At 54.7% G+C, this 140926-nt stretch overlaps 3 protein-coding genes and 1 long non-coding RNA gene across 8 annotated transcripts; 2 read left to right on the top strand and 2 right to left on the bottom strand.

Annotated features, from left to right (window-relative positions):
- Window positions 1-55583: 55583 nt before the first annotated feature.
- Window positions 55584-64896, bottom strand: LOC308238299. The gene is made up of 6 exons (XR_013959538.1): window positions 64746-64896; window positions 59304-59470; window positions 56891-57506; window positions 56753-56801; window positions 56388-56526; window positions 55584-55988 (listed from the first exon to the last, which is right to left on the bottom strand). It is a non-coding gene; the product is annotated as an uncharacterized lncRNA (long non-coding RNA).
- An 11011-nt stretch (window positions 64897-75907) lies between these two features.
- CRYBA4 (crystallin beta A4) lies at window positions 75908-82298 on the bottom strand. Its single transcript, XM_080649741.1, is given in 7 exon segments — window positions 75908-76516; window positions 78087-78229; window positions 79399-79497; window positions 79501-79540; window positions 80685-80803; window positions 81659-81709; window positions 82265-82298. Coding segments are annotated over 6 exon segments (588 nt in total). The 5' UTR covers window positions 81698-81709; window positions 82265-82298; the 3' UTR covers window positions 75908-76368.
- Window positions 82299-88222: 5924 nt separating this feature from the next.
- Window positions 88223-97557, top strand: CRYBB1 (crystallin beta B1; the record flags this gene model as incomplete). The annotated part of the gene is made up of 5 exons (XM_080650121.1): window positions 88223-88396; window positions 90031-90149; window positions 93884-94016; window positions 96005-96147; window positions 97374-97557. The coding sequence occupies 5 exons, from the start codon at window positions 88223-88225 to the stop codon at window positions 97555-97557; spliced, it is 753 nt and encodes a 250-aa protein (XP_080506247.1).
- A 2502-nt stretch (window positions 97558-100059) lies between these two features.
- TPST2 (tyrosylprotein sulfotransferase 2) lies at window positions 100060-136841 on the top strand. Of its 5 annotated transcripts, none has more exons than XM_080649925.1 (7): window positions 100060-100134; window positions 128724-129629; window positions 131245-131443; window positions 132344-132394; window positions 134895-134943; window positions 135643-135796; window positions 136373-136840. In XM_080649925.1, the coding sequence occupies exons 2-5, from the start codon at window positions 128788-128790 to the stop codon at window positions 134934-134936; spliced, it is 1134 nt and encodes a 377-aa protein (XP_080506051.1). In that variant the 5' UTR covers window positions 100060-100134; window positions 128724-128787; the 3' UTR covers window positions 134937-134943; window positions 135643-135796; window positions 136373-136840. The 5 variants fall into 5 exon arrangements, with proteins under 5 accessions (XP_080506051.1, XP_080506049.1, XP_080506052.1 ...); XM_080649927.1 differs by lacking the exon at window positions 100060-100134 and adding an exon at window positions 100164-100422; XM_080649923.1 differs by lacking the exon at window positions 135643-135796 and having other exon boundaries at window positions 136373-136841.
- Window positions 136842-140926: the final 4085 nt, after the last annotated feature.

Genomic DNA, 140926 nt, shown 5'->3' with positions numbered 1-140926 from the left:
ACCTTTCTCCCTCTCCAGCACCTCCCCGTCCCCCCATCTTCTCCCTGCCTCTTCACCACCACAGCCTCCTTTGGGAACCAGGAGGTTAACCTCTGCCTCCTATTTGCCCAGACTCAAGTTCATTACGCTGACTAATTGCTTCAAAGTCAGTGATTCCACCACCGCTAATGGAAAATGTATCTGCAAGTAATAGATTAATTGGCCACTTATGATCAGCTCCCAGCCAGAGGCGCCCTGGGCATGCTGGACTCACCTAGCCGTTCCTCTGCAGCCAGGAAAGGGAGGCAGAGGCTGGACTCCAAGGAGGGTCTGGGGGCACCTGGAGTTTCACTGGCCATCACCCTGAGAAAGCCTGCCGGCTGGTTCTGCCCCTAAAGAGTTACATTCTGCGCCCCTTTCAAATCATTAAAATGCAGGCACGTTAACTCGAAAAGAATGGACATCTTATCAGCAGAATGAACCACCACGTGTCGGAACACCAGCTTCCCCTTACTCCAGCATGAGGACAGAAGGAGATGGGGAAAATTATTTCATCCTAATAGGCCCGGGAAATGTGAACCAATTCCTTTTGGAGAGTCACAGTGCGTATCGGCAGTTCAAGTCACTGATAAGGCCTGCAGCAAAGACACCTGTTGGAATGCTGGCTTGTGTAAACATTTAAAGTCACTAAATATAAAGTAACGGCTCCCCGTGTGCACGCTGGCTATGTGACGTCTCCGGCGTTGTCTCAGGAGGCAGGTGCTATCCTCATCCCATTGGACGGAAGAGAAATGGGGCCCAGAGAGATGCAGCAAACTTCCCAAAGCCACACAGCAAAGAAGTAAAAGAAGTGGCCTGCGGGAGGTCGCAAGTCTGCGTGACCCCCCCCAACCCAGATCTTCTATCCTCCGTTCCAAGGGTCCGTGAGGTATAGGCCATGGGTGGGTTGAATCCGGCCCACTGCCTGGGTTTGTCAATAAAGTTTTATTAGCAGGTGGCCATGCTGTTCATTTACGTATTTGTTTGCATACCTTGATCTATTCGTTTACATACTTAACCATATTCATTTACATACTGTCTTTGCACCACAACAGCTGTGTGAGTCATTATGACAAAGACCGTATACTAGTAGCCACGAAGCCTGGAATAGGTACCATCTGCCCCTTTGTAGAAAAAAGTTTGCAGGTGGCTGCCAGACCAAGTTCCCTTTCCCAGCAGGTGGGACTTGCTGAAATGAGGGGGAGGCCACCTGGAGACTCCAAGGGAACCCAATATTGAAGATTCACTGACTGCCCCCGATTATAGGAAGGTCTCTGTGCGGATGGAGGCAGAGAGGGGAGAAACCAAAGGAAGGACATGCTTTGCAGGCACACAGTAGGCACTCAATAGCTGCTGGCAAGCTGAATAAAGAACACAGCTGGAGGTCTCTGAGGTCGACCTTTGCAATGTCCCCTTTGCATGGCTGCTCAGTTTCCCGCCCCCAACCCCCCAACCCCCCCACCCCCCACCCCCCACCCCCACCCCCCGGCTCCTTGCTCCCTGGCTGGGCTGATGGGGAGTTTTACTGGCTGAACGAGTCGCTGGAGGCTGTAAAAACACGAGGGCTTTTTCCTTTAAGTCTCCCCTGTAAGTCACCTCAAAGCATTTTCCTGATCGATTGGCCCTTCTCCTCCTTGTAGGAACCCTCCCCTGGGAACTGTTTGCCGAGAGGAATCGGCCAGTTTGCATTTAGTCACCTTTATCTGACCCAGGAGATAAATCTCTCTCCGTTTGGTTTTTCCGCAGGGGGTGCGGGTCCTGGGAGGCCCCGGTGCACTTAGCAAATGCTAATTCAGGGGCTGATTATTCCAGAGGAGAGCTGATGGGAGGGCCTCGCCCTGGCGAGCTCAGGTTCCCTGGGAAGAACGGGTTTTTCTAATAAAAGGGACAGTGTGTGAAGGCAGGACTGCAAAGGTGCATTTGCGCTGCTTCAGAGCATCAAGCCTTTTTCTGGGGACTCCAGCCAACGGGTCATCGCCCTGTGAATGGGGCACCGTCACACTAATGGGGCCCCATGGACAGGGAGAAAGGGGGCCACTCTGATGGGAGGGACAGAAAAGGGGCGTGTATGTGGTGTGTCGCAGCAAAGCCCTGGATTCAAATCCCAGCTGCTCCGCAGCCCAGCAGCAGGATCCTGGGTCATCAGCTCCCCTCCCTGAGCCTCGGTTTCCTCCTGCGTGAAATGGGCATGATCCTGACCTCCTTGGGACCAACCTCACAAAATGGCCTTGAGGCGTCGATGACCTTCTGCATTTACAGAAAGGGCTCCACGGGGGAGGGGGGGTTAAACGCTCTGTGAGTCCTTGTTCCCACTCCTGGCATCATCATTATTGTAGCTGTCCGTGGGGTGATGCGGAGAAGCAGCGGCTATTGATTTATACACCCACCTGAGCCCTCCCCCCGGAGATGCAGAAGTGGGATGTGGGGTTGGTTTAGGCCACCCCACACCCCACTTCTGCATCCGCTAGAGAAAGTGGCGCTGGTGGGGGCTATATCTATCCAGGAGAAACCACCGGCTTCCCCAAAGAGCTGGGGTTTGTACCCAGAGATCCTGAGCCCCTTCATTAATAAATTCCTTCCACCGTTCGGAGACCCCACCCCCCTCCCAAGCTTCCCCTGGGCTCAGAGCAGCTCCTTCCAGACATTGTAGAGTCAGACTTTCTGAGAAGGTTAGACTCTCTCCCTGCCCCTCCCCGTGGGCCATCACCAGGGGACGGGGCGGCACCCCAGCCTTGGTGAAATATCCTGCGAAGGCTGGAACCTGGGCCTCTTCCGTTCACCAGGCATAGCAATCCAGGGTCCAGCCTCGGGCAGACAGACCGCCTTTCCAACACAGATCTGTCCCTTCCTAGCTTGCCTGGTGGTCGAATCTCTCTAAGCCTCAGTTTCCTCATCAGTAGAATGGGAACACTATGGGTTACCATGAGGTTAGCAGAGAAAATACATCACAGAGCCCTCTGCTCAGAGCCCGGCTCGCTGTCCCTGCTCCGCAAAGGGTAAACGTCACTGTTAGCCAAGAGCCCCCGCCTGCAAGTCGGCCTCCGCGACACTTCATCTAACTGATGGCCTTGGGCAAGTCCTGCCCCTCTCTGGGCCTCAGTTTACCCTTCTTGCGCCCCCCTCTACCCCCACCCCCCGGAGTCCACTATGCTGTGGCACTCTCCCCTCCTCACCCAGGGTCAATGCCACGTCTGAGCATCTTGACACTTGAATCTCTGCAAATCTCTAAATAGGAGAACTGCCTATTCATTATGTCTTTTTCCCCCGGAGCACAAACCGGGGTGTGCTGAAGCCTGGGTTCACCCTCCGTCCTCGGATTCTTTGAACCACGTGCACACGCGCGCGCGCGCGCGCACACACACACACACACACACACACACTCTCTCTCTCTCTCCCGCCTTGATAGAAGAGCCATTCCCTGCCACCCTCGTCCTCCCCCGCCCCCATCCCATGTTCATCCAGAAGTCCTTGTCAGAATATCCCTCCCGGGACCAGCAGGTGGGAAATGTCATTTTGGATCCATTACTAGAGCTCGAAGGTGCTTAGCGATGATCAACGCCAATTCCCTCTTCCATCCGGGGAGAAGGGGTGGCCGGGAGCGGCCCCATGTCCCTGCCACGGGGACCTGTGTCGGCCATCCCAAGCTGCCAGGTGCCACCACCCCGGGGACAGGCAAGGGGGGCTATCTGGGGACCGGGGACCCCGCCGGTCTTTGTGCCCAGGTTTCCCTGCCACGCTGATTTGAATAATTCAGCAGTGCCAGGTCTCCTGGGCACCATTGTCTTCAGTGAAGGCAAATCAGTCGCCTGCTCGGCCTGTTAAGAGGGCCCTGCCTGCTGCCTTTTTCTGTAAATCAGGATTAATGAGATGGTGAGGGGAAGCGCGAGCCCTGGGCAGCGAGCTGGCAGCCAGCTCTCGGAGCAGCGGGCCTCAGAAGTGGCTCCGTCTCCATGTCCTCGGGCAGTCCTCGGTGGCAGTCATCAACCTGTCGATAACTAGCTATCACCCAGCCTGCCAGACCCGCCTCGCCTCTCTTGCCTCTCCGCCGGGCCCCCATAGCTCCAGGGGAAAGAGAAAGCAAGAGAGAGGGGGGCTGTCTGCTGGCGGGCTTTGTCCTGCACCCCTGGCAGCCCTGCAGGCTGGGGAGGTGCCAGGGGCTGGGCTCCTTTCCTGCGGGCTACACCCAAGAGCCAGATGTGAGATCTCCCAGCTTTGGGCTGGCAGAGAGCTTGGTCAGAGACAGCGAGCGCTCCGTGCCTGGCCTTGTGACAGCTGTCACTCACGCAGGGCACCGGGGACAAAATCCTTGTGCCTCTTTCTCTCTCTCTCTCTCCTTCTCCCTTGTAGTGGCTACACAGGTGAGCTCTGGTTACTAAATCTATATGCTGTGTGACCTTGAGCAAGTCGCTCAGCCTCTCTGGGTCTCAACTGCCTCATCTGGAAAGCGGAGAGGAAAACATTTATTTGTCCTAAAGGATCCTGGGAAGATTCCAAGGTACACAGGCTTGTAAATCCTCACCACCAGCCGAAACCCGGCCCACAATCATGTGTGATTATATTGTATTCGTATCGTGATCATGATTCACGCCAGAATCTTGCTACGAAAGGTGGGCTCCACAGCCCAGGCCAGGTTGCAAACGGTCACCTGTCCACAATGAGGGACAGAACAAGAAGGAGCGCTTTCAAACTTTTATAGTGATTTGATGGGCAGCAATTTAATATTTATTGACTCTAGTCATAAAAAAAAAAAGGGCAGGGGCTTGGATTTCAGATGTATTTTATTTTGCATTGATTGCATTTTCTAAAATTCGTATTTTATAAGGCGTCATTCTGCAATAGATTGGAAGTTACAAAGAAAAAAAAACAAAACTTCTGTCCCTCAGCACAGGTAGGAGAGAGAATGTGTCTGGACAAACTCTAACAACACGTGAGTCCCTGAGGATCTTGTTAAATACGGAGTCTGGTCCTGGGCCAAGAGAGGACCCGAGAGTCTGCATTTCTAACAGGGACTAAAAGGATGCCAGTGATACTGGGCCAGGGACTGTGCTAGTGATGGGCGAGTAAGGAGTCCGATCCCCTCGCTGACCTGACTTCATTCCCTGCGGCCCCCTGACCCCCATAGGTGCTGCCGGCTAGTCTCCCCACAGCCATGTGCTCACCAAGGCCTCCAGACACCGAGGTTTTGAGGTGTGGGCCCCACCCCCAAATCAGAGGCGTTTGTCAGGAGTCCCCACGGCAGCAGCTCCAGCAACTAACATGTGTCACGCGTGTGCTACTGTCGGGCTGTGTGTGTGAGGCAGTACGGTGCCCTGTTCTGGAATGCCACCTGCAGCTTTTCTCCGTGCAGGTGTTTGAGATGATGCATGCCAACCCCGAGCACGGGGACAGAGAGTCGGTGCTCAGTCAGTGGTAACCATTATCACACTTCCTCCCCATAGCAACTCCTTAAGATGGAGGTGTATCTGTTAGCTGTTGCTGTGTAACAAGCCAACCCCAAATCTAGTGGCTTACGTCTATGCATCAGCTAACTCATCCGCTTTTTGGGGTCTGTCTCAGTAGATATCAGCTGGCTCATGTAAACATCTGTTAGTCACCCGGGTGCCAGCTGTTTCTGAATGGCCTCGGATGGAACAGCCCATGTCTGCTCCTCGTGGGCTTTCCTCCTCCAATAGGCTGGCCTGAGCTGCTTCCGATGGAGGCCAGAGAACACAGCCAATAAGGCCTCTTGAAACCTAGGCTTGGGATTGACAGACCATCACTTTCACCACATTCTGTTGGTCAGAATAAGTCACACGGACAGCCCAGGATCAAGGGGTGGGGAAAAAGACCTCCCCTGGAGATGGGAGGAGCTGTAAAGTTACATTGCAAAGGACATGAATACAACGAGAGGGGGATCCCTAGCCGGTTTGGCTCAGTGGATAGAGCATCGGCCCGCAGACCAAAGGGTCCCGGGTTTGATTCCTGTCAAGGGCGCATACCTTGGTTGCAGGATCCTCCCCAGCCCGGGGCCCTGGTCGGGACTCGTGCAAGAGGCAACCAATTGACGTGTTTCTCTCACATGGATGTGTCCCTCTGTCTTTCCCTCGCTCTTCCACTCTCTCTAAACATCAATGGAAAAATATCCTCAGGTGAGGATTAACAACAAAAAAAAGAGAGGGGGGGAGGTGTGCGGGGTCGTTTTTATAGACTTATCATTATCCCTCTTTCTAGATGAGGAAACGGAGCGTCAGAGAGGTTCCCAGACTTGCCTGAGGTCAGAATGCAGCTGGGAAGGGACAGAGCTGAGCTCTGCTGAGTCTGGAAATTGATCTTAACCCCTGAACAAACTCTTCCAGACTCTTCTCTGCGTGCAAAAAGGAAAGGAAAGAAAAAATACAGTTTGGTAACTCAATTCACCAAAGGAAGAGGATTTTCAAATATTTTGACATCTCCAGGGGAGGCGTGTGCCTGATCTGACTCCGTGCCACCCCTGCCCGCTAATCACAGGCCTGGTTTCCATCACCTGTGCTCCCCGCGCCTCAGGGGCCTGGCGGCTACAGGCAATTCATCTCCCCCTCTTTTCCTAACGGTCTCTTCACACAAGGGCTTTCTAACGAGACAAATGGAAGGGCCTGGGCCTCAAGCAGAGCTCGCGTGTGCTCATGGGACGGGGTGCAGCGAGGAACGAGAGGGAGCCCAAAAAAGAGACATGCACAGGCTAAGTGGTCCCCAAAAACGCAGGATTGAGGGGTTACATATCTTCAGGTGCCCTACGTGCCCTTTCGGGGCAACTCAGACATGTGCCCCGACCAGGAATTGAACCATGACCTCCTGGTTCACAGGCCGACGCTAACCACTGAGCCACGGCACCTTGAATGGGCTTCCCCACTGAGCTGCTCGGGTGTCCTCCCAGCATGGCTTCCCTCTGAGCAAGGGATCCGAAAGAATGAGGTAGAAGCTGTGTCTGGAGGCCTTGGTGAGACCAAGGCTATGGGGAGAGTAGCAAGCAGCATCTATGGGGTCTGGGGGTCACAGGGAATGAAGTCAGGTCAGGGAGGGGATCTGACTCCTTACCTCACCTCAGAAGTCACCCATCACCTCCCCTGTGCGGTATTGATCCCACAGACACTCCTGAGCGAACAAAGGGGAGAATGCATGAGCGCGCAGATGCCAGGTGGGGCTCGCTGGGGCCACCCTGGAGACTGGCCACCCACGGGGTCTCAGGAAGAGGGGTCCTCTGGTCCTTGGTGGCGTATGTATCCCACTGGCTTCTGCTGAGCTGTCCTTGCTCCTGTGTGACCCAGGGCCCTCTGTGGACACCCTCCTCCCCCCCTGACCTCACACCCTCTCTGCCCTTTCTCGGGATGCACCCCGGTCCACGTTCCCTTCACGTCTCGCCCACCCCGTTCCGCAGCCCAGGGAGTCCTGTCTAGTCTCTGAGACTGGGATGCTTTGCTTTTGCGTCCTTCCAAAACTTTTGTCAGAGGCCCGGTCCTTGGCCAGCTTTTAAAATTCAAAAGCCAGGAATTCAACTCCTTCCTTATCTCTGTTCTGCTACGTCATTCTTTCCCCTGGGCAGTAAATGCTGCAAGATCTGGCTGCTGCTTGAATGACGAGGCTGGCCACTGGACATAAAGGCACAGAATTTTAAAAAGAAAAAAGAGAGAGCATCTCAGTCAATATTTTTTTAAATATATTTTATTGATATTTTACAGAGAGGAAGGGAGAGGGATAGAGAGCTAGAAACATCGATGAGAGAGAAACATCGATCAGCTGCCTCCTGCACACCTCCCACTGGGGATGTGCCCGCAACCAAGGTACATGCCCTTGACCGGAATCGAACCCGGGACCCTTCAGTCCGCAGGCTGACACGCTCTATCCACTGAGCCAAACCGGTTTCGCCATCAGTCAATATTTTAAACTATTTTCCTGCCGGAGGGGGGAAAGAGCGATGTCCATGTGAGTTGTCTTTTTCACCTCTGTCGGTCTCACTGTGACCCTGGAAGAAATCTCTGCTCCATCCCCATTTATAGATGAAGAAACAGGATCAGAGGTCGGACGGCTTCGTAGGTCCATGTCCTGAATTGGTGGCACAAGTGAGACTCAGCCTCAAGTCAGCATTCTTGCCTCAGTGACACCGCGTCTGCTGCCTACCCCACCCCACCCTGAAAGCTGCTTCCTTCAAGATTTTTCACAGCCCTGGTTGGGTAGCTTCATTGGTTAGAGTATCTTCCCGATACACCCAAGGTTCCAAGTTCAATCCCCGGGCAGGGCACATAGTAGAAGTAACCAATGAACCTATAAATAAGTGGAACAACAGACTGATGTTTCTCTATAGATATCTTCCTCCCTCTCTCTCATCAATAAATAAAAAAAATTTTTAATTTATTTTTCTTAGCCACTGAGCAGACACACTCTTGGGACACGGTGACCTGTCTCAGGCATCTAGACAAGAAATGAGAACTCTTAAGTACTTGAACGGTGGGATTTTAGGCACCAGCACAAGTGGGAGAGAGACCAATAGGATGCCTTTGAATTTAGACACCAGGTGGCCTCTTGCTTCACCCACAGTGAGTGTGACCTTGAGGGTGAGGAGGACCCGATCTGAGGGCAAGAGCAACAGATGGACTTACAGACAGAGCAGAGGAGGATAAAACTCCGAGCGATCCATTCCGCCCTCCGGCAACAAAGCACCTCTCTGAGGAGTGTCAGCTTCCGAATTTGATACCAACTCTAGGAGGTTATTAAGCCTGAACTCCGGATGAAGAACAGATGAGAAATGGAAGAAAATCAAAGATCAAAATGTGCTTGCCATATTGCTTGCCTACATGAAAAAAAAAAAATTGCCAGGAACCACGCGTTGCTTTTGGTGAGGTGTCACATCCGTGATGTGGGACCCCGAGTCAACGAAGGGTGCTTCTTCCTGTGGGTCTGGGCCCGGCTCCCATGCGCAGACAGCCAGTGGTTTTTACACTGACACTTGAGGGTGAAGGTAGTCACCCCACCAGGTTCCCCAGAATCTGAGTGTTCACTGCCTACATGGTGAAGGGATTGATTGCAAACCTGCGTTCAAGTTTTGCATGTGCCATTATTTGCAAGACTTTGGGTGAGTTATTCAGTCTCTCTGGTTTCCTTATCTGTATGGGTCTTTAATGAGTTAAATAATTAATGTAGAGTAATGGTCTTAAGGTGACTACAAAAAAAAAAGAAAGAAAGAAAGAAAGAAGTGGCAGTTGTAGTAGGAATGGTACCATATGTTCACCACATGCTCTTTCATATCCATCCTTCCTGAACCCACAGAAAACTGCTCTCCCCCTTCTGGATAGGTGGGGTCATGGGACTGGTTCTATGAATGGAGGTGATGAGCATCACTTCCAAGCTGAGCCAATTCATGGTCCCTCTCGCGCCCCACAAATAAAGAGGCATCATGTTGAAGGAGGAGCCTGGATCATTGAGTCACCACATGGAGGACAGATGCCCCAGCCCGTGGTGGGCTTTATAGAGGCAAAAAAAAAAAAAAAAAGATAAAAAGCTTTGCTCATCAGGTTTGGGGGGGGTTGTGACAGCAGCCCAGCTTATCCTAATTCAGCATTTATTGTTATTATCATGCTGTGTCTAATAGGCCCCATTCAAATTCAAATAAATGACCTAGGTTTGTTAACTGGCTAACTGACCCACATGACATGTGGCTTGCTTTAGTCGATCCTTGGCGGGGGGGGGGGGGCGCGGGGGGGGCAGGAAATGATACGGCACTTTAGTTTGAAGAGGAAAGGGGAGAGAGAGCCATAGAATCCATCCAAACGCCATGGTTTCCGAGCTCCCTGGTCCTCTCATATCAAATATATGACGTTGGCTTCATTTCCATCATTGCTTATCATCACCCACTCCATCCTCCAGGTGTCCAGCCCTTGCCCCTCTGGCATCATCTCACTCTCCTGGCCACACACCTGATGGCAGGTGTGGCTACTCTGTGTGTGACCTTGGACTCGGACAGTACATGAGACTGCATCCCAGTCAGCATCGTCCCCATCACATTCCCACCCCGGGGTGCCTGCCTCTCTACCAACCAGTGTCTCACAAGAAGGGTTTGGACACATGGATTTAAAAACAACAACAACAACAACAAAAAAACCTCTTAGAATAATTGAGCAAGAAAGTGCACATTCCCAGGATCATTGTGTCTAGAATTTTTTAAAAATACAAAATCAAAGGGCTTCAGAAGTTGAGGATAGAGTGCTCAGGAATCAAAGAAAACTGAGCCCATTGAATCATAAAAAACCACCGAACGACAGATCCCAGCTGAGCCGAAGTGGAAATTTAGCAAGATGGGCCTGTCCTACCCTCGGGCAGCTATTTGCATGAGTTACTATGCACGAGGGCTGTGGGCTGGCCGAGGAGCGAGACTTGTGCTTGGGATCCAGAAAGAGAGAAGACAGGTGATGTAGGGAGCGGTTACAGGGTTAAGCCTCCGACTGACCTGCTGGCAGAGCCGCAAACAAATCCCAGCTTAGAGGGCACAGCCCTCTTAGCATAATTAAGCTTGATCTTGTGGCTGCTCCCTAGATCCTTCCTGGGTAGCTAATGGGCTGTGGGAGGGGCAGCAAGTGCTGCCAAAACAAGTGAAACTTACAAGAACATTGTAAATTACCTTGTTTACCTCTGACTATAAAATAAAGCATCAGCTTGCAGTCTGGATCTGTTCTGTGGCCTCAGCCAGGCACAGAAGATCCACCTAGATCAGGGGTGGGCAAACTTTTTGACTCGAGGGCCACAATGGGTTCTTAAACTGGACCGGAGGGCCGGAACAAAAGCATGGATGGAGTGTTTGTGTGAACTAATATAAATTCAAAGTAAAGGAGCGGAGGGGAGAGCAAGAGAACCCTCCGCTCTTTCGGCTCCGCGGGCCGGATAGAACAGCCGAACGGGCCGGATCCGGCCCACAGGCCGTAGTTTGCCCTCGGCTGACCTAGACCCAGCTTATTCTGTCTGTCTTTTCTTCATCCTTCACCAGCCCTCCCTCAGGCTCGCCGAACCATTGGCTGTGCTGGAGAGACAGACACAAGGTGAGATGACCCCACCAGGGGATCTCTGCGATCTTTTTGCAGAAGCTACACTGACCTCTTCTCGACCAGGCGTGGGCCTGGGCCCCGTCCCGCGGGCTCTGCATCGCCCAGTTGTAGCAGGAATCCTGCTACGTCAGTTGAGAGAGAACCGCTGGCCCTGGAGATCTGGCACCCTGGCCTGCCTCAGCAAGGATCCTGTGACGTCAGCAGCAAAAATCCCCTACTGCAACAGTCCTGAATAAAGTCTTCCTTGCCATTTTAACAAGCGTCAGAGCAAATTTCTCTTTCACGTTTTTCAACCAGTGCATTGCGATACAGTGAGAGTTAAACTTCGTGCCTGCAGAATATTTTTTTTAGATCCAATAAGTAAAATGGGCAGAGTTGCTCAGGTCCTTCATTACTTCCCCCCCCCACCCCTGCCCCTTGGTAGCCCTCACATTCCTTGGGGTCCCCCAAGCATAGTTGGGAAACCGCTGGGGAGGTAAAGCCAACACTGAATTGTTGGCACTCAGCACCATCGATTCTTCCTTCCCTGTGCTCGCGCCCCTGTGTCACACGGGCTGGAGGCCTGCAACTATATTCCCCTCACTCCCTTGCCAGCAGAACCCCAATTCTGGTTTCCCCGAAGCTTGGTCATCATTTCATTTTCATAGGACCCCTCTAAGGCAGCTGTCATTTCCTGCAAGCCTGTAACTCAAACAGAGCTTCAGTGTCAGCATCATCACCCCCTAGGTAAGCAACCATTTCCCTGACCCTGAGCCTCCATTCTCCTCATCTGCAAAATGGGACCAATTCATCCCTCCTCTACAGAGTTGCTGCCATGGGGTTGCAGACACATAGTCAGTGCTCACGGTCTTTCTTCTTCCTCCCCCTGGCAGAGGGGCGCAGGCCTGGCCTACGGTTACATAGCACTTTAGAAGGACACTTGAGGTTTGGACCCAGAGCTCCCCAGGCCCAATCCCATGCTCTCTGACCACAGAAGAGGGTATTGCCCTACATTCTCACCAGGTGCCCCCGGAAAATACTTCCATTGGGCTTCGGGCACATATTAAAGTTGCTGACTGCCTTCTTGCCACCGCGCCGATTTGTAATATTGATGAATCAGGAGCTGGGCCTGGCGCTGGCTGTGGGTACAAGTGCCCAGAATATTCATGAGCTGGATTGACATTCCCTAATGGCATCGCTTTGCCTTTACCGTGTGATTATTCTACTGCACGTCTCTGGTTCCAAAGTGATCTTGCAATGCCACCCACACACCCCAGCCCGGGCAGGCAGCCCTCCTGCCCAGAACTAGATCCCAGGCCCCAATTCGGACAGTCGGACTGCCATCAGTATACGGGGACATTACAGGACAATGCAATGGCCTGCATTCCAACCTGCAAGTAGCAGGAGGCATTCCTCACTCTCCACTTGGAGCTCCACTCAGAGGCAAGCAGCTTCTCCTTCAAGCCAATTGGACAAAGCAACATTTTGCTAACCCCCACCCCCAAGACCTGACCTGGACATTTGGGGAAACCGGGGACATTTTTCTCGATAAATGTCTTCTCCCCGGAGTGAGACAGGCCGGCCTGTCCTTGCGCCCCCGGAAAGGCTTGCACGTTAGATTATCCGAGTTGCCGTGTGCTCTTCTGGTTAAACATTTATCCTGCAGCTTTTGTGGATAAATAGATCCATACATGTGTCTGCATGATTAGGATTAAATATTAAGAAGATACACAGGCAGGGATCTGGCCGGCCTGAATGAAATGAAACCTGGAGGCACGAATGTTGGATCTGAGTGAGGATGAAGGGCCAATCATTCAGAGCCTCGAGGCTGACCCATGGCTAGTCTGGTCCTAGTCCGCCCTGGTGGGAAGCAGTCCTAATCAGCCTGAATAGACACCATGGCCTTTTCCCTTCTCGCCGCTCTTTCATCTCTTTCCCCCTCTTCCCTCTCTCGTTCTCCTCCCTCCAAAGCTGGCTTGAGCCGCCTTCCTTTCCGCCGTACCACTCCCAATCCGACTGCATTTTAAATTTTTATTTGATTAGGTTTTATGAGCTGCCTTGCTCGGCGTGGCACGAGTTGCGGAATATGTCACAGGCCTGGCAGAGACTGGAATTGAAATGATTCTAATTACGTGCGATAATTTTTGCATTCGAACATAAAACAATGTTACCCAAAAAGAATCCCATTACAGTGGTTAAAAGACAAATCATTTAAGCAAGCCCCTTCCTTTATTACTTTATTAGACAATTTACAAGGCAACATTTTGAACATTGGGATCGGGTGATGGCCCCAGGCTATCCAACTGTAAGTTGCACTAAGAAAAGGGAGTTCATCTCTTGTCATTAGTCAGAAAGTCAAATGCAATCACGGGGACTCCAATTGGCTTGTCCAATTAGCCACTGTTTCAAATCATTAGCATGGCAGAGCTTCGCAGGCGCGGAGAGGAGGCCCCCAGCTCTGGAAAGAAGCAGTTAGCCATGGCCCAGGTGGTTTAGATCATCTCCTCCAAGCAGCGTCCAAATACCCCAGATCCCTTCTCAGAGGCGCCCCCTCCTGGAGGAAAGATTAGACACCATCCTGTTCCTTGCTGGGCGACATGGTCATGTGACCTGTTCTGGCCAATGAAAGGAGAGCAGATGAGATGGCGTCACTTCCGGGGGGAGGGTAGTGGGGGACGACAAATCTTTAAAAGACCGCGCATGCTCCTCTGTTCATTTTTCCTCTTGTCTGAGGCCCAGCGCTGTGCCGGAGAGAGGCTGCCCCCGTGACCTGAGGCGCAGGTAAAAGCTATTTGAAGCAGAGCAGCAGCCAGCGTGGAATGGGATGTACGTGCCGAAAGTGTAAGTGACCGACATGCAACGTGAGCGAAACCTAAACCTTTATTATGTTAAAGGGCGACTAACTGGCCTAGTTTCCCAAGGCCTGAGGGGATTGCAGTTTTCAAACCAGGACAGTCCCCAGCGAATGGCCTCGATTTATCTGGCACTGAGGGATTTCCTAGAATGCAGGACTTTTAGACTTAAAACCCCGGGCAACCAGGACCGGTCGCTCACCCTGTCCTTGTAAGCCACGGTGAACGTTGGAGATGCTTGTTACCCCTGCGTGGACTTAGCTGGACTACGCAGACTCAGGTAGACTGAAGGTGTGTGTCCCTCCCAGATTCCTATGTTGACTTGGAGATGGGGCCTCTAAGGAAGTGATTGGGGTGTCTGATCTGATAGGATTAGTGTCTTCATAAGAGAAAACATCAGATAGCTTCCCACGACCCCCGACTCCCTATGCACAGGAAGAAGAGGTCATAGAATCACACAGCGATAAGGCCACCGTCTGCAGCCCAAGATGGGACCTTGGTCTTGAACTTCCAGCCTCCAGAGCTGGGAGAAAGTGAATGTTGCTTAAGGCCGCCGGTCTGTGCTATGTTGTTATGGCAGCCTGAGCTAAGACAGGGACTGATACACCCTCACTTGGCAATTGGGGAAAACAAGGTTCAGAGAGTCGAGACCCAATTGAGGTAGTGCGGTATGGGGGCAGAACAGAGGCTCTGAAATCGAATGAGTCAAGGTTGGTTTTCTGGCCGAGATGGTTCGTTTTATGAGTCACCTCGACTGGGCTAAGGGATGCCCAGAGAGCTGGTAAAACATGGTTTCCGGCTGTGTCTGTGAGGGTGTTTCTAGAAGAGATTGGTGTTTGAATCTGGAATGGACTGAATAAATGAGATGGCCTACACCAGTGGTCAGCAAACTCCTTAGTCAACAGAGCCACATATCAACAGTACAACGATGGAAATTTCTTTTGAGAGCCACATTTTTTAAACTTAAACTTCTTCTAACGCCACTTCTTCAAAATAGACTCGCCCAGGCCATGGTATTTTGTGGAAGAGCCACACTCAAGGGGCCAAAGAGCCGCCTGTGGCTCACGAGCCGCGGTTTGCCGACCACTGGCCTACACCAATGCAGGTGGGCGCCACCCCGCCGAGGGGCCTGGACAGAATGAAAAGGCAGGGGAAGGGCGAGTGCTCGCGCTCAGCTTAAGCTGGACATCCATCTTCTCCTGCTCTTGGATATGGGCACTCTTGGCCCTTGGACTTCAGACTTGGACCAGGACTTACACCTGGTTCTCAGTCCCCCGGGTTTGGACAGGAACTATACATCTGCTTTCCTGGACCTCCAGCCTGCAGGCTGCAGAGCGTGGGACTTCTCAGCCTCCATAATCATGTGAGCCAATCCCTCATAATAAGTCTCTTTCCGTGTAGCAATATGTCCGTATATGTCCCATTGGTTCTGTTTCTCTGGATAACCCTGACCCGGGCACTAGCTCTGCTGGTAACTGGTGGTGCTCCCCTTGGACAAGTCAGTCCCACTAAGGAGACCCCGAGGCTGAAGTGAGCACGCAGGAAGTGTTCTTGGGATCAGACCCCATGGAAGAGAGGGGTAGGAAGCAGGTCAGGGCACAGGGAGACATTGAGCTGTGAGGAAGGTCCAACAAATGTCTAAGTGGACCCCTTGGGGGCTCTGGAGCTGGAATGCCCTTCAGTGTGGTCTCAAGGTGGAACAAGGGGTCAGGCTTTTATTCTTCTGCACCTATCCGTCATTGGATGCAGGCAGCCCCAAGAAGGGAGTATCACTGGGGGAGGCCGCCCCCAAAGAAGCACCACTTCCAGCAGTTAAAGAATAAGTATTTCCCTCCCAAGGATTTGGGATGTCCATCCCGGCATCCAACACGGCAAGTCACTTACAGTCTGAACCTCAATCCTCAGCTACAAAATGGGGCAAACAGTACATACAGATTGCTAACACCCTCTAGATAATTGGTTGATATTTACAATATTCCAGGTCCCAGATTAAGAGCTTTACATGCACTTCAGCTCATAGGGATGTTTGGGGATTGAATGAGTTAAAACATGCAAATGCTTAGAATAGTACCCAGTGTTCAGTAAGTGATATATTGTAAGAATGATTATTAATATTAAATATCCTGCCCTTGCACAAGTACAGCCATCTATTCGCTGGCCAATATTGCTAGGTCTCTCCTCTGCTCCAAGCCTTTTATAGATCACTATTATCAGGGGTCCTCAAACTTTTTAAACAGGGGGCCAGTTCACTGTCCCTCAGACAGTTGGAGGGCCGGACTATAGTTTAAAAAAAAAAACTATGAACAAATTCCTATGCGCACTGCGGGCCCGGGATGCGTCGGCTGCTAAGCAGGACAGGCAGCGGCACCCGGCGGGCCAGATCAATGTCCTCGGCGGGCCGCATGTGGCCCGCGGGCCGTAGTTTGAGGACGCCTGTTAAAAGCCCAAGTTCCTCCCCACAACTTCCAAGGCTTTTGCTAATCTTTCCCCCTGTCCTCCCCATACTTTGTGGCTTCCTGTACTTCTGGGCCTTTGCACATGCCATTTCACCCACCTGGAATGCCCACCTGGTCCTCTCCCCAACTTTTCTCTTCAGCCTCAGCACTGGAAGCCTGCCCTGCCTCCCAGGCCACTCAGCCACTTCCCCAGCGCCCCCTAGTCTGGCTGCAGTCATCCTACCTGGATTCGGATTATCCATGTGTGAGACCCTGAGCTCCATAGGTTGAGGCAGCAAAAGTATTTTGGGATTCCAAAAGAGCTTTCGTTTTTAAATCTCTGAATTCCTGTCCCTCATCTCAGTGGCCTGGCACATAGTAGGTGGTCAGTAAACACTCCCTGGAGGAATGAATATTTGGCCCAGCCCTTTATAGGATACGCATGGCAACTAGGAATCATTTCTCCACGTCTCAATGGAAACTACCTAGAAATTCCATTTGAATCCCTGAAAATTGGTTGCAAATTTACTAACCCCTGGAGATGCTGATGAGCAAAACCAGGCAAGTGGCTTCTATTGTCACCCATAATGGCTGTTGCGTCCTGAATGAGCATTTTTATAACTGCAGGCCTGGCCAGGTGCTCTCAAGACTTGGAAGCAGGAAGAGCCGCCTTCCAGTGCCCCTCCTGACCCTTGCTGGCTGCATGACCCTAGGGGGGGGCGGGGGTCACTTCCCCACTCAGAGCCCCAGGTTCTTCCCCTGTAAAATGAAAGCTGGAGATGAGCTGAGTTCTAGAACACAGACTCCCCACTCCAAACAAGGAAACCAGCATCGCTTCCACAGCTCCTTCACTCATCAACCCGAGACTACTATTGACTCCCGAGAATGTCTGAGTGGCTCAGTTCCTAACTCCAGCCCCGGGCACTCGACGCTGTGTCATCACCCACCTTCCTCTCCAGGGCCGTCTCCTGGTGCAGCCGCTGCAGGCCCAGCGGCATATTTCACCTCCCCTCACCCTCCGTCCACAGGCATGCGATGGTGCCCACTTCTAGCTATCGCTTCTCCATCCCCACCTCTCTCCCTCATGCTCTGGTCCCCTATGCCAGGCATACAGATGGTGCTCAAAAATACTGCCAATGTATATTTCATTATGAGTGGATTTGTGTCCCCAAAAATGATGCTGAAGTGCTAACCCTGGCTACCTGTGAATGTGACCCGATTTGGAAATAGGGTCTTAGCAGATGATCGAGGTAAGAGGAGGCCATGAAGGCAGGCGCTTAGTCCAGCATCCTGTGTCCTTAGAAACGGCAAATTTGGACTCTGCGAGACATGTACGGAGGGAGGAGGATGTGGAGACCCTGGGAGAAGGCCTTCTCCAAGCCAAGGGACACCTGAGGCGACCAGGAGCTGGAGAGAGCAACGAGCCAGGCCTCACTGTGCAGATGACGTCAACCCACCACGGAGGGAACGGGCACCCTGGCCCTGGGTTCTAGGCCTGGCTCTACGTGGACTCGCTGTGTGTCCTTGGATCAGTCACTCTCCCCTCATGGCCTCGGTGCATCCGGCAAGGAAGCTGTGGACCCAGATTTGAGCCCAGAGCCTTCTCCTCTGACCCCGCCATGACCTTGTGTCCAGAGCGTCTCCACATGAAGCCACACGGACAAGACTACGTGGCGGGACAAGACTACGTGGACACAGCCCGGGATGCTGGCACCCTCCTCACACGACGCACAGCCACAGCTTGGGAAGCCGGTCAGTGGGCTAAGTTTCAAAGTTCCACCCTCATCTCTGAAGAGACACCACCCATCCAGCCCCCAGCACATGTGAGCGGGCGCCTGCTCTAAGCTAAGCCCCGGTGATCACAGGGAGAAGCAAGAGCCAGGAAAAGAAATTTCTGGAAGGATGCAACAGAGGCAGGAGGCAGCACCCATGAGAAATGGGTGATGTTCCCCAAGTGGCATGGATGTGGGCCTGTCTGCCTGCCCGTCAGTCTGTCTGGCTGGCTTTAGGACAGGAGCCCAGCTCACCTGCCAGACCATTGGGGTACTGCCTGGGGTCAGCAGAGTCGTGACCTGAGGTCCGCTCACCTCCTGCAGCTCTGCATTCAGTAATTGACCTGCGGCCTTGGGGCCAGAATCAATTCCGTCCACCTCCGTCCGCCAGCGGACAGTGCTCTCAGCTCCCCTCTGCCCTAGAAATGCTAGCTCAGGCCTGTGCCTGGGAGCCTAAGGGTTAGGGGAACGGTATGGCCACCACACCCCAGTCATCCCTAGTGTGAGTTTCTAGTCTATCTGTTGCAAAACTTTCACCCGTATTATTAATAATCCTAGTAATAGTCTCAGTTACCAAGCGCTCACTGGGGGTCAGGTCCGTACGAAGCTCATACAAGGCTCAGCTCTCGATTTCTATTCACAGCCACCGGAGGCAGGAGCAAGTATCCCTGTCAGACAGATGAAGAGACCGAGGGTCAGAGAGTAATCGGTGTCGCTGGATTCCAGCACAGATCTGTGTGGCTCCAAAGCCTCTTGTCCTAATGGGGAGCAGGGCAGGTGCATTGTGGGTAGGGGCTTCCCAAGGTCATGACCCCACTTGGAGAAAGTACGCTGTCCGGGGCATGTCCCAGAGCAATGCCTGGGGGCAAGGAGCCCTCCTCTGTGTTGCTCTTCAACGGCAGAGGCTGTGTGACCTCCACCAGGTGGCTTTACCTCTCTGAGCCTCAGCCGCCTCATCGGTAGCCTAGGGGTGATGACACCTCCCTTTCAGATTCCTCCTGCAGGTCCAGGTCTTTACCAACCTCTAAACTCCCAGGGCAGACAGAAAGGCCCTGGGGGCCAGGGGAGGCCAGGAGAAGGCCATGTCTAGACCTCAGCCACCTCCGCCCTCCGCCTGACGGTCTAATGGTGCCTCCGGTGCTCTCTGCTGCCCTCGTAGTTTTCAGCAGGACTCAGAGTAACTGTGCTTGGTGTTCAGGCTCCAGAGGAAAAATCCATTGCACAGAGGCTCAGGGCCCCCCAGCCATGTGTCCCGATACCTGTCATCTGAGGGCAGGTGTGTGTCTCCGTATCCAGCGCCCTGCAGCATGCTGGGGGTGAGGGAAGCTGGGGGCCCTCCTTGGGGAACCTAGAGGCCATCGTCACCCTAGCTACGTTCATTAAGCATATTCCTTGTGCTTGCACCCCCTTATTTAATCTCACAGCAACCCCTTGGGTAGGCATGACTATCTCTGTTGTACAGATGGATAAACTGAGGTTCAAAGGCATTGAATGACCTGCCCCAGTCACCAAGAAAAGCAGTTGCCTTGCCAGGATTGGAGCCCAGATGTGTTCGACTTCAGGGTCACTGGTCTGACCCACAGCTTCAGCCTCACCAGCCTGAGATGAGCACCGAAACCTGGCCAGATCCCCCTGGGAGGTCGAGTGCCCCTCACCTGAGCTCAGCCAGAGAGCACCAGCCTCAGTCCCACAGAGCTGGGTTCTTCGTCTTCGTTCCCAACGCGAAATGCACAAGTGACACCGGAAAAACAAAGACACTGGACTCCCACCAAACCCTAAACCTTGTGCTGCAAACAATACCATCAGGCAAGCGAAATGGCAACCCACACAATGGGAGAGAATATCCGCCACTCCTGGATCAGGTAAGGCGCTGTGTCCGGAATATAGAAAGAACCCGTACAACTCAATAATAGCAGCCTAACTTTTTATAAGTGGGCCAAGAATCTGAATAGACATTTCTCCAAAGAAGACATACAAATGGCCAAGGAGCACAGAAAAGATGCTTGCCATCATTAGCCATCAGGGAAATGCAAATCAAAACCACAGTGAGCCCTGGCCGGTGTGGCTCAGTGGATAGAGCGCCGGCCTGTGGACTGAAGGGTCCCGGGTTTGATTCCCGGTCAAGGGCACATGCCTGGGTTGCGGGCTGAGATCCCCGGCGGGAGGCCTGCAGGAGGCAGCCCGTCAGTGATTCTCTCTCATCATTGATGTTTCTGTCTCTCCCTCTCTCTCCCTCTCTGCAATCAATAAAAGTATATATTTTTAAAAAAACACAATGAGATACCACTTCACGCACAGTTGGATGAATGGAATCAAAAAGTCAAATTGTAGCAAGTTTGGGCGAGAATGGGGAGAAGTCAAAACCCTCCTAGGTGGCAGGTGGGCATGTGACATGCTGCAGCCACTTTGAAAACAGGCTAGCATTCTTCAAAAGAGTCAAAAAGTGGAGACCACCCAGATGTCCGTCAACAGAGGAATGGATAAACAAAATGAGGTGCATCGGTATGACGGAATACTACTCAGCAATGGAAAGGAACGAAGCACTGACCATGCTACAGCAAAAGGTTGCAGGCTATGTGACTCCATGTATAGGCGATGTCCAGAATAGGCAAATCTGTAGGGACAGAAAGCAGATTTGAGGGGTGGCCAGGAGCTAAGGGGAGAGGGGGACATGAGAATGACTGCTAACAGGTAGGGTGACTCTTGTGAGGGCATTTAAAATGTCCTAAAATCGGAGAGCGATGGTAGTTGCACAACTGCATATTCTAACACTGAACTGTGCACCGTAAACGTGTGTGAATTTTCTGGTATGTGGATTATATCTCAATACAGTTATAAGATAAAGCCATCTCTGCTGAAACCAGTTTGGCTCAGTGGATAGAGCGTCGGCCTGCGGACTGAAAGGTCCCGGGTTTGATTCCGGTCAAGGGCATGTACCTTGGTTGCGGGCACATCCCCAGTGGGAGGTGTGCAGGAGGCAGCTGATCGATGTTTCTCTCTCATCGATGTTTCTGGCTCTCTGTCCCTCTCCCTTCCTCTCTGTGAAATATCAATACAATATATTTAAAAAAAAAAAAAAAAAAAGATAAAGCCATGTCTGGCGAACCCCGGAGTTGTGTGACCCTAGAATAAAGACTCCCCAGCTTCAACCCTCAGTTTCTTCTTCTGAGAAATGGGTTGGAATGAAAATCAAGGAGTCAGCGTCTGAGGCCTAGCACACAGTAGGTGCCTGCTCCGCGGGGTTCCTTCCCCAGAGTGGAGGGTGACTGTGGTGGCCCCAGCCCAATGAGGCCCAGCCTGGACCTAGTGGGCAAGAGGGACTGGACAGAGGAGGATGCTCATCGGCCGTGACATAATTTAGATGGATGGCTGGGGCCATCCGTCAGGCTGGGAGCGGGCAACCCGGGAAGAGGCCGTGGGGGAGCCCATTACCGTACACGTGTTAACAGCGCATCCTTTGTACCGACAGCCAGCCGCGCGGGCAAGGGCCGCTCCCCACATTGTCTGCGCGCCGCCACGACCACGCTGTGATGAATGGGCCGCTCGCTCCCGGTGGCGCTGCCACCACCCGGGTACCACGGGCCAAGGGCGACACTGTGTGGTCGTGCCTTGAACTGCGGGCCACCAGCGTCAGGACTCAGAAAACACTGGCACGTATTAAGCCCTCAAGAAATCTAGAGGACAATTGTCATTACTTTCATTTTCCAGTAAAAACAACAGTCAAGCTCAAAACCTGGGGAGGGTTGCCAGATAAAAATTCAGGACGCTGGTCATTTTGAATTTCAGAGAAAGAACAAGTACTTTTTAGTATATGTCCCAAACATTTCATGGCACGTACACTTTTTAAAAAAACCGTTCACTGTTTATGAATTTCAGACTTAAGTGGGGGTCGTGTTCTGTTCTTGTAAATCTGGCACCTCTATAACGGGGCAACTTTGAAAACACTTCACCTCCCTGCGCTTTCATAAATAAGAATAGTCTATCCCTATATTTACCTCCCACTTTATACAAAACAATCATCTAATCCTCACAGCCATCCTGTGGGTTGTTATCCTCATTTTAAAGGAGAGGAAATGGAGGTTCAGAGAGGGAGTGTAACTTGCACAATGTCACACAGCAAGTTGGAAGGAGAGCTAGAAATCGAACCCAGGTCTCTGGATGCTCTCAGACCGGCTGGAAGGAAATCTGAGAGGCAGCGCATCCCACCCAGACCAGCCTCCGTCCTGCAACAAGAAGACTCTTCCCTTCCCTTGCCCAGAAGGAAGCCAAATAAATCATTCCTCTCATTTTAAAGGGGAATTTCCCCTCCATCTCCTCCCCCAGCAATTGCCCCTCTTCCCTCAGCCTCCTCCCTCCCCCTCTCTCTCCCACTCTCCAGTGCAAAGAGTTGCCAAGGTAACCGCATCACCAATGACTTACCTCTTTGTCTGGGGCTGGGGAAGAAATTCATAAGCCAAGTCCCTGCTCACAATGCTGGACTATCCCTGCTATGCCCCCTCACCCTACCCCACCATTTCAGCAAGTAATACCCTCGTGGCAACTCCTGGTCACAAACTCCAGGTCCCAAGGTGCAAGAAGCTAGAGGCTAAGGGAAGGTGTTTGGGGGATAACCCCCAGGAGATGCACAGCTAGAAACACTGCAATTGGGGACACAAAGGACACACTATGTGCTTGGCCCTGGGCCAGCATCATGGATGGTACAGAGAACACCTACTATGTGCCTGACATTGCAAAGCACCTTGGTGGCATTGAGAATAGCATCCACTAAGTGCTGGGGCCTTTGCTAGACACTGAAGGTAAACAGAGGACAGCCCCTACTATGTGCTCGCCTCCATACTAAGATAATGGAAGGTGTTCGTTGGACAGTGAGGTAGTTCTGAGAACTCATTATGGAGAGGCAGCATGTGAGCCAAACCCTGAAAATCCAGTTTGGACATATAACCAACAAGGGTTGAAGAAATCAAACAAGGGGGAAATTGATACTCTCTGAGCTGTAACTATGTACCAGGCAGGCCCCTTGCTTTAAGCAACCAAGTCAGAATTTGAAGTCAGACCCATCTGATCCTATGTCCCATTCCCCCTGCTGTGATATCTGATGATCTTCTAGTGGAGTCTTCATCAGCCTGTATCTTTGAATGAGGGAGACAGGCACAGAGCCCCCACCAGCCTGAGAGTGTGAATAAGAAATCAATCTTCGTCGTTTTGTGCCACTATGCTTTGAGCCACCCTAATTAAAATTCAGGGGCTGGGTGTCACGGCAGCATATCTTAACCTATTCTGACTGTTACACCAGCAATCCAAACCAAAACCCTGGGTCTGACTCTCATTGGCCAGATGGGCTTCTGAGTCCCATCACTGAACCAGTCACTGAAGGCAGAGGGTAGGAGTGCTCTGATTGGCTCAGGCCTGGCTCATGTGCCTCCTTCCAGGGATGGGGGATAGGAAGCCAGCCCCACTCAAACTGGTGGACTGGACATGGCAGGGGACTTCTTCAGGAAAGTGGGGTGCAGCTATCACAAAGGGGAAGAGATGCTGGAGAGGCCAAACCAGCAGGTGTCCATGTCAAGGGCCTCAAGGAGGGACACTGGGCAGGAGGTTCCGACACTGAGTGTGAGACAAGTGTCAAGTTCATAGGCGCAGACTTAACGCGTCTCTGATATTTGCCTGGAAGAAGATTCCATTGAGTTCCACTGGGTGATGTTGCTCCTTCCCGGGTCTCAGGAAGTCCTTTGGCTGTGAGGTGGGCATGCTGGGCAGGTGGCCGGCTTTCTTCAGGGCGAGGATAGCGGATGAAGCTTGAGAAGGGAGTCAAGGGGAAGAGGAATGGCCAGCTGGCTCCTAGCTGCCCAGGAGGGTGGAGGGGGGCGCATGCTCAGAGCAGTAGCTGGAGCAGCCGTGGGCAAACTACAGCCCGCGGGCCGGATCTGGCCCGTTCGGCTGTTCTATCTGGCCCGCGGAGCCGAAAGAGCGGAGGGTTCTCTTGCTCTCCCCTCCGCTCCTTTACTTTGAATTTATATTAGTTCACACAAACACTCCATCCATGCTTTTGTTCCGGCCCTCCGGTCCAGTTTAAGAACCCATTGTGGCCCTCGAGTCAAAAAGTTTGCCCACCCCTGAGCTGGAGGCTAGTGTGGGCACCTCTCTCCTTAAGGAGGGCCATGCAAGGAGGGGTGGAGGGTTGAAAGGGGACTGTCCCCAAAAGCCATTTTCTGCAAATATCCTTTCCCAACTCAGCCCAGGATTGTAGAGCAAGACCCCAATCCGAAGGCTCTCAGATCAGCCATCCTCAACCCTGATTCTAGTGGCCTCTTGTCGCCTAAATCTACAAAGAACAGGACCTAGAAACTCAGCCGCATTAAGCAGGAATGCTGGGGACCCAGCGGGCTGGGGCGCCTGGGCCTCGGGCTGCTGCTGCTGCTGCCACTGTGGGTTCAGGCGCCCAGGTATGACTTAGGCCTCTGGCTGAAAGCGATTTTCTACTTTTCGAATTCTGCTCTGGAATTTTTTTCTCCTTGTCCTTTCCCTGGGTCAATGCAGTCCTGATATTTGATTTACTGTTAACGGTATCGACTGCTTAGGATTGAGCCAAGAAATGGAAGAAATTGCTTTTTCCTTCTTTCTATCTCCTGGTTGACAACCAGCCTGAGCGCTGGGCGGCCAAGCTCAGCGAATGCGCTAGGCGGCCAAGGACACGGGGTGGTGTGCCTGCACAGTGGGAAGGTGACCCGCTGTGACCCAGCGGAGGAAATGAGCAAGGGATGGTCCGCTCCAGGGGGGCCTGCACCTGCCTCCCACCCAGGTTTTCCCTCCTAAATAAGATCAAGGCTTGGAGAAGGGAGGGTGGGAGCACAGACGTCAGAGTCCGCCCGCCTTGAATGGAAGCTGTTGTGGCTTTAAGCAAGTTTCTTAACCTCTCTGAGCCTCAGTGTCCACATTCGTAGACGGCAGTAATAATATCCTCCTCACAGGGGTATTGGAGAGAAACCTTAGGCTGGCCATCACCTTGGGGACATGGGTTAAGAACTACTATTGCCCTGACTGGTTTGGCTCAGTGGATAGAGCGTCGGCCTGTGGACTGAAGGGTCCTGGTTCAGTTCCAGTCACGAGCACATGCCCGGGTCGCAGGCTTAGTCTCCAGTAGGGGGCGTGCAGGAGGCAGCCCATCAATGATTCTCTCTCATCATGGATGTTTCTATCTCTCTATCCCTCTCCTTTCCTCTCTGAAATCAGTAAAAATATATATTTTTTTTAAAAAAAGAATTACTATCTAAGGCAGTGGTCAGCAAATTCATTAGTCAACAGAGCCAAATATCAACAGTACAACGATGGAAATTTCTTTTGAGAGCCGAAAACGACTTCTGCGCGTGGGCCACGAAGTTTCAATCGCACTGTACATGCGCGCCCACACGTGGTATTTTGTGAAAGAGCCACACTCAAGGGGCCAAAGAGCCGCATGTGGCTCGCGAGCCGCGGTTTGCCGACCACTGATCTAAGGGTTTCGATTTAGACAAATGAGTCACGCCATGCAAGGGGCAGCTGGGCAGGTCTGACAAAGTCGATATTATAGTCCTTGACTCAGACTCCTCACACTCTAGGACCCCAGAGCATAGGAATAGACACCCTGCCTCGTAGGCCCAGGGCGGGGGGCCTAGCACCTCCGTCTCTATTCGGTAGGACTCCATCGTCACAGCCCTGCAGGGCCTGGGATCATGGGATTAGACACCAGTAACATCGGAGCGTAGGGGAGCTCAGTGGGATTAGGCAGCCCAGCCCTTAAATGATACAGGGCCCGGCCGGTGTAGCTCAGTAGCTGAGCGTTGACCCAGGAACCAAGAGATCACGGGTTCAATTCCCAGAGGGGGCACTTGGCCAGGGGTGTGGGCTCGATCCCCAGCAGGGGGTGTGCAGGAGGCAGCCGATCTATTATGTTTCTCTCTCATCTCATCGATGTTTCTACCTCTCTATCCCTCTCCCTTCCTCTCTCTCTAAAAATCGATAAAAACATTTAAAAATTTAAAAAAGCAAATGAAATGATGCAGGAATTTCCTTGGGGCGGTCACCTTGGTTTCCCTAACCCTCCCTCCCTCTCTGCAGCTGCTTCCTAGGGGTCCCCCACCCATTTTCCAGTCTGCTGTGTCCATGCCACTGCTCCCAGCACCCCTCTGGCCTGGACCCCACCTCTTGCTGCGGGGAGCACGAGTATTTTCTTAGCTAACATTGATCCTGGAGGATAAATGCTGTGTGTTTTTCTCCACTTCCCAGGGTGCCAGAGTTCAACTCAATTTTCTCAGATTAAATAAAATTTCAAAGTGTCAGTCCCTGGCAAACGACGAGTTGGAAGGTGGTTGATTTTCCTAACCCGATCGCCAGTCCAATTACAATTTTTAATCTATATGTAGATAATGGTGAACAAAACCCCATAGAAATGTCAAGAGTGAGGAGGTTATTAGCTTAGTTTTAATTACTGTCGATCATTCTTAGCAACTGGAGGGCCCGGCAAATTAGGGGAAGGCGCATTCCTCCCCGAGAGTTCAGCAGGGGCCCTGGGCTGCTGCTCCACCACGTTGTCCCGTTGTCCCTGCAGGAGACACGGCTGCCCAGGGAGTGCACACCCACCCCCACCCCCACTCCCACCCCCGCGCCTCCCCCGCCACCACTTTCTGCCCCAGGAGGCCTGCAGACTTGGACTTGGGCGGAATCAGTCCGCACCAGCTGATGCGATGTGACCGCAGACCTTCCTGCTCCAGCATCCCCTCAAGGCTGCGCACCCCCCAGCCCACCCCACACTCTGTCTACAAAGTACCTAGAGGTCCTTCTTTGTCTTGATGATAAAAGTAACACCAGCTCGGGTAGGAGGAGACTTGGAAAATTGCAGAAGATGAAACATGGAGGGAAGAAAACATAACCTATCCCTGTCTCCCCAAATAAAGCAGCTGTTAGTTTGGGGGGATCATTTTCATTCTTATGAGTATGTGTATACATGTATGTGCATATATATGTACATACATATATGCACATGTATAAAAATCAAACATATACCTACATATAAAATACATATAACATATTTAATATTAAATTAATAATATATAAATATATTTGTAATATTTGTTATTATAGACTTATAATTAAATAATATATAATATACAATATATAATATAATGTTATCATTACATGCATACACGCAAACTGGAGTTATACTGCATGTGGACTCCTACATCCTGCTTTTTTTTTTTTTTTCCTTAACACCATATCCTAGCTTGACTGTTATCTGCAAACATCATTTCAGTAGCTGCAGAATATTCTGTAGCCTCCATACACCACCCATCCCTTGTTTTTGCACATACAAGGCCAATGCATGTGCTCATAGAGACGTGACGATGCTTTAGGTGTAATATGGCACCCTGGTTTTTCCGCTTAACCTTAAGTGCGTTTCCGTGTCATTATAAACTGTGACCATCATGTTACTAAATCACTTCAGCTCTAACAGGTATTTTCGAGGGTCTAATCTGTGCCCAGCGCTGTGCCAGGTGGTGGGATGTGAAGATTAGAATCCATAAACATTAGAATCTTCTAGGGCTCCTGACCTTATAACCCATACCTGTTATTAAACTGGATGTACATACCACACGAATTGGCCACTCTGTGATTGAAGATTTAGGTAGATGAGTCTTTCTCATATTTGTACATATCACCCCCTTTTAAATTTTTGTATGTAAACTCTTGTCTCTGAAGTATTTCCTTCCTATAAATTCCCCAGAATGCAATGCATGGGTCGGAGGTATTAATATTTTTAGGGTTCTTAATGACGACTCAAGTTTCTACTTAAATGGAATTTTAAGGGTGAAACTGATCTGTGACCTGAAGCAAATACCAAAAAAAAGGAAGTGACACGAATTCCACCCTCAGGGGCTTCCCTGAAAGAATAACAACACCTCAGGCCCACGTGGGCAAAGCTGGACCATTTTTTAAACTGTTCACAATCATTTTGTTTGTGAAAACTTGTTGGAAACTGAGAAACACTCTTCCAAAGGGTAGCTTCGCACAACTAGTCTTTGGCAACGTGATTTGAGGCAGCAGAGACATGAACCTATTTTTAATTTCTCATCGGCACATGTTTATGTGTTCGTATGTTAGAAAAAAAATACAGGTAGAGCCCGACCGGCTGGCTCACTGGTTGAGCATGGACCTATGAACCAGGAGGTCACGGTTCGATTCCATCCCCACTATGGGGCATATAGGAGGCAGTTGAACAGTGATTCTCTCTCATCATTGATGTTTCTATCTCTCTCTCTCACCCTTCCTCTCTGAAATCAATCAATATTGCTTTAAGAAAATAATACAGGTAGACTCTCAAACCCACATTCTCATGAGATTCCTTTAGAACACACTGAGGCAGGAATGAGAGAAGCGGGCTTTACCATTTCATTCGAAGAGCAATATTAAGCGCGGAAGTCTCCAGGCAGCCGGAACACGGACCTATGGGCTGGTTGGGAGGCCATGGGAGACGCCGTGCCTGCCACTGTGACGCAGGATGGAGGTGACAAGAGACTGTTATCAAGCCCACGCTGCTGGGTACCAGGAAGTCCGAGATCGCGGGGAACTTGCTATCAACTGAGCATCCATGTGTGGCAAAGCTCTGATGTCCACGCTTTGGACTTTCCTTGGCTCCAGGGATTAAACATGACATTTCAGGCCTCCTTGGCTGCACATGGAACCTACCTGGGGGCTTGTCTAAAAGCACCCATGTCTGGCCCTAACCGGTTTGGCTCAGTGGATAGAGCGTCGGCCTGCGGACTGAAGGGTCCCAGGTTCGATTCCGGTCAAGGGCATGTACCTGGGTTGCGGGCACATCCCCAGTAGGGAATGTACAGGAGGCAGCTTGTCGATGTTTCTCTCTCATCGATGTTTCTAACTCTCTATCCCTCTCCCTTCCTCTCTGTAAAAAATCAATAAAATATATTTTAAAAATCCTATCTAATAAAGAGGGAATATGCTAATTGACCATCACTCCATCACAAAGATGGCTGCACCCACAGCTGAGGCCAAGTTCCCTTAAGGAGCCTTAATGAGCAATCAGCAGGGACCTGAGGCTATGCCCTCCCCCGCAGAGCTTGACAGGGGACCTCAGACCGCACCCCCCGCCCTGGTGACAGGCTGCGGGACCTCAGGCCACACCTCCTGCCTTGGCACCAGGCCGGGGGACCTCAGGCCATGCCCCCCACCCGGTGGGGCTTGACAGGGACCTCAGGCCTCACCCCCCTGCCCCAGCACCGGGCCAGGGGACCTGAGGCTGCGCCCCACTGCCTGGCAGGGCTTGACAGGGGACCTCAGGCCATGCTCCCCACCCAGCGGGGCTTGACGGGGGACCTCAAGGTGCACCCCCAGTGCTGGGTTGGGGGAACTCAGGCCGTACCCCCTGCCCAGCAGGGCTTGATGGGGGACCTGAGGCTGCGCCCCCCACCCAGCGGGGTTTGACAGGGGATCTCAGGCCATGTCCCCCACCTGGCGGGGCTTGACGGGGGACCTCAAGGCATGCCCCTCACCCCATCTGGGGGACCTCAGGCCATGCCCCCCGTCCTGGTGCCAGACCAGGGGACCTGAGGCTACACCCCCTGCCTGGCGGGGCTTGACAAGGGTGGGACTGGCTGGGTCTGGATCTAGCCCAATGGGGGGGCCGGCCGGGTCTGGGTCTCACGTGATTTTGAGATGCATGTGGGTGGGCGGGGACTTGACTCTGGGTTCTCCTTTTAATGTGCATGAATTTCGTGCACCGGGCCACTAGTAATAATAATAAATAAATAAAAGCACCCCTGTGGGCCCACCTCTTAGCGGTTCTGCATCCATAGTTCTTGAATGGGGCCCAGCATCAATATTTTTAAGGCTTCCCCAGTGGATCTAAAATGCAGCCAGAGTGGAAGACCCCCTCCTCAAGACCGCCTTCTTTCGGGGTGTAGTCCTGTCCACAAATGGGGGCTGGAGTCCACACCCCCGTGGATCTCTCCCCGCTTTGGCACCCTAAAACTCCCCCAGCCCTTTGCTAGCAGAATAAGGAGACTAATGGCCATTCAAGCCCTAACGAGGATTGATTTGTTTATTAAGCTGCAATGATGTGCCAGGTGCTTCTGACTTCCCGAAACCCTGGAGATTCAAGGGCAAGCTGGACACAGCCCCCAGAAGACTGGGGGTGCAGGCCCAGCAGCAGAGAGAAGGCATGGCAGCTGCCTCTCCAGGGGTTCGGGTAGACTTGGGGTCCGAGCACCAGGGAGATCTCAGCGGCAAATCAGATAAGTAGCCAGCATTGGATGAGCCCGGGCAAGCTCAAGTCTGGATTGTGTATGTGCGTGTGCGGGAGCGTGTGCGGGAACCCCTTCGGAGCATGGACAGTGAGGTGCTGCAGGGGGATGTGCCGGGAGACGGGTGGGGTAGAGGGGGAGGGGCGTTGTGTTAGGGAAAGAAGCCCAGCCCGAGAAGCAGGGGGCAGTGGGGAGCGAGCCTCGCTCAGTCCTGAGACACGGGGCTCTTGGCAAGGCGCTCTCCCTCCCCCACCCAGTCCCACGGGAGAGCTAATGTGCAAACCCGGGACACTGGCCTGAGCATTGCTCAAGGATGGGGGGTAAGGTCTGCGGAGGGATTTGATGGCCAACCATTTCTTCTTCTTCCGCAGTGAGCACCTGCACTGTACCCCACCACAGCGTCCAAATGGGCAGCCGAGTTCCACTTATCCGCAGCTGGACCGACACCGGATCCTCCGCCCCTGGCCTCAGAGAGAAGCGCAAGGACACAGCAGGGAGGTGAGAGCACGCACCCTGTCAACCAACGTGTTCTCTCTCCCCCAGATCAGGGCCTGTGGCTCACTCACCCTGAAATACTCGGGGCCTTGGCCTCCTGGAGGCATAGTGTGAATACCTCTACGGATGAGGAATGTGAAGAGGGTGAGGGGGGATGACATTGAGGGGGGTAGGATCTACGGGAGGGGAGGGGAAGGAATTGTGTGAACAGCACCGAATGGAATGCCGGAGGGTGGAGAGGAATGATATATTACCACGTGGGAGAGGGTATAACGAACGGGGTAAGACGAGATGGGAAGGGTGGATGGGGGGTGGGTGCCTTTCTGGCTACTGCACTGAGCTAGGAATGTCACGGTGACATCAGTGGGTTTTTAGTGAATGAATGAGTCAAATCTGAATCCTTTGTTCAGTCCCATTCGCTCCTTGACGGACCCTGGGGCCCTTCGGCCCTCCATAAAAATAAATACCTCCCCAATTTGCCTTAGTAAGGTGCTGCCATCTCTCCATGACAGGGGAAGCTGTGGATCCTGGAGAATCTCAGAGCAGTTTTTCAGTTTCATCTGCAGAACTCAAAGGCCCCACCGACCTGGCTCCCTCCTGGGCACTAGGAGTACAAAGTCCACTTGATGAGGGAAAGCCGGGAGGGGGGCAGGGGCCCTGAGTCCCGCCTCCTGCTCTCATCTCCACAATCTGCTGCCATTGTGGGTTTTGTTGGGAGAGGCAAACGGGAGGTGGGACTATGGCTAAAAGGAGGTGGCTGCCATATGCAAATTTCAAGTTCTCTTGGGTAGACAAAAAATGGCTCCTCCAAAGATGTCCATGTCCTCATCCCCAGGATTTTATATGGCAAAAGGGAACTGGCAGGTTGGATTAAATTAAGGGTCTTGGGATGGGCAGAGTATCCTGTACTCGTTATCCACTGTGACAAGCGGGAGGCAGGAAGGTCAGCGTCCCCTGGAAATGGGAGGATGGAAGAAGAGGTCAGAGCAAAAGAGAGAGAGAGGTTTGAAGATGCTATTTTGCTAGTGTTGAAAATGGAGGCGGGGCCACGAGCCAATGTGGGTGACTTCCAGAAGCTGGAAAAGGCAGGGAAACTGACTCACTCCTAAAGCCTCCAGCAGGAACGCGGCTCTCCTGACACGCCGATTCGATCCTCGTAAGACCCAGGTTGGATGTCTGACCCTCAGAACTGTCGGGTGATAGGAGTGTGTTGTTCTCAGCCAATCCGTGTGTGGTCATTGATCGCCGCAGCCTTCAGAAAGGAATACACCCTTCGACCACTCAAGCTCTGCCTCCTGAATGCGGGGATTCGGGTGGGTTACATTTCATGGTGGATCTAGAACCCTCTCGACACCATGATTGCTCACACGGAGAGCTGTTCTGAAAGGACCTCACGGATGTGACTAGTTCAGCTTCTCTCCAGGCCCTGATAGGCGCTTCATGGATTCTCCCCATGCTGGATCCTCTGTCTCGTAAGGAATAGAGAATTCACGGGGTGATACCTTCTTTTCTCGTCCATTTGTCCTTCCCGTGGCCCCGCCGCTGTCCTCTGTCACTGGTGAGAAGGGAAAGAAGCCACAAGAGTGCCCGTCGCCACGAAGGCTCAGGTTGGGTGAGAACCGATATTAAGTGACAGCACCTTGCCGTCGGCTACAACGATGCACTTCCCTCCTTGTTCCAAGATGGCTCTCTAGGCCCAGCCCTCCCCCGGCAGGAGCTTGGGGTCATGCCCACCACAGCAGGACGAGTTCTCCTCGCTCTTTCCTGCCCCCTGCCCCCAGCACTCCAAACACGCTGTCCTCCCTGGACAAAGGGACAGCTGTGTGGACGGGTCACCTCATTCATTCATTCATTCATTCATAGGTCACCCCCGATCGCCTCCCATTCTCATCGGGGAGCGAGCCAGGCATTCCAGAATGCTACAGCTCTGGCATCGTGCCCTGGAGGAAAACAAAACAAAATCCCAGGCCCGGAACCATCAGCCACTTTTCAAAGAAAGTCAAGACTCTTGTCACTTTTTTTTTTCCCCTTCCCTCCCAAAATTAAAATGTGCCTCCAGTATAAGTTGTTATCAAAAATAGAAGCCTTTTGTCTATCTTTATTGCAGAACAGAGATTACATGGAGACATTCAATTTGGAGTCAATTTAAATTTCAATTGTCTGTGAAATCTAAATCAATAGGGTATAGTTCAATGACGCTTTAATAAAACAGGACATAACAGAGAAATCATTAGGAATTACATATGATAAGAGATTGGAGCAGGGCCTCCGTAATGGCGGAAGGGACATTAGAGAATTACCCCCCAGCATTCCCAAGCAAACCGGCGGCCTCCCGCCCTTCCCCACGAGACGAGACGCGACGCTTAGAAAGCTTAGCTGTGCTGTGCGCCCTGGGACCCATCGCTGTCAGCCCAGTGGTTGGGGGACAATGTACAGTGAGTGACAGAGGCAGGGGGGTCGTCTCGCCTCCATTGCATTGGTCCTGTTTCTCCATCCGGACGCCTTGAACACGGGTTCAGCCTTCTTCGATTCTAGAACTTTCTCCCCTCTCACCTCACCTTCCCTCTGAGATGCCACGCTCCAGGGGACCCTCAGAGGGTCCATCCCAGGTCAGGATGCTCAGAGGCAGGGAGGACAGCAGAGAGCTGGGCAAACAATCCTTGGATGAGTCCCTGTGTGTTGGGCACGTTGCTTCACCTCCCTGAGCCTCCATTTCCTCATTGAGAAACAGATACGCAAATATCCATCTCACAGGTGGGCGCTCCATTCATTCAAAAAAATATTGACGGAGGGCCGACTGTGTGGGGAGCAGCAGAGCCAGAATAGGGGTGAGGGGAGTGAGGCATGCACCTTGAGTGCACAATTGAAGGGGACACCCCAGAATCTCAGCACCCGGGATAAATAACGTTCGGACGCAACCTTTTTAAAAAGCTGAAAGAATGCAACTCCAGCACCAAAGCCCCACAAAGCGGCTCCCTCTCCAATAGGGCTTCTCACCCGGCCGTTTGGACCGGATCACTGTTTATAGTGGGAGCTGCCCTGTGCACGGTGGGAGGTCGAATGACATCCCTGGCCTCCCCACCCCCACCCCCACCCCCCACCCCCCCGCCCCAGATGTCAGCCCCAGATGTCAGCGGCAGATCCCTCCCTGGTCGTGGCAACCAAAACTGTCTCCAGATGTTGCCACATGTCCCCTGAGGGGAGGGGACACCGAGCCCCTCTTGTTTGAAAATGACCACTCTGTGAGACTTTGGGGAAACGTCAGGAGCCATCCACGAAGACCTGCGTTGACGATGAAGTGGGAAGTTTTACACCCTGCGGTGCCTTCCCGGGGGACAGTGGGGAGACAGCTCTGCACTGCGGCAGCCCTTAGATCACGCAGGAATGCTGTAGATCTCCCCCCGCCCCCCCCCCGCTGCCAGCTTCCCAGAGGGCAGGAGGCATCGCTCTGCTGGGTAGAAAATACAGAGGGAGGAAGATGGGGGGGGGGGACAGAGGGAGGGAGGGAGGAAGGAAAGGAGGGAGGGAGGGAGGGAGGGTGGGAGGGAGAAAGCCCACGACTTAAAACATGACATCTGAATGTAGGCGCCATTGAGATCTAAATGCAACAAAATCACCCCATCAGTACCAGCCCGGGGGCCCCCCAACTCCCCGATGACGGAGCGCCTACACAGGACCCTGGCATGGCTCCACGCGTCTTAGCCGTGGGTCAAAATAGAAAAGCCTGCACGAGAGACCCGAAGGACCCTTAGAGAGTAGGGTCTTGCGCATCCCGGGTTGTGAGGGTGTTGCCTGCTCGCTAAAATGTATCTGGAACCCCAAACCAGCCCTCAAGGTCACTGGCGAACACGCGCAGAGCGGCAAAAAAAAAACAAAAAAAACACCGAGTCACCCATCGAGAGCGTTCCCAGCTGCTTCCCAGGTCCAGCTCTCAGACTGTAAACTGGTGTCCCTTCTGCGGTCTCTCCAGACTCGCAGGGGTCCTCAGACTTTTTAAACAGGGGCCAGTTCACTGTCCCTCAGACCGTTGGAGGGCCAGACTATAGTTTTAAAAAAAATACTATGAACAAATTCCTATGCGCACTGCGGGCCTGGGACGCGTCGGCTGCTAAGCAGGACAGGCAGCGGCACCTGGCGGGCCGGATCAACGTCCTCGGCGGGCCGCATGTGGCCCGCGGGCCGTAGTTTGAGGACCCCTGCTCCAGAGCCACGCTTTTTTGCGTCTGCACGCTTTTCATTGGCGCTTCTGCTGCTTTGGGGCTTTTTGCTTTTGTTGAGTTGATTGATTCTGCGGTTTAAAGCAGCGCCCTCCCCCCCGCCCCCCCGGGAGTGGGGCTGAAGGGCTGTCTAGCGTTCCTAAACTCACGCAGGCTGCCGTGTGCCTTCCGGAGGAAATGCGCGTTAGAGAACCTCGATTCGGGCGTGAGTTAGCGCTGCTGGCCCTGAGTCCAGTGTCAATGGAGCAACGATGTGTATTAACTCAGGGTCCTCAAACACAGCCCACATAAAACAAGGCTCTGTTTTGAGCAGTTGGGGAAACCGTTGTGACCACGGGCATTCAGGGACCGAACCCCGGAGGTCCCCTGGGACCGTGGTCGGCAAACTGCGGCTCGCGAGCCACAGGCGGCTCTTTGGCCCCTTGAGTGTGGCTCTTCCACAAAATACCACGGCCTGGGCGAGTCTATTTTGAAGAAGTGGCGTTAGAAGAAGTTGAAGTTTAAAAAATGTGGCTCTCTCTTGCCGAAACCGGTTTGGCTCAGTGGATAGAGCGTCAGCCTGTGGACTCTAAGGGTCCCGGGTTTGATTCCGGTCAAGGGCATGTACCTTGGTTTCGGGCACATCCCCAGTGGGAGGTGTGCAGGAGGCAGCTGATCGATGTTTCTCTCTCATTGATGTTTCTAGCTCTCTATCCCTCTCCCTTCCTCTCTGTAAAATATCAATAAAATATTTTTTTAAAAAAATGTGGCTCTCAAAAGAAATTTCAAGCGTTGTACTTTTGATATTTGTCTCTGTTGACTGATGAGTGTGCCGACCACTGCCCTAGGAGCAACGGACCGATATTCGCTAATTCAGGGTGTGTGTGTGGCTGCTGATAGACCATAACTAGTGAAAGTTCCAGGAATGGACCGTCCCAGCATTTTGGAACTAGATGGAGGCCACAAGACCATCCAGAAGAGCCATCTCTTAAGAGCAGTGATTGGGTTCGAATCCTGGCTCCGCCGCTTACTAGCTGTGTGGCAGTGGGCAAGTTGCTCAGCCTCTCTGTGCCACGGCTCCTCACCCAGAAAACAGAGACAATACTGTATCATTGTCGTAGGGTGGCTGGGAGGATTTAAATGCGTCCATATTTGTAAAGTATTTAGAAGACCACCTGGCACATAACAAACACCCTGTACAATGGATAAACGAAGGAGACAAAGAGAAAGAGAAACCACCTCATTTCACAGGCAAGCAAATGGAGTCAAAAATAGGGGTGCTCTAGCCCGTTGGGCTCAGTGGATAGAGCGTCTGACTGAAGGGTCCTGAGTTCGATTCCAGTCAAGGGCGCATGCCCCTGTTGCTGGCTCGATCCCCAGTAGGGGGCGTGCAGGAGGCAGCCGATCAATGATTCTCTCATCATTGATGTTTCTATCTCTCTCTCCCTCTCCCTTCCTCTCTGATATCAATACAAATATATTAAAAAGGAAAAAAGAATAGGGGTGATTTGGCAGAGGGGGGCTCTGTCCTGGGGTGGCATGGCATCCTTGGCACCAGCGGACACATTAGGAGCCTGTTGCCGTGACACAAGGCACAGGGGCACCCCCACCGTGTGACAGAGGACCCACCAGGAGTGGCCTAGGAGCTGCTCCCGCGGTCCCTCCACCCCCCCACCGCCGGAAGGATTGGGGCTCGCTCCCAAGATCCGCCTCTCCATCCCGCATTTAAGAATTACTGGGGATCGCCGGGCTGTGCCGCCCAGGAGCAAGAAATACTGCCACAGCCCGGCAGCAACCTAATGAGAAACTGAACGGCCAGACAGAAGCTTAACAAGAAATACTGGCCCGAGAAGAAGCGCGGATGCGGGAGGCCCAGCAGGCAGCCTGCCATTTCTGCCCCCACCTCCCTCCCCCCGCCCCACGTATCGATCCGGGAAGTAGATAAACGGGAAGATTTACGACAGGAGGGGCCCAGGGCTGATGAAAGGGGAAGAGAAGGCAGCTTAAATCAAGGGGCAAGTGCTGGGAGAGAGGGGAGATAACAGGATTTGTGTTTATGGTTAACAAGCAGAATGGTCGGAGGGGCTGGGGCCCGGGAGATGGGTGAGGACTCTGGGAGGAGGAGGGGTGGGGGGGGGGGCAAAGGGAGTGTCCAGTGATCCCAGTAAATCATTGACGAGAGGTGGGCAGCGAACATGAGCCGGGGCCAAGCGCCCGACGTAGCCAACTCCCACCTGGTCCGTGTGGTGTGGCCCCAACTGCCTTTCATCTTCTTATATATTTATTTTCATTGATTTTAGAGAGAGAGGAAGGGTATGGGAGAGAGAAACCTCGATCGAGTGCCTCCCAGACGGAGGCACTGGGGTAGAGCCCATTGTACAGATGAGGAAACTGAGGGCCGCAGAGGCTAAGGAACTGCCCCATCGCCGTAGAGCAGCGTTGGAATTTGAGCCCAGGCAGTCTGGCTTCAGGGCCCCCTTTCCTGATTGCGATTCTAGACTGACTGTTTCCATCCTTAGCATTTATACCTGATGACTGACCGTGTGCCCGCATCACATCCCCTCGGGTTTCCACGTCCCTGTCCCACCCACAGTTCCACGCACGCTGGCCATGTCCCATCTCAGGACAAGCCAGGGAGCTGCCCCGTTGCTCTGCCCCAGGCCTTTTCCACAGGCACAGAAATGGCTCACTCTCCAGCCGGTGCAGCCAAGACGTTGGGGAATTCACAGCCCCAGGGGAACCCTCCCCCAGGCACCGGAAGTTGGGGGGTGAATGCTGCTCCCCACCCCTCAGAGGGACAATCCGGAGGCTCTCTGCCCAGCCCCTCAGGGGTGTCAAGCAGGATCCAGCCCCGTCTCTCACAGGGATAACAGCTCCCTAATTCCCCGGATGTTGGCTCTCTCCTTCCCCATCTCCCACTCCCTCACTCCTGTTTCCAGTACCCAGACCCTCATCTCCGGCTCTGCTTTGGGGGACCCAGAGTTAGACAGGACTCCACCCACCTTAAATACAAGACACAGGGCCAGCTAGGCCAAGGCAACGTGTGGGGGTGTCGTAGGAGAAAGCGCATGTCTCGCATTCTCCCCCATTTTACTCCTCAGCCTAGAAAAGTGTCATGTATTCGCTCAATCTGACCACCCCACCTGGGAGCCCTGACACCTTTAAAACCCACTCTGCCTGTGGTTGCCCCTTAGAAGCGTCTGGATTCGAGGAGTCACCTGACGCCGAGACATCTCCAGAAGGTTCCCCCAGGAGAGGCCAGGGGCGGGAGGGTGTCTGCATCCCCTCGAGGCCTCGGCCACCCCGAAAGGGAGCAAGAATAGGACAGACGGGTCCCCAGAGCCCTCTGGAGGTCCCGTGATCCTTTTCCAAACATTCCCATGGCTGTGGCTGCAACATCTCCTCTGGAAGATGGAGGGTGGAAGGCTTGCTCTCCCAGAAACGGGAGCCTAGAAGGGTCAAGGTCAGCCTTCTGCATGGGGGTGGGGAACGCTTGCTCCTGCACCGCACTGGCTTGGCCTTGTGGGATCTGAAAACGGGAGTGTGGAAAGAGGGGTGTGTGCGTGTGTGTGTGTGTCCTGAGACTTACTAAGGAACAGAAGACCTTCCCCACCCACGGAGACAAAAAAGGAAAAAAACACTCAGACTGATACATAAAACAGAGTATGATGAGTTCTTTCAAACGTCCACGTTATAGGACCCAAATTTTATTATTAAATAAAATCCCCCCCCCCCGTTTGTGTTTTTTTTCATCCCCTTCTTTATTTCTGCCAGTAAAATTGAGTTCTGGGGGAATGTTTCTTGGTTAAAATGCCAAATAATGAAATTCAGCGCCTGACCGTGACCATGCCAGTCTTCACCATTAACAGAGGGCATCCTAGAAGGAGATAAAGGGACACACTCTTCCCCCTGCAGCGGCCAGGCGTGGGTTAGGAAACACAGTTCTAAGAACCCGACTGGATGAGATGTGAGACGGAGAACATTCTTAGGAGCACACCATCTCGTTTTCCAGTGCAACCTTTATAACTGTTAGGGCTTGTGTGGAAATGTGTAACTATTAACAACTTGCCCTAAAAGGACACTGAGCAAAGGGACCCTGAAAAATTCTTAAGACTTCAGAAATGGCTGTCCCACCCCGTAGAAATAACCCCCAAAGAGAACCCTGTTGCTCTTCCTGGTGATCTTACCTGATAACGGGCCGCCCTGGGAACGATGTGGCGTCGGTATAGCTGTGTTCCCGATAGGAGGAGGTGACCCCTTGATACTTCCCTCTTGTCCCTCAAGATTGATGGAGGGGAAGGCCTCGGGCCCTGATAGCTTCTTTATTTCTAACGAAAGGACGAGGGGTCTAGTTCTATAAAGAAATGATTTTGCTTTGGTGATTGGGGAAGAGAAGAGATGGCAAAAATGCCGAAAAGCTGAGACCCAGGAAGTCCAGCCATAAAGAGCAGGAAGGAGTTCTGAGCAAAGGGATAGCAAGTGCAAAGGCCCTGGGGCAGGGATATTGGAGAAGCCCAACCGAGTCCAGGGAACCGGAGAACAAAGAGGAAGTAGGTGGAGACTACAGCGCTGCAGGGTTTGTGGAGCATGAATTTTGTTCTTCTGGCGATGGGAGCCACTGAACGGCTTCACGCAGGGCAGCGAGCTTTCCGAAAGCAGGCTCAGGGAGCTCAGCGTGGCTGGAAGATCGGGACGCTTCAATATCAGGCACCGTTGGTGCTGACTTCTCATTCCGCAGTTCACTGGACGAGGAAGCGCAAGGCTTTGCCCCATCAGCACATCGTAGCTCAGCACAGTTGGGTTTGCCTTTAAACTTCTCCTGAAATTGCCTGCACCCTGTAAATAATCCGATTCCCCTGCCTGGCCTAACAGAAGCAGAAAGAAAAGAATTTATAAAGCAAAGACACACACACACAAAAAAAAATCTTCCTGCCCACATCTGAAAGACTGGGGGAGCTTTGGGCAAGACTTCTTCTTGGCCTGAGTCCGGGGGGCATGCCGTCTGCTGTCAGCGCGGAGCGGGAAATAGTGTTTGGACTTGACTCTCCATAGGGGGGCTTCGCTCTGCCTTGAAACTGTCAAAAATCACCCGTATCTGGCCCCTGTGGTGCTGCTTGGGCGATGCTGACACTCTGGGAGCCCGTCTGAGCCCACCCTTCAAAGACCAGCTCGCCTTTACACACCCCGATGAATGGGAAACATGGCAGGCATGGGAAGAAACTAGAATGCTCAGATATGGTAGGTCGGGGAGTACAAGATGGTATAGCCCAGGGGTGGGCAAACTTTTTGACTCGAGGGCCACAATGGGTTCTTAAACTGGACCGGAGGGCCGGAACAAAAGCATGGATGGAGTGTTTGTGTGAACTAATATAAATTCAAAGTAAAGGAGTGGAGGGGAGAGCAAGAGAACCGGATAGAACAGCCGGATCTGGCCCAAGGGCCGTAGTTTGCCCAAGGCTGGTATAGCCACGTTGGAAACTGTTTAGCAGTTACTTTAAAAGTTAAACATAGAGAAAACGTAAAATTGTTTTTTAAAAGTTCAACATATACTTATTAAATGACCCATTAGCCCTGCTCCAAGGAATTAAAAGAAATGAAGCCCTGGTGGTGTTGCTCAGTAGTTAGAGCGTCAGCCTATGCACTGAAGGGTCGAGAGTTTAATCCCCTGGGTGGCAGGTTCGATCCCCGGCCCCAGTCAGGGTGCACGCAGGAAGCAACCAATCGACTTGTCTCTTGTGTGTGCACGTAGATACATACCCAAAAGAACTGAAGGCACGTGTTCAAACAGATACTTGAAGCCAAGGTGCACAGCAGCATTATTCACCATGGCCAAAAGGTAGAAGCATCCCAATTATCTATCCAGGGATGAATGGATCAACACATTGTGGTATGTCCATGCAGTGGCATATCATTCAGCCAGGGAAAGGAATGAAGTACTGATGCATGCTACGTGGATGAACCTAAAAACGTCATGCTCAATGAAAGAAAGCTGGACTCATATCCCATGATTCAATTTATGTGATACTAGAGGCCCAGCGCACAAAATTGTGCGTGGTAGCCCGCCGCTGCTCGCTGCCCTGAGAGCCGCCCCGCCCCCCGCCCCGCCGCACCCTGAGAGCCACTGCTCGAGCCGGGGGGAGGGACCGAGAGATGCTCAATGCACCTTATTGTGACCGGTCGTTTGGTCGTCACAGTCGTCACGGACACTGGCTTTTTATATGTATAGATGCTAGACTGACTACCCAGACATAGAGACAGAAAGCTGATCAGCAACTTGCCTAGGGCTGGGGTGGGGAGGGGTGGGAACAGGGAGTGAGCAATAGTGAGCATGAGATTTCCTTTTGGAGGGTGATGAAAATATCCTGGAACTAGATCAAGGTGAGTGTACCACCTGTTTCCTGTGGGGTCCTGACGGGCACATTCTTTATCTTCTCTGTGCCTCAGTTTCCCCAGCTATCATATGAAATAATGGTAGCAAAGCCATTGTGAGGGTGCCTTTTAAAGGGCCGTGTACATGCTGAGTGTTCACTACGTGGAGGGAGAGATGGATGGGCTGAGCTGACGGAACCGGCCAGGCCCACTTTCCACAACACCCAGCAGGATTCTCCGTCCTGCCGTCGCACTTCCGGAGGCCAAAGCTCCGAATGTGGGTGGTCCGGGCTCGTCTTAACTTCCAGAGGCCCACGTGCCTTGGGATGAATATGCCACCCTTCACGCTCTCATTGTTTTGGCGGAAGATTAGCGGGGATCTCCTCGCTCCGTGCTGGGGTGTGGAGAGCCATTGTGAATGGTTTATGCATGCTGCATTTAACCCAGTTCCCAACACAAGCGCTCACTCCCAGAGCAGCCCACGCAAATGTCCTCAGCACAGCTCTCCTCAATCCCCTGGCGGCTGAGAGCAGAGAAACTGGAGAAATTGGAAACATCTCATCTTAACCAAAACCCCCAGGAGGGCTTGTACCTGGAAAACGAATTTGTTAAGAGGCAGATCCCAGAGTGGCAGCTCAGAGAAGGGAGCGGGGGAGAGGGCTGGACTTCGGGCAACCAGCGCCCCACAGCTGCCAAGCAAAGGCGGCTCTACCGGCTCCCAGCTATGATCAGCGGTGGGAGGAACATCGGAAGGTTCGAATCTGGGGAGATCACCATCTCTAAAGCTGTAAATCACTGCCCCCCCACCCCCCACGCCCATACCAGCGTTCCTGCTAGTGGGCGGGGAGTTAGTCTCCTATTCAGAGATGATTTGAAGAGACATTCATTTACTCGGGCTCTGTTGTGGGTGAGGGGAGAGAGATTGTAAGACAGCCTGACACCATCCTTGCCCTCGGAAGAGAACAGCCCAGTGGACTCAGCCACATGGTAGGAGAATCATGAAAGAATCACTGGAATAACGGTACGCATATAGAAGATGAAGGAAAGACATCGGTAGACTCTCTCCCTTAAACCTAATTCCAAACTCTCAAAGGAGGCTTTCATTGGCCCCACTTGGGTTCACTCCTACCCCTGGTCCAATCAGCAGCGTCCGGGGGTAAGACTAGGAGGCTTCCGTTGGCCCAGCTTGAGTTGGCCCTGACTCCGGTCCAATCAGCAGCATCCATGGGTGGGACCGCGTTGCACAAACATGGCAATTCCCACTGTCATCATGTGGTGGAGAGAATAAGGGACAGTCTATAGAGAACGAGAGCTGGAGATGCCAGACAAGGAGTGACTTGCTGAAATGAATGACACATAATATCCGGCCTCCAGGAGTTCACATGTTCAAGAGGAAGACAGACCCCAAGGCAGATCAACGCCATTCCTACTTAGAAAAGGCTATTCCGGTGACAGGACCCAGAGAGGCCCACGCAACCAGCACTGGGTGGGAGCACGTCCCAGAAGCTGCACCGAGGGCCACCCCAAAGCCACCCCAGGACCCGACAAGCTAATTAATCACAATCATTATTTATGGCAGGGCCAATCCACCTGCTCGTGTCACAAGACATTAGTTATTGCCGGGAACGATGAGTCCCAGGATGTAGAACATGCTAAAAATATTAATCTACGAGTGAAAATGATTTTAATTGGATTCCGCCCCCCGGGGTCGGGTCAGGGGCCCGCTTTCAATCAGACTTGTCCAGTCAGCAAAGCGGACCCCAGCCTTCCAAATTGAAACTGTGATTGGCTGGCAGAGGTTAATAGAAATGTTGGGAAATAAATAGGTTATTGATTGATCATAACAATCAGCTGGCTCCAGGCTTACCTTGCTGACCTCGCCCACCCAATTTTACGGCAAACTCGGTTAGCATCTAATTATAGAGCACTTTTACAATACTGTGTATTAATGAGCAGATTATACAGAGGGGGGTGGGGGATTCTTCCTAGAGAACGCTCCCCGTGGCGGAAATATGGGGTGAGACCTCGTGTCCAATTTGGGGGGAGGGTGCTACGAGGGATAACGTGGTTAAAACCTCACTCCTTCCCTCAGCACACATGCGCGGGGCCTGGACTTTGGGCAGGGAACCTGGGAGCGTGGCCCTAGGTGAGACGCAGCCCGTCTGCTCGGAGCTCACTGGCTCTGAGATGCCGTAGCTGCAAAGCATCCGGAAGCATAAAAGTCCGTGGCAGGTGGTTTATTAAAAAGGCAGATTTGGGCCCCGGCTGGTTTTGCTCAGGCTAGAGCGTCGGCCTGCAGACTGAAGGGTCCTGGGTTTGATTCTTCTCAGGGCACATGTCCAGTGCGGACTCGATCCCCAGTGGGGGGTGTGCAGGAGGCAGCCAATTGATGATTCTCTCTCATCATTGATGTTTCTCTCTCTCTCTCTCGCTCTCCCTTCCTCTGAAATCAGTAAAAATATATATTTTTTAAAAATCAACATGCCAAGCACAAAACTTTGATCCTCTTCATTCCCGCCTTTGAAACTTTAAATTTAAAAAAAAAAAAAAGTTTAAAAAATCTATATATATAAAAGCCTAAGCAACCATTCGACCGGTAGCTACGACGCGCACTGACCACCAGGGGGCAGACGCTCAATGCACAGGCATGGAAACATGGAACAGACTGATGAATCTCAGAAGGAAGAGGGGGAGGGTGGGAGGAGATTAACCAAATATCTTATATACATACTAGAGGCCCAGTGCACAGATTCATGCACCGGTAGGGTCCCTCAGCCTGGCCTGCAGGGATCGGGCCGAAACCGGCAATCCGACATCCCCTGAGGGGTCCTGGATTGCGAGAGGGTGCATGCCAGGCCGAGGGACCCCACCGGTGCACGAATCTGCCCACCAGGCCTCTAATAATAAATAAAAAGGCACACCTCCAACACAGCGACTCTCCCCAGCTCAGGACCTCTGCCCTGGCTGGTCCCCCTGCCTGACAATCCCTTCCTCCTAAAGTCACGGGGCTGACTCATTTCCCACAGCTCAGCAGCCACCTCCTCCTGGACCTGATCTTATCTCTGCACCCCCCACCCCCCAGGCCGCACTGTCCCATTGCCCTGCTCTTACTTCTTTCATAGCAACAAACAGTGGTGGAAACATGAGCAGAGCAAGGACGAGGGGCCAGCGACAGAAGGTCACCAGGGCAGAAAGCCCAGGGCACCTAGCAAAGGACCATGGCAGGGTGGGGCCTCACCCCAGGGTGACCTTTCCTCCCCGAGCATCTCCTGGCCCTGCAGTTTGGACCCCCAGACCCTTCCCCCCTGAAGATAACATCTAGGCCTCAGTTGTGTTTCAGCTCCAGGCCCAGCAACGCAGCAAAACCAGACGAATGGCCCCCCGTGGCTGCCTCAGGACCAGGTGCATTGACTAATGACCCCCTGCCCTGGCCCCGACCGACCAATCAGTGGAGACCTAGACCCTGAAAGGACGCACCTGGAAAGCTGATGGATATTCTGCTAAGATCCTCTCCTGGGGCCTCCCCGAAAGTCTCCACCCTTAAAAGCCTAAGGATGGAGGACCCGGTGAGCTCTCCCTCCAGGGAGCACGCCTGTGCCTGGCCCTTGCCCACACCCCCAAGGCCTATTACCATTACCTTTCCCTCTGCCCCTCGCTGCCCAGCTCAGGGCCTGGCCCAGGGCCCCGGTGCTGGTGCTGCGTGAGAGGCTGAAATCGAAGACCACGTGGGCCCAGCGGGGCTCGAGCATAAGAACCTGGGAACGCTTCCAGGCGGCGGAGGCCTGACCCCGGTGCAGAAGGTGGTGTCTGGTATGAGTTCCCTGGTGGCCCCACAGGCCCTGCGATGGCTGGGAAAATGCCCCACCGCCCTGTGCTTGCAAGGCCTTCTCCTGCTGGGCCCTGGCTGGACGTGCGGGTGGAGCATTCCTCGCATTCCAGGGCCTTTCTCTGGGAGGCAGCCTCCTTCCCACAGATAGGCCTCTGGTGGGAGGACTGGGAACGCATGGGTTGTGTCTGGGCTGAGCAACAGCAGCCCCCACCCCCGTGCGGCTTGGCCACGTGGTAGGCCCTTTGCATGGGGGCATCTGGCCTGGCCTGGCGAGAGGTGCCTACAGGGAGCTGGCCCCCAAGACTGCAGCTCGCGGTGCCCCATTCAGGCGAGCTCAGGAGCTGGGGGGACAAGGAGGCCCGAGCCCCAGCCGTGCTGCCCGCCAACGTGTTCAGTGACTCGGTCAGTCGCCGCCCTGTCTGATCCTCAGGCCAGTCTGCCTTCCTCCTGGGTTCTGAGGGAAGCCACACCTGCCCCGGGGCCAGAAGAAACCACAGGTGCGTGAAAGAGGGATCGGGGGCCCATCACATGCTGATGCTTTGCATCCGCCCTCTCATTGAAGCCTTACAACCTCTCTAACAGGGGGGAGAGGGGGAGGGGGGCAGTATTATTCCCATTTTACAGGTGAAGAAAGTGAGGCTCAGAAAGGTGAGGTCACCAGCCTTAAGTCACACCGCCAGTGAGGAGTGGATCTCACCGCTCCTGGCTCAGCTTGGGCACCGCCCACTCCCAAGGCTTAACAGGCTCCCTGTTTCGTTCATTCAACACCATCTTCTTGACCTCTGACCCTGTGAAAGCATGGTACTAGCTCCATGTTTGATTCCCTTTGCTTCCATCCTACTCTTCTGAGTGCTTCACGAATCAACATGTACGAACCATGTGGTACAGAGCCTGGCACACAGTAGGTGCTCAGAAAATGGCAACAGCCCTTTTATGTCAACCCCGGTGGGCCAAGGCAAGGGGTTTGGAGGTAGAAGGAGGGGGAATGGTCTTGCCTACAGGCAGAGCCCACAGCATCCGCTGGTTCTTGGAATCTTCTAGACCTCAGGAGGAGAACATAAGGGGACTCTGCGTTGCCAGAACCACCAGTGTGGTCAAATAGAAGTGTTCCTTGCCAGGAGAAGCATAGTGAAACCGAAGCCAAAGTCACAGTTTGCCCATTTTGCAGGGAAGAAAACTGAGGCTTAGAGGGGGAAGTCACCTGGCTTGGCTTAAGCACAGAGGCCCCAGAGCCGCTATTCTCAGCTGCATCCTCTCCTGGCTCTTCCCTTCCCCAGTCCATGCCATGTCCTAACAAATCCCCTACCCAATGCCATACAACTCTGGAATCCAAAGAGTGTCCACCATAGAGCATCTCCAGACACACCCAGAGCATAACCCGGTTTCCAAGAACGGAGACCAAGAGGTGGTCTTGGTGCAATAACGCCACCTCCTGGCCATGCCTAAGAACTGCAGCTCTGGCTTGGCCACCTTGAGCATTGCTATGACCTCCTCTGCAGTGCCCACCATCCGCATCCCAATCTCCCATAAAGCTGGTCTGATGAACGTTGGAGCAGCATTGGCTATTTTATTTCCACTGACGAGTTGTCCCCATCCTTCAAGGCTCTGCTCGTGTATCATTTCTTCCAGGAAGAGCTGTCCCCGTCTTCCAGAGCACGTGGAGGCCTGGAGAAGGGAAGTTAGCCCCAAGAGCTCACCACAGGTAAGTGGCAAAGCTGGGACTCAGACCAGGTTTCTCAGGAATCTCAAACCTAGGACTGACTTCAAAATCATCAAAAAGACCCTGGCAGGCTGGGCTTGAGAAAGACTCTGAGGATGCATCCAGGTTCCCAAAGAGAGATAGGTGATCAACTAGCAATGTCTGCCATGGGTGCTGGAAGGGAGGGAAGCAATGTGTGTGCCGTGTATTTGCCAGCCCTTCGTCACCACGCCCTAAACTCTTTCTACCTGTTTCCCTGTCACCAAAGAGCTCTTTGCCTTCCCAATGAGGTATAAGCCTCCCTGACAAGAAGAACCCGGCTTTTCTTTGAAGAACTGTCCTAGACACCAAGCGGTATTGTTAAATATATATATACTAGAGGCCCGGTGCACAAATTCGTGCACAGGTGGAGTTCCTCGGCCTGGCCAGCGCCATCTCACCCAGTCCTGATTGGGACAATCAGGGCCAGCCAGGGGTAGGGACCATGGGGGGTTGGCTGTGGGAGCACACTGACCCCCAGGGGGCAGCTCCTGCATTGAGCGTCTTCCCCCTGGTGGTCAGTGCGTGTCATAGCGGTCACTTAGGCTTTTATATATAAACTAGAGGCCTGATGCATGAAATTCATGCAAGGGGCTTGGCCCTCACAGCTGCGGCGGCTTGCCTCGGCTTCGTCTGGAAGGTTGTCCAGAAGGACGTCCGGTCTAATTAGCATATTACGCTTTTATTGTTATAGATATTGAGAGTGGTTCTGCATGATGGTTGCACAGCAGTGTGAATGTACTTAATGCCACTGAATCATACACTTAAAATTATGAAGGTGGTAACTTTTATGTTATGTGCACTTTCCCACAATTGAAAATAAGAGTACCCAATTGTATTGACTTCGAAGGTGATGGTCTTGAAAGACAGGCCAACCGAGCCCACTCCTGCTCCTTGAAAATCCACTGGTCCCCCTCCCCCAACTACGCATCCCTTTTTCCAGCTAAGAAACAGTCATCCTTTGGGTGCGAATCTGCTTTTAATATCAGGATGGTATTTACACAGAAGATGCGACATTCATGGGTGAAAACAAAGAGCCCCCTTTACACTCGGTTGCTGGGTCCTTGTAAAAATCTGATTTTAATCTACAGCAGAATTTCCGTCCCCACGCTCAGCCTCCCCGGGAGGCTGTGACGCGGAGAATGTCTTCTCTGGTTTGTTAGAGTAAAACAATGGGTCCCTGAAAAGACTTTCAAGAGGGCCTTGGGGATCTTTGTTGGGATGAGACCAGTCCCCACGCCGGGCGTCCTCCCCGCTCAATAGATCAGCATGTGTGACGTCACAGCCCTCACGCAGGGTCCACAGCGGCCCCTCCCTCCTGCTGCCTATTAAAGGATTAGGATCCTTTCTTTTCAGACTGGGTGGCCAGTTCCCAGCTCATGAGAACCTAAGGAGCTTGGGTTCAGGGGACTCAAGGCCAGAGTGAGCATCAGCAGGCTCGGGCTGGGAGTGGGGGGGATGAACAGTGTGCCTACGTGAGCTCGGCGTCCTCTGGTACTAGGTCAAGGACACATACACACATTGCCATCATCAGTCTCTAAGGTGGCCTAGTCCCTTTTTCTGTCTCCAGGGACAGAAGGTTCATTACCCACCAAGACACGTTTCCCTCCCCAGGGCCAGGCTCAGCCCCTCAGAAGCTCACTCCTTGCAGGCCCCAGGACAAAGGGCTCCCATTCCAACGAGACTCGCTTAGACTTGCAGTGTGACCACTACCCCTCAGATCTCCTGTGGAGCCACATACCACAGGGGCCCCCAAGCGTCACTGCCAGCTCAGCCAAGCCCCCCTCCCCCCCCCACCCCAGCCTGGCGTGAACAGCATCCTCTTTGCTTTTTAATCATCGCAGCGCTGCCTCCAACTGGGGCGAGGAGCAGTTATAGACCCTGCTTATCTCCAGAGGGGCCTGGGGGTCGTCCTAGTTCCCAAAGGGTCTAATGGGTTATCTACAACTTGACCAGAACTCCCATAAGCTCCTCAGAATTCCTGTTCCGGGTGCTGGGCCACATTGTCAGCCTAAAACTCAAATCCAACTCCTCGCCTCCTCGATCGCATCGGTGGCCTCCCACCCCGTTGCCCTTAGGACAAAGCCCAGCTCCCTGGTACGTGTCCATTTCCCATCTGTCTCCTGCTGCATTCCCCGTGAACCTTCCAGAACCCCTTTCATCCTCTCTGACCCCCCCCCTCCCCCAGAGCTTTGTGTCCACCATTCCTGCTGCCCGGAACTCGCCCCACCACACTCCCCGCAGCCAGGGCTCGGCTGAGATGTCTCTCTCTTCAGAAAGGCTACCCTGACGGCCCACACCCCAGTCTATCCCCGCACGCCCCCCCCCCCAACACACTGGCATTAAAGCACTAACCACCACTCATCCCCAACGCCTGGCACTGCACCTGGCACAGAATGTGTGCATTGTTATCCTTGTCTGACCCCTGGCTGCTGCCACAGCCCAGGCCATCCCTACCATGGCCCCCACCCGCCCCACCCCCACTGAGCTATATAAGCACCATAACGGAAAAGCTCGTGTGTGGATCCCAGCACCCAGAGCAGTGCTTGGCACATAGTAGGTCCTCAGCAGCGTCCAATCTTTGTAGTTGAATAAAGAGGAGTTTCCTGAATGGGAACTGTGTTGAGCTTCCTGCTTTAAGTGAAATGGGGCAAGGCCGCCACTAGAGGGCAGCAGGCATGTGTTTCCCCAGCGCAGACTCCAGCCCAGCCCCGTGCTGCCAGCAGCCCATGCACCTTCCTCCAGCTCTTCCCGGTGCGCTCTCCTCTTGTTCTCTTTGCAGCCCCGCCTCACTGCGCTGCCAGCGCCACTCGGTTAGCTTAGCCGCGTCTATGACTGCTGGAGCGGCTCTCAACCCAGACCAGCATCCAGTGACCAGAGCACGTTACCCGCCAGGCCTCCAGGCCGGCCTCCCACCCTGTCCCTGAGCTGATCCCATCCTCCAGGCCCTGCATGAGCTGCCCTCTCCCACACACAGACCCTGACTACCAGAGGGAGCCAGCAAAACTGGTCCCTCTTCCCATGACCTCCTCGACTTAATGCCACCCCTTCCCCCCGCCCCTCAGCCCCACCCAGGAACCCCTGGCCTTGTGGCTTTCCCTCTCTGCTCCCAAAGGACCCTTCCTCGGCCCTTCCAAACTCCCTTCCAGCCAGACGCCCATCATCTCAGTGCAACTAAATTGCATAGACCAGTGGTCGGCAAACCGCGGCTCTGTTGACTAATGAGTTTGCCGACCACTGGCATAGACGTTAGAAGAGGAGGCTGGGCTAATGTACACTAAGGTGTAAATGGGTGATGGATTTACACCACTTCTGAATACTCCGAAGTTTAATGCCCTCGGGCTTCCAACACAGAAATGTCCCCAAATCAAGGACTCTAGGCCCTGGGCTGGGGACAGATGATTTCGTATGTCATGGCACAGTCTCTGTACATGCCAGAGAGGCATTTGGGGGGCTACAAACACACCCACTCATTTTGACTATCGCAGCTTTGAGGCTATTGTTCAAAAGGACCACAACCCAAAGGCAGATTGTGAGGGTTTATAGGTGTCCAGTGGCCAATACCTCGCAAGGCTGACTGTGCTTCTGACCCCACCCCAGCGGACACCACTCCTCCATGAAGCCTGAGCCACCCCCAGCCCTGCGCCTCCCTTTGGAGTACCATGGTCTTTACTGACTGCAGATGGCTCTGACCCAGAGCAGTCACCCAAGTCCAAGGCTGCTACTAGCTACACCTCTCCCTGTGTCCGTCAACATTTCAAACGTGGGTCAGCCCCGCCCCAGCCATGCCAACATCCAAGCTGTTAATAGTCACAGTAGCGAGAAGTGTTAGACCTGTTGTTAGTCAGAAGGAAATCCACAAGCCGTTAGTTTCTGCTGAAAGGAACAGACCAGGAGGGCAGGAGTTAGCGGAGGTGAAGGAGAGGTTAATGAGGAGCCGGTCAGAGCCAGGCCAGGAGCCTGGAGCCCCCCAGATGGACAGGGTTGGCTGTTAGTGAGTGGTCAGCCCCAGGGGGCAGCCAGCCAGGGCAAGGCTGGGGTTAGCTGGGTGAGAGCAAGAGTTAGTGCGAGGGAGCCAGAGATTAGCCCAAAGAGACCAAGGTGCCTACTGGAGGTGAGGCGTACGATCACCCCCAGGTGTGGCCCTGGCCTAGCGGCTGGCGGGCTCTGGGGGAGGCCGGCGGGGACTAGGGTGTGGGTAGGAGCAGCACGGGGAGCCAGGGGTGAGCTCCTAGCTGGCCTGAGGGGCTGCAGGGCCCTGGGGTTCATGTCTTGCTTCCCACATGTCCTCCTGCAAACTCCAAACCCAGAGCAGATCTGCTTAGTTCCCAGGCCTCCTCCATGACCTCTGGTAAGGGGCCCTATCGACTCCCGGTGTGGGAGAGTCGGGTACCCCAGCCTCGGGTGTGGGGGGAAGGGCCCCTCCAGCCCACTTCCTGTTGCAGGAGCAGCCCCTCACTGGTCTCTTGGCCATTACTTCTCACTGCCTGTGATAAGGCCGAAGTTCCCCTCCGGTTAACCCTTCTTCCCCTCCTTCAAATATGGGCAATGCCCGCTCTGGCTGACTTCCTGCACTAAATGCTCCCTTCGGTGATGTCGAGTTTGGGAAAAATCCTTTTACTGACTTCCCGTGTAGGGAAGGCTCCCGACTGACTTCCGGTGTGGGACACCCCCCCGCCCCCCGCCTCCATGGGGAAGATCCTACCTTCGCTGACCTGCAAAGAGGGACACGGGCCCTTCTCTCTGCCCCCTTGGCCGGGCAAAGCCCAGTGCTCCACACTGTAGACCCACAGGCCTCCACACTCACCCCCGAGGATTCCCTGGTCCCACCCGGTCCCAGTGGCAACCAGACTCCGCACAGGAGAGAGCCTCGTGCTCAGAGGCCAGCCTCCCGGGTGCACATGACCTCCCCCTCCTCCGGGCCACTGGGACGGTCAGTGGGCTGTCCCCCGCCTCAGACCTGGCCCAATGGACTCAGCTCACAGCCAACTGGGGCAGCCAAGCGGAGCGTCTGCCTGCAGGGCCAGCCCCCGGCACATCCGCTGCTTGCCAAAGGCAGGTAGGACCAGCCCCCGGGGGGCCCAGAGCTCGGCAGGGCTGGGGTTAGTAAGAAGAGAGAAGAGGGTTAGTAGGGGCGGGTTAGTAAGTCAGAGCACAGCACCAGCAGACAGGGGCACCTCAGCCACACACACGGCAGTCGCTAGGAGAAAAGGAAAGACACACGCGGGTCCGTTAGTCTGTTAAGGGACAGTCGGGGTGCACTCGAGGCACCCCCAGGTTAGAGGGGTTAGTAACCGAACCAAAGAGCTTCCTATGGGAAAGAAAGCTGAGAAGAAGGAAGAGTGGGGGGAAGAGATGGTTAGGGGTTCCAAGCGAGTGTGTGGCCCCAGGCAGCAGGGTCTGTGTGCAGCACACCCAGAGGGGCCAGGGCCTGGGCGAGGACCATGATCCACCAGGTTGTCTGAGCCTCCCACCCCCACCCCCACCCCCACCCCTTTTTTTCTTAAGTTTCTGCCAGGTATCAAGACCTTACACTTCACGGGGCTCCTCACTGAAACCCGAGAGGTAAGGACCAGGACGCCCATGCTATTGCTTCGGGTTCAGAGAGGTGAGGTGACTCGCTCAAGGTCGCCCAGCAGGAAGGGGCCGACTGGTGAGTCCTATTGCATGCCCTGCCCTTGAAGGTGGGTCTGCACAGAGACCCCGGGCCATGGGCGGGGACTTCTGGAGCCTCGTCTGCCCCCGCGTCCCAGCCCCTTTCAAGGCCCTTGAGCTGCAAGGTTAGTAGGGTCTGGCTGCGGGGAGTTAGTAGGGCATGCTCGGGCCTGGTTAGTGGGTTAGTCGGTTGGCAGAAGGCCAGGCACCTTGTCACACGCCACAGCGTCCCGGCCCAGCCCTGGGTTAGTAGGTTAATCACACCATGCAACACTGCTCGGGCCCCTCCAGCTCAGCCCGAGGCCTCCCGCCCCCACCAGCCAGCGAGCCGGGCCTGACCAGGGCAGGGGGTCAGCCTCCCAGCCCCTCCGCCCACCAGAACCAAGCCTATCCACGTGGACCCGGCCCAGAAGCATGCTGCTGCTTGACTGTGGGCCTCAAAGACCCTCCCAGCAAACACTCCAGTTCCCCTGCACATAGACCCTGCTTGTCCCGGCTAGAAACCCCCTGCCTGCTTCTGGTCAGCCCCTTCCCAAGGGCTGGGTCCTGTCACACGCGCACACACACACGCACATGTGCACACACCAGCATCTTCCCACCAAAGGCCAGCTGCCCCCGAACCACCGTGTCCGGTGGACTCCAGCCACAAGCCGCCTCCTCCTCCTCCTCCTCCTCCTCCCCCCAAAGCTGCACAGAGCTCACCAACACCCAGAACCAAGGTCAAACTTCCCTGCCCCTCCTGGTCTGTGGCCTTCCCAGCCGATGCTGCAAAGCACCGCTGTGTGCCCTGCTTGTGTCGTCTCCGCCCTGGCTGTAGTTTTCCCACAGAAACCCCAGCATTTCCCAGCTCTAAATGATGCTCTGTAAAAAAACATACACAGATTCTGCCCCATCAAGTTTGGGGGGGAAACACCTCATCCTCTCTCTATCCTCGGGGACTCACCATTCCCACCAGCATCTTAAAGGCTCTGATAAGTCCTGCACCGCAGATGCCTGCTGAACTTGAACTCACTTTAAAAAAAAAAAAAGCAATGACGTCTAGAACTCCCTTTTGGAATCTCTGCTCTGATCCCCCAGGCCCCTCGCCCCTATTGGAAGCTCTCAGCTAAGCCACCTTTCTCCACCTTCAAGGCCCTGACTGGGTCGGCCTTGCTGGGAAGCCTGTCTAGACTGCTGCAGCCCACTCAGGGGTTCTACTCCCACGCTCTCTGAATCTGGGCCTCCGTGGACTGATATCTGCCCCATTCTCCAGTTCTCTGTGGGGAGCTGGTCTTCTCCCCCCTCAGCTTGGCGGTGACATCCTGAAGGCTGGAACCACGCCCCCAAGTGGCTAACGCGGGAAAGGGCTCACGGTAGATGCTCAAGACTGATGCCAGCAGAATGTAAACACCCTAAGGAAGCTTTGGGGCTACCATGGAGGCCATGAAATGCAGCCACTTCCCCAAGCTGCTTCGAGAGGGATCTTAAGAAAACGGGCAGGGGAAGGGCTGGTCAGAGATGCCTCTGGATCTGCAGATGCTGAGGTTACACCAGAGCACCGAACATAGGCAAGTCCTAGAGCTCGACTCCAGGGGTGCGGGAGTGTTTAGGGAGGCAATTCAGAGGCAGGCACCGCGCAAGCACTTGACTCAGTTGAACCCGCCCCCCCTGCGACCCCCAGGGGAGCAGATGGCCCCTGTTGCAGAGTGGAAATCAGACTCTGAGGGGAGTGCCTAGCCCAGGGCTGTACAGCAGAGCACGCACCCTCAGTGCAAAGCCCAGGCTCTCCCCAGGACATCCCTCTCCTGGGGGCTCCTCCTCACCACCCTGTGTGTCCCCAAGGCACCCGGGCCACCCTAGCCAGGGAGGGGATGGTAAAGAGGAGGTGGCTCCCTATTACAGACTACACTGTGTCCCTCCCCAAAACCAAAGGTCTAAGCCATAACCCCCAATGTGACTCTATTTGGAGATGGGGCCTTAAAGAGGTAATTCAGGTTAAATGAGGTCATAAGGGGGGGCAGCCCTAACCAGATAGGACTGGTGTCCTTATGAAAAGAGGAAGAGACACCAGATTTATCCCTCTCCACCCGCACCCCCCAGGTATGTGACCAGAGAAAAGGCCATGTGAGGACACCAAGAAGGTGGCCGTCTGCAAGCAGAGGAGAGAGGCCGCCGGAGAAACCAGCCCTGGCACCCGGATGGACTTCCAGCTTCAGAACTGTGAGGAGATACATGGGTGCATCCCATCTGCCCTGGCCGCTCGAGTTGACTGACACAGGCCCCGCCCACCCTGGGGAAACAAGGTCTAGCTTTCAACTTGCCTAAGAGAGTCCCCTGGCAGCTCTCCTGCACGCACTGGGACCAGCCCCTCCGGGAGCGGCTGGAATGGATGGGGAGTGGGAGGTGGGCAGGAAGTGAACCTGGGCCTGCCTGCGTGGGGCCTGCCCTGCCTGCCTTTGCCCCCAATGGCAGAATCGAGCATTGTTACAAGGAGCAGGGGTCTGAGATCCGGCCCGTTCCCTTTGGGTGGTGGGAACGAGGCCCAGTGTCCGGCTCCTTCCTTCCGGCGAGTCCCCTGGCCTAGGTCTCCTCCTCTCTTGGAAACAAGCCCTTTCCTTTCAGGAGAGCACACCAATTGCTATCTCCTCCCCCACCCCGACCCCCCCACCCCCCACCACCAGCTGCCCCTCCAGGAGCCCATAACATGGGGAGAAGGCCCAGGCTCCTTCCAGACCCTGACTGCCTCCTCCCAGAAAGAGGAGATGCGCAGAAAATCCCCATCCAAAAAGCGGCCCCAAAATGAGAATCACTCACAAGGCAAATGGCGAGACAGACGCCAGCGACAGCACCCACTGAGCCTCGCCTGCCCTCCCTCCCACTGGCAGCTCCTCCCCACTCCCATCCCATGTCCCACCCACCCCCCATTCGGTAGGGTCCCTGGGACCCGGTCTTGGGGAGGGTGCAGTCACGGCCTCTGCCCCGGCCAAGCTCCCTCTGAGCACCATCCGAGATTCAAGGAGGAGCCAAGTCTGCCCAAGGTCAGGAAGTGACCTCCAGGCCAAGGCCCAGAAGGGGACGGTGGGCTGCCGGACTGCCCTTACACCCTCGAGCTGGCCTCCCTAGCCAGGTGCTGATTTCGCTGACCCTCCACCAGGGGGCCCGTTATCCATCCACGAGAGCCTGCATCCCAGGAGGTGGGAAGAATAAGGTCTTGGGAGAATTGTCCAGGCTTCCAGAAAACCGCCGAAGGCTGCTCCCCGTGTCCCTGCGGCCAGGTCCCCCAGGCTCCAAAGACAAGACCAGGCCGGAGTCCTGAGCGTGCGGAGCCACCTGGGGAAGGCATGATCAAGAGGATAAGGACACAGCCTCCATCCCCAGCCTCCCAGCCCCCCAGCCTCCCAACCTTACCCCCCATCTGAGGGCGGATGCCCTCCTGTGCCCCCAACACCTAGACAGGGTGCGGTGGAGGCTCCGAACACTACTAGGAACAGGAAGTGATGAGAGCTGTGGATGCCCCGCCTTGAGAGGGCCAGCTCGGAGGATGAAGAAGCAATAAGGGGAGCCCAGAGCCAGCCCGTGGGCATCATGAGAGAAGGAGCAAGGGTCCCGGTGGGCAGGAAGGGCCTCGGAGTCCTTGGGAGGCTGGCTGGGTTCCTTCCACAACATTCCCTCCAAGGAGACCTCTGCAGCCCCCTCCCAAAATACACCCCTCTCCACACACATGCATACCTCCCAGGACGGGGAGCTCACTCCCTTGCTGAGCCTGTGATCAGCCACATGGTTCCGTGATGATGTGAGAGGGCAGGACCACGCCCTGGGGTTCCCTCCGGATCCTCAGGCTGGGAGGAGGGCTCGGTCCGTGTTTGTGCTGAATGAAGGAAGGTGCTGAAATCTCGGCCATCAACACCCCCCCCCCCCCCCGCCGACCCCACCAAGACCACACAGAACAAGCCTCCAGCCCCCTGGCTCCCATGAGCTCCAGTGTCCGGCCAGGCCCAGACCTGGGGAGGGTTTGGGGGGAGGGAAGAATCCCGCCCCCCCCCCATGAAATAAATTCCATGGACCTTCTCAATCCCAAGCCTACCCAGACTTACCCGGCAGCACCCAGCTCCCGGCTCCCACGTGGACCCCCACAGGCCCATCCTGGAAGACAGAAGAGCCAACCACACTGCAGGAGAAAACCGCAGCCTGGCCGCTCCCCGGGCCCGGGCTGGGCAGGACTCTCCACTAACCAGCATGTTTTCAGAGCTTGCTGTCAGCAGCGGGAGTGGGCACGGGTCCAGGACGTGGGGCAGCGGTACTGAGCCCCCTGCCCTGAGAAGAAAGTGCCCTCCAGGCGGGGTGCTGAGGTCCCCAAGTGACTGCCATCCAGAGGAGCCCTGGCCGAGTTTTATCAACCTGATGACGAAGGGCCAGGAGTGAAAGGGGCCAGGCCGGCCACCGGGAGTCCCCTCCCTCCTCCTGACTCCAGCTCCTCGGTACTCTCGAGATGAAATAACTAACGCAGCTCCTCAGAACTTCCTGATGGTGACGTTTATAAAATACTTGCTTCGAGGCCAAAAGTGGGGGGTGAAAATGACCCATTGCGGGGCCCCAGAAAGTGGGGACCAGCGCCTTCTTTGTGGCACCGAGGGTGGAAAGTGAATGAGCTACATCACCAATCTCCCCTCCCACCTGGGGATCCCGGTTACTACACTTCCCTGCCCAGACCAGCACAGGGCAGGCTGGTAGGCTGCGGGCCGGTCAGCTTGAATACTTATCTGCAAGGCTGCTTCCTGCGTGGTCTTGACCGTCAGGAGCTCTCAGACGTCCCCTCCTCTCACTTCTGCCCCAGAAACTGGATGCGCTCTGTAAAGAGACCCTCGAAGGAGCATCGTGGGACCTCAATAAGGCAGTAGCATTTTCAAGGGCAACTTTAGCTCCTAGGTTAAGCCGACAGCTGACTAGGAGGGTAGAGAGGAAGGCTTTGAGGTCAGACAAACATGGGTGACTATGGCCCCAACCCCACGTATCCAATATATGACTCACAGTTAATCCTCAGGTTTAGCCAGTGCCTGGCACACAAGAAGTGTTCCAAAAATACGTTTGCCAAGCCCGGCCCGTGTGGCTCAGTGGTTGAGTATTGGCCCATGAACCAGCAGGTCGAGGTTCAATTCCCGGTCAGGGCACATGCCCGGGTTTGGGCTTGAGCCCCAGTAGGGGGCGTGCAGGAGGCAGCCGATCCATGGTTCTCTCTCATTGATGTTTCTATCTCTCTCTCCCTCTCCCTTCCTCTTTAAAATCAATAAAAAAATAAAATACATTTTAAAAAATTACTTTCACCAGTTAGTGATTTTTAAACTTGCAGTAAAACTTTGTGGAATTCTGATGTCCCAGAAGAACAGACCATATTTTTCCTGTGGCATATACACCCTCTTGGGGCCGGGGAGCAGGGGTAGGGGGGTGGCGGGGGGGCACTGTATATACCCAGTTAGGAAACACAGACCTAATTCAAACCCCATCTTGGTGGTTGGATAAACCAACCGTAGTACACTCCTATCATGAAACATACTCAGCAGTAAAAAGGGACGAACTGTTGATACACACTACAGCATGGATGAACCTCAAAAACATGATACTGAGTAAAAGAAGCAGCTCCAGGGCCACTTGCCTGGCGGTCCCATGTATATGAAATGTCCACAGAAGGCAAACATGGAGACAGTAAGGAGGTCCGTGGTTGCCTGGGATTAGGGGTGGGATGGAGATGAACAGGAAGTGGGTGTGAGGGGTCTCCTTGGAGCAGAGGAAATGCTCTAAAACTGATTTCCGGTGCTGGGGAGTCATTGAATCGTGCACTTGAAATGGGTGCATTATGCCCTGGCCGGTTTGGCTCAGTGGATAGAGCGTCGGCCTGCGAACTGAAGGGTCCCAGGTTCGATTCCGGCCAAGGGCACATGCCCGGGTTGTGGGCTCGATCCCCAACAGGGGGTGTGCAGGAGGCAGCCAATCAATGATTCTCTCTCATCATTGATGTTTCTATCTCTCTATCCCTCTCCCTTCCTCTCTGAAATCAATAAAGAAATATATTTTTTAAAAAAAAGAAATGGGTGCATTATATGATACTTCAATGATGCCTCCACGAAGTTAGACAAAGAAGGATAGGACTTCTGACGCATGCAAAAACAAGTACAAACCTCAAACACATTACGATGAGCAACAAAGAACCCGGACACAGAAGTTTCCATATTAGCGGCACTTTTGAATTAATACTCTGATCTCGAGGCATAGAAAGCCAATCAGTGGCTTCCTGTGACTGGGGCTGGAAGGGGATGGACAGGGGGACACTTTAGGGTGATCAAATGTTTTCTCTCTTGATTGTGTATACATTTATCAAAACACATTGAAATGTATGCTTTAAATGGGTGCGTGTCATTGTATGTAAATTATGCCTCAATAAAGTTTTTGTTTAGATGTGTTGACAGAGGACAAGCACCTCTGGATGAAAGGCCATACAGAGACCTGGTGGGGGGCCCAGGCCCCAGCATCTCAACTCCCATTGGCCCCCATGAGCCACACCCCACCCACTTGAGGCCAAGGTCAGGTGCGCCGTGAGGAAAGCTTTGATGGAAGGACTGGATGCCAGAGAATCCTAGGGGTCCCTCCTACCTCTGAGAGTCCGGTCTCAGCGCATATGGATCTCATGGTGGACCTGCTGGGTGCATGGCCTGACGCTGGTCTCTACCGTCCCGTGGGTGCACAGAAAGGAAAGGTCACCTTGGTTACTTCTTTGATGCTGTGAGGGCTGTGGTGGCCTTGTGACATGTCTGGATCTCCTGTCATCAAGAGAGAGGGGGGGGTGTGGGAATACACAGGTACCCGTGGGCACGTTGGAGAATAGATGCCAGGGGTCCTCGTCTGAAATCACTGCCTATGCCACAAACTGATCTCTTTGGATGCAGGTCAGAAGTCAAACAGGAAACCGATCTGGCTGACGTGGCTCAGTGGTTGAGCGTCGACCTATGAACCAGGAGGTCACGGGTTCGACTCCCGGTCAGGGCACATGCCCGGCTTGCGGGCTCCATCCCCAGTGTGGGAGTGTGCAAGAGGCAGTCGATCCATGATTCTCTCTCATTGTTGATGTTTATCTCTCTCTCTCCCTTCCTCTCTGAAATCAATAAAAAGATATATTTTTAAAAAGAAGTCAAGCAGGAAATTGACAGGTATCTTGGTGAGGCCAGTGCCAATCAGAGCATCCTAATGCCCTGGAAATCCCTTCCTCTCTGTAAAAAATCAATAAAAATATATTTAAAAAAACAAACAAACTAATGCCCTGGAAAAATAGGACTTTACTGCATGGATCCCTGCCCTGCTCTGCCCCCTGAGCGGGCGCATCACCCATCTGGGCCTGGCTTCTTACCCAGCACCTGGGACAATCAGTGCCGGCCTCCCAAGGCCGTTGTGAAGACTAAATGGGACGATGAGTATTATCTATCCGCTTGCCTTCTGTGAAACCTCCCTCGTCCACACGGCCCACTGACCCCACCCAGGGGCCATCCATTTCCCCCCTGAGCTCTGCGCTCCATCCCTGGTCATGAATGAACGGCGGCCAGGAAAACATGCCTTCGGTTGCACTTTAGTTTTTCCTGACTCTGCGATAACATAGCTGTCAGGAGATGGGAAGCGCCCGGGAGAAGCTGGCCTAAATTGCTTTGCCTGAGTGAGTGCCGAGAAATGAGGGGAGCTCCTGGGAATAACAGGCTGAGCGGGGGCGGGGCGGGGGGTGGCGCCGCGCAGGAGACTGGCTGAGGGGGATCGTGGCTTCGGAGGAGCGGAATGTGCTTTTCTGGACAAATCAAACAACAAACCCAAGAGAGGGGCTTCAGAATTCAAACCCCCCTCACACAAGGGAACCTCTGGGCTGTGTGGGAGGAGAGAAAAGAGAAAAGCAAGAAGGAGGGAAAGGAAAGGAAACTTAACATTTCCTGAGGACAGATACTAATTGGGGGCACCTTTATCTATCTGACAAAACAAGAGTTGCATTTCATTGTCCCATTTTACAGATGAGGAAACTGAGGCTCGGGGTAAAGTGCCTTGCTCCTAGATCACCCAGGGAGAAAATGGTGCCAGTGGATTGTAAACAGGCCTGTTGATCCCCAAAGGGGCAGAAGGCTTCCATTCAAATGTAGGGGGTTGGGGCGGGGGGCTTAAATGAGAAAAGGCTTGGGGAAGGGATGCGTACATGGCAGACACTGTGGGCGTCAGCATTACTATTACTGTGAAGAAACTGGACCGCGATTGCCAAACCATCTCGGATCCGTTTACTCTAATTGCTTCTATGAATTTGAGGCAACTGAGTTCACTTTTAGGAGAGGTGCTATTGTCGTGCAGTAGTGACAAACACACGGTTCCGAGCTATACTAGATTCAAGTTCAAATCCTGACTCTACAGCCAACGTGCTGTGTGACTCTGAGCCAGTCACTTCACCTCTCTGAGCCTTCGCTTCTCATCTGTCCTGCCCAACTCCCAGGCTCATCATGGGGCCTCCATGAGGCAGGGTCCAGCCGGAACCGTGGCAAATGGTTACTAAATGGGAGCTAGTGTTGGTTCCCGTGAATGATCTGCTCCACACCCCTGCACACAACAGCCCCTCCCTCCCCTTCAGGACTCATTGGGCAGCCTTCCGAGGGGCACCACAAAAAAGAAAAAGACACCTGCCGCATCCGATCCAATCAGCGACAGAGGGCTGGGGAGACAGATGTCACCCTCGGCCGGCCTTTGCCTCTGCCCCTGATTATCTCTGGCTATTGTTCAGAGCCCCAGCTGACAGATGAGCTAGGCTGCAGACACAGAGGAAGGACGCCCGGGGGACAAAGGACTCTGCTGTAAGTTATTCACCAGCCCATTGAACCTGCACAATGCCCCCCCCCCTCCAGAAACACACACCCAAACAGCCCCAGGGTCGCCCCAAGAACCAACCGCCCAATGCAAAGAAAAGCAAATAACTAAGTATCTATACAAGACTGGGGGCTGAGTAAGTGAGCTCAGCCTGAACACAGTGGGTGCACTATAGCAGCAATGTCTGTATTAAGCAACTACTGGGTGTCAGGCATTTTACACACACACTGGTTCATAACCTCACAACGGCTTTTTATTTTTTTTAATATGTTTATACTGATTTCAGAGAGGAAGGGAGAGAGAGGAGAGAGAGAGAGAGAGAGAGAGAGGGAGAAACATCAGTGATGACAGAGAATCACTGATCAGCTGCCTCCTGGAGGCCCCTCACTGGGGATCCAGCCCGAAATCCGGGCATGTGCCCTTGACTGGAATCGAACCGGGGACCCTTCAGTCCGCAGGCCGACGCTCTATCCACTGAGCCAAACCGGCGAGGACACAGCAGCTTTTTAAAGTGGGGACTCTGATTCCCACTTTACAGAGAAGGAGACTGAGGCTCCAAGAGGGGAAATGACCTCCTTGCTGAGGCTGACACAGCGGGTGGGTGGAGAGGATAGTGTGGCTCTCAGTCCTTCCTCTTCCCACCACACCGCACTGCCTCCATGAGTGATCAGTTCAGGGCATAATCCTGCTCTGGTGGAAGCGTGGAGAGAAAGGGCCAGAGAAAAGAACTTAAAAATGAAGGAGTAAAAAAAACAAAAAACAGCCCTAGCCGGTTTGGCTCAGTGGATAGAGCATCGGCCTGCGGACTGAAGGGTCCCAGGTTCAATTCCGGTCAAGGGCATGTACCTTGGTTGCGGGCACATGCCCGGTAGTGGGTGTGCAGGAGGCAGCTGATCGATGTTTCTCATCGATGTTTCTAACTCTCTATCCCTCTCCCTTCCTCTCTGTAAAAAATCAATAAAATATATTAAAACAAAACAAAACAAACAAAAAAAAAAAACTGGCAGGTCCCACAATAGGGAGCTGAGTAGAGTGAGCATGTTTGCTTCATGAAACACCAGTCCTCTTACAATGCGGGTAAAACCATGGAGAAACTCATGCCATGTGACCTGTTAAAGCAGCATATGGTGGCACAGCTTCAATTAGTAACAGAAATGGGTGCCGGATGAAAATGGTGGTACAGAAGTTATTCTTGGGTGATGAAACTACGGAGTTTTCTTCCCCTTTCCCCTAAATTAGTGGTCAGCAAACTCATTGGTCAACAGAGCGGCAAACGGCAGCTCGCGAGCCGCAGTTTGCCGACCACTGCCCTAAATCTCCTCCAATTATCACGCATTTTACTAAACTTAGGAAATTCGCAAACATCACCAACCATTGTAAAATTCTCATTTTCGAAGCAGGCATAGCTTGAGGGAGTGCAGAGAAAATAGGGAAGCTCCTGGCATAACGGGCTGAGCGGGGCAGGCTCAGGGCGACAGAAGCTTCAGGAAGGTTTCCAAATCTTTCTCAATGCCCAGGGTCACTGAATCGTAAAACACGTGGGCCTTACGGGCAGAGGGGATGCCACCCTTAAAATTCTTTCAACATGAAATTAACTACACTGAGCATGGGAGGAGTTCAAGGCCACGCAAAGCTTGGTGCTGGCAAAGCGTCCTGGAGGAAACCATTCTGTACTGGGGTTCTGGGCGAGGGGGGAGGGGAGGGGTGGGGGTACTGTCCTGACCACCTGCACGAGGAGCTGGAGGCGGGGGTCTGAGCACACACTCAGAGGCCCAGCCCCACCCAGGCCTGCTGACTCATCCCCTGGCCACGTGGCCCGGACGCCTGCGTCCTGGGAGCACCGCCCCTGAAGTCTGAGCGCCGCGGTCCTCAGGTTTCCCGGTTCCTCAAGTGGAGTGAGTTACTCATCCCCGACCCCCGACCCCCGGCCCCCGGCCCCCACCCCAGGCCCCCAGCCCCCACCCCAGGCCCAGCGTCGCCAAGCCCCCAGGCGCTCCCAAATGGGAATGCGCTTTGGAAAGTCAAGCCGTGCGCCCCTGGGCAGTGGACTGGCTGAGGCTGGAGAAAAACAAAGCGGCTTCCCGCACTTTATCCCGCCTTTCTCTCCCCACCCTCCCCGCTTCCGCCAGCAGCAGGTGGGGGTGTTTTCCCCGCGGCGGCACCGCAGTGGGGTGTGCGCGCCAGCGATTCCCGGCGCGCGGCAGCCACCGGTCTGGAGCCTGGGATGAGGGTGGGGAATCCAGGCTCCCGGGGCCTCCCCCTGCACAGACTAACAGGCCATTTCTCTAGCCCAGGGCCCTCCGCCGGGGGAGAGGAGAGGTCTGGCCCCTCCCTGCCCAGTTCCCAGCCTCTCTAGACAGAATGTATTGGAGAGGAGAGATGGGGAGGGAGCTGGTGCGCTCTGGGGTCTTCTTGGTCCCGTTTGGGGGTGTAATCTGGGCTTTAGGGTCCGACGTATCTGTATTCAAAATCACTGGCTGTGTGACCTTGGACGCGTCCCTCACCCCCTCTGGATCTCAGTGTTCTCATCCTTAAAATGGGGTTCTTACCACCTCGCGGGACTGTTGTGGTCACGCGTGCAAAGCACCGCGCATGTGGCTGGCACAGAGCAAGCTCTGCATGAACCGATGTGTTATTACCATTATCGATGCCATTATTCTCAACGAAGGTGGTTTTCTGGTCCTGTCCACCCCTTGGGAGCCGCACACGGGACGCTGGACATCAGGGATTTGAGTCCCAGAGTGGAGCATTGGCAGGCGCCAGCGGGGAGAGGTGTCTCTGTGAGGAAGGGGGGCTCCAGGACCCCGCTCCGCCAACCCGTCCACACCCCCAGTTCTGAGACCATTGGGCTCTGTCCAACACCTGGCCAGTTAACGGCGAACCTGGTGAGCCGACAAGGTCTGGGGTCCCCTCGTGTCCGTCTGGTAGGAGGGTGGGGAGGGTCTTTGTTCCCCACCCTCACTGGACTCCCAGCGCATCCTTCCGTTTTCCTTCCCCGCGCCCCACCCAAGCCGGTGTCTCAGCTGCATTTGACAACCTCAGGCTGGAGAGAGAGTCTCTTCATCCATCAAATCGGGGCACTTCAGGCGCGTTTGCCACCCCCTGACCCCTGCCTGGGACTCTGGGACCTACCCTCGGGGAATTAAGCTGTTCCCGGCGCGGGGACGAGGATGCTTGGGGAGGGGTGGCCGTGAGGATGGGGCGGCGGCTTACCTCGGGTCGGCAGTTCTGCGGCGCGAGTGCAGAGGGCTCTTTGTGCCCGGGCTCCCAGCGCAGAACTGGGGGAGCCCCTGCAAGCGCCTCCCCTCGCAAACTCCTCCCCGCACTCGTCCGCAGCCTCCCTCCCTCCGGTCCCCCGAGCGCAGCCGGCGTCGTCTTTGTAGCTGCTGCAGAGCCCGAGAAATTTCAATGCGGGAGCGCCTGGCAGGCGGAGGCGCCCCACCCCCGGCTCTCGCCCCGGCCTTCCTTCCCCCACTCCCCGCGCCCTGCCACACCACACCCTCCCCTCTACCTCCTCCCGGAGGTCTGGACCCGGGAGGCAGGATGCAGCCCACAGTGAGGGGGAGCACACCGCCACTCCCCACCGCACAAAGGGACCAGCCCCGCAGCAGCGAGCTCTGCCTCCAGCATCCCGGCCCCGAGGCGCTGCCATGGCAACGTGTACCCAGCTGGACTCGGCCCGGGAGCGCAGAGCGAATGGATGGAGAGGGGCACGTGCGGTGTGCGACCCCGGACCCGGGGAGCAGAACCCCAGTATGAGGACCGGTCCTGGAGTACCGGCAGCTTAACCCGCACAGCCTCAGTGTATGCCTCTCAATTAACCCCGCTAGATGGCCAAGTGCTTATGGTGGAGTCAAGATTTGAACCTACGTCTGAGTCTTCCCACCCATGTTCTTGCCACCACATCGCTTAGCCTAACTTATATAGATTTTGTCTTTATTTATTTATTTATTTATTTTTATTTTTATTTTATTTTATTTCAAAGAGGAAGGGAGAGGGAGAAAGAGACAGAAACATCAATGATGAGCGAGAATCATTCATCAGCTGCCTCCAGCATGCCCCACACTGGGGATCGAGCCCACAACCCCTGGCGGGCGGAGTGTTGGTTGTCATGGCAACGGGAGGAGGCACCATCCGCCTGAAGGTCCACTTCAGAATAAAGTTTGCCTCTTTCAGCTGGACCGGGTGGTGACCTCACCTGTTCCCGTGAGACACCACAGCTTCAAGGATCCGCAAGCAAAAGGTCTTTGGCTCATGACACCCACCACCCAGCAACCCAAGTTTCCAGGGGGAATTCTGACCCGGGGACACGTTCAGGAGAGGGGACCCAGGTGTCTTTAGCCCTAAAGCCGCCCCTGGAAAACTGCAGGTGGCCCAGAGGCCAGGGCCCACGTTGCAACTCTGTCATCAGCTCCCTGGGAGCCACTGAGCTCTGATTTGGGGGTAGGGGGGGTTGTTTTTTTAGGTGAACTTCACATCAAATAAAACTAACCATTCAAAGTGAACAATTCAGTGGCATTTAGAATATTCGTGGTGTTGTGTAATCACCACCTCTATCGAGTTCCACAACATTTTCATCACCCCAAAATAACACCCCACACCCACTAGGCAGTTAGTTACTCCCCATTCACCCCTCCCCCAGCCCCTGGCAGCCACAAATCTGCTTCCCGTCCCTGTGGATCTACCTGTTCTGCTTATTTCATGTCAATGGAATCACACCATCGTTGTCCTCTTGGTGCTGGCTTATTTCGCTCAGCATAATGTTCTGGAGGTTTCTCCGCGCTGGAGCCCGTGACCATACTGCATTCCTTCTCATGGCGGGATCACAGCCCATCATAACGGACAGAGCACACTTTCCTCATCCATTCCTCCACTGATGGATGGGCATCTGGGCTGCTTCAGCCTTCTGGCTGCTGTGACTGATGCTACTGCAGACATGCGTGTACAAGGATTCGTTCGAGTCCCTCTTTTCCATTCTGGGGGTATATGCCTCTCTGTGCCTCTTTTCTTTTAATCCTCACCTGAGGATATGTTTTCCATTGATTTCTATAGAGAATGGACAGGAGGGAGAGAGAGAAACATTGATGTGAGAGAGAGACATCAATTGGTTGCCTCCTGCACGCTCCCCCACCAGGGCTGGGGAACCTGCAACCAAGGTACGTGCCCTTGACCAGAATGGAACCCGAGACCTTTTGGACTGTGGGCCGATGCTCTAACCACTGAGAAACCCGCCAGGGCCTCTCTTCTTTTTATACTCCCCGATGAGCCTAGGGAAGGGGTTCTAGAGGAGTGGCAGGGTGGGCTTTTTCTCCTTGTCACCTCAGCTAGTCACACACACACACACACACACACACACACACACACACACACACACACACCCCTAGTGCCACCTCTCTGCCCACATCTGCTGTGGCCCCTGTGGAAGGGCTCTGGGCAAAGCCAGCTCTTGCCTGCCCTCCAGCCATGCTATTAACGGAGACTGTGCACCCATCGGGCCATCAGGGGAGCTCCTTGGCAGCTGTTTCCTGAGATAGTTTCACCAGATAAAACCTGTCATTCTGACTCAACCAGGCAGCCATCCCTCACCAGGGTGAGAGTGGGGCTCCCTGCAGTCAGGTATCTCTACAACCAAGGAGAACGGCATTTCATGTGGCTCCCCCTCAGCCCCCCCCCAAAAAAAATATATGCATTTCAACAATTTCCAGTAACTACAAAATTCCCCTGTAACCACCTTCAGATGTGATGAACTTGACCCCTGACCCTTACTTGACACTCAAGGGCCCACATACACCCTCTGGGAAGTGCCGATATCACCTCTAGCTGACAGATAAGGAACGTGAGGCTCAGAGAGGGGAAGTGACTTATCCACGTTCATTCATTCAGCTAGGACGTGGGGAAGCTGAGATTCAAAACCAGCTCTGGCTGCTTCCAGAACGTGCGCTCGCTCGGGAGTTCTAAACACCTGTCTGCATTCACGCTCCCCCTCCCTTCCCCTGGGAGAGATGCACAGCTCTGGACAATGACCCTGCCCCCTTGCGGGGGTCACTCTGGTGCCTGTCCCATCGCCCTCAGTCCAGGAGGGACACCACTGGTTCAAGATCATGGCCATGGATGAGCACAGTCTAGTGTTCTCCAGAGTCTTACCTCTGCCCTGCCCCCAGAGGCTGCCTTCATGTGTGAAGGCCAGCAGTCCCGCTGGATAAGGCTCGGGCAGGAAAACTAGCCTCCATCCTCCCAGATGCAGAGCCCGAGACAAGGATCCAAGTGCACGTCGTTTATCTGGGACGTGATCCCAGGAGGCATTGGTGACGGAGGAGAGCAGCAAGACGGGGAAGAGAAGAAACCAGAGCAGGTGCAGTAATGAATGTATTGGTCAGACTGGGTGGCCTCACAGGAACTTATTTTCTCACAGTTCTGGAGGCTGGAAGTCCAAGGTTAAGGTGCCAGTAGGGTTGGTTTCTCCTGAGGCCTCTCTGCTTGTCTTGCAGACGGCCACCTTCTCACTGTCCTCATGTGGCCCCTCTAGGTGCACACCCCTGGGGTCTCTTCCCCTTCTCCTTAGGGCCCCAATTCTATGGGGTACGGCCCACCCTATGACCCCATTGAATCTTAACGACCCCTATCGCCAAGTCCAGGCACCGTGGGGAGTGTGGGCTTCGACATGTGAATTTCAGAGGGACACAGTTCAGGCCACAACAAGGAGCACGTCGGGTGGGCAACCAGGGCTGTCCTGCTGTGGTCCTGCGTGTGACACACCTGAGTTGTGAGGTCAAGGACACAGGGGTACTCACACACCCACTCTTTTTGTTTGTTAATCCTCATCCAAGGATATTTTCCCATTGATTTCTTTAGACAGAGTGGAAGGAAGGGAAGAGGGAGGCAGAGAGAAGAGAGAGAGAAAGAGAGAGAAACATCCACGTGAGAGAGACACCTTGATCGGTTGCCTCCCCCACGGTCCCAGACCAGGGGCCAGGGATCGAACCTGCAACCCAGGTACAGTCACTTTCTTTATCATCAAACCTGGTCTCCAGCCCTAGCCGGTGTGGCTCAGTGGATAGAGCGTCAGCCTGCGGACTGAAGGGTTCCAGGTTCGATTCTGGTCAAGGGCACATGCCCAGGTTGCGGGCCCTGTCCCCAGGAGGGGGCTTGCAGGAGGCAGCCAATCAATGATTCTCTCTCATCAATGGTATTTCTCTCTCCCTCTCCCTTCCTCTCTGAAATCAATTAAAAAATATATTAAAAATATTTCAAATAAATAAATGTATTGGAATAAAGAATTCTTTATTAAAAAATTAAAGAAAACAAACTGGTCTCCATCCCCAGGATCTAAAAGCAATACCCTCAACTTTGTGGAGTGGGACTGGCGAGGTTTGGGGCCCACCGGTGCCCCCCAACCTCTCCATTTACGGTGCCCCGATCACAGCTTAGAGACAAGCAGGCCTCGCTGGAGGTCACGGGAGCCAGCCTGCCGCACCCCGTGCTCTGCGGTGCCTGCCTCGGCCCCGTCCTTTGTCTCCAGCTTGTGTGTGCTACGTGCCCGCCGCCTGCGTCCCCGCTGCTGCTTTGTCTCAGCTTTTGTGTCCAGACAACAGAGAAGGAGGCAGAGCGTGTGTCGCTCTCATCCACCCCGTCCCATTATCCATCTGTCCATCTGCACGCAGCCCCCTCCAGACCGCCCTGCACCTGCTGCCGGGCCTCCAGCCGCCCCGGCAGGTGCAGCCGCCAGCACGGGCATCCCCCGCCCGGGCCTCCCGCCTCATCTCTCCTGTGAATTCAGGTTTCAGATGCTGGCAGAGCGAGGGGGCGGGGGAGGGGAGGGGATGGGGACTTGGGGTGGGGACAGACGCCTGCAGCAGACTCTACAAAGATGCACAACCCCCCCCCCCCATGGGTCATCCTCCCCTCTCTCTCCCTCACCCCAGCCCATGAATGTACCCCCTCTTGAACATGTCCCCAAGCCATCCTTACCCCACCAATCGCCACCGTAGCTTCTATCTCATCACCCCCTACTGGGACCTCCGCTTCCACTCCAGGCCTTCCAATCTGGTCCCCACCCAGGCCAGGAGATGCTCCAAAGGCAGAGCTGACCTCACCCTCCCTTGCCCACAGCCCTGTTCCAATGTGCCCATTTTTAACCGGTATCCACATTTTTAACCGGCTAACAGCTACTTATAACCGGTTAAAAATGCGGATACCGGTTAAAAATGCAGATTACCTTTTAACTGGTTAAAAATGTGGATTTTTGTCATCAAAGAAAACATGATAATTTCAAAAAAAAAAAACCACCCAAAAGTGCTTTATTCAAAGTAATGTCCATCGCTAGCTACACATTTCCCCATCTTTCAGGTAATTTGTGGATACCGTCCCAATAGAACTTTCCTTGTTTTGAGACAGACCATTCAGAGACCCAATTTTCCACTTCCTCGTACATCTTGAAGTGCTGCTCAGAAAGTGCGTGTGCCATCGATCGGAACCAGTGGTCATCTGAAGGAGCAATACAACAAAATAGCATACATATCAAATCGCATCTATATCAACATACGTGTAACTCCCTCTATTGAAAAAAATCTGCATTATTAACCGGTACACCTGGTAGCTATGACAGCCCCATGGTGCCAGGTATTGATATCATCCCCATTTGACAGATGGGGAAACAGGCTAAAGGGACACAGCTAAAAGGTGTCTGAATCGAGATTCAGCCCCAACAGCCTATATCCAGGCCCTGGCCTCATGGAGCCCCCACCCCACCCTGGCCCCATTACATCATCCCCTGCCTGAGCCCCTGTGCAGTCCTCCCTGCCTCCCGCGGCTTCATCGAATGCAGCCGTCCCACCCCCGCTTGGCCATGGCCACGCCGCAGCCACCCTGCGGAACAGCACATTCTTTATTTATGAGATGCATCTAGCTCCCTGCAAATCAGCTGGGACTCTGTGGCGCCTGCAGTCAGGAGGCGGAGGGTAGTGAAGGCCAACAGTCCTCCGGGAGGCAGGCAGGGGCTGAGCTCAGGCACCAGGCTCCAGCAGCAGCACCCAGTGGGCCTGCAGGGGATAAAGTGATCTGTTCTTTGGATGCCCTTTGCCTTACAGCCTGCCCGGGGCAAGCAGCCAAGACAAGAGCCCTGGGGGATGGAGAGATGGGAAATAGGGTGGGAACTTATATTAACTGAGCATCTCCTGAAACCCACACAAAACCCTGCAAGGCAGGGAATCGTGTGCCCATTTTACAGGACAGGAAACGGAGGCTTGCAGAACGTTGGCAAGGTCTTTCTGAAGGTATGACCCTGATTTGTCCTTCCTGTTCCCACAAAAGAGGGGATTTTCTACTTCTTTTTTTTTCTTTTTCCAAAAAGAGGGGATTCATTGTGGTTTATGAAGATGTCCTCAGCATCTAAATATCAGCTAAGACAGAAAGTTCGGGCTAGAGGAAGGAATATGGAGTCAGGATTGGAGTCCCAAATGCCTGCCATATGGCTCTATCCAGCTGCTAATAATCCCGTGGACAGTGGCTCTGAGCATCTTGGCAGCCAATGAAACAGAGAATGCAGTTAATTTCCTAAGTTGCCAAGAAACTAGATGTACAGAGACACCGTTGCGGCAAGAATTCAGAACACAGAAGGAATCTCAGGCCCTCTCATCGAATCTCATATCTCTAATTTCCCAGAAACCGGCCCATTGATCCTTTTTTTCTTTTTAAAAAAATATTTTTATTGATTTCAGAGAGGAAGAGAGGTAGAAACATCAATGATGAGAATCATTGACCGGCTGCTTCCTGCACGCCCCCTACTGGGGATCGAGCCCGCAACCCGGGCATGTGCCCTTCACCAGAAATCAAACCCTGGGCCCTTCAGTCCGTAGGCTGACGCTTTAACCACTGAGCCACACCAGCTAGGGGGATCCCATCTTCATCTTCCCCTTTCCTGGGTTCCCAGAAGGTAATCATGTTCTGACAGCAGGGTGTATTTTTGTGTCACCACCAGATGGCAGTGCAGCACAAGTCTCAGGAGGCGGCTTCTTAGAATGGGAGACAACCCATGCACCTGCAAGGCCTGGTGGTGGGCGGGGCCAGGATGGGCCTGAGAAACCTCCGCGAGCTGGTGCCAGGATTTTGACTGAACCTCAACAAAGCAATCAGTCTCATGCACGGCAGGGTCACCCACAGGGACCAGAAGGAAGAACCCTGGAGAGAGATTCGGGAGCCCCCTGTTCACTGTGCCAACGTGAGCAGATCAAATTGCCATTCTCGGCCTCAGTCTTCTCATCTGAGCTACGGGGTGAATATGTCTTTTGGAGCAAAGGAAACTGAGACAGGGGTGGAGAATGATCTCGGCCACTAACACCAAGAGCCGTCAAAGGGTAAAGGATCAAGAGAGTCTGATCTATGGGGTGGGCAGTGGGGGTGGGGTGGGTAGGGGAGAGGGGCCCACCCTTCTGGAAGGAAAGGCCACCAGCAGGGACCCTAGTTGTGGGCAGGCGGGGAACTGGTAAGCTCTTGGTTTCTTCAGTGGGTTTAGGGGAGTAGGAGGACATTTTTTTTTTTTAAATATATTTTATTGATATTTTACAGAGAGGAAGGGAGAGGGATAGAGAGTTAGAAACATCAATGAGAGAGAAACATCGATCAGCTGCCTCCTGCACACCTCCCACCGGAGATGTGCCCGCAACCAAGGTACATGCCCTTGACCGGAACCGAACCCGGGACCCTTCAGTCCGCAGGCCGACGCTCTATCCACTGAGCCAAACCGGTTTTGGCTAGGAGGACATTTTTAAAATATAAAATAACAGCAGCCCGTCGTAAAATGTCTTAAGCCCCCCCCCCCAAAAAAAAGTGGGGAGAGGATGCGTTTGCCCGTGTGATAAAAAAGCACGTGGGTGTCCACGTGTTAGGAAGGTTAGACTCCTTCTGTTTCAGGCCCCTGCTTTTCCCTCCTTGGTTCTGTTTCCAGACTGCCTCTGGCGGCAAGTCCCAAGCTTACACCCTACCCGTGGTCGGCAAACTGCGGCTCGCCAGCCACATGCGGCTCTTTGACCCCTTGAGTGTGGCTCTTCCACAAAATACCACGGCCTGGGCGAGTCTATGTTGAAGAAGTGGCGTTAGAAGTTTAAGTTTAAAAAATGTGGCTCTCAAAAGAAATTTCCATCGTTGTACTGTTGATATTTGGCTCTTGTTGACTAAGGAGTTTGCCGACCACTGGTAGACTTTCACTTCGCAAGCCCAGCACGAGGAGAGCTGCTCTTTCCAGGTGGTTCCAACCAAAATTCCAGAGCTGACTCTCATTGGCTTAAGTTGGGTCATGTGCCCAACCCAGGTGACTATTATTGGCCAGACTTGGCTCATGTCTTTGCCTCCGGAAGGAATCAGGGCCCTTCAACCCCTTTGGATGCCTGATTCAAGGAGAGGGGCGGGGTGATTCTTTCAAACTAAAAACTGGGGCCCCTCCCAGGAGCAGCTGAAGATCCCCAGACGCTGACAAACGACAGACTGCCCGCCGGATACTGGAGGGAGGAAACTGTCTCAACCCCAGGCCTGCCTCCCTGACCGGTTGCTTCAAGAGCAGATCCAGGAGCACCTGGCGAGGGAAGGAAGGGCCTCCCACCTGGGAGATATTTCCCCTCCATTAATCTTGTAATGATGGCAACTGTAAACAGAGGCCCAGGAAGTAGGGATGGCTGGGGATTCACCACCCACAGCCCAGGTTTGTGCAAGACTCATCCCCTCTCTCCCCGATGGGGGGGGCGGGGGACAGGTGGGGGCCTTTCTTGCTCATTCCGCTGTTAGGCAGCAGGGAGGTGGGTAAATGGGCCTTACCCCTGGCGGCAAAGAAGGCTCCGGCGTAATGGATGTGTGAGCGCCTGGCCCTGGGCCCAGCGCAAAGTAGACACTCAGTGGAGAAGCTGTTTCTTTCTCTTTTCTACAAAGGGCTGTGGCGATGAGCTGTGATTACAGTAATCACCAGTGCTTGGGTCCTTGTGTGATAATAGCTCTTCCACTCAGCCACTTCTCGAAGGGGCGCAGGAAAAGCTATTCTCTCCCCGCCCCCCCATATTCCTTCCCTCACTCCCCCACTCCCTCCCTCTCATAAACACACCCAAGATGCTGTGAGATCTTCAACTTCTCACCCCCTTTTATTCGACCGTGTCCACCACCGTCATTGTCACAGCTTCTTCGCTCCTGGGGGAGTGCCCAGTGAGGCCGTGGTGAGAGGAGCGTGTGGCCGAGAGAGAGAGCTGGACAGACGGGTGGAGGGGGCCAGAGAGGGAGAGAGTGGAGACGAAGACAGAGAAGCCGCACATGGCGTCGCCTCTTATTTTTGCAGCACCTTTGCGGGTCCTTGACCCTCACAACGGCCCCTCCTTGAAGAAATGAGGAAACTGAGGCAACGCGGCCCCCCGAAGGTCATCCTATCCGGAAAGCTCGGGAAGGAGCCTGGATTCAGACCCAGGTGTGTGCAACTTCCGTGCCACGAGTGCGTGAGGAGCTGGGAGCAGCAGCGGCAGCAGCAGCGGCGTGGATCATGTTTGCTGTGTGGCCTTGAGCTAGTGCCTTCCCCACTCTGGGCCAAGGGGACGCTGGTTTGGGATGGACAGCCCAGCCCCGGTGATCAGTCCTGTTGGCAGAGGGCAGTGTTCTGGATGATGGGTGTTCCGTGCTTACCACTTACTTCTGGACAAATCCCATCAATAATTCAAGTTCCCTTTCCTTTATAACCCAGGAAAATTGGTCTCCTGGCAAGATATAAAAAATAATTTCACGCTCTCTTTCCTCCCCTCCCGAAATCGCCCCTGACAAATCATCTTTTTATTGCCTGTCACTCCAGCCATCAGCACACATCTGGGGTCCCATTTTTTATGGCTGCCAGCCTCACTCTTCGCTCTGACGGCGGCTGGCCCTTAATAAGGCCGCCATCAGATTTCAAGGAGGCTCCCTCATTCATTTGTTCATTCGTTCGTTCGTTCATTCAGAAAATATTGCCTGCTTTGTTCCCAGGGACCCAAGGCTTTCCTCCGATAGGTGAGATGCTCCCCCTTTATTCACACTAAAGTGTGAGGGGCTACTTTCTTAATTCTTTAAAAGGAGAGCTTGAACCTAGCAACTTACTGTTTCCAAATCCCATTTTCCCCATTATGTCTTCAATGCTCTTCCAACACCTTATACAACCCATAGTGAGACAAACACCAAGGAAAATCGGCCTCCCTGCTTCTCCCATTCTTTTTTTTTTTTAATATATTTTATTGATATTTTACAGAGAGGAAGGGAGAGGGATAGAGAGCTAGAAACATCGATGAGAGAGAAACATCGATCAGCTGCCTCCTGCACACCTCCCACTGGGGATGTGCCAGCAACCAAGGTACATGCCTTGACCGGAATCGAACCTGGGACCCTTCAGTCCGCAGGCCGACGCTCTATCCACTGAGCCAAACCAGTTTCGGCTCCCATTCTTTTTTTTATTATTATTATTAATTTCAGAGAGAGGAGGGGAGAGAGAGAAACATCAATGATGAGAGAATCATCAATAGGCTGCCTCCTGCACGCCCCCTACTGGGGATTGAGCCTACCACCCGGGCATGTGCCCTGACTGGGAAGGGAACCGTGACCTCCTGGTTCGTGGGTCAACGCTGAACCACTGAGCCACACTGGCCAGGCTCCCAGGCCCATTCTTTCCTCTCACCGCCCTACAGCCCCCACACTCGCTCCACCACAGCTCTGCGTTGCCATCCACTATAGACACATCTGCCTTCCCCATCCGACTGGGGGAGGGAAAGGCCTTGGTATCTTGTTCACCACCATTTCCCAGGGCTTGGTGCTCAGTAGATCCTGGGCAGATAGGATCATTTGAATGAATGGGATGATACAATGAGTTAACGATAAGGTGCAAATGTTCCTGAACACACCCCTCCCTTTCCTGAGCCAGATAAGGTTATCTTTTCTAGCTGGGGCAGGCTGTTCAGAGCCCCACCCTTCCTGTCCCTACAAGGCTCACTATGGTAGAGGAAGGCAGTTCGGAAAAAGAGCCAGATGGCTTATGACTGCTAGAGGTAATCTATAGTCCTGGCTGGTGTGGCTCAGTTGGTTGAGCATCAGCCCGTGCACTGAATGGTTGCCAACTATATTCCTGGTCAAGGGCACACGCCCAGGTGTTGTGGCTTGATCCCCAGTTGGGGGGGCATGCAGGAGGCAGCTGGTCAATATTTCTCTCTCACATCAATGTTTCTCTCTCTCTCCCTCCCTCCCTCCCTCCCTCTCACTGTAAAAATCAATAATTTTTTAAAATATATTTTATTGTTATTTTACAGAGAGGAAGGGAGAGGGATAGAGAGCTAGAAACATCGATGAGAGAGAAACATCGATCAGCTGCCTCCTGCACACCTCCCACCGGGGATGTGCCCGCAACCAAGGTACATGCCCTTGACTGGAATCGAACCCGGGACCCTTCAGTCCGCAGGCCGACGCTCTATCCACTGAGCCAAACCGGTTTCGGCAATCAATAATTTTTTTTTATATATCGAGTAAAAACAAAAAATAAAGTAAACCCGGAGTCAATAGAAGGGGAAAAAAAAATACTCACTGAACTAAAGCACAGACAAATGACAGAGGAAATTAGCAAAGCTAAAAATCAGGGCTTTCAAAGGATTCATAAGATTGAAGAGCACGAGCTAACACTGGGCCTTTTCGATTGCTTTTTTATTGCTTGTAGTTCTTCGTGCTGACTATGCGTGCATGGACTGGCTCATGTGGGGGGCTGGGTTCCCTCGGCATCGCAGGGGGTGGGGGCGGAGAAAAGAGGAGGTGACAGCTTCCAGGGCTCCTCTGGTCCGGACAAGCACGGGGTCCCCCCTGCTCACTGCTGGATCCTGCGGACGCTCTGCACCTGGAAGGTCTGGGCATGCGTGCCCCACTCTCGGAAATGCCTGTAGTCGCCTGAGTGGCGGTCGCTCTCCAGCACGTACTGAAAACCTCGGTAGCCAGGGAACTGGGAACAAACCCAGCTGAGGAAGGGGAAAGGCAGACTGTTACCCTGGAGAGGCCCCAGGGTTGGGACAAAGAACAGAGATCCAGGCTGCAGACACATCCCGGCCATTGTCCCTTCAGGGCCCAGCATGTGCCCGCTCTTCCCCCCAGAGGGCCCCTCGTCATGCTGTTCCCTCTCCCGGGAACACCATTCCAGCCATTCCTTGCCGCTCAAGTTGTATTTATCCTTCAGGTCTCAGCTCAATCCTCACGCCACAGGGTGGTCTGAGCTGTTCCCCAAATTAGGCCACAGTCCCTTGTTGTACCTTTGAGCATGCGTGTAATTAGGTGATTAACAGATTATATGGAAAATGTCCCCCTCCTCAACATACAGTAAGCTCCCCTGTATAGGGGTGTGTGTGCCTGGTTCATTGTCATCTACAGTGCTTAACACAGTACCTGGCACAGAGAAGGGGCTTGATAAATGCTTGATGGATGGATGGATGGATGGATGAATGAATGAATGAATGAATGAATGGAGGAGTCTTATTCTTTCCCATCCTTTCTTATCCAGAGGCACTTCCAAGAAAAGGGCTATTGTTCTTTCAATTTATTGACCCCTATGCTGTCCAGGACTGGACAAAAATTGTTGTCTCGTTTTCCTGGAAAAGGGAAGTAAACTCAAGAATCACAGGTCCATCCTACTCTGAAACAACAAAATTCTCAGATGATGTCTGAAAAAAAACAAAAAAAAAAAAACCCTATCTCATCTACCTCCCACCTTCACCCCTGCCTAGCAGGAGCCACAGGGCACTCAGAAGGTGACTCAAACGCCCCCCTCTTACTGAGGACCTCACACTCAGCCTTCCCCTGCCATTTCCTACGTAAAAGAGGGTGGGAAGGGCCCGGCAGTCCTGGGCTTGAAGCTGGATCCAGTCACCTACCTGCTGTCGGGCTTGGAGCAAGTTGCTTGCTCACCTCTGGGAATGGCTGGCCACACAGTCTCTGCTGTTGTGGTGACAGACCCTGTCACTCCTCCCCCTCTCGGCCAATGTGGGGCAATGCTCACTCCAGCAGTGAGCATGTGACCAGGCCTAGCCAATCAGAGCACCCTATGACTGTGGGCATGGTGATTGGTTCAAAGTTGAACACATGACTGGAGTTGGGCCAATAAGAGCCTTTCCTGGGACCTTTGGTGGGGTCCCTGAGAAAGAGACGCTCTTTCCCTGGGGTTGGCTGAAACGGAAGGATAAAGCTGCCATCCAGCCCTCACATGAAAAGAACTTGCCTAAAAAGATAGCCACCCTGAGGCGGGCAGAGCAAGATGGGGAGAAAGAGATCCCTGCCGAAGCACCTGGATCCAGCTGCGCCTGAAGCTAATGACCGGGGCCAGTAAATATCCTTTGGCCTTAATATCAGTTTGATCGGGGTGTCCATTGCTTGCAATCCCAGAAATTCTGCCTGACACCTCCCTGGGTCTCGGTGTCGCCCTCTGGAATGTTGGCATCAGAGCCCCAAAATCGCCAGCACATGGTTGTCACAGGCGGTGTCCCTAACCCGCCCCACACCCTCGCCTTCCCTGCCAGACAGAGCTTTGGATCCACTTACGCCCCTGACTGGACGTGGAAGGAGCCCACGTCTTTGCCATCCCATCCCAGGGCCTGGAGGGAGGGACAGTCATCACTCAGGTCTCCTTTCCTGCCCAGGAAGTTCTCCTGCTCAAAGACGGTCAGCCTTGAGTCCCGGTGGTTCTGCGGGCACAGGGCACAGGGTCAGACCCTCGGGCGCACAGCTGGATGCCCCCTCCCCCCACCCCTGCCCCCGCCCTGGGGTATGAGTGGTTTTTATTTTCTTATTCTGCCACATCAGGGTTTTTCCTGAATTTGAGATGATAAATAGGTGTGGCTTGTGTGATTTTAAATCGATAAAAATTGCTTTTGAAGAAAAAAATATTACACCTTTCAGAGCCTCCTTTTTTTTCATCTGGAAAATGGGGACAATAATGCCCACCTGCACCCATACCCCATCACCAGCAGGTAAAAGAGAAAACCAGGAGGAGGAAATCGGGCCTGTCCTCCCCACCTGGCCTTGCCAATCTCTGGCCCCCCGGCTCGTCCCAGCATCCCTGAGTCCTAAAAAGAAGACTCAGGTCGCCCTAACCGGTTTGGCTCAGTGGATAGAGCGTCAGCCTGCGGACTGAGGGGTCCCAGGTTCGATTCCCGTCAAGGGCATGTACCTTGGTTGTGGGCACATCCCCAGTAGGGGGTGTGCAGGAGGCAGCTGATGGATGTTTCTCTCTCATTGATGTTTCTAACTCTCTATCCCTCTCCCTTCCTCTCTGTAAAAAATCAATAATATATATATATATATATATATATATATATATATATTTTAAATATATTTTATTGATTTTTTACAGAGAGGAAGGAAGAGTGATAGATAGTCAGAAACATCGATGGGAGAGAAACATCCATCAGCTGCCTCTTGCACACCCCCTACTGGGGATGTGCCCACAACCAAGTTACATGCCCTTGACCGGAATGGAACCTGGGACCTTTCAGTCCGCAGGCTGACGCTCTATCCACTGAGCCAAACCGGTTTTGGCAATAAAATATATTTTTAAAAGAAGAAATAAGAAGACTCAGGTCATAAACAAAGTGGCCACGGATGGAATGTTTGTGGCAGCTTCTGGCCAGATGCTAACCATTCCTCCTCCCCACAACAGAAGTCCTAGGGCCCCGTTGCCAGATGAATAAAAAAAAAAACGAGGCTCAGAGAGGGGAGGGACTGCCATGTCCCACAGTTTGAAGAAGGGACCTGAGACATTGAACTCTGGGATATCTGGCTCCCAAAGTTCCCAAGCCCCCCCTGGAGGAGCTGGGGGGGGGAGGGGCCTGGGAGGAGGGGGAGCAGGACTCACAGCACAGGCCACAGGCCTGAAGGAGGTGAGCCTCTCGGTGGGGTAGGCCGTGTTGCCACTCCAGGCGCCCCAGCACGGGTACTCGCCCCGCTCCAGCACTTACTGCTGCCCTTGGAAGCCGGCGTGCTCAAAACCCACCCACCTGCGGACAGAGGGAGAGAGGGCGAGAGCTCAGAGCCCCCTCCCCCAGAGTTCCAGACCCGTGGTTATCCTGCAGGGGGGGACTCTGACCCCAGGAGGCATTAGGCAGCCAGGAGACACTTTTAGTCGTGATCCTGGGAGGAGGGAGCGGAGGGCGTTTGCTTATGGCCCGTTGTTTTGGCGTCGGCCTATGGGACCAGGGGCACGGGAGGCGGACACCAAGCTGGCCTCGCCCTGGCTGTGTATGTAAGGGATCCATTGCCGGAGTCCACCTGAGCTGGTGGCCTTCTCGCCGGCCCAGTCTGTTGGCCTGCTGGCCATATCCCCGCCCAGGTCACTGCTCCCATCTGAGCCCCAGTCCCCCACCTGCACGTAGCAGAATGTTCTACTGAAAGTGTTCGTTTGCCGTGGCGTGAGATGCAAAAATGGCACAGGCATCGAATGAAATGACTCCTTCTTTCAGTCTCCTTTCCAGCCTTCTAGAAACTTCTGACCGACATGGTAACCATTAGCCACATGTTGCCAATTAAACATAACATTTAACCAAATGGAAACTTCAGGTCTTGGATCACAAGTCGCTTCCTGCCAAGCCCTCCACGGCCATAGGTGGCCCGTGGTTCCCAAACCGGCTGCCGATGTACACGGTTTGGGTCACTACGGAACGTCCCCCTGGACGGTGCTGATCTGAACAGTCTCATCATGGCGGTATTGGGGTGTCCTGAACGCCTTTGTACATCTCATCAATCTCTCTTTAGAAAAAACAAACTCACAGCTCATGCCCCGAGCCGCAGTCAAGCAACAATGTTCCGCTGAAGATTAATAGCATTTTTTTTTACTATGTTTTTATAGTTTCCTTCTATTGGGGGCAAAGGACGTTGCTTATAGATTTATGCCCAAGAGGGATTTTTCAGTCCCTGCGCTCCATTCTCAAGGTCAGCCCCTGCCCTGTGTCTCATGAAGTGGGCAGGATCTGTGTGAATGGCGCCCCCTACATCTGGGGGGGCAAGTACTCAACCTACCCCAGCAGTCAGCCCCTTGGGAAGTTAGGGCCTGGGGACATAGGGCTTAAAAGTCCCAGCCCCCCTCCCTAGATCCCCTCCCGCCTCCCTCTCCCTGGCTCCGAGCCGGGCCCCTTCCCCACTCACGCGCCACTCAGCACTTGGAGAGACCGCACGGTCTCAAATCCCAGCTCCAGCACGCTGGGGCACTGGGCGGTGCACTCCTGCCTCCGGCCCTGGAAGCCCTCCTGGTCCCACACCACAATCTGCGGCAGAGAGCAAAGGTGGAGCCGGTGGGGGTGAAGGGTTAGGGGCTGCCCCCAGGACTGGCGATGGTTCGGGACAGCGAAAGCGGGGATTGCAAACTCAGATGCCTCTCCAGGCGGCCAGGCAGGGAAGGCAGGCAAAGGCCCTGGGTAAATGCTTGGCCGCTGCACAGCGCCCCCTATGGTTGCTACGTGGGAATGCAGGCCGACTTTCCCATCTGAAGGCAATCGCTAAATGGGGACTTCTCTATGGACGCTGCAAAATTTTAAAAGCAGAGGACAAATGTAAAGGTTCGGTTTGAAAAACCGAAACAACACAGGGGAGGTCAAAGAAATAATGCCAAAGACTGGGCGATCACCAGTTTGCCATCTCTGCCAGGGAGTGTCGCGGTTAAATTTGGGGACCAGAAGCCCTGGCTGGTTTGGCTCAGTGGATAGAGCGTCGGCCTGCGAACTCAAGGGTCCCGGGTTCGATTCCGGTCAAGGGCATGTACCTTGGTTGCGGGCACATACCCAGTAGGGAGTGTGCAGGAGGCAGCTGATCGATGTTTCTCTCTCATCGATGTTTCTAACTCTCTATCCCTCTCTCCCTTCCTCTCTGTAAAAAATCAATAAAATATATTTAAAAAAAAATTTGGGGACCAGAAAACCCCAGTTCAGTTCAAGGCCCTGTGTGTGACCTTGACCAAGTCCCTTCTCCTCTTTGAGCATCCATTCCATTCGCTGTGACATGGGCCTTCACAACACCGCCCCGCCCCCCGACGGGGTGAAGTGGGGATTCCATGGAGGTGGGGATGGGGGTTCTCCTGGACCTGGACCCCCCCACTTCCCAGACACCCCCATGCCTCTTCCTACCTTCCAGTGCCCCGCGGGCTTGGTGCATTGTAGGGTCATGTTGCCCTCTTCCTGCACAAGAGAAGAACATGACAACCTCAGCCCCGACTCTGCTGTCTCCTTGACAACGACGTTTAGATTGAGCCGGATGGGGACCCGGGGGGTCCAGGTGTGCCTGCGCTTGGGGCAAAGGGCAGCTTCGGCCCGGCCCTCTCCTTCCCTTTCCATCTGTGGCCAATCCCATCTCCGGTACTTCCTTCCTGTCATCGTCTCAAACGACCACCCCGCCGGGTCCCAACGCCTCTGAGCTCCGTTCTTTGCAGTTTTATCTGCTCGCCATGGGGAGATCTCTGTGGCTGGCAGGGGGTGAACGCACCTCCCTGGCAAGTGCCAAGGTGCCCAGCTTACAGGAGCCCCCCAAAGATAGCACTTGACCCACACGGGTGACTCGAATGGTGGACACTGAAGCAAGGACTCCAGGAATAATTTTGTTTTCAGCGAGGGGAGCAGGTACTGGGCTTGATGTCTGGGGCCTGGCCGGGGTGAGGAGGAGAAAGACACGCAGGATGGCGCAGTGGTGTCTCCAGGATTGGGGACCTGGGCTCCCCTTCCTCGCAGGATACTCACTCAGGGCTCGAATGCCGCTCCTTCTCCAGGCCTGGGACTTACCGAGACGGAGCCACACAGCACGCCAGGCCTGGGACCAGCCGAGGTCGGGCTCTTATAGGCCGGGAGGGGAGAGGGCCTCCAGGACACGAAGGCCCGACTCAGCAAGTGAGCAGCAAGGACAAAAGGCAGCCCTGGCTGCAGCCCCAGCGGAGAGATGTCAGCACCACGGGCTGGGAGGGGGAGGGGCAGGGGGCCTCCCTCAGGGCTCAGCCACACGGAAGGCAAGAGGAGGAAGGTCAGCCTTAATCAGCTCCATGGAACCCCTGATGGGAGCAGGAGAATGAGCACGAAATAAGGAGTCAAAAAACCTGGTCCTTCCCAGCAAGCAGTGTGACCTGTCGCAGGTCATTCCTCCTCCCTTTCTGCCTATGAAACAGGACAAGAATAAACTACATCACCGGGGTGGTGTGATGTGATGTCACATGCCTGCCACAGCGTACACATTCAACAAATGCCCATGCCTTCCCCCCTTCCTCTTGCAGGAGAGGCAATCAGGGTAGGCTTCCTGTTGGAGGTGGCATGGAAACTAGCCTCTGAAGGGCGAGGAGGATGTGCACAAAGTGAGATGGAAGAAAATACTTGTCTAAGCCAACGTGTGGAGGTGAGAACTGGGGACTAAGTGTGAGAAAGAGCTGGTAGCCCAGTTGAGCTGGGGCTCAGGGACCCTAAAGGGGGGCTGGGCCAGGGCCGCCAGGGTCCACCAAGCTCAGAGAGAAGTTCAGATGGCTCTGCGGACAGGATGAAGGAGCTGGTGGGTTCAAACATGCTTTGCAAACGAGCGCACCTGCCGAAGAGCCGGGGTTTGTAGAATTAGCTTTGTGCACCTTCTTCCCACACTCTGATTTGACCTAAAAGGGGCCTGTCACTGCGCCGGGAAGTGCATGGCAGAGACCAGCCCACTCTGGGTGAATCCAGTCCTGCCTCTGAACAGCTGGGTGACCGGGTGAGTGTCTGACCTCAGCCCCTGGCCTACAAAGTTGGCAACATTTGTCCCCCTGGGAGGGTTGAATTAAAAGCAGCCCCGTGGCGTGCGTGACTTGGATGAAGGGTGGCCTTCAAGATAAAAGGCCGAGAACGCAGCCTCCGCCCTGGGCCGGCTGGTCTTCATCCCACTCTTGCTGGCTGGGAAACCTTGAGCGTGTTCCTTAATCCCCCTGAGCCTCAGCTTCCTGGAGCGTGAAATGGGTACAACAAAGTAACTTGGTTTCGCCTCAGAGATAAGGGTATCGTGAGGGGGAATGTGAAATACACATGAACCGTGCCGAAACCGGTTTGGCTCAGTGGATAGAGCGTCAGCCTGCGGACTGAAAGGTCCCGGGTTCGATTCCGGTCAAGGGCATGTACCTTGGTTGCGGGCACGTCCCCAGTAGGGGGTGTGCAGGAGGCAGCTGATCGATGTTTCTCTCTCATCGATGTTTCTAACTCTCTATCCCTCTCCCTTCCTCTCTGTAAAAAATCAATAAAATATATATAAAAAAAAATACACATGAACCGCACCTGGAACCTAAGAAGCGTTCTGCCCCTCCGTCGTCATTGTCATCCTCACTGGGAATCATCAGCGTGATCATGATGAAGTCATTGCTCATAGGAAACCAGAAGTGCATAGTTTTAAGAGCTTTGGTCCAGGAGTTAAAGAGATATGGCTTCCCGATTCCATTGTACAGACGAGCAAAGAGGCTGAGAGAGGGGGAAGCGAGCTGCCTCCGTTTCCTCGTCTGCAAACAGGACCGATCCCAGGGACCCTGGCATCGCAGCGAGGGTTCCAGGAGCCACGTCAGGAAAGTGCTCAGGAGGGAGCCCCCGGCATGGGGGGCCATCTGCGCCCACCCCCTGGCAGGCAGCCCAATTGCCACGGGAGACAGGAAACCGTGCCAGACAGCCTGGCCTTGGAGCCCAAAGCTGTGGGTGGCCCCCCACCACCCATGTGTCTCGGCCCCGTTCCAATGGCTGTTCTATCCTGTGGTTCCTGCCTGCCTCCCGGGTCTTGGCCCAAGATGAAAGACTGAGGAAGCACCTGGGGACAGAGGGGGTGCTGGTGGGGGCGGGGGCGGGGGCAGAAAGCAGAGCGGGCCCAAGGCCACAGTGATCTCAAGGCAGAGCTAGGCTCCAAGGGGAATGTGGGTCCCGGGGCCTCTGCAGGAGGGGCAAGACCCCTCTCCCCCAGGCCTGGGGGCAAGACGGCAGGCTGACCCGGCTCAGCCGTTCCTCTGCGTCCCTTCAGCCCTGGCTCTGCCGTGAGTCACACCAGGCGACCTTGTTGAAGTCACTTGTTCTCCGTGGGCTTGCTTTCTCCATTTGTGAAATGAGGCAATCAGACGCTACGACTTCCAGTGACTGTCCCGTTGTCCTGACCCTGCTGCTCTATTGCGTCCGTCTCTATCCCTCTCTCTCCTTCACTATCTGCCGCCCCCCCCCACCCCCGCTCTGTATTTCTGTCTCTATCATCTTTCTCTGCTGTTCTCCACTTCTTCCAATCAGTGTCTCCCTTCTCTCTCCCCATCTCGGTTTCCCTACCTCCCCCTGTACCCCACCTTCCATTATGATCCTCTGTGACCATTTAGCCCCCCCCCTCCAAGAGATCAAAGGCCCACCCTGTGCTAGGCCCCGTGCTGGGTGCTGGGGCCCAGGGGTGAGCAAGGTGTGGTGGAGTTGAGGTCTCCCCGAGGAAGCTCCGCTTTGGGCAGGCAGATTCCTGGATGCCAGCTCTGTCCCTGGAGTCGAATGTGGGGGAGAGTCTATAGGCAGATCAGGAAAAAGTGGGGGAGGAACCTGGGGTCAGTGTGAGCTGAGTGTAAGGTCTGGGGCTGGGAAAGCAGGAACTTTACAAACTTTGCTTTCTAGCCTGCTTTAGCCTGCTTGAATAATGAGGAAAATAAACTTAAGCTGTCTGACCTTGTAGGCCAGAGACTAGATATGCCCATAATTTCAATGCCATGCCAGGTGCATTTTTTAATTGGATAGAACTGTGTTGTTTTCAAGGCCAGCAGCGAGATAACCACTAAGTGCACATAGGGCTGGCTCTTTAATAAAAAGGGAAGTTCTGCTTGTAGCCTTGCTTAGAATTTGAATTCATTTTCTCTAAGCCCACCGGTGAAGCCACCGGTGAATAAAGTGTGACTCCCCCGGCCTGTGCTCTCGGACCGCGGGACCTCACCCAAGAGCTTTCAATAAACGCGATTTTTCGCTTTTAACCTGCTTGTCTTGGTCAACTTACTGGTTTCGGTCGGGTTAAGTCTTACATCTCTGATTAAACCTTACACTGAGGAACAGGACCCAGGCTTTAAATATTCAACCCACTGTCCAGCTGATGTGGTTCAGTGGGTTGAGCATCGACCCATGAACCAAGAGGTCGCTGGTTCAATTCCTGGTCAGGGCACATGCCTGGGTTTCAGACTCAATCCCCAGTAGAGGGTATGTGAGAAGCTGCTGATTGATGTCTCTCTCTCTCTCTCTTTCTCTCTCTCATCGATGTTTCCATCTCTCTATCCCTCTCCCTTCCTCTCTCTCTAAAATCAATAAAAACATATTTTTTAAAAAATAATCAACCCACTAAGCACAGGGTCACCCCCCAGGCCCCAGTCGCCCTCTATCTAGAAGCAGGACATCAAGCCAGGGTCCAGGTCGGACATCATGAGAAGGAAGCCTACAGGCCCCCCCTGCCTTGGCTGCTTCCTGGCTCTGCCCTCTCTGTGGCCTCGCCTTGCTCATCTGTGAAATGGGTATAATGAAAGTACCAAGTAAGGTGCGTTGTCCTGAGCATTGACCAAGACGGCGCAGGGAAGGCGTTCGGTGCTGGGCTTAGCACCCAGCAAGCACTCAGTGAGGGGGCTGTGGCTCTTGTACCCGTATCTGCCTTACAAGGCATCTCCCATCCCCTGCGTCATCACCGCCTTCTTTCCTGTTCAGCATCCAGCAGGGACGCTGTGCCTGCTTGTCACTGTGGTCACAGAGGTTCCAGAGACTAGAGACCTGCTGAAAGCCACAGGGCACCTCAGATCCTGGTCTCCCACCTTCCAGGGGCTCCCCTTTTCCCTGCCTGAGGATTGGCAGCCAGCGGGGCCCACCCGGGCGGGGGCTTTGGAGCGGGGCATCCGTGTAGGACCAGGTGACATCCCTGATGATCGGGTTCTGCCCGCGTGCTGGGCTCACAATGGAAAGTGCTTCTCTCTGCAGTCACCCAGCCGAGGTTGCAGCCTCGGGCCCCAGCTCAGTGCCCGGGGCCTGCTGAGCCAGCTCCCTCTTTGTGCCCCAGACCATAGGCCTGCTGTCTGCCAGACTATAAAATGGGGGGTTGGCCCCGAGGGGCCCACAGCACCCACCGCCCAGCTGCCTGTCCTCCAGCAGGAGGTAGCAGGTCCCAGGTAAGAGGGAACCCACCACCCGGCTGAGAGCTGAAGGGGAGGGGAGAAGAGAGAGGAGGCTGAGAGAGGGGGGAGGCAGAGAGAGCAGCATAGAAGAGAGAGAGAGACAGAGCAATTAAGGGGAGGGGAGAGCGGGAGGGAGGAGAAGAGAGAGAAGAAAACTCAGTAATAAAGAACAGACAGAGGGCTAGGCACAGATACAAAGAAAGCAAGAACCGGGAGGGGAGGGAGCCGGGACAGTGAGGTAGGAAATGGACAGGAATGTATCTCCGGGGAGGAATGGGTCCAACTCCCAGCCCAGGGACTGTTGATTCACAGATGACACAGGGGAGTAGGCCAGAGCCAGGAAGCCACAGATGTGGCCCAGATGTCTGGCCTGCCCACGGTGAGCAGCGTACCCCAGAGTAACAACAGGCTTTCCCAGGGGAAGCGGGGGAATGGGGTGCGGGGAGCGGGGGGGTGGGGGGGGCATCTGCAATCCGCTGGACCCCAGGGTCTCAATCTATGTTGTCAGACAGTCCTCAAATCCCTGGACATTGTCTCTAAAATTAAAGGGGGGGCGCTTTCCCCCCTCTGGGGACAAGGACAAGGCATTTGTCGAACCCTCATGACCCCCAAACAACAAGGAACCACTGACATTGACCAGAGCGCTCTCCACCCACTGCCTACGCACCACAATCCTCCTTTTAGAACCCCACAGGCACGAAAGACACCCTCCAGGGGCCTCCCTCTTCCCCAGCCCAGGGCCGGAGCTGCACCCACACACTCATTCCCAGAGAATGCCTAAGGCAGCAGTTTGGGAAGTGAGGCAGGAACGTGCATCCATTCGTCCTCTGAACAGATGTTAGATGAGAACCTCCAGCGGGCCAGGGGCTAAGCCAGGTGCTGGGGACGGAGGGGAGAATACATCAGAATGAGAGACCAGCAGAGCATTTCGTAACCCTGTTGCTGGATCCGTGTGCTTGAGCGAAAACTGGAGTCCATGTCGTGGCTGTGTGGGCTTGGGCGGGTCCCCTTCCCTCTCTGGGCCGCAGAGTGCTCAGAGGGGAAAAGATAGCGCCTGCTGGGGGCAGGGGGGGGGGAGAGGGGGGGAGGGGAGGGGGAGGGGAAAAACAGATGAGCTCATTACCGCGGATAGCTTAGCCTGGCAGAGCTGCAATCCTCCCCAGTGTGGCTTCCTGTTATTCACCTGGTGAGGCAGCTTGAAGCTGCACACGCCAAGAAGTGTGATAAGTGGTGCAAAAACCCACAGGTGTCAAGGAAATTGGGGTAGAAGGAAGGGCTTGGCCGGTGGAGGGACCAGCCCCATTCAAGGCCTGCAGGAGGCATATCAGGGGTGCGAGGCTCCCAGTCAGGAAAGCCTCGCCTGGGGCGGGAGGTCAGGCCAGAACTCGTCCAGGCTCACGTTTTAGAAAGAGAAAAAGCAGAAATGACTTGAAAGCGGCCTGAAAACACAGGGTCGGGGTATAGGAGCGTGGGGAGGCAGCTTGGGGGGTGCCCGCCCGGAATTCACCAAGGCCAGAGGTTTCTTCGCAGGCGTTTGCAGGTGGGAACCATGTCTCAGCCTGCCAAGGCCTCCATAGCGGCTGCAGGGAACCCAGAGCCCGAGAGCAAGGGGAAGGGGGCCCCGCCCGCAGGACCTGCCCCGGGTCCCGGCCCCGCCCTGGCCCCGGCATCCGTGCCCATGCCCACCGCCAAAGTGGGGGACCTGGCCCCTGGGAGCTACCGGGTAAGGACCTGGGGCAGGGGCGTGTGGGGTTTCTGGTCTCCATCTCATGCTTCCACCCCCACTCCCCCCCACCCCCACCCCACCTCCTCCTCTCCTGCCAATCACTGACCTACACAAGCACGTGTTTAGCGTGTGTGAAAGCAAGAAACGAAAGAAGGGAACACGTGGGCTGGCTCAGCAGCGGGAACCCCTGTCCCCGGAGGTTCTCTAGGGCCACGGGGCGGCCTCAGACCCTCCTGAGAAGTGTCCCCGCAGTCGGGCAGGCACTGGTCCCCTGGGGTTGGTCGGGGTTGGTTTCGATTTCAGGTGCACAGAACGGGTTCACCACCTTGGTGCACGGTTCATGACCCTCTCTCGTGTGGTCTGCGCGTGGCCGGCTTTTCCTGCAGGGACTTAGCAAATCGTACATTTTTATTTCATTTTTAAACACACACCTACAAACGCACCACCCGGATTGAAAGCCGGGACTCGGTAAAAATCTGCTCCCTCTGCCATGTCCCCCAGGGGGGGCCAGCCCACTGTCCCCCTCCCCTCCTCCAGCCCCCGTCCATCCTGTGCTTGCTCGCTTTCTTGTGTATGTTTAGGCATTATTCCTTTCAAAGCATGTATGTGCTGGTTATGTGTGGGTCACTCACTGAAATAGGTCGTTTGTGTTCATTCTGGGGGTTTCTCTTTGCTTTCTGCTCGCTGAGGGTTCCTCTACAGCCATCCAATGGTCTCGGTGTGGCTCTCACTCCCGGGGACCATCCGTGTGGCCGCTGGCTCTGCTCCGGGAAACGGCCTGGACAGGATGTTCTTATCTGGGCAACCTGCAGCGGCCGTTTCTCTTGGGTGGACAAGAGCTAAGTCAAGGGTACGGGAGCCTCCTCCCTTTACAACTGGGGAAACTGAGGCTCTGAGAACAAAGACCCTTGTCTTCGTTCAAGGGAATGGCCCACGTGGGACAACAAGTGGATAATAAACAAAACTGGGGGCTGAGCGAGGGGAGGGGAGTCGCCAGTGTTCACACGGTGGGGGGCCTGCTTCCGGGACCGCCCATGCTGTGCCAGGGAGATGGGCCAGTGTTTCCTGGGCATCCGCTCTGTGGCAGGTGCCGGCTGGAGCTGGAGATACAGAAATGGACCAACCCACAGCTTGCCCTGGCGATGCCCTTGGACTTTGGGGGTTGGGGGTGGGGGTTGAGGAAAGAGGGAGACGGGTGCATAGCGAGAGACCCAGGAGGCAGTGTGAGTGTATCGTGCGTTCCTGGTACCGCTGATGGAGTGAGCACATAAAGGGGCACCTAGCCAAGTCCACCTAAGGAGAGGGCATCAGAGAAGGCTCCCTGGAGGAGGTGATGTCTGAGCCTGAAATAGGGCAGGGCATGTGAGCTCCGGGATGGGGGTGTGTGGCGGAGAGGGCGTTCCAGGCGGAAGGGACAGCACCGACAAAGGCCTTGAAGGGAGACCCCTGGCTGCTAACGGTGGTGGGAGGAGGGACGGCTGAGTTGTTTCACAGACCTGGGCTGCGGCCACACTCTCATGTGACCTGCGCAGGGCCTGCTTTCACGTATAGGGGGACTTCACGACTCTCCTCCCTGCTCACTCGGCCCCCTCCCCACCCCTGCCCCCGGGCTGGGGGCTTCTCTCCTCCAGCTGCTGGCCTTTGAGCAGGAGAACTTCCAGGGCCGTCGGGTGGAATTCTCTGGGGAGTGCTTGAACCTGGGAGACCGCGGCTTCGACCGAGTGCGCAGCCTCATCGTCACCTCTGGACCGTGAGTGGCCGGCAGGGGAGGGACGCTCTTGCTGCCGGAGTAAAATCGTAATAAAACAGCGGTAGCTGCCATGTCCTGGGCGCCTGCTCTGCGCCTGCCAGCAGGCTAGCGAGACACATACAGCATGCCTAGTCCTCGTTTTAAACCCATTTTACAGATGAGGAAACGGAGGCTCAGCGAGGTGATAGGATTATCATAACGTCGCACCGACAGCAAGTCATGATTCTGGGCTCCAGAGAAAGGCCGCTTCTACTAGAGAGGGAGCCTGCCCGCCTGAGGGCAGGAGCCTGAGGGCAGGAGACCCAAGAGCCGGTGTCTAGCTGCTATCTCCCCTCCTGGCATCAAGCTATAGAATAATTGTAGCTGCTGAGCACCCACTAGGTGCCAGGCACAGACTGAGGGCTTCACCTAGGTGATCCTACAATGCTACATGAGGGAGAGACTATTCTTATGCCCATTTGACAGATGGGCAAACTGAGGTTCAGAAGTATTAAGTCCCTCGGCCAAAGTTACCTATTGGCAAGTGGCAGAGCTTGGGGTCAACTCCAGTTGATCAATGTCATCTGCATGCTTTTTACCCCCTGCTCCACAGCCTGCCCTAACTCTCTGGCCTTCTCTGGGCCTTAATGACCTCCCACATGAAGCAGGAAGAATTGTCCCTCGAACATAGGGCTGCACCAGCGCCAGCCCATGTGGACTGAAGTCAGGGCACACGAGAAGGGCCATGTGGCCCCTTCGCTCGTTGCTTGTCTTCCCAGCCCGGAAGCCAGCCCCCAAGGGGGAGGGTCAGCCTGTATGCCCAGCATCCTGGGGCTCTTTGCAGTACAAAGAGCAGAGATGGGCTTTGAGCTCAGACAGGCCTGGGTTCGAGTCCCAACTCCCCCAGACCTTGTTCAAGCTCCAAGCCTCAGTTTTCTCATCTCTGAAATGGGGAGATTAACAGGCCCCACTACTCTCCACTGCACTATTCTGAGCCCCGAAGGAGATAATGCGGCTTGGGTCTGGCGCTTGGTGGGCGCCCAAACATAGCAGGGGACAGTGATGATTATTAATTAGCCTTCCTCTTTGTCCTGTGAGTTTAGCTGAGTCACCCCGGTGGACGGTGGTGGACGGTAGGGGCTTTCTATGTCCTGCTACCACCCCCACCAGCAGTGTGGTCAACACAGCCTCAGCCGCGCCCCCATCCCGAAGCCCAGCTGGGAGCAGAAGCTGCCGGATGTGGCCGGCTGGGGGTTTTAGGCTTTTTTCAGTGCCAGTGACTCAAACCCAAAGTATTTCTCCTCAAACAAAGATGCAGCAGGAATTCGGGTCTTGGGTGTGTGTCCTGGGGCTGCGCCTGATGGGGAGAGATAAGAACCTGTGGTCCAGGGCCCTTGGTCTGCGTCAGGACCAGCAGGGGGAAATGATGGTGGAAAAAAGGATGGAGAGGACGAGGTTGGCAGGGGAAGGGGAGGGGAGGTGTGGCCCAGCACAGGGACATGCCTGCTGAAACCTAGGTGACTTCAACCTGCCACCAAACCATCGTGTGACCTTAAGCACGTGACCTAACTAACCCCTCTGAGCCTCAGTGTCCATATCTGTAAATTAAAGATTCCTGCCCTGTCTCTCTCTTTGCCCTAAGGCTCCAATGAGCCACAGGAGATGAGAAAAGCACTGAAATAAACATTTAAAATGTCTCACTCGTGTAGCAGGTCCCCTCTGGGCATTCGGAAGAGGAGGGGGTTTGGAGGGTGAGGGGCAGCGTGGCAAGGCCACATCAGTGTCTGTCTTTCCCTAAGCTCAGACCCCCAGCAGTCCTCCCCCCCCCCGAATATAACATCTATTATTTACTGTGCCTCCTCTGTGTGGGACATGTCCTGGGCGTTCCTTTTTAGACCCTCGTAACATCCTTCAAGGCAGATGCAGTCATTTCCTCTCTTCCTGAGGCTTCACGAGCAGAAAAGAAATGAGCTGGGATTAGAGCTCAGGTCTCTCTGTTTCTAGAGTTTATACTCTTAACTCCTACATGGCACCATCTTCCAAGGACCCCTTCTCCATCCACCCATCTGTCCGTCTATCTCCATCCATTTATTCTCCATCCATTTATTCATCTATCTGCTTTCCCCTCCTTCCATCCATCCATTCTCCATCATTCAGCCATTCAGCCATCCATCAATACCCTCATCCATAGATCCAGCCATCTACCCATCTATTCATCAACCACCTACCCACTTATCCATCCATTCATTTACCCATCAATTCCAACCAACCATCCATCCATCCATCCATCCAGCCATCAGTTCATCAGTTCATCCATCCATCCATTTATCCATCCATCCATCCTTCCATCAATTCATCCATCCATCCATCCAACCATCCATCCAACCATCCATCCATCCATCCATCCATCCATCCATCCATCCATCCATCCAACCATTCATCCATCCATCCATCCATCCATCCATCCATCCATCCATCCATCAATTCATCCATCCATCCATCCATCCATCCATCCATCCATCCATCCATCCTTTTCTTATCTACTCCAGACCAGACAGGACTGAGATAGACTCAACTCTATTCTGGGAGGATCTGTCTGCATCTTCAATTCTGTCACTCCCTTATAGGTTGGCTCATCCCTCAGACAAACCCTGAGGCTACTGGGACGATTTCTGATCCAGTCCATGGTGGTAGCCCAGCCCTCCACCCCATCTCCCTACCTCCTTCTGGGTAGAGGAAGGTCCCAGCAGCCCCCAGGGAGATGCCATTAATGCCAGTGTCCCCTTTTGTTCCTGATAACACACATCTAGAGCAAAAGTCAAGGGGTCCCTTCGTCTCAGCCTTCTCATCATCCCCTTCCCCCCCAGAAACCCTAGTCCTTCTAACACAACCTCACTTCCCATCCTTCATCAGGCTGCGGGGGGCCGGCAGCAAAGCCCCCATTTGACTTCAAGCTTGTAGTTCGTTAGTCCTTGCTGAGGACTGAACGCCTTCATGCGCACGATCCCGTTTCATTCTCACAGGTAGCCGAGAGGTGGATAATATTATCACGTCCCTCCTTCTGCCCACATTCCCATCACGGAGCTGCAGGCCAGGCCAGTCTCTACCGAACGTATGATTCAGTCCCCTGGATCCATTTTCCCCTTGCCTTGAGGATGACTTTTATTTCATATATTTCATTGTAAATGACCCTTTCAGCTGAAGTAAATATATTTTTCAAAGAACCTTTGCATCATTTTGGCAGATGGGAAGCTGGTATCACTTGCTGAAAGTAAATGTATCCATAAAAAATTAACCCAGCGAGCGCGGAGCAGAGCATTGTGCTGTTGCCGGCTCAAGGCCCCACGCTGGTGGCCTGTTCTTCCTTTGTTACAAGAAGAGATTCGTGTTAAAGGCATATGGACCCCCAACAGAGACCTTCTCCTAGCTGTAACCAGGTTTCAAAGAACGTGTCTTATTCTGTGTTGTTTTAAGCCTCGTCCTTAAATCAGATGTGAGACCCACATCTGGAGAAATTTTTGCTCACTTAATTACACACATTGTCTCATTTAACCCCTCGCCAACTCCAGGAAAACAGGTGTATTCGATGTGAAAACTAAGGCTCAGAGAGGTAGAGCCCCTTACCTGTGGTCACACAGCCAGTACTCGGCATAGACTAGAATCAAACTGCGGGCCTTGGGGCTCCCTTGCAAGGTGGGGAGGGACTCTGCTAACAATGCCTCTCCTTGCTGCCTCCCCGTCTCTCTCCCATCCAGCTGGGTGGCCTTTGAGCAGTCCGACTTCCAAGGGGAGATGTTCGTCCTGGAGAAGGGCCAGTACCCGCGCTGGGACACCTGGTCCAGCAGCTACCGCAGCGACCGGCTCATGTCCTTCCGACCCGTCAGGATGGTGAGTGGCTCCTGGGTGGGGCCTGGGGGGTGCGTGGGGAGGGCTGGGGCGAGTTTGAGACCTGATAGCGAGCAAGGAAATGGGGGTGAGCAAGGAATCACATCTTCACTCGCCAGGGTCAGAGTCCCATGATAACCAACCTTGGCCTTCTTGGATGGGAATTTTCCGGAAGAATGTTCACAGATGTCCACTTGAGGTTGGCAGGTACCAATAGGCAGCTGTTTGGGCAACACCGGATGTATCTTCATGGGTTATCCAACCGGGTCATTCCCAATGTTTTTCTCAGAATCTGAGGCTGAGCGATCAGCCTTTATATTGGGCCTTTTGAAAGAATTCATAGATTTATCTTTCCATCATTGAAGGATCTTTGAATGGTAATCCATGTCAATGGAGCTAGTTTGGAAGAGCCATCAGCCTGGGCATTTCCAGGAGCTTCTACAGCTTTGCTATTCAATCCAGTAGCCACATGTGGCTGTGGAACTTGAGTTTGGGCTAGTCCGTTTGGACACGTGCTGTGAGTGTAACATACACACCGGATTTTGAATACATCGTAAAAAAAGCAAAATAAGAATGTGCACTATCTCACTCACACCGTTATCTTAGTTACAAATTGAGATAATAATATTGTGGGTGTATTTCCTTAAATCAAATATATTATTGGGAAAAAATCCCAATGCCTGGACCCCTCTCCTGACCAATGAAATATGAGCCTCTGGGGCGGAGGCGCAGGCTGTATGATGCACGCCCCACGTAGACTATGCAGCCAGGGCTCAGAGCCTCCGGTCTGGTTTAACCTGTCCCCTATCTCTGCCTGCATCTCGCTGTGGGCCACCTTTCTTTCACCCCTGGACAGCTCCAGCTCCCTCCCCGCTGGGCGCCCTGACTCCTTTTCAGCCCCCTCCCCGGGGCAGTTAGAAGGGTCTCTAACCCAACCATCTTCTAATTAGAGTCATGCTTTGAACACCATCAGCTGATCTGTTTCTGCTAGGCTCTGTGGCAGGCTCTGGGTGCAACTCTGCACGGGACAGGCAAGGTCCCTGACCTTGTAGGAGGCAGGTATTGAAACCTAATCGTGGAAATCAATCTACTCTGGCAAACCACTGTGAGTGTGCAGTGTGCTAGGAGAGCAGAAGACAGGAACTGGGGCTCTGATGTTGGGGGGAAGGAGTGGTCAGGGGTGATCAGGAAAGACAGCACCAGAAGGATGGGAACTGAGTGAGCCACGTGAAGGGTGGTGGAGCAGCTTTCCAGGGTACAGTGAGTGCCAAGTTCCCGAAGCGAGGAGGAGGGGGTGTCAACAAGGAACTAAAAATCGGCCAGTGTGGCCAGGGCAGAGGCTGTGGAGGGGAGCGAGGTGCCAACTGGGATGGAAGAAATAAAATGCTTCTTTGAAAAGTTCTACCCCTCACTGGCTGTGTGACATCAATCAAGGACTGACCTGTCTGAGCCTCTGCATCCTAAAAATAATGGATGAAAAAAAATTTTTTTAATATATTTTATTGATTTTTTTTACAGAGAATAAGGGAGAGGGAGAGAGTTAGAAACATCAATGAGAGAGAAACATCGATCAGCTGCCTCCTGCACTCCTCCCACTGGGGATGTGCCCGCAACCAAGGTACACGCCCTTGACCGGAATCGAACCTGGGACCCTTCAGTCGGCAGGCCGACGCTCTATCCACTGAGCCAAACCGGTTAGGTCATGAATGAAAATTTTTGAGTGTCCGCTAGGCATCGTGCTAAGTGCTCTGTGTGGATTAACTCATTTGATCCTCATGCCAGCTCCAGGAAGGAGAGGCCGATAGCCTGTTTTCACAGGGGAGGAGGGCCTTCCAGGTGGACAGCGGCTATCCTGGGAGAGTCCCGCGGGGGCCTGAGCAGACTCAGTTCTCTCTCTTTAGATCTAGGATGCCCCCCCGCCCCGTCCCCCAAGTTACTTCCCTTTGCTTTGTTCATACTTCCCAGGCCTGACTCAGTCTCTCCTTCCGCAGGACTCCCAGGAGCACAAGATCTGCCTGTTTGAAGGAGCCAACTTCAAGGGCAACACCGTGGAGATCCAGGAGGACGACGTGCCCAGTCTCTGGGTCCATGGCTTCTGTGACCGCGTGGGCAGTGCGAGGGTGTCCAGTGGAACGTAAGTGTCCTCCTGCAAGGCCCTCAGCCTGTGGAGTCTGCGCCCCGTAAAGGATGTAACATCAGAGGCAGAGGAATGGCCACAGCCCCTCCCCAATTCTTGCAGGGCTGGTGGCGGGAATTCCACCCGCGGAGCTCTTTTCCTCTGCGAAATAGAGTCATTCTTGGATGAATTGCATGTCAGTGAAAACAAACCTGACAATTGGATCTAAGAAGCTGGAAGATGAGAGAATAGGGGCTTCTCTGCCCATATTGGGATTGAAAGAATAATTAAGTAAGGGGGGCAGAGTTGATGCGGATAGGTGGGTCTGGATGGGTCTAGGGAAGAGAATATTCAGAGAAATCCAGAGCCTCTGGGAAATGAGCAGAATGGCTTCTGAGAGACGCGATGGTGTCATGAAAGGGCCTTGACTGTCGCTGATATGCTGTGAAACGTAGGTGAGCCCCATGCCCCTCTCTGCATCTCAGTGTTGCTATCTCTACAATGGGTACACCAAACTCCCTGATATAAAAAGGCTCTTTCTGCTCTGAACTCTCAGGATTTGAAATGTTCAAAACTGAGCCCCGTGATCCCGTGTCTGGAAAAAACAGGGGAGGGCTGGATGCCCGAAGGGGGTCATTTTATCCATCTCTTGTCCGCACACAACCAGGCCAGACACCCCTCGCCTCCTCTAGGCAAATGTAAGGCTTCTGCCTCTCCACCACAGACTCTCGCTGAGCTCCTGTAATACCATCAGGGCCCTGGCCTTTTTCTTGTTCCTTTCTTCTTCCCGGAAGCCTGCATCCTGCATTCAAGCCATCAGAAATGTACTAAGCAGTGCCTGGGAGCCAGGCGCTGTGCTGGGCACGCTGGGGAGGCAGAGATTTAGAAGTCTCAGTGCCTGTCTTCAGGGGGCTCACTCAGTCTAGCGGGGAGGCTCAGTACTTCTGCGAGATGATGTCCATCAATACTAAGTCAGAGGTGGTCCATACGGGAGGTCAGAGGAGGAAGGACGGCTTCTGGGGGGGCGGGGTGTGCTGGAGGGGAGGAGAGGTCAGAGGCTTATCTGAGGAGGCTAGAACTTAAACCAGACTTTGCAAGGTGACCCTCCCCACTCTCTAGAGTGCAAGGACACTAGAGGAGACGGCAAGGACAAATGGGGACCTGGCTGGCCCAGGCAGGGGTCTGGATGCTGGCCGTAAGGCTGGCCATCTCTATACTGTCCTTCTTGCTTCCTTCCCTCCCAGCTGGGTCGGGTATCAGTATCCCGGCTACCGCGGGTACCAGTACCTCCTGGAGCCTGGTGACTTCCGGCACTGGAATGAATGGGGAGCCTTCCAGCCTCGCATGCAGGCCGTGCGCCGCCTTCGGGACAGGCAGTGGCGTGGGGAGGGCTGCTTCCCTGTCCTGGCGGCTGAACCCCCAAAGTGAGTCCACACTCCATTTTTCCTTCCTCCTCTCACCCGTTCCTCAGGCTCCATCTCCCCATCGTTCTCATGCAAATAAAAGTTCCTAAAGCCAAAATGTCTGCCGGGTCTGCGAACAGATGTGTGTCTCGAGGTCCCCCATCATTGCTGGCTTGTGACTTTCTCGGTCTTTCTCATAGAAACAGCGAGCACTGCAAAGCTCTCCACTCACATTCGCTTGGTATAACGTTTGAACTACGCTAGGAGGCCAGTATTATAATTATTCCCGTTTAACAAGTAAGGAAATGGAGGCTCAGAGGGGGAAAGGGACCTGCCCAAGGTCACACAGCTAGCGAATGGAGAACGGAACCCAGTCTGGCTCCAGAGCTGCACCCCCAAACAAATCTGTGTTTACAAACTCTGTTCCTTCACACACCAGCCGCATGATTTTTTTTTTGCACGCTCTACCACCTGCTTTGTTATTTACTTAATATTTTTTTAAAAAATAGACTTACTGTTTTGCGCTTAAACGCATTGATTTGTAAATAAGACTTTATAACGCCACGGGAAGTGGAAAGTCAGCATCATATGCCATAGATAGAAAGCAATTTTATAAATAAAGACAACTCAAAGAAGGCCAAGAATAGAATTCTCAGCAGACACCACGGCCTGCGGGAGGCTGGGAACCTGCCATCCGCTTGTGGACAGGGTGGGTGACAAGTGTCAGAGGTGGCACCAAACTGAGATTTTTCTCCCTGGTTTTATCCAAGAAGACTGAAAAGAGCATTATTTTCTTGTTATTCAGTGTTATTCAGTCCTTGGGTCCAAATTCCACCTACTGCAAATGCCACAGGCCTGGCTTTTTGGAAATGGACACCAGGCAATATTGACTCCCTTATCGTCAGTTATCATTGATTGATCTTATTAACCTTTAATCCATGCAGGAAGCCTGGGGAGGTGTTGCCATGGTTATCTTCCTGGAGGAGGGGATGTGTGAAGGAGGCCTTGAAGGATGGAGCAGGGGCTTGCTTCATGGAGAAGGGGGAAGGAGAGGGGGAGGACATTCCAGGCAGAGCAAACAGCTGGGTCCCTGCTAATGGTTAAAAAGATGCCTTTTCCTCAAGACAGTCGATCGCCACCTGCCAGAAACGATCGGTATAAAGCTGTAACGTCTACAGTGTGAGTGGGACACCCTGTGCTGTCTGAGCTCAACTTGCTGGGGTGCTTGGCACCCCAGCAGCTCCGTGAGCAAAGGCACGGAGGTTGGAGCGCTTGGGGTGGAGCCAGGCGAAGCTTATTGAAACAGGAAGCCGTAGCTTGGTGGTGGTGCGTCTGTCCAGCGCTGCAAGATGAAGTCCTGGCTTCTTCCCACAGCCCACAAAGTCCTGGAGCACCAACCCCTGCGGACTCCTCTGACCTCCTCTCACCCCTCCCCCCACATCCTGACCACTCTTCAATTTATGCAAAACCCCAAGAAGGACCTTTGCACCTGTGGGTCCCTGTGCCTGGCATACTCTTCCATTGAACCCTCATCTATGTTTCAGGCCTCAGTGTAACGACACAGTATAAACACCCCTGACCCTCCCTTCCTGGACCAGGTTCATACCCCCTGTTCCCAACTCCCCAATGCTTATTGGAGGGTCAGCTTCCCCCACCCGGACACAGGGCCTCGAGTCCTCCTGTTATCTGCTGACTCCCAGTACCCAGCACAAGGTGCCCAGGAAATGCCTTATTCAAGACCTCTTGGTGTCTATTTGTCCACCCACCAAGGGACATTATAAAACACTCAGCCCGGCTCCCATGCTGGTAGTCATACAAGACCTCTAATATGTGCACAATAATCACTATATAATACTGTTCTATCGATTGGAGTCAGTAACAGCCGGCTTCATGAAGGCAGGGATTCCATTTTGTCGGGTCCAGCACCTTCTGCACGCAGGCACTATTTAATGTCCTGTCCCTTGTAGGACATTCAGCAGCATCCCAAGGCCTCTATCCACTAGATGCCAGTATGACAACCCCCCTCCCAATAATGACAACCAAAAATGTCTTCCGACATTGCCAAGTGTCCCCGGGGATGAGGGAAGGAGGGCAAAACCGCCCCCTCCTTAAGAGCCACGGGTATATTTGAACATGGATGAATATTCCCTCCCTCTTTTTTCTTTGTTTTATACTAACAGTAACTTAAATGCATCCTGCTCGGGGTCTAGTCCACTTTTCTTTTGACACCACTTCTTGGCGATCATTGCACTCGCTGCTTACAGACAGAAGGGAACTTCTCTAAAACGGAGCTGCCTTAGGAGGGAAAGTGGTGAGCGCTGGTTCTGGGGTAAACCAGCGTCAGACCGGGGCTTCCGGGGTGTGTGTTGTTGGGGCATCAGCTCCCGGGACCACGCCTCCCGACCGCGTGGTCCGGAGGCAGGCCGGCGGGGGCGGGGGGAGAAGCTGTGGGCGGGGCTTCCCTGGTCCCGCCCCCGCGCAACGTCACGGCGCCGCGGCCCCGCCCCCCGCGCGGGTGTCTCCCTCCCTCCCCGGCCGGGGCGGCTGGCGAGCCGGGAGTCGCTCGCTGGTCGCGCGGGTCGTTTCGCTGCGCCTCCGCATGGTAGGTGGCCCTGGGGTGGCGCGGGGGGCCTGGGCGGCCGCCTCCGGCAAGGGATGCTCTGCAGGTCGGCTCCGGGGAGCCTTCGGCCCTCGCGGTTTCCTCCCGGGCCCGGCGAAGCTGCCCGGGTTCCGGGGCTCAGAGCAGCCCGGGAGGCAGCGCGGGCCGGCGGGCGGTTGGAGGATCCCCACCCGTCGGGCGTTCCGAGCGCCTTCCGCGGGGTACGGCAGGGACCCGGCCCCATTCCCGCGCTTCCCGCTTCGGACTCTGCACCCGGGAGGCTCTCCGCATGTGAGTGTGTGTGTGTGTGTGTGTGTGTGTGTGGCGGGGGCGAGGAGTTGGGGGGACGCGGCGTGTCACTGCCACCCGAGTCCCCGACCCCTCCCCGGCGCGCGGGGACCCCCAGGCGGGCTCCGGGATGGGCGGGGGGCGCGTGGAAGTTTGCTTGTAGCCGCCGTGGAGTTACCAGGCGAATCAAAAGTGGAGGCATTGGGAGGCGGAAATCGCAGGCTGGGGAGGGGTGCGCCGAGAGCACAGGGTAGGGGAAACCGTCCTGAACTTGGGGTCACACGGGAGGAGGGGGCGAAATTTGGCCCGAGGATCCCACCGCCCCGGCAACCTCTCCCTCTCAGTATGAGCTGGACGGAAGATGCCTCCTAAAGCTTGGGACCAGAAGTGGTAGCAAGAGCCAGGGGGCATGGGCGCCGAGGCTGGGCACCCCTGACCTGGCAGAGTCATTTTTAAAAAATGTTTTGGGTCAGTCAAAACATATTTATTGGGCATCTGCCATGGGCTGGCACTCTTCAATGCACTTGGGATACACATCAGTGCATAAGCAAGAAGACAAAGATACCTGTCCCAGTGTAGCTTATAGTCTGACAGGTAGAAACATACAATGAACATCCCTTGGGAGGTGGGCTGGGGGCACCATTCAGCCAGCTGCAGGCACCAGGAAGCATGCAATATGTTACTTGAAAGTGTGTGCGTGGCCACGGGTGGGCTTCTGTGAAGTGGACTAACCGGTACTGGCTGCTGCGCTTACCCTGTGAGCTGAGCTCCAGCCCTGTGCGTGTGCCAGTGTAGACACGTGGCTAAGAGAGCCCCCGCCTGCCCCACATACTCCTCACAAAGCGGGTTCACCTCTTCTAACCTTACTGGATATGGAAATCAACCCAAAGGAATTAGACGGAAAACCACATGGCGACCTAAGACTACTTAAAGAGCAACCTCTACACCTGGCAGGCACCCTCTGGGATGGAGGGATGGCTGGGGAAGCGTGAACAAGGATACATTTTAGCTCGGCTTGGACTGAGGAAAACAAACTTGAGAGGCCCGGTGGTGAAGTATGCGGGTTAGGAAAATGACCGTTTCTCTGGTGCCCCGGCAGCTAAGGGTGCTGGGTGCTGCCGGTACTTTATCGGGCATCGCCACCGCCAAGGTGTATGCTAAAATTGGTAACAACCGGGAAGGCGGGGACGACCTGTCAGAACTGGCCGCAGCTCTGGAACTGCCTGCAGGCTCCTGCTGGGTGGACAGGGCCCTCAGGCTGCCGATTCTGTGACTGTCTGAGTATTACTGTGCGGGGACGGAGGTCAACCTTGGGGTTCCCACTCAAAGGGGAGGAAGGGTGAGAACCGTTTGACTCAGCAGTCCTTAGAAAGCACTGCGCCTGTCACCTCGCCCCTTTCCCTCTTACAGATGGGGAAACTGAGGCTCGGAGAGGTCACGCGTCCATGCCCCTAGGTCCCCCCAGCGAGGGCTTAAACTCCCCCTCAGACCTCCTGACTTCAGGTCGAACAGGGCTGGCGATTTTGGGTACCATCCCCTCCTGGGAGCGCTCTCTGGCACTCCCCAGGCTTTGGTGGGTGCCTCCTGTTTTGAGCCCCCACAGAGATAGATCGCTGGGCCTTTACCTCCCCAACCTCCGCGCAGGTCTGTCTCCCACACGGGGCTGTGGACACCTCTTGCGCACCCCATCTCATAGCCCCCCATTCCAGCCGGGTTGCCTGGTGCCTGGGCCAAGCGTCTGGATTTGGCCGGACTTAGGAATGAAGGGCTCATCACTCTGGTTAAGTAGTGACGTGGCCTGGGCAAGTCATTCTTCCTCACCCAGCCTCAGTTTCCGTGACTGTAATACTGGCTTCCTATAGTAACCATTTTACCCCATCAAGTCCCCAGTGAGCTATTATTTGCTTAATAGATATGTTTCCATCACTTAGTCTTTTTTTAAACCGCATGTAATTTGTTTCATAGCAGCTTTATTGAGATTTAACTCACAGACGGTACAATTCACCCGTTCGAACTATTCAAACTAGTGGCTTTTGGGATATTCAGAGTTGTGCAACCATCTAACTCTAGAACAAATCATCTAATTCTAGAACACTCCCTCTACTTCTAGAACATTCCCTCTACTTCTAGGACCTTTCCATCTAAATCGAGAACATTTTCACCACTCAAAAGGAAACCGTGGAGCCCTCAGCGGTCACTTCTCAATCCCTCCTTCCCCAGCCCCCGGCAGCCACACATCTACTTTCTGTCTCTATGTATTCGCCTGTGCTGGACATGCCATGTAAATGGAATCACGCATCGTATAGCCTTTGGTAACTGGTTCATCCACCTGGCATCAGTCCTTCCCTTTCTTTTAATATTTCGGGACCATCAATCAGTTAGGGAAGCAGGTCTAGCCTTTCATTACTTTTTATAGCTGGATGATAGGTATTCCACCGTATGGCTCTACCACATTTTACGTATCATGTATCAGTTGATGGACAGCTGGGTTAATTCCACTTTCTGGCTATTACGAATAATGCTGCTATGAACGTTCATGTATAAGCCTCTGTAAGGACGTATGTTTTCAATTCTCCAGGGTATATCCGTGGGAGTGGAATTGCTGGGTCACGTGGTCATTCTTTGTTTGACCTTCGGAGGAACCGCCAGACTGTTTTCCAGAGCAGCTGCGCCCTCTTCCATTCCCACCAGCAGCAGACGAGGGTTCCGATGATCGTGTAGAAATTGAAGTCTTCTCTTAAGCAGTTCTGATCTTTGAAATAACTAGCTTTGATGTGCTAGGTATAAGTTATTTCCTAACATGCGTGAAATGAAGCGTCTCATTAGCAGACTAAGGAGTGGCCTGCAGGTCACCAGCAACATCTCTGGGACCATCAATTAGGGAAGCAGGTCAAGCCTTAGCCCAAGGTGTGTGCGCGCTTTGCTCCTCCTGTAACATACGTGCTGAGGGTATTCGACCAGGCCCTGCACGGGACAAGGGGACAAGAGGAGGCAGCGAGGAGCCAGGGGCTCGCCGCACCCGCCCTGCATGGGACCTGGGAGAGCTTGCTAGGAACCTGTGGGCGGGATGAAGGAAAGGTGTAAACTGCTTGGACCCTCATACTCCAGGCCCGCGGGGGTGGGGTCCCCTTGACAGCTGAGGGTCCGTAGAGGCCAGGGAGACGCTTGAGTTTCCTAGAGGCCTGTCCCTTGGCCTCGAAAGGGAACCTGGTCCTGCCCGTGCCCCACCCTGGCCCCTCATGCTCACTGTGCAGGTGAACTCCCCTGGTGGCCACGTGAGTGGCCTTAGTGAGACACCTGAGACCAGGCCTTCTGGCAGCTCTATGCAGCCTCTTCTGCTTTTATTCATTTGTGCGTACTTTCCCGTCCTTGTGCCTTTTAGATCCTGAATTCCTGCGCACGAAGAAGGCAGCCTGGGAAATGGGAACAGGATTGGGAGGCGAGGCAGGGGGCTGCCCCTCTCTGGACCTCAGTGTGCCCCGCCGGGGAATGGGCGTGGACTCAGCCAGGACGGATGCAGTAGCACCTCGTGGTCAGAAAGGCTGTCATAGGGCGCTGTCTGTGTGACTTTATGGATCGATTTGTAGGAAGAGTGGCAGGTCACATGTGGTTGGTATTGGTGAGCTGAAAGCCCGAGTGTGGCCTGGTGGCTGGGATTGGCCATGTGGCTTCGTGGAAGCTTGTCTGGGTTGCCCCAGCTCCCCGTCTCCCGCTCTCCACCTCTTCCTACCGCTTGCAAGGCCCCTGGCCCTCTGTGAACACATCCGCCCTGTCTGAGGCTATTCCAGAGAAGGTTCTGGAATGCCCGCCTCCTGACATGCCCCTTCTCGGGTATCCTCCACCCCGGGCTGTGGCCTAGAACTGGGCCAAGCCCCACAAATTGCAGGGCAGGAGCGTAGAGGGTAGGAAGTGCCCGGGGGAGTGTCTGGGGCTGTCGCCTGGGGAGGAGCTTCACGTTATCCTGTGTGCTCAGATGGCAGGCAGCAAGGGAGGGGTCCAGCCCTGCCAAGTGAGTTCTTGAATCAGCCAGGCTTTTGCCCCAGACTCGGTGGCCAGCAGGCAGGCTCGGTGGTAGCGTGCTCCAAGGCGTGGGTCTGTGTTAGGATCCTGCTGCTCTGCTTAGGGTCGGTGTGCCTGGGGCCACTGGCCGCCTTCCCTACGCCTACGCGTCAGTTTTCTTATCTGCAGCACAGGCGCCAATGGGACCAGCTCCTGGCTTGTTGGACAGGAGGGGATGCAGGTAAGCACCCACCCTGCCACCAGGCAAAATGTAGGGCCCCCGTTCAGACAGGCTGCTTGGACTCCTGAGTGTGCCCGTCCCTTGTGAGCCAGCTGTCAAAGGCAATAATTAAAAATGCCTTTTATGTATTTTAACTCATTCAGTTCTCCCAGGAGCCCTGTGAGATGAACAAGCTGAGGCACAGAGAGGTGAAGTCATTTGCACCAAGTCACCCAACTAGGAAGTGGGGGAGATAGGACTTAAATCCAGAGTCTGCGTTCTTAATTACCATCTTACCCCCTGTCAATACCCTTTCCTAATGCCCAGCTCATAGAGAACACTCTGGAAATGTCAGTTATCCTATTCCTATATAATAAAAGGCCAGTGACCATAATGTCGTAACGACCAGAACGACTGATCTACCAGTCACTGTGAGGTGCGTTGACCACCTCTCGGTCCCTCCCCCTAGCCCACAGGCTCTGATCGCTGGATGGCAGACAGGGACCCACGGGGAACCAGGGTGGGTGGCAGCGGGGCAGGTCTCGGGACTGGCGAGCGGGCAGAAGATGGCCCTGATCGCAGGCTGGGCCTAGGGGACCCTACCTGCGCACGATTTTGTGTGCTGGGCCTCTAGTTATTACATAATTATTACCACATGTTATGTTACAAAATTATTGTATATTAATAATAAATGCTCATGCTGGTCCCTTTGTCCTCACCCTTTCCTGGGCGGACAGAACAAGCAGACTCTTGGCTTGTGAGTGTATATTCCTATCCTCCGCTTCCCCCGACTCCCTCGCGCTTCCCACACTCAGGAGCAGTTGGGCGTGGGCAAGAGCTTGTAGGCACCTAAGTCCCAACCCCTTCCACATCACTGTGTTGCATTGGGCAAGCTGCTTCCCCTCTTTGAGACTCAGTGTCCCCACTGTGAAATGGGTGTGTTGGGCTGTAACAGAAGCTGCCAGTCGATGGCTTCAACCCACAGGGTGGCTTTTATTTGGCACCCAGGGCGTTTTATTTTCAATTGAGCCAACAGAAAAATATTTGTAGAGAATAATTCCAATTTCTCACTTCTCTTGGAAACTCAGGAGCTTGGGCCAAACTGGAGTGGCCTGAGGCTGCCACTTAGATGGCCTGGGCTCTCCTGGTCCTCACAGTCCCCCACCTCGCCCCCTCGTCCCATGGGTGCCCTGCCTGACCCTCAGGGCCCTCTGGCCCAGCGCAGTCTTCAGTGCTCTGAAGACGCCAAGGACCAGCCCGGTGTCACTTGGACAAGTACTTCCATTGCTTTTCAAACAGCGTTTTTGCAGCCAGCTCCATTTCTAGGACATCAGGGCTCTCAGGCCTCCTGCTGCCTTTCCTGCCACTCAAACCCTCCAGGCTTTTAACACACAGGAAGCTGTCCCCATTCCACACTTCCCGATGAGCAGTCCCTGTCTCTGGCCCCTGGGTCCCTCCTTAATGGCTTCAGGCCCCAACTAACCCGCAGTGAGATAGTGAGATGGCCTCAGATACCAGAGCAGCCTCAGTCCCTCCCTGTGAGTACTGGCGAGTGCACCTGCATCCCAGCACATCCCCACAACTGCCGGGAGCCGGCCTCACCTGACTGGGTACCAGGGAGGCCACCCCCTTTCCCCGAAACTGAAGCTCAAAGACACTTTCTCGAGGTCACACGGGCCTGGTGGGACAGTTACAGGATTTAAACCCAGGTCCACCCAGCCCCAGAGGCTACCCCCGGAGTCACCCATCGACCCATCACCGCACAGACACCCACTGAGTGCCACCTCCACTGGCATCTGCAATCACGTGTGTCCCCAGCGCCTGGCACCGGGCCTGGTTCATACCAGGCCCTCAGTACCTACTTGTTGAATAGGAACCCGTGGGTTACGGGATATTAGAGGCCACCAGGTCTCCATTGTCCTGGGGTGTCCCTTCTGGTGGTGGCATCCGATGAGCAGAAGAGTGACCCACATCTCTGACCTGAGGTGCTGAGCTGGGAAGTTGGGGACAGCACCTCTTCTTTGAAAATATTGAATCCATTTAACACAGATATTAAGTGAGAGTTACGAGGGTTCTGGATGTGGCCAACGTCAGCAGGTGGGACTTTGGGGAGCCCAGTGACAGGACGTGGGAGGCTTGAAGGGGGCCAATCCAGCAGTGACCTTGCACTTACTGTTCCGCTCCTCCCCTGAAGCTTCCGGAGCCTTGACTGAGGGGCTGGGGATGACTGTCAGCTGCAGTGGGTGAGGCGTGGGTGCTGCTTGGAGCTGAGGTCCTGCTCCCTGGGTCCGTCTTGGTCTCTGTTTTTGTCTTTCTCTGTCTCCTTCCCATCCTTGTCGCCCTGTTTGTGCCTCGCCCCCTATCCCGGCCTCTCTGTTTCTGTCTCCCCCATCTCTGTCCATGGCTGGCAGGCCCTCTCCATGTCTGGGCATCCTCTTCCTTGCCCACCTCCTGCACTACTTCCCCCCCTCCCCCTTGCACAGGCCCGCAAGCACAGCTCTCTGCCTATCTCTTAAGAAAAGCGTGTCCCACTTCCTTTGGCTGTGAGTGACATCCTGCCTCGGAGCCCCCGGAGCTCTCGCAGAGCCTGCTGGCGTGGGAGAGGTGGTGCAGCCACTTCCCTGTCCTGTGGAGGCTCCAAGGAGATCTGGAGCTTCTGCATCGCACCCCAACCGCCCACTGGCCCCTCGCCACGCCCCCGCCCCGCCCCACCGGCCCCGGGGCTGTCGGGGAGGAAGAGGAAGCCCGGGCTGGTAGCTAGAGGGCTGGATACTACACTGGGTTTGATTTGGTTTGGGGCGCTCAGCAGGGCTCATCACTTAGGGTGGGGAGTTGATTACCCTGCCTCTGGGGCACCTGCATGTTGTAGGCTCCGCCCACAGGTCACTTCCTTAGCGCCCCACCCCCCACCCCTCTGGCCCCAAGCTCCTTTCATAGACCCTCAGGAGCAAACCGCAGGCCAGCAGTGCGTATATGTTGGCTAAGAGTTTTAGGGAGAATAGCAGATTACAAATTTAGTCCAGCCTCTTTTCACAGATGGGGAAAGAGGCCTAGAGAGTGGGGTGACTTGCTCGGATCAAGCACGTAGCTTTGAAGTACAGAACGGGTGTGGGTCCCCCATCCCCTGCAAGCAGTGCAGGGAGACTGTGTAGCTGGTGTGTGCTCTGACAGCCCCCTGTGGGTGTCATGTGAAAACCCCCTCTTAGGAGGGGAGATTTGGGTTTGAGGCTGGCTTGCCCTCACCCACCTGCTGGGAGACAACCTCTCCCTCCCCTGAGGGCCTGGGGGTCTCAGTGTAGCCCCGCGGTTTCCCCTGTGCTTGCTCTCAGCAGGCCTGTGGCCGCCCCAGCCTTGGGACCCTCAGCCCGCGCTGGTGGTGTGATCCAGTCCAAGTGCAAAGGCCTGCGTACCAGGAGCACCCGTGTCCAAGGGCAGGAGAAGACGGAGGTCCCAGCTCAAGCAGAGAGCAAAGTGGCCCTTCCCCCACCCTTTGGCTGTTCAGGGGCTCCACCAATTCGATGGTGCCCGCCCACCCTGCCGAGGGTGATCTTTCCTCAGTCCCTTCCAGGAACACCCGCACAGGCACTCCCAGGAATCCTGTTTGCCCAGCTCTCTGGGCATCCCTTAGCCCAGTCCAGTCACCCCATACCATTAACCATCACGAAGGCACATAAACGATAGTGTCATTGTTCCGGAGGACCTACTAGGAGGAGCTGGGCCACATGACGCGCTCCATGCACAGTCTTGCAAATTAGAGGCCCTCAGCAGGTGGTAGCTACCAATGTTCCTGCTCTTATTAATATGACCGTAATTACTGGAGTGAGCGGGCGAAAGGGGAAGGGCGGTGTTTAGGAAGAACGAAGGATGTCAGTAACAGTACAGGGACAGGAAGGCATTTGACGTCCACGTCAGGATAATCATGGCCAGTGATTACTGATGTCCTAGTGTGAGTGTGTGTGTGTGTGTGTGTGTGTGTGTGTGTGTGTCGGGGGGGGGGGAGCGTTCCTTGAACTCCCTGAGCCTCAGTTTCCACATCTGTGGAATGGGTGAACAATGTAATCCAGTCAGGGTTATCTTGTTCTCCTCTGCTGTGGGCCGCCTCGGTATAAACCATCTCACTCTCCAGGGAGGGACTCACACAGCATTTTGCTCCCTGACCTTGCTCCTGGCAACGTCCAGGCAAGTCTGCAGATGGAAATACTCTCCAGCAAGGCCCAGGCTTCCTCGGAGTCCCCAGCCATCTTTCTGTAGGAAAAGGCCATTCACGCTCCGAATCAGACCCAGACGACAGTGAACCATAGGAAACATCCCTTCTTCCTCGTTGGTTTTGTTGGCTAAGAGTTTTGGTTTTGTTGTTGTTATTGTTTGCTTTTGTTTTCATTGCTTTTGTTCTGAGCAGCTCTCAAAGCCCTGGAAATTCTTCCTCTTCTGTCCCATCCCAGGAGCAGGGGAGAGGGAAGAGGGTCTCCCAGGCCTAGGCTGTATTTTTCCAAGTGGGAGGCCGAGGGGCAGGTCTGCCCTGGGAAACTGGGTTCCCTGCCATGTGCTGCCTCAGAACCGGGCCTGCAAATTGTGCTCTTAAAACCCCCACCCGGCCCTGCCCGCTGTGGCTCAGCTGCTTGAGCATCATCCCATGTACCGAGAGGTCGCCGGTTCGATTCCTGGTCAGGTCCATGCCAGGTTGCAGGTTTGATCCCCAGTGGGGTGTGCAGGAGGCAGCCAATCCATGTTTCTCTCTCATGGATCTCTCCCCCCGCACCCCCCATCCCTTCCTCTGTCTCTCAAAATAGCAATAAAAAGTATTTTTTAAAAATAATCTTTTAAAAACCCACGCGAATTCCACCCCGACCCACCACTCCTGCCCCAAAGCCCACCAGGATGTAAGCTGTTGCTTCTTGGCTGAAGGACAACAGAAGGTTCCCACCAGCTTATCTGGAAACATCACATGGGGACGTTACATCCGGCAAGTGCTTGCTGCTTGCTTGCTTTGTTCTTGTTCAGGCTTTCCCACCTTCTGGCCACCAGCCATTTCAGAACCTCCACAACCAAGGGGACGCTGACGCAGCTTTAAAAACCCATCAGCTACAACTGAGGGCAGGGGAAGGGGGAAGTCAGCCGCGAACTCTCTCAGCGAAAAGCACCGCCACAACCTCCGACCTCTGTGCGAGTATGTTCTCCAGTCGCTCCCGCGTGGGAAACTCCAGTTCATAGCCCCGGGACAGGAGCGAGAGGGGTTGGCTGGCCCCAGCCCGCATCCTAAGCCTTTGGAAATCAATTTGTCAAAACATTGGTTTATTTTTAAAATCACGTGGGGCCTGGGGAAGACCACCTGAGTGGTGAGGGTGCAGAGGTCGAAAGGGCCTGTGACGTGTCCGTACCCGCTGGCTGTGGGGTAGAAGCCTCCAGGCTGTACCAGTTCACGCTCCCACCAGCGGTGCACAAGGGTTCTAGTTTCTCCACATCCCCTCCAGCTCTCGTTTTCTGTTTTATGCTCATAGCCTTCCCTTTTTTAAAAAAAAAGAAAAAAAAATTTTTTTTATTGATTTCAGAGAGGAAGGAAGAGAGAGATAGAAACATCAATGGTGAGAGAATCATCTGTCAGCTGCATCCGACACACCCCCTACTGGGGATCGAGCCTGAAACCCAGGCCTGTGCCCTGACCGGGAACTGAACCAGGAACCTCTTGGTTCCTGGGTCACTGCTCAACTGCTGAGCCGCACCGGCCAGGCGATAGCGGCCTTCCTCATGGGTGTGACTTGGTTTCTCATTATGGTTTTGATTTTCATTTCCCTGATGATTCGAGGTTGAGCATCTTTTCATGTGCATATTGGCCCTTCACACATGAAATATCTTTAGAGAAATGTCTCTTCAGGTCCTTTGCCCATGTTTTAATCGGGCTGCTTCTGTTGGGTTTTAGGGCATCTCTGCACAGTCTGGATATTCATCCCTTATCAGATACATGATTTGCAAATATTTCCTCCCGTTCTGCGGGTTGCCTTTTCACTCTGTGGATAGTATCTTTCGACGCACAAAATGTTTTAATTTTCATGAAATCCAGTTTGTTTTTTCTTTGGTCGCCTGTGCCTTGAGTGTCATAGTGTTTAGAGCAGGGGTGGGCAAACTTTTTTACTTGAGGGCCACAGTGGGTTCTTAAACTGGACCGGAGGGCCGGAACAAAAGCATGGATGGAGTGTTTGTGTGAACTAATATAAATTCAAAGTAAAGGAGCGGAGGGGAGAGCAAGAGAACCCTCCGCTCTTTCGGCTCCACGGGCCGGATAGAACAGCCGAACGGGCCGGATCCGGCCCGCAGGCGGTAGTTTGCCCACGGCTGGTTTAGAGTGTCAGCCTTGCACCAAAGGGTTGAGGGTTCCATTGCTGGCCAAGGGCACGTACCTGGGTTGCGGGTTTGATCCCTGGCCCTGGTCTGGTTGCATACAGGAGGCAACCAATCTATGTGTCTCCTTCACATCGATGTTTCTCTCGCTCTCCCCCTCCCTTTCCCTCTCTCCTCTGCCTGTCTCCCCTCCCTCCCTTCCTCCCTTCCACTCTCAACATCCTCAGGTGAGGATTAACAAAAAAAATTAAAATTAAAAATAAAGGCGCCGTTGACAGGGTTTGCTGCCGGGTTGGACTGAAAGAGAGAGGACTCAGGCTTTCGGCTGCCTTTGAGGCTCTTGGCCTAAGCAGAACGGGCTGCCACCAACTGCAGGTGGAATGTCCGGGGGCAGGTGCCAGGGGGCGGCGGGGGGACCAGGAGATCAGCTCTGGGTGCACGAAGTTGGAGGAACCAGCTCAGTGCCCAAGCAGAGGTGACAGGGAGACAGTTGAACCTGAGTCTGTTTTTGAGGAAAGAGGTTTGGGCGGGAGGTGACCATCCAGGAGTCACCAGCCTTCAGGAGAAGAGGAAAGCCTGGCGGGAGCGGGGGAGAGGGCAGAGGACGGAACTCCTGCTGTCTGTGCCAGAGTGGCCTGGCCCGGCATAGGGAAAAAGCCTGAAAATTGTCATTGGCCGAGGGGTGGTCGGGAGCGAGAGAGGAAGACAAACAGACATCACCTCCTTGGCCTCCGATCAAAAGCCGCCTCAGCCTGGCTGCACATTTACTGTATGTGGGCTTTGGGGTCTCTGTGCCAAGAACTGGGGTGTGGGTGGCACGATCAGAGGCCGTGGCTCAGATCACCTTTATGTTCCTGGCGCCTGGCACCATGCCTGGCCCCGGGAGAGCTCCTGCCAGTAAGTGTGGCTTGGATGAATGAATGGAGTCCCTGTGTTTCTCTCTAAGCAGATGGGGAAGGCGTGCGGGTGGGAGGACAGAGGACACCCAGCCAGCAACATCGTTCCTCAGTGTTTGACAAAGTGTGGTTCTTTGAGACTATTTTTATTGAAATCTGTCACACAGGAGAAAGGTGCAGACACCCCAAGTGAGCAGCTCGATGCATTTTCAAAGCACATGCCCAGCACTCACCCACCCCCAAGATGCCTTGTGCCCCCTTAGTCATGTTCCCCCCAAGGGTAACCACCATCCTGAAGTTTCCCACTAGGGATTGATTCGGCCTTTTTCCTTTATGTACATACTAGAGGCCCGGTGCATGAAATTCGTGCAAGCATGGGCCCTCGCAGCCCCAGCTTCGTCCGGAAGGTCGTCCGGACTATCGTTTCGCTGTTCGGCCGTCCGGTCTAATTAACATATTATGCTTTTATTATTATAGAAAAGCTACTTTAACACACATAAAAACACACATATAGTCTCTTTTGTATAGGCCTTCTGTGCTCACCATGATATCTGTGAGATGTATCCATATTATAGCACGAAGTCCTCGCCTGTTCTTCCTCCTGGCTGGTTAGTGTACACTTACTTATTTGTATTACTTACCATTCTCTGGCTCATGGACATTTGAGTCATTTCCAGTTGGGGACCTCTGCAGACATTCATTATGTGCCCGTCGGTGAACAGGTAGCTGCATCTCCGATGACGTATACTTAGCGGTGGAATTGCTGGGTCCTAGACAAGGTGTGTGTTCATCTTTCATCTCTGTTATGCCATTTGCTAAAGAGTTTGTGCCAGGCTACCTTCCCACCAGCGGAGCATGAGAGTTCTGGTTGCATCACATCCTTGCCAACACTTGGTCTTATCTTGTTTTTTTTAAGCCATTCTGATGTACAGTGGTCTCACATTGTACTGTTAATTTGCATTTATTTCCCTAATGGATAGGATTGAGTACCCGTTCATATGCTTATTGACTATTTAGATAACCTTTGGTGTGAAGTATCTCTTCAGACTTGCCCATTTTCCTATTGAGTTGCCTGTCCTGTTCTTATTGATTTCACAGAGGTCTTTATATATCCTGGACACAAATATCTTGTTTGATATATGTATTGTAAAGATCTTCTTCCAGGTGTAACTTCTTTTGATCAGTAAGAAGAGAAACCAGGGATTCATTGATTTGAACACAGGTCAAGCCCTTCATCTGTCTGAGCCTCAGTTTCCCTCTCTAAACCCAGCAGAGTATTTAGCCCAGTGTTTGGTGTATAAACAGCCCGCTCTTGGTAGTCATCACTCCACATGACTATTGGCACCTTTGCTGGGGATGAAAGAGCCCTGAGCTAATGGGCAACCTAAGTCATCCCTGTTTCTCAGGTCAGTTCTGTAAACATCTACTAAGCACCTGCTGTATACCAGTCTTTGGGCCAAGCATTGGAAGTGCAGCAGTGAACAAGACTCATACGGAGGGGGTTGTACCTGTGGGCACCCAGGGAAGCACTCACCGGGCTAGGGCATCACGGAAGGCTTCCTGAAGGAGGCAAGCCTTAGCGTATACTTGAGTAAGTTCCTTCTATTCTGCACATTTGGGTACCTTCTGTGTGCCAGGCACTGATTCCCAGCCAGTGGTGATTTGTGCCCCCAGGGGACACCTAGCAATGTCTGGAGATATTTTTGGTTGTGATGACTTGGGGAGTGGGTACTACCAGCATCTAATGGGTAGAGGCCAGGGATGCTGCTCAATACACAGGAGGCCCCCACCGCAGTGTTTGGCCCAAATGTCGTTAGTGCCAAGGTTGAGACACCGGGAGATGGACAGTTGCAATAAGGTGTGACATTACAGTTAGCGGAATGAGCAGGGACCTCTCTGAGCCTCAGTTCCCTCCTCTGTCCGGTGGGAGGGGAGCAGTGCTGACCACAGCAGTTGCTGTGAGCTCAGGAGAGCAGCCCAGTGCCCGCCCAAGGCAGGGCTCCGATGGCGGCTCCTGGTTGTCGACACGTGCCCATCAGTCCCCCAGCAGCTCCCTGCAGAGAGTAGTCTGAGCCCATTTTTCAGGGGGAGAAGACTGAGGCTGAGAGGGTAGCTGGTGAGAGCAAAGCTGGAGCCCCAGCCAGCCCGTGGCTTCAGAGCCCTTTCCCTCCGCTGCATGGCCCCCATCCTCACCCTCACCCCAGCGCCCTGGCATTTCTGGTGGTGCTTGACAAGGGTAGGCTTGCCCCGTGGCCCCGCCTGGTCCTCCGTCCTGGATGACTGGACATGAAAGGCACAGATGCCCAGCCCACAGAGCCTGTTCCCTCCCTCGGGGACTGTCCTTCCTCTACTCGGTGAACCTGTACCCTTGCCACCCTCCTATTCTGTGCGGCTTCTGACGGCTGGAGTGGTTGGGCAGGAAGCTGGCCCGGAGCAGCCCCGGGAGGTGGCCAGATCCAGGAAGCCAGAGCTGAGGGAGGCCTTAGAGGTCGTGGACTCTGGTGGTCTGGACGCCTTGTTCGGCCTCCATCTCCACATCTGGAAAATGGGAAGAAGCATCAGCTCTGGGTAAACAGCGTCGGAGAGTGCGAAGGTGCTGCCGAAGGGGACTGGGGGGCGGGCCTTCGGAAGCGCCTGGACAGCGCCTGCTGCAATGGAAAGGCCGCGTGGCCCCGAGCCAGCTGGCCCCTTTTAGGTGCCCCCCTGAGCCTGAGCTTCTCGCAAAGTCTTGCTCGGTACCCTGGGGTGGGACCAGCCGGCTTGCAGCTCCTGATGTGGTTACCGAGTCCCAGGTGCCCTTACACGTGTTCCTTTGTGACGGACGGGGCGCACGCATCAAACATGACAGCAGCCTAAATGGCCATCAGGAAGGCCTTGGCCAAATGCATGGGGGCCGTCCCTGCTCCGCGGGAAGATCCATCGGGGTCTTGGGAATCGATGTCTTGTGTTCCATGAGGATGGAGCCCCCGTGAGTGCTGGGGCTCCGTGTGCGTGTCGTTAACTGACGTGGCCCCGTGCTGGGACAGGATCTGGCACACAGGGGCGCTCAGGCAATGTTTACTGAATGTCGGAGCAAATACACTGGTATGGAAAGATCTCCATGACCTCGTTGGAGGGAACCGTGCCAGTTTCAGAAGGATCCGCGTGATCTGGGGCCTCAGCCTTGGCATTACTGGCATTTTGGGCCAAATGACCCTTTGTGGTGGGGCCTGACCTGGGCATTGCAGGATGTTGAGCAGTATCCCTGGCCTCCACCTATTAGATGACCCCAAAACTCTGTCCAGACATTGCCAATTGTCCCCAAAGGGGCAAATCTGCTCCGATTGAGAACCCCTGGTGTGATATGTTAGCATGTGGAGGGGAGGAGGGAGGGTGGTGTTTGGGAGGCGGGGAGAGCAGTGCCACGTGATTTCATCCAGGTGGTATTCGGCTGTGACCTCAGAAGGCAGGTGAGGGTGCTCCTCCCCAAACTGACCGGCAGGGGGTACCTCTTAGAAATGAAGGACGGGGATGGGATTGGAGATTGTCCTCCAGCCTTCTCTATTTTTTAAAATATTTTATTGATTTTTACAGAGAGGAAGGGAGAGGGATAGAGAGTTAGAAACATCGATGAGAGAGAAACACCCATCAGCTGCCTCCTGCACACCTCCTACTGGGGATGTGCCCGAAACCAAGGTACATGCCCTTGACCGGAATTGAACCTGGGACCCTTGAGTCCGCAGGCCAACGCTCTATCCATTGAGCCAAACCGGTTAGGGCAGCCTTCTCTATTTTTTTAAAAATACAAAGATTGTCCCAGTGACTTGAATAATTAAGTAAATTTAAAAAATAGGAATGGTGCCCTGGCCGGTGGCTCAGTTGGTTGGAGCGTCATCTTGTATACCAGAAGGTTGTGGGTTCGATTCCCTTTCTCTCTCCCCCTTCTTCTCTCTCTAAAATTAAAAAAAAAAAAAAATCCATCTCCTTGGGTGAGGATTTACAAAAAAACAAAGGAATGGTAGAAGGACCCACTTACTTCTAAGCTGAGGATTTAAGGAAAACACACACCTGAAGTGTTGGGCATAGTGCCTGGCATACAGTGGGCACAGCCAGAGGACAGCATTGCTGTTTCATTGTGCTGCACCCCTGTGGCAGCCCCTAAGCCTGTGGGAGCAGTTACGAACCTCTTCGCATTGGGCCAGCTGGAGCTCAGAGAGGGGGAGACACTTTCCCAAGGTCACACAGCAAAGTAGGAGGAGACCAGTGTTCCCGGCTATGAAGGAGGGGCACGTCTCCTCTGCCGCCATGTGGCCCCCCCCAGGCATCTGGCCTCGTGGTCATCACACCTGTTATGATGTGATCCGAGGCCATATCATGGTTTGTTTCAAATCCCACCGCTTCTTGATCGCTTGAAGTTCACCAGCCCAGCTGGCACCAAGGAAACAGGCAAGGCCGGAAGGGGCAGGAGGATAGCCTGTGGCAGTTGTGCTGTGTTTTTGTCCAGCTGCAGGGCAGTGGGAGGACTGCCAAGGATGTGGAGATACGATGGAGGACCTTGGCACAGTCTGTCCCTGTAGATGGGCACTGGCTGCCAGCCCTGTACAGCTTGAGCATTCTGCTATACTGCTTCAGCTCAAGCATGTGCCATGGCTCCCTAGTACCCAAGACTAAATTTCCTTTCTGTGCCCCCTGGATTAGCATGCCGTGGCCTACAAAACAGAGCTAGATTTCAAATACTAATAATAGTCATACTAGTAATAATTAGAGCATCTGCTGCTTGCCGGGCACAGTAATAACGCTCTCTACATGCATTACCTTAAACTTAATTTTTACAGAAGCCATCTGCAACTGCTGCAGAAGCAGACTCTGGTTTTACACATGCGGGGACGGACGCCCACAGAGGTTAAGTGTCTTGCCCAAGGCCACATAGCCATGGCCCAGCCAGGATCGGCATCCTGACTCCAGAGCCAGACTTTTAAAGGAGGCCGGTCCCCCTCTTCTTGGGAGGAGGAACCAGCCTGCTGCCTGCAGAGAGGGGAGCCAGGCCACGCTGGCTGCTCCGTGACCTTGCCGTGTACCCTTGGCTGGACTCTCCTCGGGGCTCGCACCGGGCTTTCTCCAAGGCTCCCAGGCTTGTTCCAGGGCTGGCTCTGTGTCCCAGCACGCAAGGTCCCGAAATTATGTAACAAACTAGAAATCGCCTGATTTCATTTCTCCACTCCTTTATGTCGCATCAAACCGCTGATGTATAGCCCTGTAGGTCAGGGAGTGGGGGAGAAAGACAGGAAGCGCCACTTCGCCTTTCAGGGTGTACCTTTCTGGAGTATTTTTTCCAACATCAATATTTACCAGAATGGGATCAGATAGCCTATTTATCACCTAACATCTCAGCCCAGGTATCCCTCAGGTTCACGAATCCTTTTTTACAGACGGATCCAGGTCTGTATATGATGTGCCATGTATATTTAATTAGAATGTCTAATGAGAGGTGATCCTAAATTAATAGCTGGCATTTACTGAAATCCTTCTCCTGCTGGGTCCTGCCCGGAGCACTTAACAGTTATCCCAGCAACCCTCTGAGGTAGGCAGTTCAGCCCCATTTTACAGATGAGAAAACTGAGGCTGTTGAAGTTAACTGGCCCTAGGTTTCATGGCCAGTCCCTGTTGGCGAAGGCAGCCATGGACGTGTCTGTAGCCCCTCCCGAGCCCTCCTCCCATGCCTTAACCATGGGGCCACCTGGCCATGTGCCTCACCCCTCATGTTCTCATGATGCCCTGTGTCTTTGAGGCGGGCAAGTGAGATTGGTGCTAGCCAAGGAAAGAAGACCCTAAGGTTCTGAGACACTAAGAGCCTTGCGCAGCCTGACCGGCATTCACAATTTCCCGATGCCCCAGGCAACCCCAGGCGCCGTACTTGGCATTCAAGGCCACGCACCGTCTGCTGCTTGTCGACCTCCGTCCCCTGCCCCTTGCCCCCATTGCTGACTTCCAACTAGCACATACCAGTATCTCTCAAATCCCTGCAATGCATCAGCCGCAGCTGCTGCTGCTGCTCACGGTGAAGCCCCCCACCTCAACCCTCCCAGCAGCCTTGCTGGTAAGAATTACTGGTCCCATTTGATGGATGAGGCAACCGAGGCCCAGAGAGAGAGAGAGAGGACACTGTTAGGGGTCTGGAGCAGAGGCACGCGCACACCCAGGCCGGCTGGCCGCACACCCGGGTCCTGTCCACCTACCTGAGCCTTCTCTCGCCCACCGCTGGTGACTGCGGTGCTGATGCTGAGCCTTCGCCCCCGAGGTTGTGTGCGCAGCGTCTCGGGCCAAAGTCACCCCACTGCAGCCCCTGGTGCCCTCCCACTCACTTCTGACTTAATATCCAAGGTCACATGGGTGGTCTGGCTTCTTTCATCATAGTTCTGTTGTCTCCTACTTTTAAATAACATCAAAACACTTAACTCACACTCCGGAATATGCCGTCAAGTTCTCCTTGTACAACCCCTGCTGCCTTGTGCTGATGGCGGAGAGAGGAAATAGGCAGGATGGGCGGGAACGGGCGCCCAGGCCCCTCCTGAGTGCAGCTCCTTGGGTCTGTGGGCCCAGGAATTGGGATGGGGCAAGTGACATCTTTATTGACTCAATTAAAACTTCCCCCCGGTGGCGGTGGAGGTGCCAGATCGCTGCAGCGGGGCCCTGATCTCCGGGAGAAACCACATGTATCTTGATATCACATTTCAGTTGCTACAGATACATGCGAATTGCAGTCCACATCCTCTAATTTATTGCTCTAATAAAGGGCCATATGGGTTCCTATATCACAGCATTTTTTACCCGTGTTCTTAGCCAGATTTTGCTCTAATTGGTGTCCTTATAATCGTCTGGGACCCTCTAGAACCCTTCTGGGAAGGGACCCATAGGTTTCACCAGGTGGCCCAAGGGGCCCGTGGCACAGCGTCCAAGAGCTGGTGAGACGTGTGTCTGATGCCACCCTGCACCGCGTGGGCAGCCACCTCCCCGTCTACGTCTCTTATTTGTGGCCTGGTCAGAGGGGAGCTCGCTCTCATGGGAGTTTGGGGAGGTCAGCAGTTGCTGGGCGCAGTTCTGGTGTGGTATCTGTCTGCTGTCCATTGGGGGTGGCACTGGGCCACCCTAGCCTGCCCATGCAGGTGCTCCCACAGCCCCCTGCATGTCCTCCATCCGGGCATCCACCCCTCCATGGATCGTCTGCCTCTCCGGTGACTGTTGCGACACTCCTCACCGGCAGCCTGTGTCTCCTAAGAAATAAGAGTACCTAATCGTTGCTAATGTCACTGAGCGCATGCCCTGTGCCAGCCTCAGGAGCCAGCCAGGTGGGTGCTGTTTGCACCCCTATTCTGCAGAGGAGGCGAGAGAGGCCAGAGAGAAGTCCTCAGCACAAGATCACAACAGCTGGCCAGTGGCCGAGGCCAGATTGCACCTGGCCCGTCCGGCTCTTACCCCATAGTCTACGAGCATTATTCCCTCGGCCTGGCCAGTAGCCCTTGAATGCTGAATTTAGGGCCCTACGCAGTATTGCATGGGGGGGTTGGGGGGGGGCGGCGACCATACTTGGCGATGCAGATCCCTCGGCCCCATTCCATAACGTCTCGATCAGAATACTTGGGGCTGGGTCTTTCAGTCATTTCAGGAGATTCTGATGCACTTGTAAGTTTGAGGAAACGTTAAAGGGAAGAAATAACGGTTATAACGAAGCTCTGGTCTGAGTGCTGTATGTCAGTTCATTGATGGAACCCTCACTGCTACTGTGAGCATCCCCATGTCACAGGTGGGGAAAGTGAGGCACAGAGAAATGCGGTCAACCCCTTCCTCTCCCCTCTCCCCCCAGGGCATCATTGCTGGTAACCAGCAGAACCAGGACTCCAAGCCAGGTGTGCGGACTCCTCGCCCAGTGCTCTTGCCCCATTTCTGGCAGCTTCTCTGCAGAAGAATGGAGACCGGGTGGTGTGTGTGTGTGTGTGTGTGTGTGTGTGTGTGTGTCAGGTGCAGGAAGCCCTGGCCCAAAGGTCACTCTGGGCCCTTCCTGTTTGCATTGTTACCAGGCAGGAGGGGTCCCATGTGGTGTTCCCAAGCAGGAAGCCCAGAGCCAGGGCTGAGCCAGGTGCTGGGGCGAGGCTGGGAGATGGGCCGGAGTTGGAGCTGGTCACTGCCCGGAGCAGATGCATGACCTCAGCTTCCCCTTCTGCGCAGTGGGCAGGGGCGGGGTTGGGGGGCTGGTTAAGAGCTTGGGTTCTGGCACCAGAGAGACCTGGGTTCCAGTTCAGGCTCAGTCAGTTCCCGGCTGTGTGGCCTCGGGCTCACACTTCCCGTCTCTGAGCGTGTTCCCCCTCTGTCACATGACTGATAAGAGTGCCTACCCAGGTGGTGGTTAGAGGCCGAACATAAAATAAAGTGCCAGGCGCACACAAGCCTCTTTCCTCGATGGCAGATGACTTGGTGTGCCTGCTTGTGTGCGTGCGCGCGTGCGTGCGTGTGTGTGTGTGTGTGTGTGTGTGTGTGTATGTGTATGTTTAATCAATGATTTGTTTTCCTGAGTTGTACATCTTTCTCTCACCCACCAAAGGCAGGCCACGAGTCCTTCTTGCCCTTCTGATCTAGGGCTCAGAGCCATAATACAGGCCGGTCTCACAGAAGCTCCCTGCATTTGCATTTCGAGTGCTGCCCGCAGCCTGGTTTTGTAAGGGGTCTTTCCTGGAACGCAGCCGCGGGCACTCCTGCATGGCTGCCTCGTGCTGCTCTCAGGCTGCGTACAGACCAGAGTCCCTGTCCTGGGTCAGAGCCCTCGGCTCTCTGTACACACAGACTCCAAGCCCCCCCTTCCCGCCCCCGCCTCGCGGGGATCGGAACGTTCAGTGCTACAGTGTTGCCTGTTGGCTCTGTGCCAGGCCTGATGGGCGTTCGGGAGTTCCTCCCTCTTCTTTCCTCCAGGTGTTAGTCCCATTTCTCAGATGAGAGCACTGAGGCTCGGAGAGCCGCCCAGAGTAGCTCAGGATACCCCGTCTCTGGGCAGGGGAGCAGGATTTTAGGTAAAGAATGCAAAGCAAGTGAGGAAAGAGGTCCTGGATCTAGGAGTATGGGCAATGTGGAGAGAGGGGGAGAAAGACTCAGATTTTCCTACTGGCTCCCTGCTTCCCAGCTGTGTGGCCTTGAGCAGGTCACCCCACTTCTCTGAGCCCCAGCAAATGGAGGGTTAATACAGAGGGAGGGTGGAATGGGGTGATTGGGGGTGGCTGTGGACACAAAACTCAACGATGTACCTCAGTCCGGCAGTGCTAAGTGCGAGCTTGTTCTGAAGGCAGCTGCCGCCTGTCTGCATCCCTCTGGAATCCCTCCTCGCACTTCTAAGCCCAGGGGCGTCCAGACCTCGGAATTACTCTTTCTCTTCCTCTGGCCTGTGGCAGGTTTTCCTTAGCTGGCTTCCCTCCAGAGTGGTCAGAGGTCTCACTCCCAGCGGCCCTGCCAGAGAGATCCCTGGTCTCCCCAACTCTGCACCCGCAGGTTGGGGCTTGGGATGGTGAGGTCAGCAGGGGTCAGCAGGGCTCTGTGGGGTGGATGGTAACCATGGCGATGGAATGTGTGGGAGTTGGTTCCCTGGGGGAGGGCTGGCAGGACTGATAGCTGAGCTGACTACATGGCACTGGGCCCCGCTCCCAGGCCACTCTGAGTGAGGGACCTGCCACCTTGGCTGGTGCGTGTGCCCCAGCCCTCCTCCCCCCACCTTGGGAACCTCTGTCCGCTGAGCTTGGAGAAATCATGCTGAGTTAGAAGTTCAAATGAGTTTGAGCCCAAATCAGTGGGTATCAGTGTAAATGTCACCTCATTCTGTGACCTCCTGCATGACACGCCCCCCCCAGGGCATTTCCTTCCCAACATCTGTCACAGGCGTCTTACTAGAAGGTCAGCTCCTTGTCGGCTGCTCTCGACGTCCTGGCACATAGTAGTCGCTCAGTAAACACTTGTGGAATGAATCTGGGTCTAAAAGGATCGTGAAGATTGAACAGCCCCCCCCGCCTTTCCAGCGTCAGTGGGAAAAGCGAGCAAAGCCCCCTCCCACCCTCCTGGCACCCATGTTGTGAGCCCCATGACAGGGTGCCACGGAGATCCGCCTGGGGGCACAGCCAGGTGGAAACGGGCTTCTCCTCTTGCTAGCTGTGAGGCTTCTACCCACGCAGTTCTCAGAGCTTCTGTCTCCTGGCCTCTCAGATGGGAATGAAAATCCCCATCTGCAAACTTTCCGCAGCTCTGGCTGGGCGCTCAGCTGGTGGGGCGGCGTCCTGGGCACCAGGAGGTCGCTGGTTCTGTTCCCAGCTGGGGCACAAGCAGGAGGCAGCTGATTGATGTTTCTTTCTCACCCCCACCCCCCTCTCTTCGGGTGACGATAAGAAACAAAAGTTTCCACTGAGGATGAAATTAGAAAATGAAAGCCAGCATGTAAATAGCACTTGCTGTGGCAGGCGCTGTTCTGACTTATTTACATCTCCCAGCGCTTCTCTGAGGCTAGTTCCTCCTTCACAGCGGCCACATCTCAAGGGCCCCGGTGCCATATGCGCATTGTCGTCCCCATTTTACAGATGAGGAAACTGAGGCTCGGAGTGGGTAAGTCAGGAGCCCGTGGAGCTGGGATTTGAGTCCCCACTATAATGTTTTAAGTACCAGTCATTTTATTATTATGGAGAAAGACGGTATGACAGCACCATGCCCGTTTGTGATAAGCAAACCATCATCGCCGACCCCTGTGGCGTTTTGCGTCCGTTTCCTTCTTTTTGTCTTTTTGTCTTTTTGTGTTGTTGCCTGTGATTTCCTTGTGCTGCTTGGTTTGGTTGATTAGACATTCGCTCTTTCGCAGTCTTGCTCAGCTGACATGCACCTGACCTTCGTCATCCGTGCATTAGAGAGCCGGGCCCTCACCCGCCCACCGGGGCTCTTGTGAGGGTAAAACGGGGAGGGCGTGGAAAGCCCTTGGCCCGGTGTGGAATATGCAGTGGAGCATGACGAATGCTTACGTTTCTCCCATGTGAAAAAGGGGGCTCATTGACCCCCCCGTCCCCAGGCCTCGCCTTTGCCTTCCACGTCGGCGCTGTCCAACAGGAATTAGTGCGAGGGATGGGATGTCCTAACCCGGGGCCCGCAGACCTTTTCTATAAATGTCCAGAGAGGAAGTACTTCCGGTTCTGGCATCCCATAGAGTTTTTGTTGCCGCTTCTCTTTCTTCCCGCCTCTCCCCCTCTCTCTGCTCCCCCTTCTCGTCTCTTCTTTCCCTTAAAATAAATTTAAAAGCCCGTTTTAGCTCCTAGGCCATACAGCAACAGGCCAGGGGTGGGAGGGCCAGCTTTGCCCTCCCCCCCCCCTCTTCTAGACCTGCGCCTGGCCACCCTGTGGCTGGCACTCAGGAGCTGAACTTGAAATGTTCTTTCCTTTTACTTTAAATTCAAAGGCCCACGCGTGGGTGGTGCTCCACTTTGGACACGTGGCCCTGGGTGACGGAGGCTCAGCCTGTCCCTTAGCCCTGAAAGGGCCCTTCAGCTGCAAGCTGCCTGCCCGGCCTCCTCCCAGCTCCAGGTATTTCAAGGGCTCCTGAGAGCAGTGGGCGCAGCCACGCCGCCTCCCTCCCGCCCCCTCCCCTCTGTCCTTGAGTGCCTCAAGCACCTTCTCCCTAATTGTTTGTATTTGTTCCAAGAGGCAGGCCTCCCATTATTGGCCACCAAGCCTGCAGGGCCAGGCCTGTGTGTTCTGTAGCGCGGAGGCTGGGGGCTGGTTGCTGTGGTTACACCTGGGAACCCCTCACCATCTGGGCTTAGATGTGCTCATTAGGCCGGTATTTCCAAATAGCTGTACGGAAGCGAGGAATGGGAATAGGGAGAAAGGACAGACGTGCAGCAACAGCCTCCCCCACTTTATTACCATCACAGCACAGATGAAATAATAGCTGAGATGTCTGAGAACTCGCTGTTCTTATTGAAACCTCCCGACAGCCCATTTTACAGAAGGGGAAAACCAAGGCTCAGAGCAGTGACAGTCTACGTGGTCAGGGAGTCATCCATCTGCAGAGCTTCTTTCTCAACCACCCCCTCCTCCTGGAATGAGACCGGAGGAGGGAAGGTGAAGCTCAGACTCAGCTGGGATTCTGAAGTGATTGCCCCTCGTGGGCCTCAGTTGCCCTGTCAGTAAAGTGGGTTGGCAGGGACCCAGGGCTCCCCGAGCAGCAGTGCCTCAGCTCTGATTCCCAGCTCGCACCTTGCTGCCTGAGAAGCGAGCCAGTTCACCCCTGGGGGTCCAGGCAAGGTCAGGCCCAGCTGTGACATCTGGAGCGAGACCGTCTCCCATGCACTGCAGCTCCCCCAGAGTGCCTCCCCCCTAATCACGGTCGGTGCCCTCGGGGAACCCACCATCCCCCTCTCGGTGGCACCCGGCCCTAATGCAGCATCGCCTGTGCTCCCAGGGGTCAGCGGGCGGGCAGCCTTGGCGATGCGCCCTAGGCTGCAGTCCAGGGATGGGAGTGCCCAGGGAGGTGGGTGCAGCTCCTGGTCCCCTGAGTCCCAGCTCCTCTTGGGCAGTCCTAGGCACAGTCACCCCACACCCCAGCCTCCATTCTTGGGGGCTCGGCAAAGCCCTCAGGCGGTGGCCAGGCTCCAGTGCCCGTGTCCCTTTGTCCCAGGCTGGGGCTGCTGTGTGCTCCCGGCTCCCGCCGTTCCCTGCCTCATAATAGCTCCCGGAGGAAGGCTGTCATTACCTCTTCTTTATTTTTGGAGGAGGAAACGGAGTTCAGAATGAAGTCCCTTGTCTGGTCACCAACTCGCAAGTGGCAGAAGCAGGATTTGAACCCCGAGCTGTAGCTCTTACCCACCCTCCTCACGGCCAGGACGCAGGGACACCTCCCTTGATGGAGTCTGGTGGGGTGGGGACAGGCCCGGTTCCTGGGCTGTGCCCACTGGCCCCCCCCCTGGAGTGGCTCCGGGTGCCCAGGAAGCTGCCCGTGCTTTGTGGGGGGCCGGCTGCCAAGTCACCCTGCTTTTGCTTCCCAAGCCCCCCTCCAGGTCTTTGCTGTCCTCTGCTCCTGTCTGAGCTGCCTGCATTGAGCTGTTTGCTCTGGTAGCAGAGGTGGCCTCTTGCTGGGGCCTGGCCAAGGTCAGGGGGTAGCTCAGCGCCTGCTCCTCTGCCCGCCCCCCCACCCCCGCCGGCCCTGGGGCAGGTTGCCTCTCGCTGAGCCTGGGGTGAGGCATTCCTGCCCCAGAGGCCAGAGGGGATCCTGTTAGGTGACGTGGGAATAGCTTTAGCTCCGTGCCTGCTCAGTAAGCTAAAAACACAAACAGGCTTGTTTCCACGTGCTGTTGCAGATGAACAATCAGTATTAAGCAAAGCGGGTGAGTTGCTAACATTTCTCTTTTTCTCTCTGTCCCTCTTCCAGGGTCCCCCCCTGGCCTTTAGCATCCAGATCACTTCTAACCCCAAACAAGCTGGAAAGGACAGGAGTCCCCCCAACCCTTGGTTTCACCTTCCGTGATTCCATTTACGTGCAGTCACTGCGGTCCGAATATGTGAAATGGAAAGTTCCAGAAATAAACAATCGATAAGTTTTTAACTGTGGGCCGTCGCAAGGAGCGGGTGTGACTCATGCGTTTGTCCAGCATCTCCACGCCGGGCACGCCCCCCCTCCCCGTCAGTAGCCATGTTGGTTATCAGAGCGGCTGTCACGGTGTCACGGTGCTTGTGTTCAGGGGACCCCTATTTTACTTAATGGCCCCCAAGCGCACACGCCGCTTAAACTTCATCACAGGTTTGTATTATAGGAAAAATGGTATATCCGCGATTTCGGTTATCCACTGGGGGTCTTGGCGCGTATCCCCCAGGAGAGGCGGACTGCTGTGCACACACATGCACGCGCACGGGGCCTTGCACACTCACCTTGCCTTTCTGGAGAGAACTTCCCCAGATTATCCCCTTTTCTCCCTCTCCCTTCACCCCCGCCCCCCCCCCCACACACACACATTTGCCATCTGTTCCCTGAGAGCTGCGTTCTCTCACTCCCCATTGCTAAGTGTCAGGAAGAAAGGGTGGTTATGCTATTGCAGGCTAACACGGGACTGACGGCTCCCCAGGGGTATTGACACTGAAGTAATAATCGCGGGCAGCCTTCTAGTCTCAGGTGTCAGTGAGCGTGGCCTTGAGCACCTGAGGAGGCTGAGGGCCCTTGGGCGGGTTTCTGAGTGGCTTTATGTCCTGCCCAGCCTCCCCTCCACCCCCTGAAAGTAGCCAAGCTCCTGAATTCAGGGCTCCCATGAACCCCGACATTGTCAGCAGCACGTTTCTGGAGAGGGGTTCCCCAGCTACTTTCTGCAGCTCAGAGCCCAGTGTTCCGGGAGGACACTCAGCTTTGCTTTGTCAGTCGCTTCTAGAACCTCCCAGCACCTTCGAGGTCAGGGGACCCAGCTCTCTGCAGCGGAGGAAACTGCGGCTGAGATGGAGGAAGTGACTCTCGCAAAGCCGCGTGGCCAGGAAATGCCTCGGCCTTTCATCAGCTTTGACCCGGCCCGGGAGTGCCTTTTCCTCCTGGGTGGACGGAGGGCCCCAGGCCGAGCGGGCCCCACGGCTGGATCGGTCCAGGGGCAGGCCAGGTCCGGTGGTGGTTTTGGCTGGACCTCATGTTCAAAGGGGAATGCCGTCTCCCCATCCCCTTCCCTCCACACCCTGCACCGCTCCCCGAGCTGCCGGCAGCTCCCAGGCATGCGGGCTCTCTCCTGCCTGTGACTTTGCACTGGCTGTTCCCTTTGCCAGGAACACTCTCTCTTCCCTGCCTGGCTGTCCAGACCTCACCTGCCCACTGTTCAGAACTCCGCTGAGGGCTGCCTCTTCCTGCAGGAAGCCTGCCCTTACCTGCTCAGTAAAACCCCTCCCCCCCTCCCAGGGGTGGGTCTGTGATGTGTGTGGACCTGGGACTGAGGCTGTGTCTCTGAGCTCCATAACCCAATTCCTGGCACGTAGTAGTTGCTCATTAAATGTTAGAATGAATGGATAACCAGTTGTTGTGATAGAAACTGCTCAGTGCTTCCTGTGTGCCAGGCACATTCTTAAGTCTTTGGGGGTCGTTCTGTGTTCATGACTAATCTTTGATATTGACACTCTTAGACCCATTTTACAGACGAAGCTCAGAGAAGTAGTCTGTTGCCCAAGCTCACACAGCCACCCAGGAAGCGGCAGAGCTGAGATTTGAACTCAAGTCCGCCTAACTCCCAGAATGCCCAGAGACCTCAAGCCCTGACTTTGATCCTCAGAAACACAGCAGGGGCGAGGCGGAGAAGGGCTGGTGTGGACAGAGGTTGGCTGAGTGTCCAGCATCTGAGTCTGCATCTTTTGTGTGGGCATCGGGAGGAGGGCAGATCTGTCACATGAGGTGACTGGAGAAGGGGGTGGCTGGGCTGGGAGGCCCTGCTTTCCAACAACTCCCTATCTAAGGAGTTATCGCAGAAACGCGAGCGTCTTTATTAGCAATGCCTGGGAGGGGTGAGGAGCATAGGTCAGGGTCATGATTCACGTCCTAAGTCATGCCCTCCACCGTTCCCACAGTTCCAGCACACCAGCCCGAGCCTTCAGACCGACCCCCCGCCCTTTCTCTCCTGCAGGCCCTCTTTCCAAGGGCTGCCCTCTAAGGGTGTCCATTTCTTCCCCCTGTCCCCCAAGGACCTGCCTGTCAGCTGCCCCCTACTTCCCCCTTCTTCCCCCTCCGGCCCAGCAGCCTCCTTGCAGGTTCTTGAACACCCCACACCTCTCCCCACTTGGGGTGTGTGGGTGGGGGGTCTTTGCACTCCGGGTGTCCTCCTCCTGGACCGCCCTTCCCGCACATCATCACATGGCCAGCTGCTGCTCGTCCACGTCTTGGCTTGGATGTCACCTCCTCCGAGAGGCCCGCCCTGCCTGACCTCCTCCATCCCCTGCTTGATCCCTCTCACGGTGTCCGGCTCGTGTCTTTGCAAGCCGTCATCGCGGTGTACCATTTGCATCCCCTGCTGGGACATAAGCTGCTTGAGGCCAGAGGCCTCGCCGTCTCATCTGCTCTCGGTCCCCAGCCCTGAGCGTGGGACCTGGCACCTTTTCGTGTTTCATAAGTATTTAGTGCATGAAGGAACGGGTGGGGATCCGGGAAGCAGCCCAGACCGGGGCATTCTGCACCTGCTCTTCCTGAAAAGCACCTCTTGCAGAGGCAGTGCGGCCATTCAGAGCCGGTGCCGGAGCTGGCTGCCCGGGTCCGGATCTTGGACCCCAGCTTGGCTGCTTCTCAGTGCGCCTGTGAGCAACCTCTCCGTGCCTCCGTTTCCTCCTTTCTCCACAGTGGTCATTTCCTAGCACTCAGGCTGCGCCAGGCCCTGCTCGTTCAACCAAGGCACAGCCCACCAATGTTCAGTGAGCACCTACTAGGTGCCAGGCACTGCTAGGAGCTGGGAGAGTGCCGCGAACACAACAGGCAGGAAGGATGTGCTGCTGGACGCGACGTTCTAGCACGATTGTTCTCCACATCTTGATTGTCAATTTAAAAATAATTATTACTCCTTCCAGTGACCAGATGAGGAAACCGGGCATCGAGTGGTTAAGGAACTGGGCGAGGTCCCGCAGGGAGGAGGTGGGGAGAAGCTGGGAGTGGATGGCCCCAGGCCATCAGGTTGCGCTGCCCCTGGGGGTGATGCCAGCACCCACCCCTGGGTGCTTGGAGCGCCTTCTGGGAAAGATGAAGTGCCGGCCCCGGGAGCCAGTGCTCCGGGCCACGTCGGCACCGTCCCGTTGGCTGCCATGGGGTCTGCATGGCAAAGGCCCGCGGGCCTCGCTGACCACGGCTGTCCCTCTCTCCCCAGATGTGAGCCCAGCGGGCCTCTGGCTGACCCGTCACTGAAGCAGGCCCCGCACCCCAGGCCCAGCATGCGCCTGTCGGTGCGGAGGGCGCTGCTGGCGGCCGGCTGCGCCCTGGCCCTGCTCCTGGCGTTCCAGCTGGGGCAGCAGGTGCTGGAGTGCCGGGCGGTGCTGAAGGGCCCGCGGAGCCGCTGGCCCGCCATGCGGCCGGAGCAGGAGGACCTGGTGGTGGTGGGCACGGACCACGTGGAGTACCGCTACGGCAAGGCCATGCCGCTCATCTTCGTGGGCGGCGTGCCCCGCAGCGGCACCACGCTGATGCGCGCCATGCTGGACGCCCACCCCGAGGTGCGCTGCGGCGAGGAGACCCGCATCATCCCCCGCGTGCTGGCCATGCGCCAGGCCTGGTCCAAGTCGGGCCGCGAGAAGCAGCGGCTGGACGAGGCGGGCGTGACGGACGAGGTGCTGGACGCGGCGATGCAGGCCTTCATCCTGGAGGTGATCGCCAAGCACGGCGAGCCGGCCCGCGTGCTCTGCAACAAGGACCCCTTCACGCTCAAGTCCTCCGTCTACCTGTCGCGCCTCTTCCCCAACTCCAAGTTCCTGCTGATGGTGCGGGACGGCCGCGCCTCCGTGCACTCCATGATCACGCGCAAGGTCACCATCGCGGGCTTCGACCTCAGCAGCTACCGCGACTGCCTCACCAAGTGGAACAAGGCCATCGAGGTGATGTACTCGCAGTGCCTGGAGGTGGGCCGGGACAAGTGCCTGCCCGTGTACTACGAGCAGCTGGTGCTGCACCCGCGGCGCTCCCTCCAGCTCATCCTGGACTTCCTGGGCATCGCCTGGAGCGACTCCGTCCTGCACCACGAGGACCTCATTGGCAAGCCTGGCGGCGTCTCCCTGTCCAAGTGAGTGGCCCCTGGCGGTCCGCCAGGTCCTGGTCCTGGGGTCGGAGGCACTGGAGGAAAGATGGGTCCGCGTCCCCGAGCTGCGTGGCCTTGGGCAAGTCCCCGTGCCTCTCTGAGGCGCAGCTGCATTGTCCAGAAAAGGGGCAGTCTCTCCCCTCTTTTCTGACAGAATCACTGACCTTCGAACATGCCTTACAGTCAGGCGCAGTGGGTAAAGGTTACGAACGCCGATTCTGGAACCAGGCTGTCTGGGTTTGAGTCCCAGCTCCACCACTTTCTAGCTGTGTGACCCTGAACAAGTGACTCAGCCTCTCTGTGCTTCCATTTCCTCATCTGTCACATGGGACTGTAACCTGTCTACCTTATAGATAGATGCCTGTGAGCGTCAAATAGGGTAACCATGTTAGGGGCTACTCTGTTGTTTTTTAAAATATATTTTTATTGATTTCTGAGAGGGAGAGGTAGATAGAAACATCAATGATGAGAGAATCGTGGATCGGCTGCCTCCTGCATGCCCCCCACTGGGGATCGAGCCCACAACCTCGGCATGTGCCCTGACCGGGAATCGAACCGTGACCTGGTTCATAGGTCGACGCTCAACCACTGAGCCACACTGCCTGGCCAGGAGCTACTCTTCCTGTTCTCCTTGTGGGTGTTGATACCTTTTACTGGATTCTCGTCCTCCCACCACCACTACCGTTTAGTAAGTGCCTGCTCTCTGGCAAGCACTGAGGTAAGCCCCCAACAAACACTAGCCTTTCAATCTCCATAGCAACTGGAAGGCATAGGAACTTGGCTCGTCTCCTTTTTACAGATGAGGAAACTGGATCTCCGAGGGGAGCAGAGTGTGGCTCCGGGATCGGAGCTCAGGCCTGTTGGCCTCCGGAGAGTGTGCTCTCGAGAACCCCATGTCCAGGACCCTCCTTCTGCCCCTGCTTTCTGCCTTCCTCCCCCGGGAGGCCGCCCCCCTCAGAGCACTGAGCAGGGCCGGAGGAGCGCGAGCCCTCTCTCCGCATTAACTCATTTATGGGCATTAACTCACCCCTCAGAACAGCCAGGAGGCGGTGCTGCTGCGGACACAGGCCCCGAGAGCAGCATCTCTCCCCGGCCGCACCGCTGGGCTGGTAGCTGGCATTTGAACCCAGACAGTCTGGCTCCTGAGTCAGCTCTTAGCTACTCTATTATGTAAGGCTCAGAAAAAGGGTCAGGAGGATGTGCCCCAAAGAGCCAAGACGGGGTCCCTGCGGGGCGCCGGGGGACTAGGAGTGGCGGCCACAGGGACTCAGCCTCCCCGTGAGCGTTTGGCAATTCTTTCCCGAGAACAGACCATTCGCCTCAGCTGCATGAACAGAAGGTCCTTCTAAAACGTCAGAGGCATCAAGGAAGCAGAAGTGAGGCCCAACAGTGTTCTCTGCCTGGTCCTTCCTCCCTCCCCTCACGTGCTGTACCCCCCCCCCCCCGGCCCACCACCCAGGGTGTGACCAGGCCCGTGACCCGTCCGCGGTCTCACAGTCAATGGGGCCCAGGTCCCTCCAGTCTCCCCACTGCCCCAGAGTGACTGAGCAGGGGGCGCCCGAGTCTGCCCGGCACCCTGCAGCCTGCCCTCTCTCCGCAGGATCGAGCGATCCACAGACCAGGTCATCAAGCCCGTGAACCTGGAAGCGCTCTCCAAGTGGACGGGGCACATTCCCGGGGACGTGGTGAGGGACATGGCCCAGATCGCCCCCATGCTGGCTCGGCTCGGCTATGACCCCTATGCAAACCCTCCCAACTACGGCAACCCTGACCCCATCGTCGTCAACAACACACACCGGGTGAGTGGGCGTGCATCCGTGGAGGCGTGCTCACGGGCTGTGGCGGGGGTGCGGGCCCTAGCTGTCCGAGAAAATAATAAGCGCCTTGATCCCTGAGCTGTGTCCGGGGTGGATCATGTGACTGCTTGTATTTCCATGTTTGCTTGGGCCACGAGGAAGCTCAAAGCCACTGCCTCACACTCCATAGCATCCACCCGCAGGCCCATCTGTGCACTAATTTCACTTTATTTCTCTACTCGTACTTCCCCTTTATTGGTTTCAGAGGGAGAGGGAGAGGGAGAGAGAGAGAGAAGCATCCATGATGAGAGAGAATCATTGATTGGCTGTCTCCTACGTGCCCCACGCTGGGATGGAGCCTGCAACCCGGGCACGTGCCCTGACCGGGACTCGAACCGTCACCTGCTGGTTCATAGGTCGACGCTCAGCCACCGAGCCCGCCGGCCGGGCCAGATAGTTGTTCAGCCTGTATAGTGGAACTGCCGAGTTAAGTTCCTTTGTTGAAGGCCTTGTGTGTGTGCATGTGTATGTGTGCGTGTACATGTATGTGCTTGTGTGTGTGTGTGTCTATGTCTCCTGTAGGCACTCTGTGTTTCTGTAACGGATCCAGGGGTACAGTACTGGGTGGTTGAAAGGACCCCAGTGTTAGTGAAATTGTCTTTCCGTGAGCCTGGAAGCCCTCTCCCAGGGATTGGTCACATCCCCGGGGACGTGGTGAGGGACGTGGCCCAGTCGCCCCACGCTGGCCATGCGGATGGACGGGTGGGTGGATGGATAGGTGAGTGGCGCGATAGGTAAGTTAATGGATGGACGGGTGGGAAGGTGCATGGATGTGGAGGTCATGGACTGAATTTTATTTCGTCATCAGATCCATGAAAGTGCTATTTCTTTTCCCTTTTGTAGGTCTTGAAAGGGGACTATAAGACACCAGCCAATCTGAAAGGACATTTTCAGGTTAGAAACCCCACGGGGATTGTGAATTCTGTTTGCCCAGCTGTACCCCTAGCTGTATGCCTGACTCCTCACCTCTCTACTGTGGGTGATAGTCTCCCCATCGGAATATTGGGTGGGGTGGGGTGAGGGTGGAGTGGGGTGGGGTAAGGGTGGGGTGGGACTGGGTGGGGTGGGGGTGGGATGGGGTGCGAGTCGGACCAGAGGTGCTCTGAGTGACCAGCTGGGCCAGGTTTCAGCCTCCCTCTGCCTCAGCCCCTCCCTGCCCCTGGTCTCCCTCCCTGGAGGGAGTTGGTGGCAACTTTCTGTCTTCAGCCTTCATTTCATTTGTTTTTATTAAAAATATGTCTTTACTGATTTTAGAGAGAGGGGAAGGGAGAGGGAGCGAGAAACACCGACGAGAGAGAAACACAGGCCTAAATTCGTGCAGGAGGCAGCCGATCCATGATTCTCGCTCATCATTGATGTTTCTACTCTCTTCCTCCCTTCCTGAAATCAATACAGATATATATTTTTAAAAATGATGCTAGAATTAGTCAGCACTCATCTCTCACCTGTTTTAACCAAAACAATGATGTAACAAGAACAAACAGAAGTGGCGGGGGGGGGGGGGTGTATGTGCCACAATCGGACACTTTCCACCTTCCCGCATCCTTTCTCAGCCCGATGTGCGTGTTGGCCCCCGTGAGGTGCTGTCTGAGCTGCTTTGTTTTGCTTTCTCAGTGTTCCTCCGTCTACTGGGTTTCACATGTGCCATGTGGGTGCCACGCAGGCCTGTACAGTGTGCCGCATGTATGTTCATGTGCCACCAATGACGTAACTGTCTCCCCAAATCCTTCAGAGTTTTCGGACACATCCGGAATGATGGGGTCACCCTGCTTTTGCCTCTTCCGTGGGCGAGGGGGGGTGGGGCTCTACAGAGTCATTCCCCGGAACCCGCTTTTAAGGAGTGGAATCCGCGGGTGGAAGGTCCGGATCCTTTTAAGACTCAGACTGCGAGGCTCAGATGGTGTTTTCCAAGAGTCAGGCGAGCGTGCGGCCCCTGCGGCAGGGCGTGTCCGGCGCTGGGCTTGGCTCCCTGGGGAGCAGAGTGTGGAGGAGTGGCATGTGCTGTGTCCTGGCTCCCACCCTGGCCCTCGGGGAGCTGCCCTGCCGCTGCCCCCCCTCACCCCCCCCACCCGCATGGCCTCCGCCTCCGCCGCACGTGACTTCAGTCAGGCTAGTGCACACCCTGCAGGTGAGCGCAGGGGCAGTTAAGGAAAGGGTGCCGTAAGCGTGCTAGAGTCACGTGCAGTCCTCCCAAGTGGCCATCGTGAAACCAAAGGGGAGAACAGGAAGCCAGCAGAACAGAGCTCACACAGCCTGGGCTCCAGACACCCTCCCCTCCAGGCCTCTGCTGTTCCCTCCGACCTCTGACCTCCGCGTGGCGGGACTCACTTTCACCGTTCAGGTTGTTGCTTGTGGAGTGGGGTCCGACGGGCAGCCAGTCCTCTGATTCTCTGGACGCCAGCTGGCGCCCAGTGCAGCCCCGACACTGACGCCCGGAGCTACCCCGGGCCTGCAGGTGGAGGCACAGCCCCAGCGGACCGCCCCGCCAGGCGCCAGCCGCAAGGGGGTGTCCAGGACACCCCACATTTGGGGGTTTCCCACGACGCCCACTCCGGTTATTATAAAGGGTGCCGTTTAGGAACAGCCACGTGGAAGAGACGCCAGGCCGGGGTTGGGGAGGGCGGAGCTCCGGCTCTCCGGGTGCACCTCCGTCCCAGCGGGAAGCCAGGGATCTCTAGGGGGTTTCATGACGTAGGCATGACTGACTGGGTCACAGGCCAGTGATTACTAAGGGCGGGGGTTGTGGTGCTGAGAGTCCCACCCCTCTGATCATGCCTTGGTCCTCTGGCGACCAGCCCCCCATCCTGAAGCTCTGTGGGCCCCCCGGCCACCAGCCATCTCGTTAGCACACTGGAGATGCTGCGGGTTTTAGGAGCCGGGTGCCGGCACAGGTCAAAGGCCACATGTTGGTTCTTCATCGCACCAGTCACCCCGTTTCGGCCCCTCCCACCGGGTGAAGCAGCCCCGCCGCCGTCACTCCTGGCGGCCCCCATGTTGCCAGGCGTGGACAGCATCTTGCCTGTGTGTGTGCTTCAGCCCCTCCCCCTAGAACAGTGGTCGGCAAACCGCGGCTCGCGAGCCACATGCGGCTCTTTGGCCCCTTGAGTGTGGCTCTTCCACAAAATACCACGGCCTGGGAGAGTCTATTTTGAAGAAGTGGCATTAGAAGAAGTTTAAGTTTAAAAAATTTGGCTCTCAAAAGAAATTTCAATCGTTGTACTGTTGATATTTGGCTCTGTTGACTAATGAGTTTGCCGACCACTGACCCAGCACATAGTAGGTGTGCAGGAAATATGTGATGGGTGAGTGTGTGTGCCGGACCGTGATGCTGAGGGTGGGCCGCGGGCAGCGAGCCCCTGGCACCCACCTGGTGTGACTCCCGTGTCTCCTGCAGGTGAACCAGAACAGCACCGCCTCCCACGTGGGGAGCTCGTGATTTCCAGGTAGGCCCCCGACCTCGCGGGGACTCCGCGCTTCCGCGCCCCGGAGCCACTTTTCTGAAAAGCTTGTCCTTCCAGAGCCTCCCTGGGGAGGAGTGTCCCCCAAGGTGGGCTGACCCACCCCTCTGGGAGGTTTCCATGGTGACCGGCCAGGGAACTATTTATAGAATCAAGGCTTAGTCTCCTGCTCTGGGCGGGGCTGGGCAGGGCTCAGGGCTGAGCCAGCCAGAGGAAGGATGTCCGGCTTTAGGGAGGGTGCCCCAGCACCAGTGATGGGGGATCCTGGGATCATTGTCACGTGGAATGCCGCCTGCCAGGCCGGCTTCTGTTAACAGATCAGGTTTGGCCCAAAGCAGCTAATGTTCTAATAGTACCCACAGGCAGGTCTGGTCTAAGAATAACCCCCCAGCCCTGGGCCAAGGGCTCCCCTCTTACTCACTTAACCCTCAGCGTCCCTGGGAGGCAGGTGCCTCTTTATGGAAGAGAAACCCAGGCCCCAGAGAAGGACTTGACCTGCCCAAGGCAGACAGAGTCACAGAGGGCAGACTCCCCCCCAAAGACATCTCCCCCAGAGTTTGCTTTTAACGAAAGTGAGTATTGACCCATCTGTATTTGCTAAGGGGCAGTGGAACGGGCTCCAAACTTGGGTTTGAACTTAAGTCAAAAGATTTAAGGACTCGCTTCACGTTTGACTCCTCTCAGCCTCCGTTTTCCACATCTGGAGAATGGGCTTTCGTCACGGTCCACCTGCGAGAGAGCTGACCAGGGGGGTGCTGGGCCCTCGCCATGGACCTGGGCAGTGGAGTAGAGAACCCAGCGAGGGAGTGAGCTTCCGGTGTCCCGCCTCTCTGACCAGGTCAGGGAAACGCCAGAAGGAACTTGCCTGGGAATCTCCCTGTGTTTTTCAAACGGAAACAGCTTCTAGCCCAGACTCTATTTTTAGTCTCATCTTATTTTTCAATAATCAGCATATTTTTTCATTTAAAAAAAAAAACCCACTTTGCACCCACGTGCCAGGCTGGAGACACCCCGGCCCGTCACTCTCAGGGTCCCCACCCTAAATCGTGCTCAGACCCCGGAGTCTGCGTAATCCCAGAGAAATGAACCTCACGGGGAACACAGGTCCCCCATGTTTCTCTCTCTCTGCCCGTTTATCATCGAATCCTACGCCGCCTCCCTGACCAAAGCCGGACGCACCCCGCGCTTCTGTTTAAAGGACGCACCGCAGACCGGTGCGCTAGCTCCTTCCTGGCTCGGGGTTGGCCTGGACTCAATGCTAATCCTTCCCCCGCCTCCCAGCAGTCCCTGCTGTTGGCTCTCGTACAGGAGAAAAGGGTGTCTGAGGTCGGGGTGCAGGTTGCGGTGCGGGGAGAGCCTCTGCAGCCGCGCGCGCAGGGGAGAGCTGGGCTCACGGGCTTCTCCCTGCTTTCAGGTCGCCGCCAGGAAGGGGAGAAGCCGCGTTCAGTGGAAATCGGACTCTAATCCAAGCATATTGCTTGCTATTAACCGGCAAACGGGACTGCTCCCGAGGGGTGTGTTTGCATATGTTTGCAAAGCCCGGGGCATTGAGAACGGTCCTTGAAACACGCTGCCTTCGGACCCTCTGGGATGGAGGACGGCGAGTGCGGACACAGTCCAGCTTCTGAAACTTGGTTTTTATATTTTTCCCGCGAGAACTTTTTCTACGAAGTGGCCTGGCCGGCTCCCTCCTGTGCGGGGCGCCCGGGCGGCGTTGTGGGCTGGGACCAGGCCACCCCCGTGCCTCGCCTAGGACGCTATTTTGAATTCAAAGAATCTATTTAAAAATTTAATATATGAGGCTTTCTTTGATTCCTCCCCAGTTCTTAAATTGACACAGGAAATAGGTATATTATTTGAATAAAGTGACCAGGGACGCGTTTGTCGGTGCCTTACTCACGAAGGGACAGGCCTGGGGGGAGCGAAGGCTGGAGAATGGTCCGCGCCAGGCACAGCCCGCCCTGTGTCTGGGGTCCCCAAGGGCCCCGCGGTTTGGTGATTTGCTGGAAGGACTCACAGAACTCAGAAAACCCATTAGTCTCACGTTGATGGTTTACTGCGGCCAAAGGGTGCATCAAAACCAGCAAAGGCACCGGGCGGGGCGGAGGGACCGGCCCGAGCTTCGGGGTGTCCTTCCCCCGCAGAGTGTGGACGCCCTGTCCCAGCCACGCTGTGCGCGGTGCTGCCTGAGTAACCAGCGACCTCGTCTCAGGATGAGCCCGGTCCCTGTCACGTCACCTGTGAGCACAGCCATCTGCCTGGAGCGCCCCGAGCCCCGTGTTCAGAGACGCCCGGTTAGAAGGAATAGTGCGGGGCTTCTTGACCGTCCTGCCCCCGGCGTGTGCGGGTGCGAGCTCGCCACGCCTGCCGGGTGACCCCTTCCCTGCTCGGCCCCCAGTGCTGAGGAGCGCCCGGGCTCGGGACAGTCCTGCATGGAAAGATGGTGAGTGAGGCGGTGGGAGGAAGTGGCTCGGGCTGCGGCGTGGATTTTGGAGTCGGGCTTCCCTTCTCCATCTGTGAAACGGGGAAGTTAAACCTCCCGGTTATCAGCCGGGGCCCGCGGGGGAGAGCCGTGGGAACCCCTGTCAGTGGAGACCGCAGTCCGACGGGTCCGCATCACCCGGAGGCGGACACCTGCGCCTCCTTCGCGGCCCCACCCATTTTCCCTGCAAATCCCACCCGCCCCGAGCTGAGTGGCCTAACGCCATAGATTGTGAAACCTCAGTCCTGGGAGCAGCTGAGCCAGCGGGGCGGCTCCACGGCCAGAGGCGGCTGGGACTGTGCTGGGCCCCGGCCTGCGTGCCTTTGCTGGAGCCTCTCAGGAGCCGCTCCGCACAGCCTGACTCCGTTTTCACCATTTATTGGTGTGCATTTATGTTCACCATTTATTGGTGTGCATTTTCAGGGATTTGTTTTCTTTTTTCTTTTTTTTAATATATTTTATTGATTTTTTACAGAGAGGAAGGAAGAAAGATAGAGAGTTAGAAACATCGATGAGAGAGAAACATCAATCAGCTGCCTCCTGCACACTCCCTACTGGGGATGTGCCCGCAACCAAGGTACATGCCCTTGACCGGAATCGAACCCGGGACCCTTCAGTCCGCAGGCCGACGCTCTATCCACTGAGCCAAACCAGTTTCGGCAAGGGATTTGTTTTCTTCTTTCGGTGGCAGAGCCTTCCATACACTGTCCCCTCGCGCACACACACACACACACACACACACACACACACAGTCATGTGTACAAGCTCCATCTACAAAACCCAAGGTCGGCGTTCTGGGGAGGACCCACACGGTCCCGAGCTCCCGCGGCTCCTTCGGAAGCCCTTCATCACAGCCAAGGCTTTGCATTTGTTTGCCTGGTGACTGGATTCGTGTTGGTCTTACTAGACCATAAACTGAATGAGTCTGGGAACCTCACTGTTCACTGCTCACCACTTACCCCCACATCGTGCCTGGCGGATGGAGGGGGTGGGAGCCAGCTCCCGAGGGGGCCCCCAGAGGTCCCCGCCTCCAGGTAGTCACACCCTTTTGTGTGATGTCCCTTCCACACCGACTAAGGCAGGGTTCCAGGTTAATACAAGACGGGTGGCTAAACTTGGGTTTCAGATAAAACAGTAAGTACCCCATGGGACACACACTAAAATCCCGTTTGTGGTTTGTCTGAAATTCACATGGGCACCCTGTTTTTGTATTTGCTCAATGGGGCTGACAACCCTCCCTGGGGCCGGATATTAGGGAACCGCCAGTGTGTGACCCCCAAGGCGAGATCATAAACGCCGTGCGGCTTTGGCCTTGTTATCTCAACTCAACTCTCTCTCGGGGAGGCCGGTCACCGTCGTGAGGACACTCAGCACCTGACACAGAGGTTCATGGGGCAAGGACCTCGGGCCTCCTGCCCACAACCAGCACCAGCCGGCCAGCCATGCGACCGGATCACCTCAGGAGTGCGCTCCCAAGGGGGACCCCACGTCACAGCAGGCGGCTGGGCCACACTTGAATTCCTCCCCAGAGACACTGAGACCGTGTTCCCAGCTGCTCAGCTTGAAGGTAACTGTTAACACTACAATCGACGATACACGGGGCTCATAAACGTTTGGTAATGAGTGGCTCAATGAATGAATGAGTGAGTGAATGAATGAATGAATGATGAAGGCTGGGGTTCCTCATCTCACCGTGGGCTTTTGAGGGTGCTTGTTTTCAGATCCTGCCTCGGGCCTGCAGAACACCCCGTCCCAGCTTGCTATCTAAGGATGGTGTTCACAAGTTCTTGAAAGAGTGGAAACCATCTGTACGAAACATTTAAAGAAAGCAAATGTGCTAACCCAGCTGATCTGGATTTTCAGTTCCGGCCCGATATATATTTTTGTGACAGGATTCAAAATACTAAGCCGTGTGCAACTGTATAATGTCACTGTCCTAGAAAAGGCACTTGTGCTAGACTTTAAATAAATCAGCTTTGAAATGCCACTTGCGAGTTGTTTCTATGGTATCAACCTATTTCAAGTTGTAACTGAGCAAGGATGTCCCCCCCCCATCCCAAAGCTTTCAAAGGCAGAATGGGACCAGCACAGCGTGGCACAGGCTGTTAAAGGGGGGATCGGGTGTGGGGGCCCGGGTGGACACAGAAACCCCCTGGGAAGGTTGGGGAATTGAAGAGATGACGTATGCAGGGGCTTGTCTCTGTGACCCCGAGCAGACAGGGATCACTCTAGAAGTACTGGCTCCAACAAGTGGACAGAAATGGTGTGGGGCCCCATGCAGGCACTCGCGGAGTGAGCACTGGCCTGGAAGTCTGACCGCCTGGGTCCTAGAAGCAGCTCTGTGCTTAGACTCGCTGTGTAGCCCTGGCTGCTTCCTGTGGGACGGCTCCTCCATCACCGCGTCTGTGAAAAGGGAGGGACCGGCCGATGAGCGTCGGAAGGCCCTGCCCGGCTCCTGCAGAGGAGCCTTGTTGCTTGGCAACCCCTCCTGGGAAGGCTCATGTCTGAGTACCTCATTGGGAATCTAAACACGGGCCTGGGTGTCCTTGAGTCCCAAAGCAAGGGTTTCTCTGGGCAGTGACTAGAGGCCAGGGTGGATATGGGACCTTGAATCGAAACTTCTTGAACCCAGAAATCCTGAAAAACTACCCACCTTTAAGGCCGAGAGGCCTTCCATGTGAAGGTATGAAATTGAGTCTTTTAAATTAAAAGAACCACAACCATGTACAAAAAACATATTACTCTAAGAGCTTTATATGCCTCAATTAGCTACCCCCCCCCCATTTTGTGTCCTGGAAACAACCCTTTTAGAGCAGTGCTGACATTGTCCCCATTTTACAGGTGAGAAAACTGAGATACTGAGAGGTGAAGCAACCTGACCCCAATCCCAAATCTAGGAAGCAGAAAAATGGAGATTGGGATCCTTAAAGATTTACTCCAGAAACTCCATTTAAAAAATTCTAAATGCACAGAGGAGAAGTTTTTTTTCTCTCAATCATGAAATTAGATCGTGTAAGTCAGAGACCCTGGAACTGTTCCACACTGAAGGAGACTAAAGAGACATGGCGATTAAATGCAACACATGATTCTGAACTGGGTCTTCCGCTGTAAAAAAAAATTATTTGGTGCTATTCTCAGGATGTCCACAAGAGGGCACTATTGTGACTTCCCTGCAGGGTCAGAGCCCTCTAGGTCTCTCAATAGCGTTTTCTTTTCCGACTCGAATTCATTACTAGGGTGCTGTTCTCAGAATGTCCACAAGAGGGCACTATTGCAACCCTCCCCTTACTAGTGTGCTGTTCTCAAAAAGAAAAAAGAAAAAAATGTATTGAGGTAACTGGCAAAATTCAAATAGAGTCTCAGGTGTCCATGGCAGTGATGTATCAGTGTTAATTTCCTGATTTTGGTGGTTGTTTTGCAGTTACATTGGAGAATGTCTTGGTTGGAAATACGAAAGTATTTGGGGGTTTTAGGGCATCAAGTTGA

The sequence above is a fragment of the Plecotus auritus genome, assembly GCF_963455305.1.
Source record: "Plecotus auritus genome assembly, chromosome: 13".
NCBI classification, from domain to species: Eukaryota; Metazoa; Chordata; class Mammalia; order Chiroptera; family Vespertilionidae; genus Plecotus; species Plecotus auritus.
This window is presented reverse-complemented; position numbering and strand designations above follow the sequence as displayed.

Coding starts and splice junctions, on each gene's coding strand:
- TPST2 (XM_080649923.1), top strand. CDS start 128,788: ATGCGCCTGTCGGTGCGGAGGGCGCTGCTGGCGGCCGGCTGCGCCCTG. Junction 131,444..132,343: donor TCGTCAACAACACACACCGG/GTGAGTGGGCGT, acceptor TCCCTTTTGTAG/GTCTTGAAAGGGGACTATAA. Junction 132,395..134,894: donor ATCTGAAAGGACATTTTCAG/GTTAGAAACCCC, acceptor TGTCTCCTGCAG/GTGAACCAGAACAGCACCGC.